This window comes from Rhamphochromis sp. 'chilingali' (assembly GCF_963969265.1).
Source record: "Rhamphochromis sp. 'chilingali' genome assembly, chromosome: 6".
NCBI lineage: Eukaryota > Metazoa > Chordata > Actinopteri > Cichliformes > Cichlidae > Rhamphochromis > Rhamphochromis sp. 'chilingali'.
Genome location: NC_137933.1, coordinates 23176680 through 23320858, shown reverse-complemented (window position 1 = coordinate 23320858; position 144179 = coordinate 23176680). Strand labels below are relative to the sequence as shown.

Here is a 144179-nt window from a genome sequence, read left to right as displayed (position 1 = left end):
ATTGAAAGGATGTGACATATATATATATATATATATATGTGACATTATATTTCTTATACGCTGTATAAAAGTTAGTATTTTTAAAGAAATAATAACTAACTACATCTGCTACTTCCGCTATCAAATAAATGAATTCTGGATGCTAAAGGAAGCCGTGAAATTACATTTATAATATACAGACTGTATCATCTTACTGACAATTTAGTGTTGTCATCTTGCTTCCTCTCAGTGATGGGCCTCGTCATTTGAGATTCTGTTTCTTTTTCAAATTGGCTTCGATGGATATGATCTGTAATTAAACATTTTAATAGGAGGGAGAAGAAATGAGGGCTGTGTTTGTTCAGTGAGAGATAACATTCTAAGAGAGTAACTAAGGCATGGCACGAACAGCCTAGCAATATTACTGCATGCTGAGCTGCATAATAAAGAGGGCCTGCATGCATATTAATATCAGCTCCCTGCATAATGTCTAGGTCTTATGACAGGCTTGGAAATACACTGACACCTCGCTGGTATTGCTTAACCTCTCCCGCTTCGTTATTTGCATCCACATTCTCTCATACTGGGTGGGATCTCCCCTAAGCTTGGTCTCACCCATATCAGTACCTCTGGCCCTGGCTGCCAGCCTGATTCCCACACTCCACCAGTTTTCACTCATTAGAAACGCATGGTGGAGGTATGTGATGCCAAATAAATTCCTCGTTCCCACTCGGTTGGTAGAAGCTTTTGGAAGAACTATAGCGACATCTGCATGTGCCATGGTTACAAAGCGCCAGGCTTATACCCGCCCACTTCACTGGGCTTCCCCTGCCAACCTGCTTCCTCATCTGTGCCGCCCCTCCCCCTCGTCCCTGCGGCACTCATGTCTCAAATTACTAAACATGGCTAATTGTGTGAGGCGTGAAGCTCAGTTCATTTGAATATTCTGGCTTGGGGGGGGGATTTGCCTTACGTAGGGGAAGAATTAAGCAAGGATGTACAAAATGGAAAAGGGGATGATCCGCAGTTGCATATGCAGGTATCTGTGCAGTCACATTTTGACTGTCGCTGGATTGTTTTTCCAAGCTGTTAATTTTGTAACTCACTGGGATATTATTTTGTTATTTAAAAGCTATTTGATTAAAAAATAACCTGAACTTTAAATTTTGTTACTTGCTTTGTTTTCAAAAAGGTCGCATATTCCGAATCTTCTTTATGGGTCTTTATGATTTAAAAGGTTTTTGCTTTTGCTTGCTATTATTTAATCTTGATAGTGGAATGATTGTGGTTCACATTTAATTACTTTTCTCTACCTGTGTCCTGTGTGACTATAAAATATTGAAATTCACTGGATTTGGAGAATGGGGTGGTGGTGGTGGGGGCTCAGTTCTCACAAATTAATACACATATATTAGGCCTGATTCCAAAGGAATAACCAGTGTCAAGTTTAGTTGTGTGAATATTTTAGATATGTTTATGTGAGATGTAACCTGAAGTTTTGTTATGTTAGGGAATCATGGGGAAAAAAAAACATGCAACAGGATTAGTCTCAATTATTCTCTTCAAGTATGACAATGTTTTAGTCCTGTCCCTGTCACTTAGACTGTGTCCAAATCACACCTGCGTTCACCTGCTCTCACTCATATAACACTTTTAAGCTCTTGCACAAGATCACATTAAATCACAGCAAATTGCTTCTTTCAGTCCCCGCCTTTGCTGATCACAAGTCTGAGATCGCAATTAAAAATCTAATTTCTGTTCCATTCAAAAATCCACAAACATCCGTTAAGTTCTACATGAACAGACATTCAGTCTATCTGCGATGGCTTCTCGCACGGATTGCAAGGTGCTCAATTAATCCTCGCTAAAAAGGCTGAGCGCACTGACCTTTTTTTTTTTTTAAATTAATGTTGAATTAAACGAATTGACAGGTTGCCAGAAACGAAGCGCGCAGCTTTGAAGATTGTTATCGCATAATGAGTTGCTTTTTCCCCCCCCTCTTTATATTTTATGCTTTTCTGTTTCCACTCTCTCACTCGATGCTGCCATTTGCCCGTATGCCTTAGCGGTTTAATGATATGCAAATGAAACATGCATAAAACCATTCTGCTGTAGAATGATTAAGCACAGAAGACATTAGCAAGTGCCTGCCACAGTGTCTGTTGTCTCTTCTGCATTCCGCTTCGACAGGGCACCAACACCACTCTTACAAAGATTAATGCCGCTAATGCACTAATCATTTGAATAACACGCATAGCATCCAGTTTGATTGAAATTAGATTCCAGGAGGGTTTCTTCTCACTCCAGCTTTGTAAGATCCAGAACCAGGGAAGGCAGATGTCTTCATATGTGAGAGTTGGTGCTCTAGAGAGCATGCAGAGAGCAAAGAGACCAGGTTTTTCCAAGAGGGAGCACTTAAACATCACTGGCAATGTTGGAGCTTTTCTCAGCTTGTTTGTGAGTACTGTGGCATTATTTGACTACTGGCATATAACGAAGGAAGAAAAATATCTCCGTTCTTGCTTACCCTCTCTCTCTCTCACACACATGTGTACACACACACACACACACACACACACTCCACCCCCAATTCCATTCTGCTCTCTCGTGCAAGCCCTTTTTTTTTTTTTTTTTTTGTAATCCATTTGTGTGATGAAGACACTGCACAATTAACATCCCCCATGGAATTAAATAAAGGGGTGATTATCCAAAGTTCATTAGCGCCGAAAGATTAGAAGATCCATGTGTCTCCATGTGATGAATGGAGAGGAAATACGCCACCAATTATGAAATAAATTGCTAATCGCATTTCTTGCGATCATGATTGTTGCGTTTGCGATGCCCAAAAAGATGCCATCTTTCAAGCAGTCCTTCCTCAGTGGTGGTACTACAAGATTCAGACATCTTGGTAGTGCCAGTATTGGGTAGCAAGCACAAAGATGTTATAATCCCTTCCTTTGGATGAGTTCCTTAATTATTCATATTGCACAACCATGCCCGTCTTCCAAATAAATCCCAGGGAAACAATTAACAATAATTGTTGGTGCCAGTGAATGAATATCCATGCGTTGCTAATTACTGTTTTAATTCCAATTGTGCATATTAATCGCGAAAACGAACTTAACGAAATCCTCCGTTGTCTTCGCAGCGATGCCCATCCTTGGCTCTGTGCCCGATGCCAGCAGACTGCGCTGGAGCAACAGAAACGTTCCTTCCAACCCAGAGAGTCCCCCAAACTGTGATTCAAACCAGTTGGTAAGTCTGCGTTGCATCTGTTTATGATAGTTTAGTGCGGGAGGGTATATCCTCAAAGGGTGGAGTTTGTTCATTTCTTTTGGGTGGTGGGCAAGAAGGGGGCAAAAAAAAGTCGTGGAGCTGTGGAGTGTGGGTGTGGAAGATGTAATGAGTTCCCACGGCCTCACTACCCCCAGTGTGGCTGCAGCCAGGCCAGCACCTCCCCTTCGGTGTTTCTTGAACTCGGCTTGTCTCCTTGTTCCCATGCTTTCTGTGCCCATTCCAATAACTTCCAGTCATTTCCATGCCAACTCTCTCGCTTGGCTCTCAGGCTGCCACGTATATCGAGCCTATAGGAATTAAAGTCTGTTACAATTGTTGGGAATGTAGATGAATCGCTAGAATGACGGCATTGCTCTCTGCTATTGATTGACTTGCTACACATGAAGAAATTCTGATCTTTTTATGCAGATTTTTTTTTTCTCTTAGAAGTAGTAAAATATTCAGTGGGGCACAGAACGTGTTATTACTTTTGATAACCACAAGTTGAAAACAAAGAGAAAAAGATTAATTGCTGTCTGGCTGCTGATTATAATTTGTTTTGGCAGTTCATTAGTATGCATCCTCGTGTTTGCATTTTTTGTCTCTCTTTTGTGTCTGTGACATTGTAAACAGCTGCTATTGAGCTTCAGGCATAGCCCCTTAGGTCTACTCTTTACCCCCTCCTCCTCTTGCGAGCGATTGGCAGATTGGTACTGTCTGTTGCAGTAGTAGTACTCTTTCATTGTGGCTGCCAACCAGTGCAATAAGAAATGGTAGTTTACAATGGAGAAAACATTGCGTATAGAGCGAAGGGAGTTGGCACAAAAAGAGGCACTCTCCTCACTTCAAGACTTGAACAGTTCTGTACTTTCGTCTGGCTTCATCATGGTTGTGTTTTTCTTTTCTTTGATCCCCTGAGAAGTTGTTCCTTTGATTGAATGTGTTTCTAATTAACGCAGTAAATTTTACTCCAATTAGTCGTATCTGATACCGTAATTTCTCTGTTTGTTCTGTTCGCTATTGTTTTTGGCAGCCGGTATGTGAAGGGTATCCGTTTGTGTCGACTTGGCTTTATCGTGGTATATTTCCTTCGTCCTTCGCTGGATTTCGTGCCAGATGCCATTACGTTCCCGCTGGCACACCACTTGAGACCCGTAAGTGCCATATTACTCCTTGGCAATCCTCCAAACACGTGACTTTTACCCAAGTCTTTAAATGCCAGCTGCGAGGTTGGTTTGCCATCTTCAAAAGATATATCCTTTACTGTTAAATGAATGAGTTGGCATAGCATCTCCTGCCCAGATGGCTGGCTGGCTGGCTGGCTGGCATAGAGAGCGGTGCCTCAGATGGTTAGAGGGAGAGAGCAAGAAGGAGCGTAAGGGAGGAGCTTTTTCTTGTGCCACCGCCACACCCCCCTTTATCACTAGAACAACAAAACATCCTTGAGTTCCTATTGTTTTTGCTTTCGATTTTACGTCTTCTTAATTAATCCCATGTGTCGCAGCCACCGTTTCCCACGCTTGTGCACCTGGCACCAATCGTCTCGAATGGACTTCCTGTCTTACGTAGTCTGTGATCTGCAGACTTTTTGCTGTATTTCGAAGTACCTGATATCCACCCTTGTATTCTCATCAATGTGCCATGCTGCAACACCTAATCCATCTTATTGATAGCTCCCGGAGTTCTTTCAACTCGCATCTTCAGATCTTCATCAGATGTTCACAAGGTCCTCCTTGGATAGTCCTAACTAATGACGAATGTGCGTCTCAAGGCCCTTATCTTCACTCCAACTTTTAATATTGACTAAACAAGCCATTATTAAAAATAAAATAAATAAATAAAAAGAACAAGAATTTTAAAAAACTTGAAAAAAGAGGGACTAAAACCTTATGATGCTACCAAAATGACAGCAGCATCCTCCGTCTCCCTGGCTACATCTAACTACCTACCCTAGAGAGCGAACAGAAGTCCGCCTTGGTGCTACCACTGAATGGATGGCACTGTGCCAACTTCTCTCTGCCATCAACCGCATTCGCTCCTTGTTTCCCTTATTTGCCCATCCCCTTTCTATCTCAGTCCCTCTCTTACTCACCCTCCTCCTCTCCCTAGCCTTTCTTCCACATGCCCAGTACACCCAGCTTCCCTCGCCCTCTTTTCTTCTGTGGCTAGACATTAATTAACATTTGAGTTAATTGATTCTAGAAGCCGAATTTCGAATGCAGGTTTTGTGCCCCGCCGTGTAACCCACGTGCCAGGCATCAGTGCTGCTTTGCCTTTCCTCTGCTCTGGTACTGAATGGTGATAGAGCTTCGACCAACAAATAGCAACCCTAATGTAGTGCAACAAAACCAGGGCGAGCTGTGGCTATTTGTGTCACAGTGCACAGTGAAGAATCTCAATCCCAGTTTATCAGCCTGTAGCTGATTGAAGTTGACATTAAACAGTTTGATCCTACAGGACTGTGTTGTCCTAACATTTTATAAACAATCAGAGAGCCGCCTATGCCCCGTACCACCCTTTGGTTTTTCTTTCTTTGCTATATTTTCCTCAATTCTGTCTTCTTGCCTTTTCGCTCACACTACACACTTCTCTCTTTCCTCTCTCGCTTGCTCGGTTTGTAATTTTCTTTAATTGCTTCCCGATCATTTATCCTGCCTCCTACCGTCTGTTTTGCTGTTATTTTTGTCGGACACGAATAAGAAGCGTAACAGCCAAACGACTATGTATTCCGACATTTTTGATAAAGCACTGGGTAAACTAGCACTAATGATCTTTTAATTCTTGTTTGTGATTAGCGTTTTCATCAGCAGCGCATATTTGATTAAATAATTATCTTGGACACAGCTGCTTTCTCTTTCGTTGCCTTTTATTCTAGTCGTTTGGTACGGCGCAGATGAGATTCAAAGGCGGGAGATAGAAATAGCTTAATTATTTAATAAAAATGACCCTCCCTTTCGAGGAGGGTATGTTCGCTGCTCTTAATTAGCAATGCAGTGGCTTGCTTTAAGTGTTGAATAAGAATAGAATAATTAAGCGAGAAGTTTATGGATGCTTCGGGTGCTGTGTGACTTCATATGATTTTTACGTTAATTAAATTGCCTCTATTTCTTTCGTCTTATATACTGGACACAATTTATCGTTGATAATTACTTAGCTGTATGATCAAAGTTGAGTCTTTTCTAAATCTGATGTTTCAGGGAAGCAGTGCCAAAGTGATTCATAGGTCTCAAACATGCTGTTATTATTGTTTCACACTTTTTTTATTATTATTAAATAAAAAGCAGCAACTGGGCAATTGAGGCAACAAGAGGAATTCATTATGCAAATTGGCCAGTATTTGCATAATGTCTTATGCCAAGAATATGCAAATGAGCCGTATAATTTATGAGCGCCTGCGTCTGTCTCATAGTGTTCCCATAACTTACAAAGAGTTTTTTCACCTCGCTTCTCCTCCTATCCAGGCTGGCACGACACGCACCACTCTAACAGACCAGACCCACACTAAACAAGCACACCCACAAAAGGGGTTGCTGGCTGGGTACTTTGACTGGGTGGGAAAAAACTTGTCTGGCAGACTGATGGGGGGATAAGAAGGCGAAGGGAGGGAATGGGTGGTATGGGAGAAATGTGTAGGGGGGCACATAAATCCCTCTACAAAGGCTCAGTACCAGATGCTAATTCTCTAAAACAACTGCGAAACTAAATAAAATGAGAGGCAAAAAACAAAGGCGGAAGATTTTGACTGGGCGGAGCGACAGCGATTTCTGACTATTCCTTTTGTCTTGTTGTGTGAGCGTTTGTTGTTCACTCTTTCCCTTTTCTTTGATGCCCGCTTTTGAGAATGCTTTTTTTTGCCATTGAAGCTGGCAGCTTTTTCCTCTTGTGGAGGATTTCCTCATGACTCAGTTGGATGAAGGCAGCCGAGTGCTGGGTGGGATGGAGAGGAGAGAGAAACATAGGAGAGAGAGGCTGTATCTCAAGGCATGCGTGTGTGGGCTCCAATCAGTCTCCACTAGTACCCTGGGATGCCACCACTCAGCCCAGCCAAGCCCAGCACAGAGCCATCCAGGCTGAATCCAGGGAGAGTAGGACCAGACATCCTCATGTGTGATATAAATTGCACGCCAATTGTTTGGGCTTTTCATTCCCCAGCAGGATCCTGCTTGCTGCAATTATTCTATTACGACTCGTTTGTAACGATTGGCCTGCTTTGCATATTTGATATGAGGCTAATGGCTAACGAGACAATTCCGGAGGAAAAAAGCCACCAGGGACACCGTTGGATAAAAGGCATCCTTCCCTGCACTCCAACTCACTGAGGACTAGAATGTTTAAAAAAGAAAAAGAAAAAAAAAAGATGTTTGTTTTCTGAATTCTTCTTCAGGCCTTGTAACCACAGAAATTCCAGATGTCATGTCGTCATATTTTTGCATCAGCTGCCTCTGTCCTGGAAGTTGGAATCTTTCTGTGTTTCCTTATGCTTAGACACAGCTGAGATTGTGATTGTAGAAAGGTGTTTATTCCAAGACTACCCCATTGCACACAAGCACAGTGAGTGTGCCACCTCTTCCTGAGCCTGAAGGGGCATCTGTTCCCTCCTTCTTGGACAATTATTGTGTAGCAGTGGACGTGTGTGTGTGTGTGTGTGTATGCCTGTGTGTGTTTGTGTCCATTAGGGCACATGAGAAGCAGAAAGAGATGAAGGAGGTTGTTATGTAAGTCAGCATGTCGCTCTCCTTGCTTGTTTAACAAATGTACACAGATATATATACACATGCTTTGATGAATGTCTCACCATCTCTGTTGCTGTATGACGACTTTGGATTATAGAAGATGAGAGAACTATCGTGTGGAAATACTGACTCTCCCATCGCATTATTTATTATTTTATAATTTTACCTTTCGGCTGTTAAAATTCTGTCTTGCACGCTGTTATGGTTCGTTTCGCTGATTCCAGCTTGCACGTTTCTAAATTAGACTGTCAGATGATTTTCCATTGCTTTTTCATCTTGTAACGATTCTCGTTTTGCATTTTTTTAAGTCATAATTTCTGCTCCGTAATGAGGCTGTGAAATTGCCAAGGTTAGATTTCAATATGTATGGTATTCATACGGCAATTAGTTGGACATGTAACTGTACTCAGGGCTTTCTGGGATTACACAGGGCATTTAATCTATTGAATGACACATATAGCGGGGTAATATTTCCATTTAAATGCCGTAAAATGAATATGCATTAGAAAACTTGCATTAATGTATGGCTGATTTCACAAACTGGTTGCTTTAATAAGCAAAGTGATCATGTTTTAAAATTGTTTAAGCACCACAATCACTGCAGCTTGTGTTCGCATGAAATTATTTTATAAATTAGCCCTCTTAATTACAGGGTTGTGTGATTTATTATTAGTGAATGCAAATACGTGCTGTTAATTACTGTTGATAAAAGGCACTAATGAAGAACGATTTGGCCATAAGAATGACCCAAAACACTGAGATTTCAGCAAAATGGTACATACAAGTACTGTAAGTTTTTAACTCTTATATCAGATACCTAAGATAAAAAAATGTGATTGTAATAGTTTGGATAGTTTGAACAAGTGCTATTGTCAGAAATATAAAACGCGTTAAAAATAAAATGCATTCCCATGAAGGTTTCCATGACTATATATAACATGCAGGAATATACCGAAGTAACTCCTATTGTCTAATGATATTACATTTTCATGTAACTAACTTCCAAACTAGCATACAGTCTTCCCCATAGATGCTAACCCTATCTACCCAGATGAACCTTTCTCATTGGTGCAGTATGAAGCGGAGGATTAAATATGTCTATCCATCATTGGGGAAGCTAGTAACTTATATCCCCACCTCTACAATTGTACAGGCTATAATTTAAAGTGATTCTGAATTTCCAGTATATATATATATATATAATTAAATTATACAGCAATCATCTGTTTACTTACTACAACTTTGTAAAATTCATTGCCAAATCAGGGTATTAAAATAGTTTTTAGCACTTTGTCAGTATGTTGCTCGGGACTGAACCAAAGAGAAACACGGTCAGTGTAGTACAATATTATCACAGTAGTCATCTGACTGAATGTAGTTGGTTAGGGCAATCAGCAAAACTGTAGACAACTAAAGTATTGAAAGTGTTTGCTAAAAAGTTGTGAAATTTGTTACATCGACTGGGACAGCACCCGCAAGGTTTATTGACTCTAACTTTGCCCCAATATACATTCATGCACGTAACCTTTAGGCCATATAGCTATTTTTTCAAAATTAGGTACTGTGTAAACCCAGTTTAAAGATCATGGAAATATCACCATATTGGGTTTTATTAAATTTTTTATAAACAAAAGTTGTCATGTATTTTATATATTTACATTTCTGTTTATCACAGACAAGTTAAACTATTAATCAGGAAAAAAATTGAAAACGCATCTGTGCAACACCAAAGTTGTAATATGTAATGTGGATGTGGACATCATTTTTTGAAGCACAGAACATTGAAGCATTTGGCCTAAAAAGGCAACACCGTTTTTTTGCTAATTATGATTTTCTTTCTAAGAGCTATAAGTGACACCTTTCTTCTATGCAGAATTCTATTTTATAATAAAATAAATTGTCAAACATTTCCACAAACTTGCGTAAGTTATAGGTCTTCTCTCAATGAATCAGTTGCAAATAAAGTGCCTTGCTATTGGAAAATAATTACATGGAAAAAGTTGCTATACGCCCACCATTACCCGACTTATTTTACAGTTACATCAGATTGATATAAAAAGCCAAAAGTCGGGTACCTACATCATTTTCCAATATGTTTATAACTTCTCTAGATAACAGGACATCTGCGTTAATTTTTCTTTCTCTCTCTTTTTTTTTTCTTTCTAAAACTCATCTCCATAATTTCCCCCATAACCGTTTAGATGTTTTGCTCATACCGAGGCTACCAGTTTGTGGCTGACTCTGAACTCTGGCTATCTTTAGCTTAAGTCATTTCCCTTTGTTAGCTTATTAGGATACCTAATGAGATTTAAGTATCTCATTAGGTTTGTTACAAAAATTTTCATAGTGGTTTGCTGACACTTACTTTGGTGAATTTTGTGTATTTCTTGCTCACAATGAAGAAGTCACTAATAGCCAAAGCTACATGCTATCATGTATGAGCAAGTATTTACCTGTGTTGCTGTATGCAGTCAAACAGCTCATACAGTCCCGATCAAAGGTTTAAGACCACTTGAAAAATGGCAAAACTAATTTTTGTATGGTTTATCTTAACAAGGTTCCAAGTAGAGTTTCAATATGCAACCAAGCATTCCAAAAATTCGTTGCGGCATGCTTGATGCAGGCGTTTCCATGAGGTGAGTAGGAACATTTCTCCAAGTGGTGAAGACGACCGCACGAACGGCATCTACTGTCTGGAACTGTTGTCCATTTTTGTTAAAGTTCCTTGCCGTCCTTCCCCAAAGGTTCTCAACTGGATTGAGAACTGATGTTATTCTCCTGGAAGAAACTCCTTGTCCTGCAGGCATTGTGTACTGTAGCGTTGTCCTGTTGAAAAACCCAGTTGTTACCACACAGACGAGAGCCCTCGGTCACGAAGGATGCTCTTTCCAACATCTGGACATAGCCAGCGCCCATTTGACACCCCTGCACCTCCTGAAGCCCCATTGTTCCACTAAAGGAAAAAGAAAAAAGGAAAAGGCACCTAGACTATTATGGCACCCCTTCACTGTAGCATGTAGAAAACATCTCAGGTGGGATCTGCTTGTCATGCCAGTAATGTAAGAAACCATCAGGACCATAAAGGTCTCATCAGAGAATAAAACTTTCTTCCACCCTTCAGTGTCCCATGTTTAGTGCTCTCTTGCAAAGCCCAAACGGTCAGTTCTGTGGCGTTCAAGGAGACGAGGCCTTTGAAGACATTTTTGTTTTTGAAGCCCTTCAGTCTCAGATGCCATCTGATGGTTATGGGGCTGCAGTTGGTACCAGTAACGGGCGTAATTTGGTTCGAGGATCATCCAGTGTCTTGACGGACAGCCGTTTGGATCCTCTGGCTCAGTACTGGTGAACTTTTTTTGGGTCTTCCACTTGACTTGTTTTTTCCATAACCATTGCCATTCTTCAAGTGGTCTTAAACTTTTGATTCGGGACTGTATTTGCACATCATTGTATTTCTAATAGTAATTAAAAAAAGAAAAGAAAAAAAAATATTTTTGCCTTTTAACCAGTGACCTGTTTTTACTAAACAGTTCTTGTGTGGTAATATGTGTGCTAAGTCTGAGACATGTCGGCTTGTCATACAGGCCTAGTTGGTTGGGACCTTTACAGCCAAACCAAATGATGTATGGACTTGCCACCAGCATACTTTTCTTACCTCTGGTGTGGCACTGCAGTAAAGAAAATGTTTTACGCCTGTTATTGTTTACAGCCAAAATGTTGTCATAGTCATATCAAGTTGTCATGGCAACTTAGCCCAGCTGAAACGCTATGCCCCTTCATTGCTGTTTGCAGCTACATACTCTGGAAATCTTTGTTTATACTTGTTATAAACATGTTATGACTCATAATGGTAACAATAATGTCCTTGGATGAATAAAATCAAAATGGATTAGTCCATTTGAATGTATTATATAGTTTAAATTTTAGCAATAAGATTTTTAGGATCTATATAGTTTTTCACTTCCTATTTTTATTTTTTCATTGAGCAGCTTTATAGCTGAAAAGGAAAGGGTTTCTTCCATAAGAGTATTAAATATCCTCCTAATAAAACCAACAAGGCAAGGCATCAGATTATTTATCTAGGTCCGAGGGGTTAATTTTTTTTTTTTTCCCTGTATTTTCACGTAACTTTTCACACTGAGAAGGAAAATGTTTGTTATATGTTTCCGTTTTGATGAACTTGTCTTCTGTTGCTGTTGTGGATTTATTTCTGCCAGATTTTTTTCACTATAATTGTGATAAATAAGTTTTGGACTCAAATATAATCAAACACTATATTCTGTCTTTAAGAACAAGATAATGTGTTGTAATGCATTCTTCTAGATCGTACACAGTTAGGTTGGCTCTCTAAAATCTGTGTAAAATGATCTTTTAATACACGTAATTCCTAAAATATGATTGTTTGATGAAATTAAATGAATTTTGGGCACACTATAATCCTGAATATTTATCAGCTTGGTGAATGTGATAGCATAGCTGTAGCCTGCAACCACAGTATGATGGTACAGAGTGATTGTGTTTTAAAGGAAAAGCATAAATGAGAAGCAAGGCTAGATTGTTACTTTCATTGACAGCTCCCTCCACATTCAGTGCACCCCTTGATCTCTCAGCACACATTAGGAGGTGAGAATTTATTTCAGCACAAGACGTTCCCATAAAAGTGGCAATCTTGTTCCACTAACATGAAGGTTTTAGCATTCTGGTTAACAGCATCTGAAATCACAGAGACGCAAATGGATCTATCCACAAATCCAGCCATCCATGAATAATGTCACCCAGCCTATGTAAAAGCATGTATTGTTGGAGGGGGGGAAAGTGTGCTCTCTCAATTTAAGGATATAATTGCATTTCGTCTGTGTTAAATATAGTTTAAATTTTAGCAATAAGATTTTTAGGATCTGGTGGGGGTTGAAAAGGTATCTGGTTCTAAAAATGTTATAAGAGGTTGAATTTTGTTTTAGCAAAACGTGAGTAAGTAGTCACCTGCTAGCTATTACCTCATGTGTATGAATGTTTCACTGTGTTGGGCTTTCTCAGCTTTCATAAAGCCCACGCAACATGTTTCCTAGTGTACTGATGCACTCTCTCTCTTGCTTACTCACTCGTTCTCTCGCTCAATCTCATCCGCATGCATGCAAACATAAGTACATGCATACATTATAAAGAATGAATGCCTAAAAGTCCTGTCTTTTTGTAGCGTTTTTTGGTATTATTTTTGGTGTATGAGGAAAAGCCTTATTTAGTACCTGTGTAAATATAGGCTGATAGGCTGAAATGATATTTAATGTGGTCATGACAAAGACATCAAAAAGAAAGATCTAATATAGTCTTATTGGAATTTGCTTAGCTTCCACATTTTTACAGACACTGAGTGTAATTTCAGCATCTGGACATTGATATTGGAGGCTTAACAGAAGCCTTTATTTCAGTGTGTGAGTAGATCCTGCTGTGAGCCTCCTCCTCAACATCATCAGGTCAGAATTCAATGTGCCTTTCTTAACAGCAGAATTATACTACCCTGTTGCTGTGGCAAGTAAAAAAATGCCAAACGTGACATTTATATATGGCTACAACAAGTCAGATAGTTGAGTTTAGCCAACTTTAAATTTAAATCGCTGCTTCTTAGAATTTTTCTGTCAATGTTTAGTGAGATGTACAGTCGATAAGATCGCTGTCTGCCTGTGCCTGAATCGGCAGCTCAGAAAGTCTGCTTTGTCAACATGACAGCCAAGCTCTGTGTTATCTGTCATTGTCTAATTATATTTTCACATTCGTCGTGGCAGTTATTGCAGTGCAGGTATTTGCATGTGTCTGTGTGCATGTGTGGATGTGTTTGTGCATGTCTTCTGCCTCATTGCACTTCCCTCTGCTCTTACCAGCAGATGCTACCACAGCCCCCCTGCCTTCTCACCCTCGATGAACCGGAGACAAGTGCCAGAGGGTAAACACGTCCACTGCCACATGTCCCTAAATGGTTGCATTTAGCATGCACCACATGCCACATTAGTAGAAGCATACTCATCTGTGTACTCGCACATGCACTCTGATGAGTCTAATCCTGAAATGCACACCTGTACAAAGGGGACTAACGCTGTGTTAAGCAGTTATGTTGACTACTGCATTCAGTGCACATTATCGTAATTGTAAGCAGAATCTTGCATTATTCAGACTGAGTAGAGGGAGTGCAGTAATTAAGACTCTTGTAGTTTTTTCATAATTCATCTGCATTAAAGCCTCAGCAGTTTTACTGGGATAAACACAGCTGGCACATGATGAGATGTACGACGAGACTATGTAGTACCTGCTGCAGACTTGCTGTCTTTTCTTTTGAGCACACAGCTAGTTAAGTTTGAAATTGGACATTAACTTTAGTTGGTTTAGCTTTTGATTAAATAAATAGCTATTTTCCTTCATGATCTCTGCCAGTGTAGTCTCTTCTTATGCGCTAACACCAATTAGGTTTTAAAATCTGGAAAACTGCGACAAATTTACTGAGAGAATTTTAGGTTATCGGTTGAAGGATGTATTTGCTTGAAGAATCCTACATGCATTGTCTCTGTATACTTAATTACATATACAAATAGGTTCTGACCTGTTTATTTGAATGAGCAGAATGAGGGAGCAGCACTAAAGTATTGACATTCAAATGTGTTAGCATTGACAAAAATGGCTCACTGAATAGAGCTATAATTTGAACATGTAGTGAGAGTTTAAATACATTTATTTTATGCTGACAGTAAGATATATTCTGAGGGATAAACAGTGTAGCTCAAGGCTACTTAAAGACAAAAGTCAGAGAAGGCAAAGACGGCATGTGAATGCATACCTTGTAAGTCTAAAGTGAGATGGTCCTTTGCTGAATGCAGAAACATAAAGAAATGTACAAAGCAATCACAGATTAATGATAAATTCTTGTAATATTACTTCACGTTATTTCACACACAGTATTGTAATATTGTTTCACATTTGTGAATATGTAATATTGCAGCAATAATTCTGTTCCCACATAGCTTTTTAAAAAAGCTTTCTCTCTGAGTAGAAACAAGTGAGATGTATAAGCAATGCTGAAATGTTATTTCATCTTAAAATCATTCAAACTATTATCGTCTAGTAGAGCTGGGCGATATAATAAAGAACCTTGAACCTTGATAAGATTTATTTCATATCACGATATGTTTTTTTTCATTTCAGGCGATAACGATATATATCACGATATAAGCCAAATAACTATATTTGTAAGATTTAAATGTGCCGTTGCTCACAAGTAAAATGTGAAATAATTAGCAGCTTGTTTTTATTTAAATATTTATTTCCCATAATAAGTTCAACAGGGTAGATGTACGTAAGGAACATGAGACTTTTTCAGATAAATAAAGGCAAATATTGCAAACTACACAAAACGCAGCCGCTAAAGCGTTTAAGTTTCAAAATAGAACAAACAAAAGACTACTAAATTGTCAATTCCACTTACAAACAAAATTTTAATTCTAAAAATAAATCTTAGTTTGTTTTACAGAAGAACAAACAAAATTGACTAACTTTTGTCAATATCAAATGCACTGAGAACTAAAAGGAAATTCTCAATCTCTCCTTGTTGTATAGCTTAACTTTTCAAACAGTTTTAACAGTTACTTTAGTCTGACAAAAGCCGAATGACGAATTAGCGCTTCCAGTCAGAGATTGCGCATGCACCGCTTTATTGTATTTCCAGACTTGCTTTCGGCACAATTTACAGTGCGCGCTACTCTGTTTTTTGTCAGACTTGAAATAGCCGAAATACCTTCACACTACGGAACTTCTATGGTTCTTCCGTTCGACAATCTCTCCGGCATTGGAACCATCATCTGTTTTTTTTCTTCGGTAACCTTCGCTCACGCTCTCTGTTGATTTTTCTCTAGTCCGCAAACTCATTTCCTTCTTTACTTGGGCAGCCCGGCTGGCTGCTTCCCAAACAAATACACATGTGCGCCTTGGCACTTGTGCTGCATGTAACAAGTCACATGACGTGATGCTGTGATTGGTTCGGTTCTGCGCTACTTAATTTGGATTGGCTGTTCTTTTTTTTTCTTTTATTCTATCGCAATAGTTTAATTTTTCTATCGAGAAAAGGTTATTTCGCAATACATATCGTTATCGTTCTATCGCCCAGCTCTATCTTCTAGTAATAACAACCTGAACCTCTGTAACAGTGCCTGAACAATAGTTTGTAGATTATTTATACATTATATATTGAAGTTATGCGGTCCTAATATTTGCTAGGTCAATAACGAACACATAAATCAGATTGGACTTATGTATGAGGTTGTGAGAAACAGCCTTACAGGCTTAGTTGATCATTTAATGAACGGAAGCACACAATCTAGGAAATTAAGATACGTGTGACCTTTTCTAGTGTACTATGGTTGTCCTAGCTTTAGGGCGACATCAGTGTGCGTACATGTGTGTGTGTGTGCACACTTATACCTCCTGCCTTTGCCTGTCTGATACACACGAAGTGATCCCACAGCTTTTTGAAAGGTCAGGACAGCTGTGCCTTTTGCAGCCATGACATTGGATTAGCAAATCTACAAACATATGTGTATTTAGGCATGAGGCAAGGCCGCCTCTGCATGATTCAAAAAAACAAAGGTGGTCATTCATTTTATGTGAATGGCCTCCATGAAGCCCCCCACTTTAAATTATGATTCATATAAGATACGTTATATGGGACCGGTGTTAAGTTGTCACAAGAATTTCTTGCTATTCATGGTTGAATGATTTTAATTAATTTTCTGGTATAATTAGCATTTGTATCACACCGAGGACTGTGAGCCACATGTAGTGGGTCATCCATGCCATCCATTCAGATTGCCAGTCCCTCCTGCCTTAGCCCTCAACACACCTCTTCTCCCGGCAGTCTTGTGTGCAGCGTGCTCTGGTGGCTAAAGGTGCTCGTTAAAGTCCATAACTTATCTCACGTTTGAAGCTAATGGGAAGAATACTGGCTACAGTGAAAAATAAATTACATTTTTCCCCCCTCTCTCTTACTGCCCTCCTAACCTGTAGCGTAATATAGCAGCGGTGAGGCTATGCATTACAGATCTTAACCATTAGAATTTATCTGTGTTGCATGACGCTGACTGATGCATTTGGAAATAATGTACTGGAGTGGAGCATTACAGGAACCCTTGTAACTAATGGACAGCTCTCGCCTATGCCTGGCGATGTATATCATTCAGCTGGACGAGCTCATCAACTCAAGCAGTTCTTTGCAGGGTTTCCTAGCCGGGCAAGTGACTCGTGGTTTGCATTAAAGACTCTGGCAATAAAAGCTCCTCCTTACCTCCACTGGTCATCATTCTGTCTCTTGCTCTTTTCCTACCTATGCTCTGGGTTGATTAAAGGCAGACTGCTGTCGGGTGAATTTTTATTAATTAATGTTTCAGACTTTTTTCTTTCTTTTTTTTTCTTTCTGACTTTTAATTAAATGTCCTTTAAAGGCTACTAGTGGTTCCACATCAATTAAAATGAATAACTTGTCTCTCAGTCTCTTTTGCAAATCATAAACACAGAGAAAAACACACAGAAAACAATCTTGAGTCAACAATGTACACATACCGACTTAAAAATTTAAACTCTCTGAATTTATTTAATGTTGCAGTCTTTTAAACAGCTTAATTATTTAAATGTTTCTGAAATAAATAGTTACTTTCCCTTGGACAACAGCTTTAAGTCACTGAAACTAATAGTTCTTCTAAAAATATACAATTAAAAAAATTTACCTTTTTGGGGGTGGAACACTCATCCTATAGTTTGGTGAGGTTTGGAGAAGGGTCGCAAAAAATGATGAAATCTAGCTCTCAGGGCCATTCAAAAATTTATAAATGGAAAAAGTCTTTTGGAGTGCAGAGTTTTAGAATTTTCCAAGGTCTCGTGGACTTAAAAGTTTGTACAAGATCTTTAAATTTATTTATTTTATTGTATTTTTACATTTTCTTTTTTTTTTTTTTTTTTCCCCCAAGAGAATCCATGACATGAATTTAGCCAAACAGGTGAGCCAATATTGCGTTGGGAATAATCCAGCTGATAGATTCTAAATATTTGCATTCAATATGTGTATCAGTGGAAGTTGTAAAAGCTCTCTTTCCTAACTTCATACATAACATTACTCATTACAGAATAGACTGCAATTCAATTACACTGGACTATAAACACAGCAGAAAGTCATTTTTTTCCTCCATGCTTCTCTTTGGCTCTTTCCACATCCCTCACTGCTCCACATTTTTATTTAATGGTGTTTATGTTTTAATAGCTGCACCAGACAGTAGCTGCTTGTCTCCACAGTAATGTAAAGAACAAGGGATAGACCAGATGAATTCCATCCACACAGAGGTCAGAGATACAGAAAATGAATAGCAATGTGGATCCCCCAGCAGGCAGTAGGAGAGTCAGACTAATAAGAGCATAACAGAAGAAGAGAAGGGGGCCCCTGGGAACCAGCATAAAGGTTTTCAGTACATTTTTAAAAGAAAGTGGTCTGAAAATATAATGATGCCTGCTTTGAAATGCATCAGTAATCAGGGAAGGAATTTGTTCTAGGATATGAAATAGGATTGAAATTCCCCAGTTGTGTTGAAGAATGGGCTTTGTAGGTGGAGGGCTAGGTTAGTAGGGGCGAGAGGGGAAAGTATGGAATGAAATATGTGAGTGAGCAAAATGGATCCTTGAACTTGTGCTTTTTTGGCAGGTATTGAGCATAAAGGAGGAAACTCATTATTCTTCTGTTGTCTCTTAGAAATTGTTGCTGATGGTCACAAGTATTTGGCAGTTAGCGTTGTCAAACAAATCAACTTTCAGATGCCAATCGATACTAAACATTAGTGTCAGATTAGATGCTCATTTGCATCATTACTGATACCGTTATTGATCTTTACATCCTCCAGCTGACACACTACTTTATACAGCATTGCTGCAGGCAGAACCACCCCTAACTTGTGAGTGAAGTAGCTGACTTTCACGACACCGATCAAGTCTTCATGAGGAATTTTACATTTCTTTTCCGTTTTCAGTAAAAGTCGGGTCTCTAAGACCTTGAAGTATTAAATAGTGTTAACCTGACTGGCACGCACCTCAGCATTAGCTGCTTAACTATTAGCAGTTACCCAATAGCATAAGTAGCCATTATAGCATTAAGGAAGCAACTATGGCTAATAATGAAATAGTAAAAGCTTCAGTCAGCAACTGGGGATATTTTGTGATGTCTGGCACTGGACCATAGCAACAGAGTGCATGTTTTGTACATTTATAAAGGTTTTGTGCAGGCAGTTGCCTTTGTTTGTCTGGCGCTGTCACATTTGAATCTTAGCATATTCCATGTTTTCTTGATTTCTAACTTACTCACTTCTACTCCTGAGGCAGTGTGGATTTCATCAGTCTCTGAACACTGTGATGGATCTGTTAAACACTCAGGTAACAGTCTACTACCACTGCCACTCTGTAGCATGTGAAAAGGATATGTTGGGTCCTCAAACTGGAGGCCAACAGACAGAAAGCTATTATCTAACAGCCTGCCATTAAAAGGTTGATTGTGCCAGTGCCGGAATAGAAATGCTCCATAGCCAGCCCATTTTCACATAATTGACATTGTCTGATTATTTACTGAAGTGCACATTTTCAGTGTACGTTCATCGTGGTTCCACTAGGTGTTATATTTTATTATTTCCTTTATGTCATTTTACCGTGTAGCTATCATTTCTAATCTAGCAAACTACATTATCCTATCTGCACTGGTATTCCTTCAACTGGGCTAATCAACCCCCAAAAAGTGCTTTTTCCTTTTGGGAATGGTTACCAATAATACATTTCAATTTCAGAGCAGTGAATTATCCCAATTGGAAAATGAGAATTTCTGTTGCCCCGTATTTATTTTTGCCACACGTGTTACAGTCCTAGTTCTCCATTGCATGTCCTCACAGAGGCACTGCTTTGAGGTGAATTACCATGGAGCCTTATCTTTGCTCCCAGTCACCCTGTCAGCACTTTTTGATATTTCCATTGTGCATTTGCAGATAGAATTTGTAATAAGGAGTCATTATGATTTTGAGTTCTTGTTAAATAAAAGTAGTGATCCCTAGCAATTAGCCTAGTGAATCTCTGGTTGGAAGAACTGTTTGAGCTGGTATTAGTCAAAAGATTTGGTGAGGTAGCAGCTAGATGTGGATGACTGACAGCAAGCCAAAATGTTTGATATATATTTCTAATAAATTAGCCTTACTGTAGCTAGTATGAGAATTATCCACCAATTTACCTTTATGCCATTTTTAGCCATTTTTGTCTGCTTTTGTGTTAGCGTAGCTTTAAACACAAATCAAACTGGATTCTCTTTGGTTCAGGTTTTTTCATTTTAGAAGGTATTTGTAGGTCTTACAGTGCTGAAGATAGTAGTTTTATTCTAGATTTATTCTCCAGGAAAAAAAGACCTTAAAATATACTAAAAGTCTATATTTCTAAAGGTACCAAAAAATTGTCCCCCAAAGCCAGCTCTTTAGTTTAAAAAGAGAAGTTTTATTATCCAATTCCAGACTTTTTGGGGAAGTATATAACTCGAAACTAAACGCAAAATTGACTTAGTAGAGTTTCAGCCAGCACCATCAAGCTTACAATCTGAACGGGGAAGTTTACAGCAATAATCTAAATTGTGTTAAATCACTTAGCATTTAATTGGTTAATTTGTCCATTTATATTATGCTTCTTATCTTATCTTTGGGTTGTACTGATTGAATATTGATATGATATGGTTTTTCATTGTGCTCTTGTGTTTTGGTTGGTGTGGAGTTCTTAAAGTACATTTTGTCTGGGTTAAAAGTCTTACGTTTTACTTGGTAAATCTTGCAGGCCCCATCTGCTTATTGGTAAGACTCAGGAAAGGCAAAACTAATGTGTGGGTTTTTTGTTTTGTTTTTTTGTTTTGTTTCTTTTTTGTTTTGTTTGTTTCTTTTTGTAAAGGGTTGGCTGAATTCAGCTCTATGTCTGTAATTTGAGAGCTTATTACCTGCGATGAATTATGGTATCACAAAAAAGGCCTTTGGGCTCACTTCTCCTGTGTCCAGTGAACACCTGCACTACTTCAGAATGCTTTGAACAGCCCGTGTTTGGAGGATGTATTGTAATTTAGTTCAAAAAGCTTTTATCTCATATGTAATGTAGAGGTCTTTCAGGAACCTGGGCTGACAAAGACTTTCCATGTGCTTCCTTTAGGTCTGAAAAATCACTCAAGATTAGCATGCTAATGATTGGCAGTGAAACCTGTGAAGATCAAGACAATTGAAGTCTTTTCTGGGTGCCTGAAGATAACAAATAACCTTTAACAGATGAAATGCTCTACTTCCATTAAGTAAACTCCTAATTTTCAGTGCAATTTGTGAAAAATACTGAAGGTAGGCATTTCTTTTATGTTTTGGAGTCACACATCTGCCTCCAGCTCATTGTAGTTAATTATACTTAGGTCCTTTTTGGGGTGTGTTCCTAGAGGATCTGCATATTTTCTTCCCAGCTCTACTTGATGTTGTTGCGCGCTGCTTGAGTTCTGAGTGGTTCATTTAGGAGGCCTGGTGCTGCTGTTTTGTCACAGTGGAGAGAGATCAAAGAGGCTACTTAATACCAAGGTTTAGGAAGAGCTAGAACATCCATTTCAAGCAGTGTGCTGTGCCTGTTGTGGCTAGCATCAGGTCAGAAATAATGAGCATGGTATAATAACCCCTTAGAAATAAAAATCTCCTCAAACATGGACATCATACTGTGGAAACACAGCTTCAACAAGCTCTCTTCAGGGAAGCAGGAGATAAAGAGAAGCACAGGTATATGCGCGGCCAGGTCACATTGTGCACGCTGAACAAATAAAAAGTGTGGGTGGGAGGCCTTGGCAGAGGGCAGGCACAGACAGTGGCTTCATAACGGGTGAACAGTGCTATGTGTTCAAGGGTCCTGTTTTGAAGGTACTTGGGAGGGCTGCACTTTGTTAAACACATCTGCCCCACAGTTCACGGTAGAAGGAGGCAGAAGAAACATTCATTGATTAATGTGTGTCAGTAATTGTTACAGTAAAAACGAAGGGTCTGGTTTATTTCTTTTGTTATATGTCCCCCGTTTATTTTCTCTGTCTGCTGTTTTGGCTTGCTTTGCTGTTTTTTGGAAATACATTGTTGAAACGCACAGATAAACACACCAAACGCTAGTAGGTTGTGACCCACTGTTCAGCAAACCTAGCCTCAGTAGTTGTTAGAGGAGCCCCAACGTTTACAGACAATACCCTGCAGTGTGCACACCAGCTCATCTCTCTCCATGTACTGCCCTAGGCCACGGGTTCCAGACAACCCCTGCCTTGTTACACCTCTTGTACACCTCACTTTTGCACTGTTTCTGCTTCTCTTTGTCTTTCCATGTATCTTTTTCCCCTTTATTTATGTTAGATGAGTCTGTGTGTAATCAATCAGGATGTGTGCAAGACTAAATATGTGTTTCAGAAGTTGCTTTTACAATAAACTACATTAACAGGTCTTTAAAACAGATAAAACAACAAACTGCGTTGCCATCTGAACAAACAATGTATTTAGAATTACAGCACAAGTCGTAATAATAGGGTGATCGTGGCTCAAGAGTTGGGAGTTCGCCTTCTAATCGGAAGGTTGCCGGTTCGAGCCCCAGCTTGGACAGTCTCGGTCGCTGTGTCCGAGGCCTTGAGCCTCGCCTCTGTCAGTGCACCCCAGGGTGGCTGTGGCTACAATGTAGCTTGCCATCACCAGTGTGTGAATGTGTGTGTGAATGGGTGGATGACTGATTGTGTAAAGCGCTTTGGGGTCCTTAGGGACTAGAAAAGCGCTACACAAATACAGGCCATTTACCAATAATACAAGCGATGAAACTTTATATTCAGTGTATAACATTAAAAATACTTTTAATTTCTTACTCATTTTGCAAACTTCCTGCCATGTTTAAAGAAATAAAGAAAGGCTTGCCTGTTAGATGGTTTTCTAATGATTGTGCATGTTAGGCTCAGTGTGGGAGCCAAGGCCAAGTTGAATAACAGCCTGTCTCTCTAGGCTTCACAGAAGACTCACTATCTCTGACATCGCCACACATCTGGCAGTCAGCCTAAAGACCATGCCATTTAATTAGCTCTAATGAATAATAATTTTGTGCATGAATCAGCTCTTAATTCTGCATAATTACAGTACAATTTGTAGACGAGTTTCATTAAGAATGCATCTATAACTAACTACTAGACTAGAGGGGTACACAGATCTGCAAATAGAGCATCTTTCTTTCATTCTTCTTGTTTTTATTTGAAAACAATACATTTTTTGCAAAAATGATGGGTCAGCTTTGTATTCTCTGTCATTAAATTTGCAAGGTCAGACAAAATGACCAAGGCTATAATAGCTGCTGAGACAGCAGATTGCCCAATTAGATGAGGCCCTTAAGCTGCTCTCTGCACTAAAGCGCTGTGACCTTCAAATCATTGGAAAGATTAGTTGGAGCTGTCCTGCCTAACAAGACTGGAATTTGCTTGTGCCTGTTTTCCTGGTAGAATAGTCTGAATAGCATTCTGCATGAAGGCAAGAGTTGAGCAAATTGGTAAATATGTTCTTATTACAAAAACATGCCTGTCACTTCTTTGTTTTTTAGGACTTAAGGAAATTGACTGCTAACGCTGAAAAGATTCTGTCATGCCCTGTGTAGACCTAACCTTACTCCCACATTCTTCACAGTTTGACTCTCTTCTTCCTGTCCCCTTCTTTCTCACTATGCTGGTAATGCATTGGAAAGAAGAACCAAAGTCACACTACATTAGTTTGGTGGTGGCTGTTGCTACAGAGAGCCATTACTCTTCCCTGACAGTATCAAAGAGAGCAGCAGAGCTGTGCTGTGCCTAGCCCACTACTCACTCTCGCTCTCTCTCTCTCACCCTGCACCACTCGCAGGAAATTGCCTCATACTTCAGCAGGCAGGAGGTGAAACGGCAGCGACACCCATGCATGTGTCACTTTCTAGGCTCAGGGCTTGGGTGGGAGTGGGCTTTGGTGTCACACACAAATGCTGCCAGGGGAGCAGTAGAGGAACACTGCCCAGGGGATGTGGATCTAGGCAGTGCTACAGAAGCTGAGATCTGCTGGAATACAGTGATGACAATTCTTCGGTCCATGTAGACTCAGCTGCATTGAACATAGCACTAATGTACAGCTCAACACACTGTCCTCTGCTGACTGATCTGCTATTCTGGGTTAATCATTTTTCCTACTTCGCTGTTAATGTGAATGGAATAACTGCTAAGTACTTTACACAAATCTTTTGACACAGTCTACATAGCCAAAACACTTTAGTGGTGACTAATTGAAGCAGGTGGAATATACTTTTAAAAGTGAAGAAGTACTGAAGGTTGGAAAGGAGGTTAAAGTGTCTAGGACTGCTGCATTTGGGACTTTTGGGTAAGAATAATAGTAAAATAAGGCATTAAAGAAATTAAATTAAATCCTTTGTCATAAGGGATATTATTAGCTACTCCTAATACAATTTTGCTGGTTTTAAAAGACACTGAGAATAAATGAGCATATTTTGTTCCATATTTTCCCTCATAATGGTTCAATTTTTTTACACTGGAATTTTTTTTTTAGCACAATCTAATACTTTAGGTTCTGTTAAGTAAAGCTTAAATAGGCTGTTAAATGTCAGGCATTTTATCAAAACACTACAAGCTGCAAACAAATGTGCCTCAGTGCTTGATAGAGTATTGAAGTGTTTGATGTTTCCAGGGTAAAAAAACAACAACTTAAAAACGCATGCAGCACAATTTTAGATATAGAAGGACGACCTTTTTCAGGGTTTGGTAGGTTCTAAAATTTTGATGATGTCGTTACAGCTTTTCTTGCATCTTACCACACCGTAGAATCAGTCTGTGCAGATGTCTCAAAAGGACAAATGTTTATTGCTATTATAAAGCAGCCTTTGTTGTGATTGTGTGTGCTCCGTGTCCCCCCTCTCCTTTCATTTTGGGCTGGGCTGGGGGGGGGGGGATTGGTGCAATCCGCCGCCTCTGCAGCTCTGTGATTAGAATGGGAGGGAGGGAGAGTGCTTCTCAGCAGGACTCTCTGTTTTATATTCATCAAAAGAGCTGCCTTTGATTTGCTCCCTCTTTGACGTGTGACAGCATGGACTGCAGCACCACAATGCTGCTAAGGAAATCATGCACTTACCACCCCCTATTCCACACCACCCTGACCCCCCCACCCTTTTCTCCCTTCTCTTCTTCCTGCCAGCCATGACCCCCCCCCCCCCCGGCAACTCGACTATTAAAGTCAGCCACTGTCCCCCCCACCATCTCCCGCAGCCGAACCCTCAGGCCAGCGCACCAGCTTATTAATTTCTTCATTATTATTGATATTGCTGCTCTCCACAAATCATCAGACTTTTGCCAAGGTCATCTTTGCTGAAGGTCTCCCCCCACTTGTTTCTTGCACCTCCCGTCTCGAGAAACGGACAGACAGGCTGAAAAGATGGCGAGCTCACAGGCAGACAGTGTGTCCAGTTGTAACAAAGAGACAATAGACGAAGAGCTAAAGCCTTGAATAGGGCGCGATGATAATGATACGATGTTGACGATGACCACAATACCGAAGATGAGACCTTCATTAAGTCACTTTGTCATTAGTGCTCTACTTGTTGTGTTCTTTACAGAGTGCCATTGATTCTGCTATTTGTCTGCAATATCATAAATGTTCCAACGAGCCTTCTGCTTATGATCGTGCGGTGTGTGACCTTCAGCTCATTCGCTGTTGGAAGAAATCTGCGGTTTCCCCGGTGTTGACACAGAAGCCCACCCTATAACCACCCTAACTATCACATCAGTCAATTTTGCCTAGTCTGTGATAACTCGTACTGCAATCACATACACATTCATACATACACCTTCACCTCACTGTTCAAACACTGTTTCCTTTCACTATGCTGCACAGACACGCACACACGCATAGCTGTGTTTGAACAGGACTGCTCTGTGCCATAGAGACTGTGCTGGTTATTAACAGCATGAATTATTTAAGAAATTTCCAACTCTGCAAACACTGGTCGGAAGAGACAAGGCGCAGGAAAGAGAGAGAAAGGGAGAGAGTAGCTGTCAGCATGCATGTTCGATCCATCAGGCATAAACTGAGGCTATTTGCTGTCTAAATCTGTATCTCCGAACTGGTGTAGCTAACACGATTGAACATGGCCATGGTTGGCGTCCAAAGAAAGAATATGTCACATCGTCCATTTTGATTCTAGAAGTTTCAAACTAATTGGATTGCATATTTTGTACCAATACAAAAAAACGTATTGAGTCCATAGCATGGAGTGGTATGCAAATGTTTGACTATTATGTATACAGGGAGTGCAGAATTATTAGGCAAATGAGTATTTTGTCCACATCATCCTCTTCATGCATGTTGTCTTACTCCAAGCTGTATAGGCTCGAAAGCCTACTGCCAATTAAGCATATTAGGTGATGTGCATCTCTGTAATGAGAAGGTAGTGTGGTCTAATGACATCAACACCCTATATCAGGTGTGCATAATTATTAGGCAACGTCCTTTCCTTTGGCAAAATGGGTCAAAAGAAGGACTTGACAGGCTCAGAAAAGTCAATAATAGTGAGATATCTTGCAGCGGGATGCAGCAGTCTCAAAATTGCAAAGCTTCTGAAGCGTGATCATCGAACAATCAAGCGTTTCATTCAAAATAGTCAACAGGGTCGCAAGAAGCGTGTGGAAAAACCAAGGCGCAAAATAACTGCCCATGAACTGAGAAAAGTCAAGCGTGCAGCTGCCAAGATGCCACTTGCCACCAGTTTGGCCATATTTCAGAGCTGCAACATCACTGGAGTGCCCAAAAGCACAAGGTGTACAATACTCAGAGACATGGCCAAGGTAAGAAAGGCTGAAAGACGACCACCACTGAACAAGACACACAAGCTGAAACTTCAAGACTGGGCCAAGAAATATCTTAAGACTGGTTTTTCTAAGGTTTTATGGACTGATGAAATGAGAGTGAGTCTTGATGGGCCCGTGGCTGGATTGGTAAAGGGCAGAGAGCTCCAGTCCGACTCAGACGCCAGCAAGGTGGAGGTGGAGTACTGATTTGGGCTGGTATCATCAAAGATGAGCTTGTGGGGCCTTTTCGGGTTGAGGATGGAGTCAAGCTCAACTCCCAGTCCTACTGCCAGTTTCTGGAAGACACCTTCTTCAAGCAGTGGTACAGGAAGAAGTCTGCATCCTTCAAGAAAAACATGATTTTCATGCAGGACAATGCTCCATCACACGCGTCCAAGTACTCCACAGCGTGGCTGGCAAGAAAGGGTATAAAAGAAGAAAAACTAATGACATGGCCACCTTGTTCACCTGATCTGAACCCCATTGAGAACCTGTGGTCCATCATCAAATGTGAGATTTACAAGGAGGGAAAACAGTACACCTCTCTGAACAGTGTCTGGGAGGCTGTGGTTGCTGCTGCACGCAATGTTGATGGCGAACAAATCAAAACACTGACAGAATCCATGGATGGCAGGCTTTTGAGTGTCCTTGCAAAGAAAGGTGGCTATATTGGTCACTGATTTGTTTTTGTTTTGTTTTTGAATGTCAGAAATGTATATTTGTGAATGTGGAGATGTTATATTGGTTTCACTGGTAAAAATAAATGATTGAAATGGGTATATATTTGTTTTTTGTTAAGTTGCCTAATAATTATGCACAGTAATAGTCACCTGCACACACAGATATCCCCCTAAAATAGCTAAAACTAAAAACAAACTACAAACTACTTCCAAAAACATTCAGCGTTGATATTAATGAGTTTTTTGGGTTCATTGAGAACATGGTTGTTGTTCAATAATAAAATTATTCCTCAAAAATACAACTTTCCTAATAATTCTGCACTCCATGTAGTTGGGTCCAACATTTGTCGCACAAATACACTGATTTTTTTTTTTCCCCCTCTGTACACATCATAGTAACTTTTGAAACAAACCTAAACATATGTTTCTGCAGTATTTTCTAGGTATGTAGAAAGCAGCAAAGTGCATATCTATTATACATGATATCTACAGGCCTTCAATTGTTGGTATTTCAAAGGGAAGTTTTTTTATTTAAAGCTTTGACATAGAAATCATCTGCATTACTTGTGTGTATGCTAATTTACCAGACATATAGACTCAGGCAAAATGTCATACATCAAACCCACTTTCCCTCCAAAATGTAAAAATCCATGTTCTGGTGGTTCTGTGCCTGAATAAAAATGAGACAGCGGTGTACTTTAACTATAAAGATGTAATGTTTATGCTCATCTCTGCGTGCCACCTTTCTCACACTTTGTCTTGACCTTAAAGTGTCTCTTTTGACAAGCAGTCTTCAGTTCATCAGTTAGCTCTTAAAAGCTCTTTGCTTAGTTGCCCAATACAGGAATGCTAGCTGAAGTGAGAAGGCATCACAGTAATAGCTAGTCACTGTGCATGAATAATAACAGCATTGGGGGTCACAGCACCTTTTGGCATGTGTAGACATCAGTTTGATTTTGCTTTCAGCTTTGATGGAGTTTGATTGGAGTTTGATGCTGGGCTCTCACCATGTGATAGCCCTCCTCAACACAAGATGACACCAGGCTGTTCAAGGTGAACATTCAGTAGCCCTGCATGCATGCATGCATCTTATCACTGTCTCCCTAATGGTCCTTCACTTAGCTCTGAGGCATCTTCTCCAGCACTCAAGCCAACGTCACCCTCTGTCATTTCAGATGTTCACTTGCCCCAGTAAGCAGACAGAGACGTTCGGCTCGTTTGCTTCTGTGCCACTTGACAGAGAGGGACTGCAAAGAAGGCAAGAGTAGATGAGAGGAAAATAAACTAAGAGAGAGAACAATGTTAAAGTATGCAGCGCTGCACTTTGTGTCAGAAATTGTCCACCCCCACCCCTGCTACCTCCCTCTCCCTTGTAATCTCTGAAGCCATGGTACGGTTTGTCACTGTTAAGTTGATATCAAACTTTGGTGCTCTGTCTGTGGACTCGTATATCTGAAGCTTCACTGTTGCACATAAACCCCATAATCCTTCTCGAAAAGGACAGGTAAGTGTCTCTGTGCTAAAAACTCACTGCTCTCTTCTCTGAAAAAAGTAGTATTCTTCTTGGTTATTTTCTCCTACCATTCATTTCCTTGTGTAGCCAGACTGCTCTTTGGCCCCACAGGACAGCCTGAAGCCAATGGGTGATTCCAGCATTTATCCTTTCCTTCACAACAACTCTAACAGTGAAGATCAGAGCTCATTCACTTATAGTTTGGCTGACTGCCAGTTCTAAACTCCACTATCATACCAAAGTCTGCTTAGTGAGGTGAAGAACCTATACTTTTACTTATAGTTGTGTGTTCTTGTTCTAACCAGGTTGAAGCTGGCAGATACAATAATAATGAGTGGGCCAACACTCTATACAGTAGCTGTATTCATTATTTATTTATTTATTTTAGTGGCACAGATTTGGCGGGGGAACATCTCCAGTGTTATCTTACGTCTCATTGATATGTCATCCATCTGCACTTGTGCCAAACGCCTAACGCTCTATGCAAACTCCCCACAAGATGTCTGTTTTTGTAAATGGGTTGAATTTTCTTCACTATCTGACAAATCCACTTATCAGTATAACTGTAGCAAAGTAAATCATGTCAAAAGGAAGAGACAGAGGGTGCATTTGTTTGCTTTCTTTTTAAGGGCATCCTGTATTCTGTTTTATTTATGGTGTTTTTGTATTATAAAGTCAAGTTTGTTGTGCTCCACTATCTTGTCATTGGTTTATCTTTAGTGTGGTTTTCTATTGTCTGCTCTTCTCCTGCTGTAGTCAGGAGTATTTCATAGGGCTCTTGACAACTCACCTCCTTTGTTCTCTCAGGAAAGGATGCCAAATTCAATGGAAAGTAGAAAATAGGAAAATGCTTCAAAGTCAGTACTTCTTACCCATTGGAGCAATATATTTGCGCACTTGGCACACAGTAAAATTCTTTGCCCCCCCCCCCCCCCAGATAGGATAGAAAAATAAACATTTAATATGTGTGTAAAGTTGGAGCTTTATCACAACTACAGCGTACCACAGCTGATCTAATCTTATCTGTAACATCTACCCAGGGCAATCTCTAAGTTTAGCAGAACCAAATAAATCACAAGGGAAAAAAATGTTCTTAACATTCAGACACCTATTCTTGCATTAGAGAGCTTTTGGCAGGGCCAACTCCAAGCAATTACTTCCTAGTGGTCAGCATTTGGCCTATCTGTGTGGATTAACGATGAGAATGCTGACCTAGGAACTGGTCAGCCGTGATGCCTTCACACCTGAGTGAGTGGACTCTGGGCTCGACTACTGCAGCGCCTAGACTGTCTAGAGGGATTGCGTATTAGGGGGAAGGCTCAGTTCAGTTGGAGACACATTTGGCTGATCCCTATATGCAACCAGAGTTCCTGTCTGTGTCTCCCATACCAATAACCTCCAACAGAGGTGAAGCTTTTGAAATGAACCACTGCATAATGGAGATAAACTCAAGTCACAGGTCATAGCTCAAGATAAGAGCCAGTATTTAACTGGGCAGTTTCATACATCATCTCTCTGCCTTGAAGCAGTGGATAGTTTGAAATAGGCTGAAGTTTGATTGCATGGAACAAAATGTGTTTGCCCATGTGTGACTACAAGTTAATGTTTTTTCTGTGAGTGTGTGAATGATTATGTGTACATTTGTTAAACAGTGTTTGTGTGAAAAGGAAAGGGAGTGACTAGGACTTTGCTTGGGTGTGAATGTGTGTGGAGAGAATGAATGTATGGGTGCGGGCCTGTGTGCGTCTGTTCTGGCAGTGAATGTGATTGTGTTTTGATTAGGTCTCAGTGGTGCGCCAAGTTCAGGCCTTGTTGAGATTCCTGCCACTCCCACATCCCCATCGCTTTCTCAGTTTGACAGCTGATGGGATCTCAGATGGAATGTGCATGTGTGAATTGCCAGCAATATACATAACAACCTAATTTCTTCTCTCCATCTCGTACACCTTTTCCCTCCCTCTTGCTTTCATTCACTCCTCTGCCTCCTCTCTTTTTATCTGCAGTCATTAAGCTGTCTGTTTCTGTCTGTCTTTCGATACACTTCTCATACAATATACAGAGTTCAGGAGCAGTGTCAGCCCCTGCATTTTGGGCTGTAGGATTTACCGTGTTGTTTTTGTTCTAGTGAAGAAAATCTGTAGCACAAACTTAAGTCGTCAAAATGGTCTTAGTGATTGTATGCACAGTTCTGAATTTTTACGGCATTAGCACTGTGGAACTATCACTGTTGTTTATTGAATAAGAAATTGAATGGTACCCAGAGTACAAAGACATACAGTGTAGGTTAATTCACCATAGTTACACAACGCATTTTTTTTATTATTTCACACTAGAGTTAGTAAGCCAATCTTATGTTTTCAAAACAATAAATGTTCCAGACTTCCAAGTCCTATAGGTATGGTAAATAAGTAAAATTCTCGATCTTACTGATCATCAGCTGAAAAGACAAAATTCTTACCCCCAACTTTGTCAGATGCTGACATTTGGGCAGACTCATCATGACGTGACATTTTCATGCAACAGAAACTTGTCTGACGTCCATTGTACTACAAAGTACCATTTTGGTGAACAAGGATGTATGAAAACTTAAAATAAAAAAAGAAAACATTGTTGAGGTGCAGAGTGAGGTCATGTTAACAATTAGTGCTGCCACGATTAGTCGACTATTCACGATTACGTCGACGATTTTGATAGTCGACGTAATCGTGACTAGTCGACCAATTTAATAGTCGATGCGTCGTTTTGAAACTTTGTAAGATCCCAAAAGACGCAGGAATAAGTAGTAGGATTTAAGAGTGTAATAACGGACTGAAACAGAAGATGGCAGCACTGCATGTACAAGGATGCCAGCTGCCATTAAACCCCGAAGAAGAAGCTGTGTCCCAGGATTCATAGCGCGGCCTTGTCGCTACCCAATCCGTACCGGAAACCCGATCGGTACCCCGCATTCGCAAATCTTACGTCACTTCCTCTCTTTGTCAACATTGCAACATTCAATATATTTGAATGATACGGTTAGCGCCCAGTCAGTGTTGCCAACTTAGCGACTTTGTCGCTATATTTAGCGAGTTTTCAGACCCCCTTAATGACTTTTTTCCCCTAAAAAGCGACTAGCGACAAATCTGGCGACTTGTATTATTGGAGACTTATTTATGACGACTTTTTGACGTGAAAGCGCGTATCGCTCTTACTCTCAACAAGCAGCGGTGCTACCGTGGGCACCTCACCCGTGCCAAAGCGCTCACGGGCGGAGGATAGTCCTCCCCCCGCTGCTATCAGGGCAGGAGATGTTCCCATCTATGCGTCCAAACTAGAAAATGAATCGCGCATGAGCCAAGCCGCTGCTCCAGCACTGACTGTAACGCAGTCAGTTCTTCTTTTACTGTTATGTTGTTTTGTGGATCACAAGGTTTAAAACTACTTATAAACACACACACACACAGTAACTACACTAGAGTGCCAAAGAATGCAGCTGTGTAAACTTCAAATATCTGCCGCCACATATTTTCAAAAGCGCACAACGTTTTCGGAGACATCTGTTACCCACCAGCTCGATAGCTAACCGGGGGCAAGGCTCACTAGCCGGCAAATCGTTTTCAAACCCACTGCCGTCTTTCGCTACTCAGGTTAAACATATATAAGTCACTTAGATAACTTAAAAATGATATTGTTTGGCTTTTTTCAGTATTTTATTTGTTCCTAAGTAAATCAGTTTGGCTGAGATTAAAGTTATAGTTTTTACACAGCTGAATAAACGTCAAGCAGACAACTGATTATCAGAAGTGTGAGATGCTCGAGAATATACTCCGGTGTTGTGTTATATTTTAGATAGCAAGGAGCAGATGGCTGAGTTTATTAAACTCCACCGAAACAATCTGCAAACTTCATTAAAATTTAACAAACAATCATCTTGTCTTTATTTTTAGTTAGCACATACCTTAAACACTTAAAGCTGTAAGCTAATGATAGTTATATAAGAGCAGATTCATGCTGGTGCAATAAGCTGTACGTTGTACGTCCAATGGGCGCATGATCTGATTAGTCGACTAATCGCAAAAATAATCGGTGACTAGTCGCCTATCAAAATAATCGTTTGTGGCAGCCCTATTAACAATGCATTAAAATTTGCCTTAGATTCACCGAGGTCTTCAAGGTCAACTTAATGATTTATTGGTTAAAATTTACAAAAAGCCATATACCTTAGAAACTGTGATCCTTACAAGTGTGTTGTGTATTGTCAACATAAAGAAGGTACAATATCAAATGTAACATATGAAGATTTAAAATATGTTACATTTGATCTCTGACCTCTCCTTCAATGTCAATAGGTCTGAAGGTCAAAGTGGTAATAATGCTAAAAAGAGCTATTTAAAACAACTGTATGTTTCTTACTGGAATTATTTGTAGGCATATAGGGAATGTTTTATGGGGATTCTAAATGTTATGTTACTTTGGACTTCTTCTTCAAGGTCAAATAAGGTCAAACCTTATCTTTAAAACCAAAATCTACTGCCTTTATTATGTACGTTACAGTAACAGCTTAGCCATTTAATAGTGCATCCTCCGACAGAAAAGCACATTTGGTTATGGTTTACTGGGCTACCGCCTTGCTACTTTGCTAGTGCTACTATTGAGCATCTCGGTGTTAACACCAGCAAACCCACCTGACCAAGCATTACAGTACTTACCATCTAGTTTGAGGCACCTGGAGTCACAGTGGGGTTGGATAGGCCAAATTGGATAAGCAGAAGAGGATGGGTAGATGGATGGATAGATGATATAAATGTCAGGCACATTTTTGTCCAGGGTTTAGCCCACATCTTGCCTTACAACAGCTGAGGTGGACTCCAGCTCGCCTTGCAATCTTCTGAAGAATATATTGGAAAAGCAAATGGGTGGACTGATGACAGCAAACATATTAAATGAGTACGAGGTTAGTTCGTTGATCCAAAGTAATTCAGGAATAGGTGATTTTTTATTTATTTATTTATTTTTTAACCCAGGAGTGCCAATACCATAACAGTTTTTCCTTTGTGTTGTAAAAGATGATTGTGTCTAGTGGTTAACATCAGCAAAGACTGGCCATCCTAATCTAAATCAAGCAGCTTCCCCAAACCTGCTTGATTTAGATTACATTTAATGAATATCACACTTCTTTCTCAGTGGTCTTGAGCATTTATTCCTGCTACATCTGACCTTAATATACACACCCTAGTCTGTTTGATTCAAACAGAGATGTGCTTTGAACTGTGTAGGGGTTTTTATTAGTTTCCTAGGTTTTCTGGCCATTGTTAGTCAGTGTTGTGGGTTGATTATGTATGCACTATTCCAGGATTTTTATCTTCCATTTACATGAACTTTGCTTTATTACTTTTACCATAATTAGCTAAGTGATTTCACCCGGGGGCATACTGTTGTTTTAATCCACTCCCACGTGCATGTGCTTAGTGTAAGAACTTAATCTATGTGTGAGAGCTTGCACATTCATTAAAGTGAATAGCAGATGCCCTTTGTCCTTTATAATATGGCGATCACAAATTCCCTATTTAGTTATTTTTAGTTTCCTGTATGCAGTTATGAAATCTGCCCTTTTTGTCATACATTTATGTATTTGTTGTTGCATTTCTCCATATCGACAGTAGTGCTAGTGAAACCAGTGCCAGGCTGCTGTTTCTCTGATAACCAGTTGAGGCTGCCTTAACTCTGGCTTTTTAATGTGGGAGTCTACTGGGGAAAGTAGAGTAGCTTTTGGAGCCAGCCTCCAGTGGCCACTCCAGGAACCACTTTTGGCACTTCTGTTCTTAGCTTCATTTTTCAGCCCCAGAGATTTCGGCCTGCTCCCAGTCAAGAGTCATGTTATATTAGCTAACTTTTTTTTATTGCTAAAAAAGAGAAAGACAAGTAGATGATCTCCAAAAGTTGATTCTGTTCATCTGGACGTAGCGTTTTGTGGGAGAAACGTTTCGTCACTCATCCAGGTGACTTCTTCAGTCTCAGCTGAGATTTGGTTTCCCCAAATCTTATGAACAGTACATTTGCATAATGACTGAAACCAGCCCACTGAAGGAACAATGGGCTGGGATGCGAACACCATCCCCACTGACACAGCGGCCAGGGAGGCAGAAGAACAGCACATCAAGAAGGCCCTTAGTAAATGTGATTATCCCAGCTGGAATTTTGTCAAAGCTGGAAAGGCACCTAAAGAAAGCTCCAGCCGATCCAGGAGAGAAGGACAACCGCTGCCCAAGCGAAAACCTGTAGTGCTCCCATTAGAGGTGGGAATCACCATACATCCCACGATACGATATTATCACAATACTTAACGCACGATACGATATTATTGCGATTTTTAAAAATATCTGCGATATTCAGATTCTGTACATAAAGGTAAACTTTATCAATATTCATTTTATCTAATATCAGTCTCGCACTCAGTCTTTCTCTCATTTCAGTCAGTTTTATTGTTGACAAACTGAACGGTTTGTATCACAGTCTAGCCCAACTTAACTGAATGCAACCATCTGGTACAATTATAGCTATTCTGAACTATGCAATTTATGAAAACTATGCAGCCCATTCAGCAACTGAAGAATTTGAAAGTAAATTAAAACAAAATATAATTTTACATTAAATAAAAAAGTTTTAAACTTAATTAAAATAAAACATGTCTTAAATTAAAATAAGTAAACTGTCATGTTTATTGCTGCCAAAAAAAGTTAAACACATTTGGACAGTGAAGGAATGTCAGGATTCTTGCTCAGAAAAAGGATCAACATGCTCTGAAGTCAGAGCACAAAAACTTTTTTTGTAACAAAATATCGATTTCTGCTGTCCCTGTATCGATACATTATTAGCAAACAAAATATCACGATACTACACAGTATCGATTTTTTCCCCCACCCCTAGCTCCCATACGTGTCAGGAGTATCGGAACAGTTGAGATGCATTTTTTTCTAAACACCGGGTCTCTGTGGCTTTTAAACCCAAAATACACTGCGCAAAAAATTGGTTCACCCCAAGGATCGGGTTCCCTGACACAAACAGAGTAACATAGTGTACGCTGTTAAGTGCCAGGAGGATTGCCAGGATTTATACATCAGGGAAACCAAACAACCTCTGGCGAAGCGGGTGGCACAACACAGAAGCGCTACCTCGTCAGGCCAGGACTGTTCACACCTACAGGCCAGTGGACACTCTTTCAATGATGAGGATGTACACATCCTGGACAGGGAAGAACGCTGGTTTGAGCGCGGAGTCAAGGAGGCCATTTACGTGAAAAGGGAAAGACCATCTCTGAATCGAGGAGGGGGTCTAAGGGTACATCTTTCACCATCTTACAATGCTGTGATTGCAGCCATTCCCCAACTCTCTGTGAATGGGACTCATGGCCATTGATCAGTGGTCTTTGATCAGTGGGTTATAGTCAGTGGTTGTTGATCAATGGTCATGAGAATTTGCATAATTATGATTAAGGAACTGACCTCCCAGCCCATTGTTCCTTCAGTGGGCTGGTTTCAGTCATTATGCAAATGTACTGTTTATAAGATTTGGGGAAACCTGCAGTCAGCTCAGACTGAAGAAGTCACTCTGATGAGTGACAAAACTTTTCTCCCACAAAACGCTACATCCAGATGAACAGAATCAACTTTTGGAGATTTACTTTCCTGGATGATTGAGAATGCATCAAGACAAGTAGATGATATTTATAGCAACCAGCTTGTAGATATTGCTGTGCTCTCAAGATTGAACTAAACTGTGAGTATTATGGACGTACACTATATTTGCTTGTACATGTTAGCTGTACGCAGGACCATGCGGGTGGCTGAAGAGATTTTTTTCTCTCAAATGATTTCTGTTGAATATCTGACTGGCTCTGACTAACTGATTCCAAAAGATATTTAAATTAACAGTCAGTGTCCCAACTACATTGGAAGCAGCTGATATGTTCAACTGTTTGCTAAAAATGGGGCACATATAGTATGCACTTCAGAAATGAGTCACAGTGACATTCATAAACTATCTCATTTTAAGCAGCAGCACTTGAGCCTTTGATTTCATCTTTACCGGAATTAAGACTCTAAAATAAATTACATTTGTTTCTTCTAACTTTAACTTAACAAAGTAAAGATGCTGTGTTATTTGCCAGTTCTGTCAGTTTTCTGAGGGCTTGATGTTATTCAATTGTTATGCAATAAATTTTTAAACAGACAGTGGGTAGACAGTATTATTGTTTCTCTGTATTTGTGCATTATGTGCATGGTTGTCTTGCATATGGTGGGTACGTCTGTCCCCGTATGATAAGGACCATCTGACTTGCTGATGGTTTTCTAAATATGGTGATGCTCTGGGACAGGGTTATAGTAATGAGCCTTGGCAGTAGCTTGCTTTAGTATTAAATGTGCATCTCCCTCCCTTTAAAGGCAGTAAAGCATGTTGGGATGCAGTGAAATGTTTACAACACTGTGGTTGGCTCCTTCAACAGTCCTGGCAGCAGAGGCCATTATTGCAGCTCACATTTCTAATCACTCATCCTTGGCAATCAATCAAGGCCCCACCCCCTACCTTTCTCGACACTGCCATAGAATTTCAGAAGTCTGCATTACAAGGACACTCTAAAATGGCCTCACAGAATACTTACAATCATCAACTCAAGTTAAAGAGTTTTTTCATTCTGTGAATGTGTAGGATCTGGTGTTTTGTGGCCAGCTGAAACCTCAAGGTTTCAGTGCTTGGTTTAAGTGTCCAAGGGGACGTATTTTACCTCAGGCTTTTAAAAGCAACCTCCTGGTGTCAAGTACAGCAACGTGGGTGACTTTTTCTTTTTAAACACAACTGAAATCTATTAACGGAGCAATTTTGTATCCTTTTTTCAGTTTGTTAGGTAAATTAAATATTTTTAAAATGCACATTAATTTGTTTCTTTAAACCACCTTATTCAACATGGTACTCCTACATACCTTTTAGAATATGTTACTGAGAGCTACTGCAGGAATCACCGTTGTTCACAATTGTTCCTTTTAATTAAAGGCTATTGATATACTAATATAAACCTAGATTCTAAAACCACCAACACATGATTGTACATTGTAGTTTCACTTCACTTCCCTGGATATGCTGCAATCTTTGTATATCAAAAGATGCCTTTAAAAAAACAACACAATGAATTCATGTTTCACTTATTTCATATACTTTAACATATATTCTAACTAGTGTCAGGAAGTTTTCTGTACCCAAGCTGAAAACTGAGGTTCTTTCACATTCAAACCATATCATATATTCAGACCTAGCCTTGACATCTTTCACAGGTTTAATTTCCGCTGCTCTGCGAGCTATGAGGTTTTTCTTTATCGTGAAAAGCAAAACAATGTGCAAGAGATGAATGTCACCTGAAAAAGGAGTAGTGGTTCCTCTCAATAGTTTTTAGTTGGTGTTCATGATGATGAAAAGACATTTGAGTTTTTATATTAGTAAGAAAGAATTACCGCTATGCTTTTGACTGTGTCAGGCTAAGATTGTTTTTTAGCTATTGCTAAACTTTGCTTTATTGTTTAAATGCATTCTCATTAGTGTCATCTACTGCAAATTATTTGTTTACATGCGATGACTGTGTAGTAGATTATTAGTAAAAACTATGGTAGCACTACTATTGTCAAGGCTCTTTATATAATACAGCTACAGAAGTCCTTCTCAGTTCTTCTGACTGATAAATTGAGTATATGACAAGTGCAAAGTCTCATTTAATCCACTACTGTCTTGTCATTAAGGGTCTGTGTCTGTGCAAAAACCTCCTCAAGTTACATTTATTTGTGTACATTTACACAGATGTATGACTACCCAGAGCCGACATATTCAACGTTTTTTGTAGTTCTTCAAAACAAAAAAAAAAAAACATCGCCATGTAGCTTGATGTGGATGACATCATTTTTAGGTTGAACACTGACTGATTGAAAAGTGGGGTGGAACACGGAAAGGAGCAACAGTGGAGTTCACAGATAGTTGCTGCAGTGGAAACTTTTCATTCTTTGTAGCACTTGTTTTTACTTGAGCTCTTTCTATGTTAGGACTTTTTTCTGGGACTATCAAGAAGGACCAACAACTGGACAAGCAAGAGCAGCCCATCGACGGCTTGTTTGTCTCAGTTCCTCCTGGTTGCTACAGCTGAACCCTGCACCACATGCTCCTCTCTCAATGCTTTCACTTGAGAACAGTAGTGGAAGCAGTTGTAACAAACGTAAAGCACACACCAGAACAATGAGATAGCATTGCTATGTTTAACTGGAGTTAATGCTAACAAGTGCAGTTCTTTTGTAAGAGTGGACGTACATGTTGACTCCTTACACTGCTAACTTAAAATTATATAATAATATAGAAACTGCATATTTTTTTACAAATAAAGGGAAAGGTACTGTGTCATCAAAAGGGTGTCCTTAAATAATATTCAAGCAATATTAATGCACATTTTGTCATAGAAAATATAAAAAAACAACCCATTTTAATAGTGTCATTAAAATACTGGATCTATAAGCAGTATCAGTAATAGTAGGTGTACCATATGGGAATCATAATGATTCCCATCCTTATTCAGCATGTACTGGGGAACATGTGTATTGGTTATTATTACAGAGATAATTGAGGGGGAGATTTAAAGGAAAGAATCCATGTTTTATGATGTTTACTGCAGTGATTTGTGGCACTGCAGAAGACAGGTGTCACTGTGTCCTCTTTGCTGGTCATAAAAGTTAATTAAAGAAAAGGAATTTTTATTATCCTTGGTTGCTCAAGCACAGGCAATGGGCTGCTGCTTAATAACAGCCGATAGTGGAGTCCAAGAGCAGTCTATTCTACAGCTGCTGTCAAGAGATGTGTGTAACCAGATAATAGCTGCCTGTAGATATATGCACAGTACCTACCTCTAACAACTGATGGCATGTTTTCTAGAATTCCAGTCTAGATGTTCACTCTGTATCAGGTGCTGTCTGTCTTGGTGATGCATGTGACTATATGCAAATATTAAAAGTATCAAATTTCAAGTCCTGTGTTTCTGCTTATGGCTGTGACTCCAGCAGCTTAAACAAACACCCCTGATTTCTCTGGACTTTCATAACTTGCATTCATAGAGGGTTGGGCGATGGGTTATTGTTCCAGCTGCCATCATCAATCTTGTATTAGTGAACTAGCTAAATTGAGCATATATTTTACCAAAATCTGATGTCAAAGAAAGAAATGGTTAATATAGGTCACAGAAGGAGACCATATCATGATCTTTCCACTTATTTTTCTTTCGTTCTTTCGTTGATGTATATGGTTTGGTTGGTTGGCACATTACTGCAGCTTGTTTCCAGTATGAACGCAGCTTAAGTCATTAAAAATCTAGCAATTCACAAATGCAAGACCACCAGAACGTGTGTGTTTAGTTTTTTCTGTATGTTTCTGTATGCAGCAACCGTTTTTTACATATCTGCTAACACTCAAGTCTCGGGATTCTCCTGGCTTTCTCCCAGGAGACTTCACGAATGTGTGTGACCTTTATTTTGAATAATTAGAATATACAGGTTAGTAAATTTGGCATGTTTGACTGTTGTTACCAAAGTTGCCAGATTGTTTACACATGCAGCCCACACACTACAGGTTCTACTTGTCTGTCAGCACGACTTGAATGTTTACTGTTAGTTTGTTCCGTCCACAGCTGTCCTGTCTCATTACTGTCTGTGATTTTTGTATTTACTTTTAAATTGTTAATTTGACTTTCAGCTAGCATTTTGAGATTGATTTGAGATCATGTTGGAGAAGTGATATATACACTCACTCAACACTTTATTAGGTAAATCTTGCTAGTATCTTAATATTCTTTGTGACAGAGATTCAACAAGGTGCTTGAAACATTCTTCAGAGATTTATGTCCATATTGACATGATGGCATCACAAAGTTGCAGGAGTTTGATGACTGCATGGATCTCTCCTATTCATCAGCATCACAAAGTTGATCTGTTGAATTGACAGTGGAAGCCAGAAAAGTCACCCATCAGGATATGGGTGGCTTTTATGTTTAAATGATGCTTAAGAGACCAAAGTTGTGCTATTAAATATCCACCACACTATTACACCAACATCACCAGCAGCCTGAAACATTTATACAACCATGTTGAATCCTGCTTTCATGTTGCTTATGTCCAAGTCTGATACTACTGTTTGAATAAGTTTTGGTCTGAATTCTTGCCTCAAAATTTCTGACATGAGTCGTATCCAATGTGATCTTCTGCAGCTGAAGCCAAAAGTCACAGGATTTTCACCAGAGACAAAACACTCCTGTTATACTGTGAACCTTGCAGAAGATGGAACAAAACCAAGTTGCAGGTGAGATGTTATAAACTCCCAGCTGGCGTTAAAACTTAAAGACAACACTACATTGGGCAGTTATTGGCTGACTGTGCCAATTTGCCACCCTGAAGCTAGAGACCTACATGTAGTTCAACTTTAATTACCAGGGTGAACTTGATATTAAATGAGGTGGGAGTGGAAGGAGATGAAAAAGGGTGGAGGGGAGAAGAAAGGAATCATGAGGTGGAGGAGGAAACTGAGAGAAGTGGAGTGGTGCAGCAGTAAAGGATGCATTAACCAATTAAAGTTGGGGAGCAGAGGAATTACGTGATGCAGTGATTTTCTTTTCTCTTGTAATTGTCATTGTTGTTGCAATAAGAAAGAGGAGCTAACAGCAACCGTATCATCAGGATCATCATATCATACTTTGGCTGTATTTGTATGTGTTCGGTTTACAGTCAATGTAAAACACATCACACATGCACTTCTGTATCATGGCAAGATAATTATATGTATCCCCTAGGTAAGTAAGACTAATACGATCCACCAGAATCAAATTTGCTTACATAAAACCAATACTAAAAATGCCTTTTGCCACTGAGATATATTTACATATTTGCACAATCTGCACACTTATGCTTAAAAATAATTATGTATGCATCAATATTTGATGAACAACAAAGACGTTAGCGCCCTGCAGTATTTTCGAGCTTGAGCCATGGGATTATGTTAAGTGTTCACACAGCCTCATCTATGATTCATTTTATTGCCAGAACCCTAGCAGCCACTGCTGTTTTACTCCTCAGAGCTTTGTTGAGTCTGTCTGTGGGAGATAGCCAGCGGAAAGACAGAGGCTAAGGTACAGAATGGAGAGATGAGCATAAAAAGAAAGATGGTGAGACGACAGAGAAATGTAACCTTTTGTGAGTGTTCAATTTGAAGCTGCATTTCTCTCCCTCTCTGCCCCATTCTGGCTTTGCTCCTTTCAGTCCTTTTCCTCCCTGCTTTTACTGCCGGTCTTTCCAGCTCTCATTAATGCTAATTTATGCAGCCTGGCTGGCACAAAACTAGCAGGGAGGGTCTTCTCCCTTGATTACCAGCAGTGAGAACGGGGGCGGTGGGGTGGTGTGGTGGGGGGAGGCTGTGGTGAGGGTGACCTGGACAGACACCTCATTTAATTTAATACATTGGAGCATGCAGCAGCGGGGGAGTTGAGGCGAGGGAGGGAGATAATCAAGAGGCTGGGCCCTTATAAATGTGCTCTGAGATGACATGGAAGAGATTGGATTTGGAAACGAAGAGCAAAGAAGAGCAAAGCCAAGCGGAACACAATTGATTGATTCCATTCAAGTGATCGTACCCACTGATGAGGAATGAGTTTTTTTCTGAGGGAGAACGATCTGATGAGCTTTTTAAAAATTCTAGTGTTTTCATTGCCCGTCCCTTATTCAGCAAAGTCTCCCCATCTGCAGTCCCAGTTGCAGAATTAGTCACCATAAATGTCTCTTACGTAGCAATGCAAAACGGCAAGCTCAGAAGAATCAGAAACCTGGTTAAAAATCTGGTAGAATTTCTAAAGAAATACAGTAAACTATATAAAGGAGCAAATCTTGAAGCTGCTTTGTATAAGTAACTGGCGTTTACAACAGCTCAAATAAAGAAATATCCACAATGCAATTTCCTGGTTAATAAAATGGTTACCCTATAAATAAATATATAGTTTTTCCAATACTCCTGCATCTACCATAGTGGCAATAAAAATATAAACGTTAAGTAAAAAAGTAAAGATGGTTCAGTGCAAGCATGTTTTGATGGTTAGAAATAACATGTAATGTAAAGGTTGTTCTTATGTAGTAAATCAATTTAGGAGTTTACTTTGAGCTGAAGATGGGAAAGTGACATGACAGAATTTAACAATATACAGATGTCCTCTGTCTCTGGCTCAAAACTCTGTAAAGATTGTATTAGCATCCTGGCTCCAAAATGCAAAGCTAATATCATGACAGCCAGTGGCCTGGCTCCAGTATTGAGTCCCTTCAGGGTAAAGTGATACCTGAACCCCCTCATCTTCTAAAGATGAGCAGTCCCATCATGAGGTTAGAGCACCTCTCTAAACACCAGCCAAGGGTCGAAACACTTCCCGCCCATCCGTCCACATACTGTGACGAATGGAAGGAAATCAGACGGTGGCCATGACAGGCAGATTATGAAATCCCTCTGTCTACATGATTTAGCCCCGTCTCTGCTTCTTAATCGCCATATGTGATTAAAGTAAACAAACGAAGCATTATTAGATTAGTCAGAAGGACATGGAGTCTTTGTTGGTGATTATCCTTTCCTTTTTAATGAAATGCTGCTTGAAATTAACATGGCTTTAACTAATTTGATTTAGCATTGGCCCAAGAAATACCAGACAGCTCTCATTTGCCTGCAGACAGTTTGAGATCCTTGTCAGGGGCTCGAGATCAAATGTTGGAGCAAGGCAAATATTTCCGTTCTTCTGCAAAGTTCACACGGCTTGATTGAGTTCCTTGCATCGCGTTGTTTGAGATACAAAGATGAGTTACCAAGTCAAAAACACAAGAAATGGTTTCTCAGTATGCAGTGGAACTATATCAACAAGAAATCTAAAAGTTACTGACACCATGAAAATATTCTGGTGGTCACTTTTATGGACACTGACCTATCTTTGTACTGACAGGGTTTATTAAAGAGCTGTTGTGTGCTTGGATTAAAGGGGGTCAGCAGTCGCATGAATAGCATCCATGTCTGTATTTGGCAGCGGGTGTGCATTGTTAGTGGAAATAAGCCTGTCAGTATAATCCTCCTTTGTGAGATTCATTAAAGATAGGTTGCAATCTAGCTGATTCAGGTCTCGGTTTTGAGGCCACCTTTAGGTTCACAAAGCCCCCGTTGCTACAAAGGCTAAAGGTTTTGGGGAAAGGGTGCTTTTTATCTTTATCTACACTGCTTTTTCATTTAGATCTCTACTCAGAGCAGTGTGGCTCAGTGTTGTATGTCAAAATGAATTTAACAGCTAGCCATCTTCGAAGTGCAGCTGCTAATGTTGTTAAGCTTGAAACAGTAATGATTGGCTCTTATAGTAATATACCTATCAATCGAAATACAGTGTACATTAAATACATCGGTAAATGGCCTGCATTTGTATAGCGCTTTTTCTAGTCCATAGGACCCCAAAGCGCTTTACACTACATTCAGTCATTCACCCATTCACACACACATTCACACACTGGTGATGGCAAGCTACATTGTAGCCACAGCTGCCCTGGGGCGCACTGACAGAGGCGAGGCTGCCGGACACACTGGCGCCACCGGGCCCTCTGACCACCACCAGTAGGCAAACACGGGGTTAGTATCTTGCCCAAGGATATTTGGCATGCAGCCAGGAGGCAGCCTGGGATCGAACCACCAACCTTCTGATTAGTGGCTGACCTGCTCTGCCACCTGAGCTACAGCCACCCAATACAATGTATTGGAACTGCACCATTACATAATAGGACGCTATAAACTGAAATTCTTGTGCTCCAGATAGCATTGAAATATTTAGAGTTTTGTAGAAGATTCACTCCAAATGTGTATATTCATATAATATCTCACTATCACTATACGGTTGATTAGGATGCATTCCATATCTAATTTATGTTTGCTGAGTTTTTTGAACCATGGTAACCAATCAAGCCCTCCATAGAGAAACGGCAGGAATTTGGACGAACCTGAGACCAGGGTGCATTCTTGCACAAGTTTGCCCATGAATAGCACTTCATATTTTCATGAATTAAACTTTAGGAAATCCATTTAAAGAATGGCCTCTGTGGCTTTGACTGTCAGATACAGAGCCACTTAAAACCAGGGGTCACCTCCACGCTTGTTTAATAGCTACTTAGAGCACCTTGGTGAGTGTGTTTTTGCCCTCGCCGGCCATAAATACTTATGGACATGGCTGGGTTTATCCTTTTCAGTGTTTTAAAGGGAAAACTCTTTTGAAGAAAGCACCACCAAACTCTCACCCAGGGAAGCCTTGTGCCTAAAAATGACAGTAGTTATATAGATGGTTTCAACGGTAATCCTCTAAAACAACTCCTGTGGTATAATTCACTATTCTCTTAGTAAACATTTATATTGCTGACAATATGTTGTGCTAAAGAAGGTGGGATTCAAGTTAACACTAAGTGACACTTATAAATCTCAGAGACACCAAAAGAAGGAGATATGGCCTCAAAGAATCCTGACATCTTAAGAAAAAAAAATCCTAATTGCAGAGATTATGGTTATAAACAATCACAAGTTAAACAGGGAGAAACATCAACCAACATGTTAAAGAGTAGGCAAGTGTACTTAACAGTTTTCTCTGATGACACTTTCTATAATGTTAATTAACTTTGCAATTTTTAATGCTTTTTAAACACTACTTTGGGGAAAATCAAAATTTTTACATTTTTGTTTTATCAGATTTCTCTGCTGATTTTATAGTATATAGAATATATTGTGTATTAATCATTTATTTTGATAGCTAGGCCCTTTGCCCCTCCTAGTGCACTGCCATGGACAGCTGTCTTTACAGAGCTCCCTTCTTCACCCAGGTCTCTGTGCTGGTGGTTTGCCATCAGTGTATTGTAGTAGTATTTATAGTATTATTTGTATTAGTATTATAGAAATATTTATGGTGTGGTTATTAGACTCAGGCCCAACCCACCTTTTCTCATCCTGGACTTTGGAAAAGGCAATGTCAGAGTTAATCATTTACATAAGGGCTTTAGAATAAATGCTCAGGGGCCTTTCTTGTAGGACATAGAATCTTTTATATAGAGGTATAGTGATACTAACGTGTTTCTGAGGAAGTGGTAGTTTATAGATGTATACATAAATCAAAGACTGTATAAAAGATGGAAGTAGTTTTTGGGTCTGAGAAGGATTAATGTTGAAGTGCCTTAAATATGGATTATTTTAAAGGCCACCAGGGGGTTAAAAAATTCTTCTGGTCCTATAAAAGCCCATGGGAAACCAGGGTTCCTGACACGATCTCTATGAATACTTTCCTGTTGAGTTTTATGGTCTCGGTCATTTATTTTGGGCCATATGAAATAAAGAATTAACTCAGTTTTGTAAATCTATGTTTCAGAAAGGAGGATTATCCAAGGTGGGCTCAGTGGTTAACAACTTGTGATTGATAAGAAACAAGATGAGGTACATAGTTTTAAAGAAAATAGGAAACAGGAAAGCATCTAATTTTGTTAAAGGTCCATTTAAAGAGTCATGAGCAGAACTATTTTATCCAAGACTTTTGCATAGTGTGAAAGTACAGTGGCTGTAGAAGAATGACACATGGTATGTTGGTTAGATTATTGTTTACTGAAGTGTTGATGACACGTATCATAGAACAAATCACCCTTAGGAATCAGTTTTCTTGATTAACAACAGAAAGTTTTGCTCCTGTTACCCCTTGACTGGACTTTTAGCCCCGTCCCTTAAAAATGTTCCTTTTGGGCATCAGATCTCCAAGCAGCAACTTAAGTTTAAAAATTTAAAAATATTGTTCAGGGTGATATACTAGTTCTAGAGGTTAAACATAGAGGTGGGACTCAACACACAATTTTAACCTTTTGCAAAATGCTAAGCATAGCAATGAAAAATATTGTATTTTATTACCTTTTTTTAAACTGCAAATTATGTCTGCAAAGATAATCTTTGTCAATATCTGTTTTGTCCAGTAAGATAAGGTTATTATCTTATAGCAGTTACTTTTTTTTTGCTGCAGAATGAGATTGTTAAGCAGTCTGTGATCTGTGAATATCACCAGAATAGAACCAGCTGGCACCCAGGTGCGTCCCCTTGAGTTGTGCTGATTGATGAAGACTCTGGCAGTCTCTCTGAGATGCAGCCATATCGATATTTGATGTCTCTGTATCAATACGATATCTGTACACAAAAATATTCTTATATCATATTGTTATGATATTTTAATTAACATATGATATGAATATTTTAAGCTATGCACAAATAAAATACGGATTAAATACCCTACATTTATACAGGTTTACTCACACATTGCATACATGGGGATTTATTTATTTATTTTTTTTTTTTTGAGGAAGTGTCTGATGATTATCCAGATGAGCTGGAAAAAACAATCAAAAATCAAAAGCACACACACAGTCACACAAACCATAGCACCCTCTGCTTAGCAGCAGTGCTATACTTAAGAACTGGTATATGCGGGGGGGGGGGGGATTGACTTCACTCAATCTGATCATGTGTGATTATTGATATGAATATTTCTGTGCTATTGTTATATCTTTTCTGAGCCACTTAATTTTGGTCTTTCAACCATATCTATGTTTTTTTTTTTCAGCTTTCTTTTTCTTTCCACTGGCTGGTGGCAGCAGGGAACTTACTATGCATTTCACGTTGAACTGAGAGTATGTTGCTATGGTGGTTGCTAGGGATTTAGCCTAGAGTGACGTTGAAAGTCCAAATATTAAAGGTGTCCTTCTGATGCAGAGGAAATGGAAGGTGTGAGGAATGAGCAATTGCCTCAGAGTTTTTTTTATGTGCCCTTTCATTATCATGCCTCTCTCTTTTGAAATAGCGGAATTGATTTTCAAAAAGCAAGAAAGGAGTGTATATAAAGGCACACGCGACAACAAAAGAGGAAAACATTACCTCTGCATATAATGCTTGTTCATTCTGGCAAATATTTAACAACCACTCACTATCATCTTCTTAATGAACATGATAATCTTATCTGCTAAAAGGATAACAGAAACATTTGTATGGCCATATTTTACAATTATGTTTTTCAATCGTACCCCTCTTCCTAAAATACTCATTCTTAAAATCCTGTTCAGTAGTCTTGATTTGTCCTTGGCATTGAAAGATGTACAGATGGATGGATAGAAATAAATAATAAAATAATAAAGGCATCTAATAATATGGCTAAATCAAATGCCAAAAGAGAGGGATGGATCAGCCTTTATAGTCTTGTTGTCTATTAAGAAGGGAAGTTGGACAGAAATGTGTGTGTTTCCTAGTTCTTTGCAAGACATATATGGCAGTGAACAGGTTTATAATGCCCTGCTGCTGAAATTGTATAAGAAAGGAAAAACAAACTCAAGTGAGCAGGCAAAGTATGATTTTGGTTGCTTTCAATGTAGTGAATTAAAGTGCTTTGTGGTAATACAGCTATATGGGCTGAGCAAATGGAATTACCTTACTGTTGGATAGTGGTATTTGCTATAATACCATTAGCTCTAACTTTCCCTTGCTTAACAGCTTTGCTGGTAAATTCTATTAAAAAATTAAGAAAGAAAGAAAAACATAAAAGACACTCATACAGATAAATAAAAGCCAAAGTACCTGTGTCAGTGATTTTTTTTTTTTTTTTTTGCAGATGTTGCGTGAATGTTTTGGTTTTGTTTTGCTTAGCAGTTAGCATACACAGTTAGCATACACTCACAGGTTTTTGGACAATGACACTTTTTTTTGTCATTTTGTCTCCAATGGATTTTAGTCAAAGTCAGATTTATTTGTATAGCACATTTAAAACAACAACTGTTGACCAAGGTGCTGTATAATTAAGACAATTAAAAGAAATAAAAACATAGGGAGATATGATAAGAGTTAAGAAAAAGAATCATAAAATTAGAAGATTTGAGTGAGAAATTTAAAAAAAAAAATAGTAATACAAACTCATTCTGATTTAAAAGCCAGGGAATAAAAGTGGGTTTTCAAATGGGTTTTAAAAGTGTCCAATGTTGGGGAGGTTCTGATGTGAAGGGGCAGTTCATTTCACAGTTTAGGAGCAGTCACAGCAAAGGCCCGATCTCCTCTGTGCTTTAATCTGGACCTCGGGACAGCCAGGAGCAATTGATCCGCAGACCTCAGTGATCTTGCAGGAATGTACCAATTTAAAAGATCAGAAAGGTATGAGAGTGATGAGATCGATTTTAGGATCAGTAAGTCAAGATGGCCATGGGTGTACCCCACCTCTCGCCCTGGTAGCTGTGATATGGTCCAGCCCCAGTTCAAGGGGTTTGAGAGCTTTATGGCAACATATGACCGGTTCCCTCATTATTCTGTTATTAATTAAGATGCTAGAATATTTAGAGTTGATTCAAAGTGTTGAACTTGTTTTTCATAGCTTTACACTGGAACCCTCAGTAGGAGGTTATAATATAGATGTGGATGCAAGTGATGGCAGAGATGATTAGGCTGAAAACCCAAATCAACAATCTGGTACCTTCTTGAAAAGATACAGTGGAGAAAACGGCTAAAAACTAGATGATCGCAGAATTCTTTCCTTGATTAAGAAAAATCCCTTTACAACATCCGTCAAAGTATAGAACACTTTAAGGCATATAATTATCACAATTGTCTACGATTAGTAGATGTCTTCATTAATGTAAATAGAGAGGTTTTATAGCAAGTGAAAACTACTGGCGGAAATCCAGCATGGGTTCTAGACTTCAGGCAGTCATTGACTGCAAAAGATTGTAATCTAGTTACTTAAAACAATCCTTATATTTTACTTTTGAAAAAATTAGAAACTCTAGGATTATATATAAAATGTCTGTAGGTTTTTTTTAACAGTTAATGTAATACTTTCATTAAATCCCTTTAATTAAAGCTTAAAGTGCACTTTAATCACATCTTGGCAATTTCATTTAAAATCCACTGCGGTGGTGTACAGAGGCCAAAATGATATCATTGTTGAAATACCTCTGAGATTCTATGTCATCTGTTTTTGTGGGAAAGCTCCACTGATATTATGAAGTTCATAAAATACATTTACATCTTGCGGTGTTATCCTGAATGTGGTAAAGGTGTACTGTCATGTTATCAATTTGAAGCTAAGTCTTTTGAAGGTAACTTATTAGACAGTAGCTGTTTGCTTTCTATAATATCTTTGATTGGATGTTTGGATTCTTCTAAGTGCCTTTTCTTTTTGTATGTGACTGCTTGATGCAAAGCCTTATTAAGCCTGTGGCAATCAATAGCAGTCTAAATGATTATGTCTGTTGTCTAACTCAAAGGCTTAAGGCCTGGGGAGGAAAAGACCTGCCCTGCCCTTCCTCCCACTTTCTCTTGTACTGTGTTTCTCTGTGTTGTAGTCCACATCTGTAGCAGCCATCACACAACCTCAGGCAGGCTAGTTAGCCCAGAGAAAAGAGCCTGAACCCCCGATCAATAACTTTAGTCTTGTCTACCTAATTGCTCATTGGTCAACATTGGCGCCAGACTATATGTAAGTGCTGTTCGCCTGACTGATCGACTTTGGCTTTCTACCACATCCCGCCTAGTGTTGGGCTTACGGTATGCCTCTGTCTCTTCTCTTTTTTCTTGTGTTCTCGGCTCTCTTCACCCATGTTCGGAATGGAGAAATCCGGATCTGGTCGTCCCCTGCTCAGCCACTCAGCAGGGATGAGACTGTCCACAGACTGAAACAGCATGTGCTGCTCCTGTCATCAGGCCCGTGACTCCGAGGCTGCTCAGGTAAATATCCGGGTTTAATGACGCACGGGAAGATTAGCCAGTTGCTATGGCTCACAATTTCAGTGAGCGCCAGGAAATTAGTCAGTCTTGCTTGGGGTTTTGTGAACGGCTTATTATATGATCTAATGCAGACGCACTTTATGAGTGTGGTGCAGTATGGAAAGGGCAGTATTGATTGTGCTCATTGTGAATTATGTGAATAGATAAAAGTGTGAGTGTGCATATATATTAGGCAATTATGCGCTCAGGTGCTAATGTAAAAATTCTGCTGAATAAATATGAAATATGCCTCTATCAGCATCCGACTGGTGTCCCCTGACACTAGTCATTTGAGATGATAATTGGGATAGTATGTTTGCCTTGTTCTGATGAGATGAGATATTGTGATGGTTCTCTCAGCCTCAATTTAAATGTGTATTGATCAGTGTGAGGCTCTGGACCTCAAATCAAAACAGCAGTACAACCCATACTCTTGCATGTACTCGGTTTTTCGCATTATATTTTCAACATATCTTGAAGTCCTCGGACATAAAACATCCTTTACTGTGTCGCTTAAAATAAGATGCTCGTTTGTATTTGTTCTCGCCCTCTTTTTCCTGTAGTAGTGTGCTAATGTCATGATTTAAATGAAGTATTGATCAGTTTAGGAGGGGAGAATAGAGAGAGAGGGAGCGATTGTGAGAGAAAGAAAGCAAGACCAGGGTTATCGGTGTGGATCGCACACAGAAAGAGAGTGCTAACGGATGAGACACGTTTTAAGCGATTTCGTGAAATGGATTTCTGCATAATTTTTATCTTTAATTTAGGAATAACCGTCAGACTTGTTTGACTTGTTCCGAGAAGCAATAATGGACAGTGAGATGAGATCAGAGCTTCGTCGAGAAAAAGGAATGGGGATAAAATATTTTTTTAATTCTTGTTTTTGATTGGTTTCATGGAGTATTCTGTATGGTTTGTCCTGGGTCTTGTTTGAGTCTCCATCTTGCTTGGGACTCCCTCTGCATCAGCGACACTGCAGCAGCATCAGGCAGACTGGTCTAAAGCCTACGATCTAGGTTTGTTTGTCTTCCGTTTGCTATCCTCCCTTCCTTTCACCCAAGCTCCCTCCTCTTCCTCTCTTTCTCTTGCTCTCTCACTCTCTTGCTCTCTCTCTTTCTTTCTCTCTCCCCCCTCCTTGCCTTCACCTCTTGTGATTTAGCACAAGAAGGTTATACTAATTAGCGGCCTGTTTAATATGGTTGCCACTCTTACTGGTCAGGGAAATGTTTGTTTGTGTCCTGTTTTACAGTCTGTCTTATCCTTGCGAGACTTCATGCTGAAGCAGTTGTGTTTTGTGTGTTGCTTCAGGATTTCCACATATTGTTACACTTAAACACTGTTGTGTTATCTTCTAAAAGTTATTTTGTTCAGAAATCTTTTGTGTGACAGAATCTTTGCTCAGACAGTTTTAGCCTTGTCCTTTTTGAAGACTAAGGCAATGCAGCGACTAAGGTTCCATCTAAGCCATTGGATTGCATTGTTTACTAATTCGGTGTGTGCATTTGAAATGTTTGTTTAAAGAGGCATTAGATTTAAATAAGAAAATGAAGCTTCATCCTCTGCTATAGTCATGACAGAATTAGCAAAGCCATAGGCCTGCCCAAGAAGCACAGGATTCTGCCTGCATGTGAGTATCTACCTTGGAGAATCGGAACCATGGTGCATTTTAGCCTTAGCTACAGAGTGAACAGTTTGGCTGCACAGACAGTGTAGTCTCTGTGCACTCGATTGATTTTTCCCTTCTTCTCGGCGCCCTGCCTCCTTTGTGGTTTAGTAGCTGGACATCCTGAAGCAAGGATCTCTCAGTTGCTGCCCGACCTACACGAGAGCTGACTGGATCTCGAGAGGAACAGTCGTATGCAGCAAAATTAGAAGCAGCTACAGAGTCCAACTCAGCAGGCCCAGGAGCGGCACAGTCAGGTATAGTGTTCCCTGCTAAGCAAAGGTTTTTTGTGTAATTTTTTTTCCCAGTAGGCCTCAGACTCAAACCCATTATGCTTCATGTACCTATCTGTGTCATTTTTTAAAGAAGAACAACATTTCGATAAGCACATTGAATAATTTGCATCCCATTGTTGCTTCATATTGATTAAATGCAGTTTTCTGATGTCATCTGACCTAGACTTGTGTAGCTTTGCTGTGGAAATAAAGTGTTTGTATATTTATAGGACTAAAAAGCACGTTATTTTAAGAATGCAAATTTTTTTAACTTTAAATTTAAATGTATTCATGCAGAGTGCAATTTTTCTCACAAACAGTTGCATATAATATAGAAGATATATACCGTAGCAGTGGAATCAACAAGCATTTTGGCAAATAGTCAAATTCACAAATATATGCAGCCAACTTTCTGGATTTTATGGATGCCTTTGGTTTTATTCTCTAAGCCATAGAGAATAAAATGCTTCTTGCCACCTCTAAAAATAAAAAACTATACAAATTTAAGAAAAAAAAAATATCTTATTCGCTGACTGTTCTGAGGGGACTGTTTCACTTGTTGCTAATCTTCAGGAGACAGACTGTTTGTATTGTATGGTCATACTTTAAGTGTTTTCAGCTGGAAACGTTGTTGTTGTTGTTGTTTGTTTTACCTGCTCCCCGTAATTTCTTTGTTTTCATACTACTCTTACAGCCATCATTGACCATAATAATCCCCCACCATTTCACTCATGATTATCAAATCCTTTAGTCTCTCTCATTGAAACACAATATGAGTAACATACTGTCATTTGTTTCTGGAATTAAAACATGTAACACATTCATCATTTCATCAAAAAAAGATAAAACGTATTTTAATTCATGTAGTCTGAGAGGGAATCCAGACTCCAGCAGCTCCTCTGGGGTATGTTTTTAGGTTTTAGACGGTGTAAGTCACGACTCGCTACACTGGCCTATCCCAGTTGATTAAGCAGATTAGTTTCATCTGGAAGACTGGATTAAAAAAAGAAGGAAATCTGACCACCAATTCAATTTTAGTCAAATTAAGCACCTGCCTGGGCTGATCTGTTAGTGGTGTAGGGGAACTGCAGGCTGTCTATTTTGAAATTCTGGCGTTTTTTGCTCACTAGATTCTTGGCTGCTGTAGATTTAATTATGTCCATTAGGAACTAAACTGAATTAAACTTGAAATCAGTTTTTATAGGGTTACGGTAGAATAAATAGAAATCAATACTATGAGCTTAGCACAAAAAGTAAAGAATTTTTTTTATCTTTGTTGTAAAAATGTTTCATGGGAATAAATATTATACTGTTGAAAGGCCTGTTTATTTCCCCGTAAATGGTGCCACATTTGTAAGGAAAATGCATTTATGGGTTAAGCAACAGAGTTGAGTGTTTGGGTTGCACTCATGAAAAACTTGCCAAATCGTCTCTGCCATTGCCAAACATCTTAACATCATATTGACTGACCTGGTTAGGGCCATACCATAAGGCAACTTCAAGCTACAGTTCCTCAAAACCAAGTTGTAGCATTACTTGGAGTAAGCTTTAGTACCATCTCCAAAATGAAGGCTAAGTTCCATATAACAGGGGATGTCAGAGACAAGCCGCAAAGTGTCCCAAGAAGACAGCACTACAACAAGACTGTTTCCTCACCCTCTCAGAACTTGGGAACCCTAGGCAGACTTCTATAGATTTACAGTCAAGGTTTGCAAGATAATATGGCCGACGAGTCTCCACCCAGACAACCCAGAAAAGAGTGCACACAGCCAAACTCCGGTCTCACAGGACTGCCAGGAGGTCTGCCATTGCCTCTCACTATCTGGCCCTTTTGTGCTGGTGTTGCCAACATGTGCACTGACACCTAAACATGGGGGGGAACGTTAACTTCAGCACCGAATCCAAATTCTATCTTCGGCAGCAATCTCAATGCAGAGACTTATCGAAATGAGAGACTGAAACCAGTATAAATCCCATATCTCCACAGTCTTGGACCGAACTCTATCTTCCTAGATGACAACACTTGTCCCCACAGGGCAGGGTTTATCAGAAACTACCTCCAGAATCTGGGAGTGAAGAGGATTGAATGGCCTGTCTCCAGTCCTGACTTCAACCCCACTCAACACTTGTGGGATCAGCTTGGGCATGCTGTTTGAGCCATAGTGACTAGCACAAAAACATTCGCTGACTTGCAACAAACGTCATCGAGCAGCATTGTGTGACCAAGCTGGTCACCAGCATGTGGAGGAGGTGCCAGACTGTTGTGGCTATGTATGGTTCTTCCATATGTCCCTGTTTGTTAAATGAATAAAATATTAAATTGCCATTATGTTCCGTTTCTTCAGACGTCAATCATCTAATCCAATAAATGACACCAAACAAGCTGTTTGGCATTGGCAGAGAAGATTTTAATGGGCACAACCCACATACTCAACTCTGCTCTATGCCTACAAATGCATTTTCCAGATTCTTGCAAAGAAGCATTGTTACAACAAAGAAATAATCAACCAAACGCAAATGTGCTAAGTTTGTTTGTTTTCAAATCGGATTTAATTGTATTAACGTTTGAAACAAACGCTGTCAGTCATATACAGAGGATGAGAACCAAATATCAAATGTCAAAGACATGCACTTGTGCTGTTTTGTATAGGTCATTTGAATTGTAATATTCTGCAGTACATTGACACCATCTTTTCTCTTTGTCAGCTGCAGGTAATGGGTGCCTGGTGCAAATGGGAGCAGAGAATCGAAGCACTAATGGAGTGTAAGCAGCAGAAGTGGAGCTCTCAGGTCAGATCTTGAAGAATTCACCACCATAGTTTCTGACCAGCACGCTCCATGCACATGCTTCTGAATACATCCCCTTGTGCAGGAATACACAGACTTAACAATTTTCAGAAAACAGGCTGTGATATGAGATTATACTGCTTGCTTTAGCTGTTTTATACTTGGCTAGTTTAACATTGGACTTACGCTTTCATAGACGAATCTGGCAATATTTAGTGCTCGTCTAGCCTTAGTAAGAGCCTCGCATGTATTAGCATAGATTTGGGTTACAGGGGTAAGATTTACTTGCTCTTCTGATGTTACTTTCAAAATGCTGAAAGAATAAAAATGTTGCTAATTACAAAAGACTTACAAACGATTTTTTACTATTCACCATATTTTTCTGTTTTTTCATTAGTTAAAACATGGATAGATCTTTTTTTGTGTTTGGTTTTAGACTCCAGCATCTCCTCTTGCATCAGTTTTCAGGCTTTAGAAAAATGTGGCCTTTCACAATAGTCTTTGACCAATCACAGGTATTTCTTGACAAGGACTGAGTGTGAAATTTTTTTAGAGTGAGAAGTTGGGAGTTTCTTATTTGTATTATTTTTTTTGTTCTATTAATACTTTTTTTTTCTCAGTACATCTTGTGAGCTTAGATAGCCAAGCCTCATCAATGAATACATGGAATTTCTCCCAGATTCTAGGTTATTTGCAGCAGCATGAGCATACAGGAAATATTAAAAACCTGCCTTATAGTATTTTTGAGAAAGAAGTTCAGCACGAGTTTTGCAGTGCAATCTGCTCTCCTGCCAAATTCTGAAAATGAAAATTGTTGCAAGTGGTGAATGGATGGTTATACCTGAATCTATTGGTAATACATACGAGGTTCAAAGTGAGGCTAATATCTGCCTGTAATTTAACAGGATGCTGACCATGCACTGTATTGTTCTTTAGAAAACTTTTAGTCACTGAGTTCTCTTCTGGTTATTTTTAATCTGGGATTTTGCATCTCTTTCATTGCAAAACTACATTTACCAGTTTTCTCTACTAACCTGTTGCATTCATTTGCCAGTGAAAACCTGTATAGAAACATGAGCTGTTTTACAGAAAGTATCCCCTGAGCACGAACAAAAAGTTCAGCAACAGCAGCCAAGCTGTTCGTTCAGTGAAGCCTATAACAAAATGATTCATTGTCAGCTGTGCAGATATGCATTAGCCAAACCTTTGCACGAGTAGCTCAAAGAGGTGCTTGCAATCAAAGTTCCAATCGGCTCTAGATGTATTATGATAGTCTGAACAGAGGAATAGAAGTTTTAGTTTCTCTGTAGACCAAACGGTAATGACAGAATTTCCACAGGGTGTGAAACACGAGTATTTTAAAATGCTGAAGAGAAGCTATCAGTGCAATAATAATCAGTTTGCTTTATTTTACTTTGTTTAAAACTGTAGCAGCAATTCATCATTCATACATTTAAAAAAAAAAGAGAAAAAATTCTAGTAGCTCACAGTTTGAGACACGTGGTTAAAACTGTTTCCATTGTTATAAAAAATGTGGTAAGGGTTGAAAAACAATAAATAATGCACACTTTGCAAAATACTTACAAAATATTCACCTTTTTGTATGTATTCTGTATTTCTTGGTGGCTTCAAACGCCTCAGCCATTGCTACTAGATAAGATATAGAAAAACCAGCATTTCCACTTTCCACCTCATCTATTTGTCATTTCCCTCACTGTTTGTCTGATTGTGCTGTTGTAATGAAAAGGACCAGGACAACTTCATTTTAATGCCCTTGGTTTTTCATTGAGGAAGATTACACTGAAATTAGATTTTAAATCGCACATGAGTGTAATGTTTGTGACTTTTTCCATTTAAAACAGGCATTTACTCTGTCAGGAACTGGCAGGTACATTGATGAGATTGCCATTAATTTTCATTGACTGGAGTAAATCACCAGGTCGCACTCTCAGGATATCAGAATAATACAGTATTCCCCCGCCTTTCTGTTTGTAGACAGCCATGTTTTTTTCATCCAGTTTTTAAAGACAACTGCAAGGAAGTTTTTGAGAACATTTTACAATGACCAGAATTTCTCCAGTAATTAGTGATAAAATCGGGTCTGATTATCATTTAAATCACGATTATAGACTAATGTAGTATGAGTAAACTTGTAAAACAAATAGTTGTTCTTTAGTGAATACATCAAGCAACTGCAGTGCAATCTGTAAAAAGTGTGGGTTTTTTTTTAACCTTCTTTAGCAGCAGTATCGCCATCATTTGTTTCTTGTAGCTTATTATCAGAGTTAAACAATGACATGGTGGGATTTTCAACCATTTCTCACTACAAAACTGTTCAGCTGTGCTCATGAATATTTCTGGGTGTCTTGACCAAAAAGCCTTCTTCCGGTCATGCCACAGCATTTCAGTTAGTTTAAGGTCAGAACTCTGAGTTGACATTTCAAAACACAAATTTTCTTTTTTATCCATTCTATTCTTTTCTCTTTTTTAAAAAAAAAATGTTATTATATTTATATTTTTGTTATGTCTTACTGCATCACCAACCTCCTCCAACCTTCTGGCCGTGGACTACTACTATGTCATCCTCCTGTAAAAATTTCTTGATATTCACTTTTCCCTCGCTGATTGCAGGGCATCCAGGCGATAAGATAGCAAAGGAGCTCTAAAACATGGTGGTTCCTCTTTAACAGGTGGTGTTTTGCTGGTGGGGCTGGTGATCTGCAGGCTCTTTTTCTTAAAGGTAAATCTTTTTCTTTGATCCATAAAAAATAACTCCAGACGTGTTGTAGAACATTTAAGTGGTCTCACAAATTTGAAACATTTGAACACTTGAAAAATAGAAAAACTTAATAAAATGTACATGTTGAATATCACATAGGAATACTATGATTTACTCAATGAAAACATCCCATCCCATCCCAAGTTGCATGTTTCTCATACAAGTCATGCTTACTTCAGTTATCTTTAGAAATCAAAATAATTCAAGGAAGCAATTTTGTAAGAGAAAAATTGGCCACGGAGTAAATCATGTTAAAACGTATAATGAGATTAGACCTAAACAGTTAGAATTTCAGGGAAATTCATCCAAAACAATTTCTTTTCCGATTCTTTTCTATTAGAGCACCTCAGTAACTGGAACACCTTACTCCAAATAGCTTTTGGAGAAAACAGCAGGAGAGAAGTTCACATGCTTTTTCTGCCTGCGCTGTCAGTGATTACTCTGTACTCATTAAGTGATGACTTCCAGGAAACACTTTCTATGATTGTGACTTATATAGTTATAAGTCTTAGACTTATAGCTAGACTTATAGGTTTGGACGATATAACCTCAAGATCGTATTGATATTTGAATAAAATTCGAGATACAATATTTCTGAAAAAACAAAAAATGTTATTGATGTTCGCAGCTTGCAGGCAGCAGCAGTGTGAGTAAATGAAGTGTATCTTTCTTTTCCATTGAGTTACTGTCATTGACGACACACTTCCTAATTTGAAATATGAATCTATTGAAACAAGGTGCCAGCAGCAGCTGCATTATAGTGCAATAGTGGCGACAGCATTATATCTGGTGGCAGAACATAAGTCAAGCGTAAAAGTAGCCTAAGTAATGTTTTCCCTCTAAGTTTTAAGTAAAAATATAAATGAACTGCTTAACAATAACTAACTTAACCTTGTATCTCTTCAGAAGCTGCACAGTATTGTCACATAATAAAATAATAGAAAAATATTTTCTACCTGCGATGCCGTGTCTTGGGTCGAGCTTTTTAACCAGCTGCTTAAAGCCCTGTTTTTCCACCACGTTCCCACATCATAAATTTCCATACTCTGTTTGCGCTTCCTGTCATATGGAGTGCAGCTAGTGAGTGCCACAGCGACAGTCGGTCATTTGTTCACATTTAGGTTGCACATCACCAGCTGTTAGCATCTCCTCCTCCATAGCCTGCTTGTACTTGACGGTGTGTTTTTGCCTCAACTGGTGAAACAAGTTTGTTGTTTCCACCTTCAGTAGAAACGGTTTTCTTGCATATTTTGCAAAGTACTTTGTTGGAGATTGTGGAAGTAGCTCATTGTTAGGTTCTGAATAGTCATTGGAGGCTGAGATGTGGCTCTTGTGGCTCTCTCAGACATGCCTGGGTTTTTCAATTGTTGTATGCTTTAGGGAACTTAAGGGTATGCCATTACTATGATGATTTCGCAATACAATATTTTCCTATTGCAAAAAAAAACTATATAGGTATTTTTGCGGAAAATATGATATGGCACAGCTTAAGTGATTCAGATAAACATCCTAAGAAGTCCTAGTAATTCCAAATAGATCACAGACTATGAACTGCAACTGTCATTTTGCACTTAAGTGAGTTTGTTGTTCAGTTGTAACGGCTTGGGAGAAAGACTGCAGAAAGTCCCCTAGTGGGGCTCGAATGTAAGGACGATGAGGATTAGCTACCGCAAAGATATGACGGAGTTATACAGTGCCAGGATAAGAGGGACAGATTGGGAGCAATTTTCTTATTAAAAAAGCATTTTAAAACAGAGGTAAATTGTAATTTTACTGCTAATTTTACAGGAAATGTGTTATATTTTACTTAAACAGGTCATAAATCTAATTCTGGCATCTAAAATGATGTTGAATATTTTTCCTGTGTCGTCATCCTGGACATGCACAGAATATTCATAGTTATTTGTGATGTATACAGCAATACATACTGTACATGTCTTCACATTAGTTCCTTAGGTTTAGTGCATTGCCTCTCTCTCAGTTATCCATTATGGCAACACTGCATTATTTTATTCACTGGAGGTTTAGGAAATTGTATGTGAGAGAAAAGAGGATTTTATGCGTGCACACTGTTGCAGGCATACAGTAGAGGTTTTGTTTTCATTCACGCACATGTGCATTTTTTTTTTTTTTCTTTACACGTGTGTGGGCACATGTGGGTTTCTGGTATTCGTCTCCTCCGTCTTCGTGTCACCTTTGTTGACTTTGTCTGTGCTGCTGCAACACTGTGCCCTCCTGCTTTAATGACGCATATATCCTATCTCCAGTCGCTGCCTAATCCCAGCAGCGCTAGCTCAGGAACAGATTACTGCTTCCAGACACCAAAGGAGAGAAGAGTAGTGAAAGGTGGGGGTTGGAGGGGGAAAGAGATGCCTCAGTGATACAATATACAGGCAAATCGAGGAGGTCATCGCGTGCATGTGAATGTGCATACATATGTATGTACTTTCACATACAGATGGTTAACATAACAAACATAACCCACTGTGTTTGCCTCTTTTTTTTTTCATACCGCATGTTCATTTTCCTTTATTTTTCCTTTAAGTGAAAATAACCACTGAATTAATTTAAATAGATTTATAGCATCTAACAATGCAACAGGGATTGGAAAATCTCCATAAATGCATTTTGTAAGAAAGTAAAATATAAAATAAAAGTTGTTGTTGTAAAGCAAGGACAGTAGAAATCTAATTGTTTTGCTTTCTTCTGACTTCAGACTTGAGCAAAGACCTTAGCATGACATGCAGAGTGCCCAACAAGGCTGCCTTATTCAGCAGGTACAGTTCTCCCAGCTGCTTACACAAGAGAGTCAAAATAGTGATTTTCTGTGTTAGGGCATCCTCCATATAGCCTTATTTTATTGTAGTGTTTTGTTCACATTATTATTCCCATTGCGGTTTCTCGGGTTGTTGTTGTTGGGTTTTTTTTATATTTACTCTTGGCTCAGCCAGACACTCTCTGGCCTGCTGGGCTTTTGTATGAACTGCTATACATGTTCTGCTTGGTTAGCTGCTACTTGCAGCTAATATGCACACTCAGTTTTGACGATTATTTAAACTGCATTTGATATTCTCTGAAAACATTTACATGACAGAAGCACCAGGATGGATAACCCTTCGTCACACGGCTGTCTTGTGGTTAATTAGAGATTTTCTCTGGCTTCTCGCGCAGTTGTAAATAATTAGGAGCGGTTTGTGCTGAAGTGGTATTGTCTGTCCAGCAGCTGCTGTCATCATGCCAGCTGCCTCCCAAGAACATGACTTTTAGGACCAATGATTGCTAATAAAACATTTGATTGAGAGAAGAAGAGAGTGAGAACCATAAACAGGCAGGATTCTGCCCTTTAATTTCGCCGTCTCCTGAGAATTGGCTTTGCTGTGCTGTAGAGTAGGTCCCACACACAAGCAGTTTAGTTGTCTGCCCAAGGACTGAAATTTAATTTAGCCAGTGTGGTGTTAGTGTGGCTGTATGTGCGTGCCTGTGCATGTGTTCTGTTTGTGTGTGTGTGTGTGTGCGCCCGTCGTACTGTCTTTGTATGTGCCCGTGCGTCTGTCAGTATGAGTCTGTTTTGGTTTTTTTTTATTTTTTTTTAGTGCTTCTGTGTAGAAAAAAAATATGCATGAACTGCATATTTAAGAGTTTGTGCTGTAGTGCTTCTGTGTGTTTGCTTTATTTTGTGATCTTTTATTCTCTAGTGACTTAATCATTTTTACACTGCTGGGTTACTGCACTACCATTTTACAGTGGTTGCACAGAGACGTTTATGTGCTCACACTGCTCTGTTGTTTTTGGATTTGAATTCATTTTTGTTTTTTTGTTTTTGTTTAAACTCATTTATTTATTTATTTTTTGATTATCACTGTAAACCTGAACAATGCTCCCAGTTACTGTTGGCATCATCAGTTAGTTGTAGAAAAGTTTTTGGCTGTAATTTACTTTAGAGTGTATGCTGATTGGACATTATAAAATATAACAGCTGAATTCTTTAACAGTAGTTGAGATGGGTTTTCCGCAAACTGGCTGCTTTGTAACTATGCTTTGCGTGTATGTGCGCGTCTGTTTATGTGTTTAGGTGCAGGTTCCTGATGAAAGCCCACAGCAGAGGCATATATCAGAGCTCCAGCACTAATAAAAGGCCAGCAAGCTGTGCTCCTCTCCTTCTGGGAACAGCGCTGCTTTTTACTGCTTCTCTGACAGCAAGATAAAGTGCCCTTCCAATTAGAAAAATATTTGGCCACATACCTTCCAACAACGATCCTAGGTTTTTATTTTTCATGCCATTTGATCAGGAATCCTTGCTATATTTATATATATATATTTTTTTTTTTTTTTTTTTTTTTTACAGCATGCTTTTTTATCATCATGTCCTGGGTATGCACATGCTAATATGCAACCCTCCCCACCTTCCAGCGGCACCATTATGCTGTATAATGAAATAATGGTGTTTTAGGGTATTTTTATTTTGGTCTTTGTTTCGTAAGGGTGGGGCTGCATACGCTTGTGTTTTGGTATGGATTCGGGACTGAGGCTGTGTGTGTGTTTTAGCATATTGCATGAGAGGATTCATGCTGCTGTGCGTGTTTGGGTTGATGTCATTCTTGTTGCCCCTGTCATCCGTCTCTGCCTCATGCAGAATTGTGTGCATATATACTTAACTGCTGACGCTAGTCTCCATCTCTGTTTAAGAATAGTGTAGCTAGATGCTCCCCCCCCCTTCTTTCCAGAGAGTGCATTAAAATTAAATTCTCTCTTGTTGTTGTGAAAAGAGGCACACGTAAAAAATAATTGGCTGTAGGAGAGAACAAAGGGCTGGCTCCTCTCTCCTCCCTGCACACCACAGCCAGGCATTAATACCAAGCCTGCTGCATTGTTCTGCTGTCTGCAGCCATCCCCCTAGCCAGACACTCAGCTCTGGAGAAGTCACTTTTAATGTCTGATAATCAAGGTGAATTTTCAAAAAGCTGCCATTTTCAAATGATGGTGTATATATTATGTGCAGATGGGAGTAGAGGAGCCCCGTTCAGTGAGAGAGAGTGCTTGGGCAATGCGAAGTGAAAGAGAGACACCTAAAGGCCTTCGAGGGAACTGCTGACTGATTTGTATCTTTCTATGAAGGATTGATGCCAGCTGGAATATCAGTGTCACTGCTGCAATTTGTCTGATAGTTTACTTTGATTTTTATTAAGCATGTTTTGTCTTTTTTCAAATGACACCGCAGTATCGGCTTTAAATACATGGTCTGTGTTGCAGCATGAATATGTGCGTCGTGTGGTTATGAAGTGTTAGGGAAATGTATTTCTTGAGTACAGATGCTGCCTGCTGTTGCTTTATGCTAAAGGGAGTTCTTTTGCAGCGTTATTGGGGAATCAGGCGTCTAGCAGCAGAGCAGTGGAACTCCATTTCCCTGCTACAGGGCACAGGCTCATCTTCCTATTGCTCCTCCTGCCGCCCCACCCCCTTTCCCCCCACCACTAGGTATGATTATTTCTCCTCCGCTCCACCGCACCATTATATTCCAGGTCTGCAGTTACCCCTCCCTGCTGTCATTTTTCATGGCATGTTTTTGCCCATGTGCAGCACTACACATTTATACTGTGCCTGTGCAATATGTTAAGGAGGTGAATATATGCAGTGTGCAGAATGTAATAAGTATATATTTATTTTCTTTGCTGGTGATTTACTGGTTTTTCTGGTGCTTAAGAAGAAAGGCCGACTCTAGCCATGTATCTTAACAAACATGACTGCTGCGTATGCACTCGCCTCCAAGGCTTTTTACTCACCGGGGAAACCAAATTATACATCTGAGGCAGACTGGTTGTTTTTTCGTGCTATGACTGTTAAAACCCTTCTTAGTATTTTGGGATATAAGCCTTGCAAACGACGACCGGGTAAAGTTTCGGTAATTCATGTAGCATTTCCAGCAATGTTGGTAGCTGATCAAGTGATTGGTTCGTGCAATGTGTGCACTTAAAATACACCTCGCATAACTGACACCGAGCCAGCCAGCAAACCAGCCACCATCGGCACAGTTTGATCACGACTTGCTGTTTTCTACCTTTACCTCTACCCGCCTTCCCCCCTCCACCTCTACCCGCCTTCCCCCCCTCCAGTAGTCCTGGAAAAATATAGAACTCTCCAAAATCAAAACACAAATATACAACACACACACATGGCTGAAATTGACATTATGCTCAGAGGGGAAGTAGATCTAACCCTGTGAAACAGTAGGATTTAAATGGATTCTGTGCTGAGAGCAGCACGGTGCACAAGTCTCCCTCTGAGAGGCTGTCACAGTGGGAAACTTGCAGACTTGCAGAGACAATGGGGGGGGGGGGGGAACCCTCTTAAAGATGCACTACCTAATTTTGTTATTGTGTCCAGTTATAAATGCCAGAATTTCCTCTTCGCTCACTTGTGATGAGTTTAAAAACATCAACAGCGAGTGGGAAACAGGTAGCAGGAAATTTGAAGGTGCAGTGGGAAACTACAATAACTATAACAAAATCAGGGAGTCCGCTGCAGACATGACATAAAAGTATGATCCAGTCTGTATGAATTGATTTTTGAAGCTGACTGTAGAAAAGACAGTTTTTATTGCACCACTTGTGAAATCAAATGGCAGCTGCTAACTTGCATACACTTTTGCTGACATAAAATTTTTCTTTTGCCACTTTTTATTAGAAGAAGTGTACTTTTTTTTTTTTTTTTTTTTTTTTACATGGACTATTATCATTATTTAAATATCTTCTGTCTTTAAATTCAGCCTCTATATACCACTGGCTATGGGCAGCTGTGAACATTATATTTTATTTTTTTAATCAAAAATAGTCCCGCATCATATTGTCGTACCTAGAAGTGTACAGTCAAACCAAACAAGGACGATCAAGTTGCTTCTTTGTGTTGATTCATAAAAACGTACAAAGCTGAATACATCTCAGGGCTCACACTGCCTGTTCATATCCCCCTACTATGCACCTAATACCTGATACGCTGCCTTGATGTAATATTGTTTATAGATAACTAGGTTTTGCCTTCAATGTGATTACATAATAGCCAAGCATTCAAATGTGTGAGCTCTTTATTTCTTCCCTGGCAGTGCTAGTGGTAGCATTATTTTTCTCTGGGTGGTTGGAGGGCACACTTTCAAAGTGTTGATCTCAGCTGTGGTGCAGAATAAAGACGGGGAAAGGAAGAGGAGAGGGCCACAGGCATTCTGATGAAAGGATGTGTGGGGAATCTGGAGTGTGGAGAGAGAGAGGGGCAGCATTTTGCCAGTCCAGTGTGGCAGAGCAGGTCTGGCTTCATGCCAGCCTGGGCACTGTGCCCACGAGGAGGCAGTGTGTGGCTAGTACTGACTGTAGCATAGAGAGACGAACAGATAGCAACAGAGAGACTAAGACACAAGTGCGTCTGTGGGGGGTGTTTGAGACTGACTGGCAGATGAGGTTTAGTTTTCATTTGCATATGAAGTGGTCAGGTTGGAGTACAGGAGGGTGGAAAACGGCAGGGAAGAATGAGGAGAAGGGCTAGCCAGTATTATGTCACAATCTCTATTACTGATCACCGGTGTATACAAGGAGCGTTGGTTAAACTTGCAGCTGAATTTGTATCCTGCTCTTACTGACGAGGAGTCGATGGAACAATTGGCACAGTTCATTTAATCAGGCATTTGTTGTTTCATTTAATCATGCATTTGATTGCCGTTGTTAATTACTTTGTCTGCTGTTTCTTTATGCACTGCCTGAGTAAATTCTTTTTCTATGGGATGCAAATGTTATCTTTCTGCTTTTGTATGCATTTACATATTGTTTGCCTTTCTACGTATTATCTCTCCCTCTCTTCTTCTCTCTCTCTGTTCTCCTCTTTGTATCCTTAAAATATTCTGCACACCCCTCAGCAGTTCCGCATGGCAGACAGCCCTAATATAATCTGTGCGTCTGAATTCTAATTTATACCGTCAGGATAAAATAAATAGTCTGCAGTTAATTATGGGAAGCCGGCTCCTGGCTTTGCCCCGGTGATTTATGAAGTGCACGTAGGCATTCTGCAACGCATTTTTCTTAATTTATTTTTAATCTGTCTTTCAATTAATTTAACCACAAACGTCTTAATGATGGCAGAGGGCTGCGTTAATGAGGCCTGTGAGGTAAAATGAACAGGCACTCGCCCCTGTGGGGTGGATGTTAGAGGCTTTGAGGATGGGGGTCATGCAGAGGGTCTTGTGCAACCCTAGCAGTTCAGTTTCCACAGTTGTTGTTTTTTTCTTTTCTTTTTTCTTTTTTTTTTTTGTTAAGAGATGACAAGGTTAAAAACCCCAAATCAGTAGTGTTTCACTCAAGGAAGAGGATAAAGTTTTCCAGCCTATTTTCTTGCCTTTTTTGGTTCTGTTTGTTCAGGATGTGCCACAAAAATCTTTTGAATCCTTTTACTTACAGCATTGAATACAGTACAGTGTCAGTTGTTGTCAATGATTGGCGCCTTCACACCTACCATCACTGTGCTTTAAGGTGATTCATTCAACTGTTGTAAAGGAAGTGCCACTCTTTTCCCAAACTACGCCTATTTTTCCAGTCATTTTGACACTGCTTGATTGTCCAATTCACATGTCTTGTAGACTACTCATGAATTTAGCCCATCAATAAACGTCATATTCACAGTGGAATCGAGTGAATCAATATTTGTTCTTTTTTTTTTCTTTTTTTTGTGACTAATGACTTCACAGTAACGTAGAGATGTAGCACAGCTCTCCCAACCTGGCTGTTTGCAAACTGACCAATTTGAGGAAGTGCTTTTTTTTTCTCTATTGTGAGACTTGTGTGGCTTCACAACCATGTGTATCTTCTCTCTTGGCTCTCCAGAGCCTCACAGACAAGAACATGCCTCATATGATTAAAAGCATTTTATCCATCGTTTCACCCCTTCTCAAATTAGACCAGCGTCTCCACTGCACTTGTTATGCACCAGCGTTTTCTGCTAATTGCCATTGAGTGCGTTCATCTCTATGCTGGCAGGGCCTGGTGTGAGATCGGTAGAGGCCAGTGTAACCGTAGTTGTAACTGTGGTGGTCAGCTACCAGACAACACACATCAGCCTACCCCATTAGGGACATCCACACACAGCTCCCCGAATCAGGATGCTCTCATTTACTTTTTCCACATCCAGCCATTTATCTCTCTTTTCTCTGCTCTCTAACTCCCTTCTTTCGCTCTTTTTAATTTTCCTCTCAAAAACAGATCCCACATTAAGCAGCCAAGCATGGCTTGGTGCAGTGCCTCTCCTGAAAGAGCAAAGGAATGATTTAATTTCTCCTCCTCTGTCTCTGTGGCCTCCCCTCCCTGCTCATACACAGATCATTACACACAAAGGCCTCATTTTCATCTCCCCGTGAGGGCACATGCAGGGCTTTAACTAGTCAGCCACGCCATGGCCATTGCTGACGATCAATACCTGTGGTCAGGACAGAGCACGCAGTGCTTCCTAAATAGGCCCTCCAGGTCCAACCATAAAACACCTTTGAGGCTAAACATGCCACCCCATAAATCGCCTTTATTTTATTTTTTTATTTTTTGTTTTCAGTCTCATGGAGGAGTGAGGGAGCCATCAGTAGAGTAACTATTGAACTGGAATAATGATGATTAAGAGGTTATGATAGTATCCAGAAAATACTGCTAAACCAAAGGTTCTGTCATGAATCGCTGTGTGGCAGGCAAGCAGGAGTGGTGGACCCAAAATGCAGAACTCAGACACGGAAGTGAAACTTAAGGCGCAGCTTTATTGCTGGGAAAAACCTCGTACAAACTAAACTCACCAAAAGAAAACCAAAAGTCAGAACAGAGGAACCAAGGACTGAAACACTGGAAGGAAACACTAAACTGGAGCAGGAGACCAAACACTAGGGACATAGAAGCAGAACACACAGCTAGTTGAGGGTACGACGCGACACTGACACAGAGAAACACAGGGCTTAAATACACAGACGGCAGTAATCAAGGGATGAGAGACAGAAGGGGAACACACCTGGGAGAAATCACAGCTGACGAGACAGGGGAAACGTAACTGAGCACACTCACATATGACACAAACCTTCACAATAAAACAGGAAACTCAGACACATGGAACCAGGCAAGACATTGAACTAAACAGACAGATTCACAAACAGATGGGGTGACACCATAGACAGAGACAGACTCAAAGGCAGACCAAATATAACACACAGAACTCAAACAATAATAATCATCATCATCATAAACTAGAAAATGATAACTAAAAGCGCTGGGTCACCGACCCAGGACCATGACAGGTTCAGGGTAACAGCTGACTTGAAATGAGTCTGGTTGGCATAGAAATTAAAGCGTTTGGAGCTTCTCTTGATGATCAGCCAAGCAAAGGGTTAGGAACCTGTGGGCAGATTACATGTTTTGAAGTGTAAATGATTTGATAGAATAAGTGAAGTTGCCCAGTCTCACACCAAAACTTCACCAGAATCCTTTTCCTAAACCAAACCTAGGAATTTTTGTATTTAGATCATAGCAGGGGGATAAAAAATTACTAAAAGCAAAAATAAGTCTACTGGACACTGATACAACCCAGCAGAACTAACTGTAATGCTTAAGTTCAGGGTAATGATGCCTCATTCTACAGGAAAAAACTACCATGGGGTGAATGGTTGCATTAATATCAAAACGACGGGGAATATTTGCAGTGACAATCACAATTACCAAGAGAACTCAAAGAAAAGATTTTGGACCAACAGTGCTCTCCACCCATCATCATTATCAAATAAATGGATCCTTTTCCGACTCTCCAAGAGTAGCGTATAGAAAAACTGTTGAAAAACAAGAAAGGGCCCAAGTGATGGGGGTGGGAAGCGAGAACTGATTTCAGTTCCAATTATCTGATCCGTCATTGGGCTTCTCAGTTCCTCTTTGTCAGTGCTGCTGTATTTTTTTGGACAGTTGCGTGTTATAGAAAAGCAACATCAGACTCATAGTGTTGGAGCTTTTCCACAATTGAGCTACCTGCAGGGCTTTTTTCTACTGTATTCAGACTCAGATTTGTGTAACCTGTATGGGCCCAAATTTTCTATTGGACATACAATCAGACTCGGTAATAGCAGTCAAACTATCCAGATCGCAACGTTATTATGCATTTGTTGGACATGTCGGAACCAGTCTGATCTATGGAAGCACCACCTCAGAACCCACAGGGCATCCCAGAGATCATATGTTGGCATTACAATAAGGACCTAATTAAAAGGATAGTTTTGTTCTCATGGCTGTTTGGTATATATACACAACAGCAAAAAAGAATTCCAACTATGTTGTTATTGGATCCCAATTTAGCTGCGCTGGTTTTTCTCAAAACAAAGAAAAGTTACGGCAGAAATGACAAATATATGTAACATGCAGAATTTAAAGTACGCATTATGTTTACGGCAAACACATCAAGACCTGTGGAGATGGTTTAATTTAAATAGTAAGCTACTCACAATTGAGAACTGCTGAGATTTTACTCAGTTGGAACCTGAATGAAACTGAAGTAAACTGAGGAATAGTCACATCTAGTTCGTTTGTTTTTTTCTTCTTAATGGCTGCTTGCCTGCTTAGATTGTGGGATAGGTGATATATGGACCAGACGAAAGTAAACCTGGGGGCTGGCAGACTGAAAAAGAAAAATAGATGTGTTTCTCATCTTGCTTTTGCCTCCAAGGCTCTCAACTGGCCTGATCCTTACATTATCCAAACAGATAGCCAACAAGTTTAATTACCTTTGCATCCAGTCGCTCTCCCCATCCACCGCTCCCCACCTTGCCTGTGCAAATGAAAGAGAGGGACAGAAGGAAGAGAAGCATAATTACTTATTTTACTGGAGTGCTGCAGAATGCCTTTTGCCAAATGACTCTAATTCCAAATGGTTAACAAGATTTTTCTTTTTAATAGAGCCGAATCCATGTGACAGCAAATTGCTTTCCTATTTGGAGCCTTAATGGCTTTCATAGTTTGCACTTCCAATAAGCAGTAAACTCGGAAATTAATATTACACACTGTGTTATGATGCAAATGGGAGCGAGATAGGAGAACTGTACCTTCATGCAGAAAGCTCTGATTAGATCCATAATTGCTCTGGTTGGATGATTTTTTTTTATTCATTTATTTGTATAATTTCTGTTCCACACACTTCACTCTGGCATCATTATCAGTGGCACATCTGCATTTCTGTATGTTGAATTTCACTTTTGAATGACTTTTAATAAAGTGCATACATATTCTAAAATTATAAATATGGTAATAATGAGTTATTTTTAAAAACCTACCACGCTGCTTCTGAGCTTCACTCTTTTCCTTTGTATTAAGTGATTCAGTATGAAAAAATAGCACTTTAAGTGCATCCTCAAGCAGACTTTGTCTTTCCATTGAGGCAGATACAAAGACTGAAACACCAGCATGTGGTTCTGTTCTAGTTTTAGAGCAGTTTTAATGCAAGTCTGCTGGTGACTGGTTCAGTTAGACTGGTTTAAGCCTTACATGCTAAAGCACCGTTAGAGCAGGCGCAATCTAAAAAGATATATTTGTGCAAGGTGCTTCTTAATTAACTTTTGATCCAAGTCATTTCATTTCCAATTCCATTTTACACATTCTCAAATATTAATCCTTGTCCATGCATAGAGGTTTGTATTCTTAATAAGGGGATCACAGAGTGGGACACAGTTCACAAATACACACATATATTCAGTGCTGTGATAAAGTAGTTGCCCCTTCCTGATGTCTTTGCATATTTGTCACACATGTTTCAGATCATCAAACTAATTCCAATATTAGACAGGGATGATCTTAGTGAATATAAAGTGCAGTTTTTAAACAATGATTTCATTTATTAAGGACAAAAAGCTCAAACTAAACCTACCTGACCCTGTATCAAAAGTAATTGCCCCCTAAACCTAATAACTGGTTGTGTGATCCTTGGCAGCAAGAACCGCAATGAATATTTCACATCACTGTGGAGGAATTTTACCCCACTTTTCTTTGCAGAATTGTTTTATTTCAGGTTTTTCAACTACGAACGACCTATTTAAGGTCAATTAAATATGAGTAAATATGATTTAACTCTGGGCTTTGAATACACCACTCCAAAACCTTTCTGTTAGAGAGCAAAATTTATGGTTCCATCAGTTAGCCGTGTTGGTCTTAAGAAACTCCAGACCATCACACTACCACCACCGTGTTGACTGTTGGTATGATGTTCTTTTTATGAAATGCTGTGTCATTTTTATGCCAGATGTAACAGGACTCAAGCCTTCAACAAAAGGTTAACCTTTGTCTTGTAAGTCCACAGAATATTTTCCTAAATTTATTGTTTTTATTTATGTGATACGAGCCTTTGTTTTCTTTTTGGTCAGCAGTGGGTTTCACCTTGGAGCTCTCCCATGGATGCCGTTGCTGCCCCAATCTCTCTCTAATTGTTGAACACCGACCTTAACTCAGACCAGTGAGGCCTGCTGTTCTTTAAATGTTGTTCTGGTTTTGTTTGTGACCTCCTGGGTGAGTCATTTGTGCATAAATGTAGGCCAGCGACTCCTGGGAAGATTTACCCCTGTTCCAAGTTTTTTCCATTCGTAGATAAAGGCTTTCACTGTGATTCGCTGGAGTCACAAAGCCCTGAAAATGGCTTTATATCCCTTTCAACAATGATAGATGTCAGTAACTTTGTTTCTCGTGTTTTCTGGAGTTTCTTTAGATCATAGGATGATGTGTTGGGGTTTTTTTTAGGGTTTTTTTTTTTAGATCTTTTAGCCTTCTTCCTTTTTGTCTGAGAGGATCTGTTTAAGTGATTAGTTAATTCAACTGGTCTGGTAGTAAGCAGGTGTAGATTTGGCTAGTGGAATTGAACTCAGCTTTCAAAAAAAATGTGGTTAATTACAGTTAATTTATTTTCATATAAAGAACGTCATACCAGTAGTCAAACACGGTGGTGGAAGTGTGATGGTCTGGAGCTGCTTTGCTGCTTCAAGAAGGAGACGACTTTCCGTAATTGATGGAACCATGAATTTTGCTCTCTATCAGGAAATCCTAAAGGAGACATTTGGCTATCAGTTTGTGCCTTGAAGCTCAAACTCACTTGCGTTCTCCAGTTGGACACTGATCTGAAGCAGGTCTGCCTCTGGTGGCTAAAAAAACAAAAAGAAGGTTTTAGAGTAGTCTAGCTCAGATTTGAATCTGATTGAGATGATTAGGCGTGACCTTAAACAGGCTCTTCATACTTTACAACCCTCCAATGTGGCCAAATTTAAGCAAGTCTCCAAATAAGAGTGGGCTAAAATTCCCCCACAGCAATGTGAATAACGCGCTGCCAAACTCTTTGTTGCACTTTTTGCTGCCAAGAGTGGCAAAACCAGTTGTTAGGTTTAGGGGGCAGTTACTTTTTGACACAGGGCCAGGAAAGTTTGGATAACTTTTTCCCCTTAATAAATGAAATCTTCATTTATAAACCAGCTTTTGTATTTACTCATGTTTTCTTTGTCTGATATCAGAATTTTCTGATCATCTGAAACATTTAAGTGTGACAAACTCAGAAATACAGCAAATACTTTATCTCAGGACTGTAGTCTCTTAAATCAGAACATACAGATATTTTTACAAAATTCACCGACAAAAGCCTTTCTCTTTTTACCTAAATGTAACTCCATCAAAACCATAACCATAATTTTATAGTTTACATCTCTGCAGAGGTTTTTGTGATTTATATAAAAACTCAGATGACTTTTTTTTTCCTCATGTAGATTCTATAAATGCATACATGAACATGCCTTAGCTCTGTACCCAGCCCTCTAAAGCTGTCATTAGTCAAAAGGTTTGAGAACGTTCTGAATTTGGATGCGGTCGAGTCTGCAGGCACTACGGCGGTCTGACCCGGAGACAGAAATAGCCAATAAATTCAGTTTGATCGGCCTGCGATTGCTACCAGCGATTGAGGTTAAGTGTCCTTTGGTGTGCAGGGGCCCGAGCGTAGCTGCAGTTCAGCCAGACATCGGTCACGTGACCACACATACAGTATCCACTATGATTCTTTCCTATATCACCATGGCAACCCTTCATTTCTTCTCAGCACGCTCCCATTTCACCTGTCATTCTGATAATTGGCTCTGAATTTTATTTATTTTTTTCATATCTGGGGAAAAAAAACCCGTCACGATCATAATAAGAAAATATTTATGAACTGAACACTGACAGGCAAGTGTAGGGAAATGGGGAAAACTAAGCTTTCATTAGACTGGAATATTAATGTAGCAACAGAGCTTTTTAGGGACTAATAAAGCTTGTTCTCCTTGTTTTCACAGATTCCCACTCAGTCTGTGCGTGAGCCACACTGAAGAGTGAATCTGAGTTTCGATTTGGTTTTAATTGGGTCACCCTCTCCTTCCCTCTTCTCCTCTCATGCTGCCTTTCTGCTGAACTCCAGCTTAATTAGACCTACAAGATTGTGACACCACCAGAAACATATTATATCTGCTGTGCCTCTTTTTGCCATTGATGTTCTGTTTTTAGAAGTATTGATGAGACAAGCTATGTAATGACATTTACTATACTGCTGTAGTCATTAATGGCCCTGGGTCGGTGTTAGACAGTATAGCAGCAGCGACAGAAATGGATAAAAGGTTTTATGGAAATAAAAGATAGTTCCTGAAGGTGGAGATGGCTAGGTCTAATGACTGTTGCTCCAGCTGCTCCTCATTATCAAGGTTGCCGGCATCAGGACCAGCTGAGATCTGCTAAGTGGTCTATTGCCTTTAAAATGGCCATGAGGCCTTTCCATCAGCATTGGACCCACTGACACCATAAACTCTGTGAAATGCATAGCCAACTCATATTTTGTTTCATTATCCTCATTTAAACTACTTTTCCGCTAGGGCACTGTCAGAATATGTGTGCAGTCATGCTGTATTTACACGACAGCTGCATGTTTATATTACAGTATGGCATAAAATGCATTTTCTTGTTTGGTCATGGTTGCCTGACTGGTAATTATAGCGAGAGACGTGTCAAACCTCTCCTATTAATTTTATGAAAAATGTTGCTGTTTCTTTATGCAGCGGCACCAGCGAAGCATACGCAGCTTTATTTTTCTAATTTATGAGATCCCTCCAGACCTCATTAGATTTTCAAATATCAAAATCTAAGTTATGTTACAGTTTTCTGTAACAATAACAAATCTTTTGTGCACTGTATGGTTTTGGTTTAGAGGAGGACATAAAAACTAAACTATTCTGCTTTATAGAGCAAAAGAAAACAAATCAGAGAGTTGGACTGGTGCCTGCGTTGTGGCAGTTGGTGGGGAGTGTCAGTGGAATTAACTGATTTGTCTGTATTTATCAGAAGAGAGTGAGTACCTAATCCCTTCTTGCATTATTAAAGATAATAGCATAGGGCTTTCTGCAAGACCACCATACTGAATCAAATTATAACATGGAGTGATGATGTATGGATAAAACAGTGCGGCCCCTTTATCTGCCCTCCCAGCTTACTGCTTCCTCATACATGGACACACATGCACACAACAACCACTCATCAAGCCCTGGAGGGCACCTGTGTTTTCAAAGTAAAGACCACTTAGAGAATAGCCCCAGGCGTCTGAATACTGAAGTGCTCTGTGTTACACATTAGACCCCTCTGTACAAGCCAGGAACATAAACACTTTCAATAGCCCTTGTCTCCTCCCAAAAATACCCCCAAATACCTCAAAACAGGAGGGGGAAGCTGCTTACTCGGGCCAGAATATGGAGCAGGTAGTCTGCTGGGGCATGAGCACATTAAAGACCACTCACTGGGGATGTGCTGCTCATTGGACAGTAACCTCCACAAGAACTGAAGAAGAAAAATACATTTCTGGCAGACTTTATATGCATTTTGTGTGTTTAAAGGCATTTTTAAAAAAAAAATCTTTCACAAATATTCACAGAACAGAGGAAACGGCAACAGCTTAAACTCAGGTGCACCAAAAGATAAAATGTGTAGGAGGCAAACATCCACCCCGTCCTCCAGAGGCAGACACAGGGTTAATAATCGCACATTTCATTCAATCCCCCAGTCGGGTAAATGAGGTTTGATCACATGCCAGGAACAGGAAAACAAGCAGCATTGAGAGTCAGCCTCACAATCTGTCATAATGAACACTTTAATATTAAAACAATCCCATTAACAGGCAGAGAAAGACAAGGGTTTTCGGGAAAGCAAGGAAGCTGTAATCTAAATTTTTAATGACCTTTCCCGCATGATGACTTTTTCTATGTATTTTGTCTGTTTGGAAAGGGAAACGAGTCAGCGCTGTCACAGTTAATTCGGGCTACCCTTTTGTGCTCGAGCAGTGGGTAAATAGCTAGGGGAGACATTTGAATGTCTTAATAGACGATGTAACTGCTCCATCTCTAAATGTGTTGAAATGGAGGCGTGAGGAATGGCATCATTAAGGTAATGTGTTCAGGAAGCCAATGAGTTGTGCTCTAACCTCTGCTGCTCAGCCCGAGATTCGGTAAGTGCACAATCTAAGGTCACCTTAATCAGTGAAAGGCAGCACTTGCAAACAGGCGCATATACACACAAAGCCTCAATTACACTGTGAAATTACCCTCAAATGAGTTGTACAACATGTCTAGCTGCTCTGTTTATGTATTCTCGTGAAGATTGTGTGACTGTTACGTTCCAGCGGTTCTACAGCATGTTTTCTGTGATGTCTTTGTGCATTTCTTACAGTAAAAAGATACCTTAGTAAACAATATGATTGGTGTAGTGAAAGAGAATGTGGTTATATATGGTTTCCTTTCTCCAGGCGTCGGTTTGATAAAGTTTCAACAGTTACTCTTCTGAGCATAAGAAAATGTTTGGAGGAAGGGAATTTGAGCCACATTTCTTCTGAGGAACGAAGTGTTTCCAAGTGCTGCAGAGCAAAGTCTAAGAATTCTTTCTTCTATTTTTCCTTGTGAACCCTGCGGCGAGACTCGGCAGCCATCCTTTTCCCTACACTCATGTCCTTTAAAGTGTCTTCTCCCCGAGTCTGAAGGCAATCAGTACCCTGATGACCAGAGGTTCTTGTGTAGTTCTGTGCCCCAATGTGTGTTTTGTTTGGGCTCGATAGTTTTTAGTGATGAATTTCACCCATCACTTTCTCCACTGTGGTTGACCAATGAGTTTTGTGAAAGCATGGCCTGTGGTGTTTTTCTTTAATAAGTCCAGAGGTGGTGCAAAGCAATCGGGCCATCAGTCATCCTGTCAGGATCTCACCCCCTTGATTAGCTCAGTATATTGGTGGAGATATTTAACCTGCCATAGATGCCTAGGTCATGAACCAGTCTGTACATTCCTCATGTAGTAGCTTTTATTTTAATCAGTCGAAATATTGTGTTTTTATGTTTTCTTCTGTCACTCTTTGTTAGTCATATACTTGCAAAGCATAATAGTGATTTTTTTTTTTGTAGAAGTGCTGCTTTCTGTCTCCATTTTATATCATCAGTGTTACAAAGTTGCATAACACCCGTTTTTATTGAAACTGAAATGTAAATGTCCTAGGAAATGTGAATATACAGCTTGAAACAGTACACCTGCTTAAACTTATTGGTTTGCAAAATAATATTAAGAACTAGTACTGTGTTATTTATTTATTTCATTATGTAAGTAAAATGATGTAGGACGAGTAGTTGTTGATCCTACAGTTAAATAAATGAATGAATAAATAAAAAATGGCCGCACTGTCTCTAGAGCTAAACCAACGAGTGCAACAAACTTGTGTGGTGTTTGGATTATATTTATGTACTTGTGTTATAAATATATGTTCTATTTCCATTGCAGAAGCAGTACAATGTTTATTACCGGATGGGAGAGAGACGCTGGCACATGCAAGTAGAGGTAAAAATTTCACGTCTTCTGAGCTTGTTTGTAATAAAATGTGCTTTAGAAATAAAATTGCCATTCCCACATTTATTTGTGATTGAAAGGAAGAGTAAATGCACCAATAGAATTTCAAATTAGTGAAGCGGAGTATTGCTATGCTTCTCAGAAGGCAATAAAATGTGCAACACATGTGGAAAAATGCCTCCCACTTCAGTGCTATGTAATGCAGTGAAGGTCTAGATAAAAAGTGGCAAAAGTTGGACATTTCAAACTTAACCAGATGTATAAAATAAAGAAAGAAAGTAACTATGTTCTCCCCGTGTATGTAATTATTGAAGTTTAAATCGTATGAAAGGTTGTTTGAGCTACCCTAATAAGTTATTGTGATTCGCTGTCCTCGGCTCTCTGGCTTGTCCTCTGTTCCCTGGCCTTCCTCACCTTCTGATCAGGACACTTGTGTGGTCCAGCACAACCTGTGCAGGCCCAACCTGAATAGTGACACTTTTGCCTTTGAGCCTCAGTTACGCACCTCAGAATGGATCTTTATTTACAACACAGAACTCGGAAACAGCTGGTCAATCCGTTTAGCCTAAGGCCACTGATTTGTTCGTATTTACTACAACAGCCAGAGAAAAGCCAGGGTATTTTTTCCTCTCTCCTTCCTATTGATCCAGCGCTTAGAAAATCTGCCCCGCTGTCTAAACACTATTGATCCCTCCCTCTCAACGACAGGCTCTCGCACCAGTGTATAAAGGGACTGGATGAATTGAAATTTCATTTCCGACAACTTGTTCCTGTTATTTTTACCCTTTTTTTTCAATAGTTGGGAACATGTGCTGGCGGGCCGCTACTCAGAGAGTCGATAAGTGTTTGGCTCAGAGGGGAGATGAGGGATAGAGGTGAGACTGTTTAGATTACCATAAGCAGATCGTAACACCACAATGCCATAGAAAGTCCTTATTCTATTACTTAGATCCCACCTATTATTAATGCTTTTAAACATGCTTGAAGCCACAGCAGTTCTTTGGCTTTTGTAGACTGATCAAGAACTGTTGTTTGGGCTTGTCTTTAACCCAGCAACACTGAGGAGCCACCAGCCTGGAGTCAGGTGTCATTTCAAGGAATGTATATACAAGTAGTCTTGGATGTGGAGAATGTCAACCTTAATGAGGTAATTCTCATAAGCATTTAATTGTCTTGTGGCCTCTTTACACTGTTGTTACAGATTCCCCAAGCTGGTTTTATTATAAAAGCAATTTACTTTCTCCTTTATCATTTAATGGAAGTACCAGTACATCATTACATGACGTATCAAAACTGCAAGACCATTTGAAGGAATTATGAGACGTAATGAAGAAATTTTATTTATTTCTGCTCACTAAATGTCCTTTTTTCACACGCATGTCAATTTACCAACAAGCAGCTGGCAGTAAGCACATTTATTTTGCATACAGTATATTAATATTCACTATACACCCCAACATGAAATTGTGTTTTAATTCACAGTTTAGTGGGTTTAAGGGTGGCTAGAAAATAGAGAAGGAATTTCTTTAATTATATAAAGTCAAAGAAGTACATGCAATTAAAGAAAGTAAGACAACTAGAAAAAGCAGAAAGTATTAAAACTGCTAAAACTAAAACTATTACCATAAAAACCCAGAATTATTGTTAAAACATAAAATGCATATAAAACAGTTATTAAATGGGATTGACTTTCTAGACCTACACACCTGTGAATATTTCCTGAGCCACCCAGGAAAATATATAGCTCAATTTCTTAAAACATACAATTTTAAAATGCCCGAAAGTCAATGTGTGGTACGATGAGCACAGCCTCTCTTAGCCAAGCTTTCTTGTAGTCAGAAATAATTATTTGGGCTTCTTGAAGGGCATTCAAAGCGCTTCTTTGGATGTTGTCTGCCTTTTGTTCTGTTCTCCTTGAAGATGATCCCACACTGCTTCAGTAATACTGAGGTCTGGGCTGTGGGGAGGCCAATCCATGACTTTTTATCCAGGTTTGGGATCATTGTTATACTTACAAATGAAGCCTTTATAAATCAGATGGTGTTTAGATGGTGCTACATGGTGAATCAAATCTGACAGTCGCAAGATCTCTAAAACTACTGACTGAAATGCACCGAAAACCAAGACAGAGCGGTGTTTTATAGATGTCTGTAGATACTCACTGTTGTACTTATCTCCTAACCTCCTCTCTGTATATATATTAATAATGATTACAAACTGAAAACTTCATATCTGGATTTATCAATCCATGAGACCTACATTTCTTGTGTAATTTGGCCTGAGCCTTTACTTGCTTCCTTCCTTAAGAATGGAAATAGCAACCCTTCCACTGAGACCATTTCTGATGAGGCATCAGTGAAGAGTAAATGGATCATCTGAAGGGTCAGATAAACCCTCTGGTCCTGTATCAGGTCTTTTTGCATTTGGATTTTTTCCTCTTTCTTAACAACATGACTTTCAGATACTGTTAATCTGCTATAGATGGATTGATTTAAGCCTGACACTTGTCCAATCCCCTCAGTTTCTTTAAGAACAGACTGAACTCAAAGCCAAGACATGCCAAGTTTTCAAGTAATAGTTCTTTGGGAGTTCTTTTTTTATACCTCATATTCTTTCATTTGTGGCGGTTAAAGAAACATGAACCAGTTTGTGTTTTGTTTTTTTTCTTTGACAGACTGCTTACAACAAAACAGTAGAGTTGTTTTGTGTGGAGACACAACACTGGTTCATCTCTTCAGTTAAATGCTTGAATGGCTCATAGATCAGTGACGTAGCCATCATTAAAACTGCTAAATGTTATATCAAAACATTGAAATTCATGCGTGTGGCTGCTTAAATATTTTGCAGTAATTTTTGTGACCAACCTCGAGAAAAGTTAGTTTTGCTTTTGAGGGTTTTTTCCCCCAACCGTTAATTTTCAGTTGCAGTCTTCAACGTATGATGGGAAAATCCAGATTAACACACAGAGATTAGAGGTTGCCTGGAAAGACCCTAGCACATCAAAGAGGAGCTCCAGACTGCCTCTGTGGGGCAAACCAGCCAGTAATGACTTCATCTCCATCCGACTCGCCACCATGTACAACTCTTACCATTACAACAAGATGGAGTGTTACATAAAAAGAGAGGTTCTGTTTTAATTAACATCAATATTCATGTAACGGCCATAAAGCCAGCCCACATTCCATTTCAAGCTCTTAACGTTAATGCATATTTTAATACATTATCATTGCCACCATCATAATTCTTATTATGATAACTGTAATAATTAGATTTATGGCAGAATTATGGTTTTCTTCCCCGAAGGCACATATTTTGTAGCAAACCCAATTTTTCCCGAGTGTATAACACTCTCAGTGCTTCCCCTTCAAAATACTGAGCAGACACTGATAAAGATAAACACACAAACACCCTAGTGTGTCTGCTGCTGTGCCTGTAAAACACTCAATCTGAATTGCATATCCGCCTTGCCACCGAGCTTGTCATAAGCTGTATTAAGAAAAATGGTCACACGGTTTGACATAAATTGGAAAATGACATTTGGAAAATGGGCACTGCTGTGGAAATTAGAGATATTAAAATTATAAATCAGTGTCTGGAAGTACAGAGGGGTGTGGTGGCTTGCTTTTTCCCTTTTTCAGTCTGGCTCTCTCTCTGTCTTCATCTTTTGCTCTACTTCTCTCTTTTCTCCTTCTATCGCACACTTTGTCTTTTGCACTTTCTCTGGAGGCAGTGTAGGGTCAGAGCCCAGAAGTAAAAGTGGTTTTAAATGCAGCCACACACGAGGCTACACCGCAGGGACAATCCCACCCTCTCATCTGGCTCTAAAAATGGAGGATATTGTGTGTGTGTGTGTATTTGTGTGTCTGTTGGAGCCATATCTCATCAGTTTATTGCTCGGCTCTTTTGCTGTAACCTGCTAATGGATCATCTCTGAGGTGTGATATGTATTATGCAAAAGTTAGGTGTGCTGACACCTTTAAAAACAGACAGCTTCAATTCCCCGCACGCCTCACCTCTGCTCCCTCTCTCCTGTCTGTGTTGTTGTGCAGAAGGAGGCAAAAGAGGCAGAACAAAGACGAGATTTCTGAGCTACAGATGGAGCTAGACGGGCCAAAGATACTGCTGGAGGATGAGAGGCAAGTGGTGCAAAGAAAGGTCGCTGGCCCTCCTATTGACCGAAAGCACACTCATATGTGAATACACATACACTCGCGTGACTGTTTTCCTCAGTAGAGAGCAAAGGCTTTGCCACTATGTACAAGTGCTCATGTGTACCTTTACCCTCAGTTAATCATTTCTTTTGGTTGATCTTTAATAGGATATCTAGAAAAAGGCTAGGAGTGCTATGGACCTTCAAGCCTTAACCCAAAGACCTCCTCCTTTTGAGAACATAATAGTATTTCTGCTTTAAGAGGAACTGCAGCTGTGTCACCTATAAGCCAGTGGTCGGAGGCTCTTTTCATCAGTGGTACATTCAGAAACATTTAAGCTTTGCATCCTTGAAGGTCGGATGTTGCATTCAGACGTACATTGTTGCACTTTGGTACAAAATAATCTCCGCTGTCAAGGATGTGAAAGATAGGAAGTTTAACAGCAAACTATTCTTCAGACCTCCATTATGTTTCGCCAACAACATCTGACAGGGTGCTTCACTCCTTCCAGCATGAAATTTAACTTGATTTGAAATGTCAGGTCAGTATTATATATTCTCTTGTGTTAAAACTCTGTGTCTGCGGTCAGCCCAGCCTTATTTTCCTAAAACAGTAGGCTCTTTAATGTCAGGAATGAACTGGTGGCTAATGTTCATTAGCCCCTGGCTGCTCTGTATTACAGAGATGGACATATTTGCGCTGAGCTTTATCTCAGCACTCCATCCTCCACACCCAGCTTGTCTGTACTCTCCCACCACACAGCACAGTGTCATTGTAAATATTTTAGCACTTTATTTGCTTTGAATTTTGTTTGCACTCTTGATCCTATTATTAAAATATTAAAAGAGGGCACTCTTGAGGATGTCAAGTCGTGAGAAGAGGCACTTGATTTTTGTGGAGTAAGGTGCCTTTCACTCTTGTTAAGAGGAGAGAGTATGTTCGAAGGAATGGTGTCCCTGCCTTGACACTTGTTCAATGCAGAAAAACCTTGGTAACAAATAAAATTGTTGAAAAGGCTCAAAGTATGCCACTAGGTTCTGATAATGATGAGCCTTGATCTCTCACATAATAAAATAAATTAATAGAAAATTTGCATATATCTTTTGCTGTGTTTGACCCAGCTTTGTGTCAAATGCTTGAAGGGCAATGTCTGGCCCTTAGATTACAAACATTAAGAAACACCTGTGCACAGACACACACTGAATGACTCTGTGACTCTGATACTTCCAAAGAAGTCTGTTTCTGGAGTCGAAGGTGACCGATCTTTACACTCAAGTCACCTCAGTAGGTTTTAACATCGATAGAGGAAATTTTCAGGAATTTCACCTTTGTTTTTTGGCATGATTGAGGTAAAAAAAACAAACAAAACCTAATCGTCCCTATTAAGATAAGTGAGCTAGATCTGAGCTGACCTTACAAAGGTGATGATAAGTAGGATTGTCTGTTTTGTATTGGAAACGAATGAAGGCTTATTACATATCTAACTGTGATAGCACCGCTAAGGGCAGGAATGGTGTAGGAGTTCTTCAGGCCCCACGCTAGATCACCACGTGTGAAGTGCATAACTGGAGGCAAGTGTTGAGCCCTGAGATGTGTTTTTACAACACAGTCTTGCCGTGCTTTGGGATGGCAATAAACCACGGCCTTCAAAGCACAGCCAAGCGCCACTTACTGCTGAGTGCTTCTCTGGTGGTTGGACGAGATTACTCTCAAAACAAAGTGTGGACAGGTTGATTAATAGAAGGGTCTACAGAGGTGTGTGCCGTAGTATATTTTCACACCCAGCAAACACTCGTTCATTTCATTCGCATGGACTTTTATGGGCTGATCCTGTCACTGTGTGAGTTTGTCACTTCATAAACCCCCCCCCCCCCCCCCCCCCCTCTCTGACTGTCTTTTAGTGAAAACTTATCAGACCTGTTACAGACGTGTTGTTTTAATGTCGCAGCAGCACACTGTGACGTGAGGGCAGCACAGTTCACAGACTATGGACGTCTGTAGACAGATTTAGGCTCGAGACACCACCTAACAGCCGCATTGTTATTGTATTGTATTGTAAACTCCTTCATGTTTTCAGGTTTTTTAGCCCAACTTGCTAGATTGTGAAAGATAACTGTGAACTAAATACGGAGGAAGCTGCAGGATTAAAAAAATATCTCTTGCATTGACTTGTGTCTGCAAGAGCCTAAACCTTGTGACCCCTGACTGTAGGACATGTTAGTGACAGAGATGAAGACTGTGAGAGAAAGAGACAAAAAGGAGATAACAACAGGGCAGAACCTTCAGTCTGGATGAGATGGGTATTGTGGTAATGCAATAACGATGAGCAGACTCAGGGTGATTGCAGTCGTGGGGTGGAGGGAGGAGAGCTTGTGGCAGCGTGCCGTGCAGTCACCCCTTCATCACATCAGATCACAGGGTTGTAATTAACTTCAGCAACGCTTCAGCCTGCAATCAGCAGAACCATGGAGAAAATTAGATTTTTTTTTCCCCCTCCGTGGCATTCAAAAGTGTGGTGTTAAAATGCATATTAGCCCTGTGTTTTTAATTAACAGTTTGTGCTTAGGAAGCATGTTAACAGTATCCCTTAATGAGCTTTATAGAAACGAGTCACACAGAGGACAAAGGCCATCCTCCCACCGTGTTTGCTGATGTGCTGTTCTTTATTCTAACGCATTAAGATTGGTAATCTGTGTTTAAATCCTCATTCAAGACCGCTTTCATGTGATTCGCACCTTTGCCACTTTTTCTGTTGAGTAGGACATTAGCAGAATGAGCCAGAATTGATCTGGACTTAGTTTACTGAGTGCATTAGTTGGACACTAACTATTCACTTAGTTTATATCCTGACATTATTCGCTATTTATTTATTTTTATTTTTTTTATGTACCGGTACACATGAAACTGCTTGAAACTTTGACAAACTTAACAGAGTTATTAGGAAACTCTGGACATACCCATATGAAATAAATAGCAAAAAAGGTAATCGCAAGGTCAGCTGACTTGTTTTTTCCTTGTGCTCGAAGGCCACAAGTTGCATCCATGGGCTTCCTAAAGCAGTTAAGTGTAGCTTGCTGTAAGACATTTCTGTCAGACTGATATTTCCAGGGTCTCCAAAAAACCCACCAAAACTGGTGTTTATTATCTCACAGTAGTTTTGCGCCATCTGACTTTCTTTCAAAAAAGTGATTAATCGCCTTTGTGCCAACAACAACACGGTGGTTTTAAGCCAGATATTTTTATTCATAATCCAGGACTTTGCTACAACCTGTGTCACGCTGCTGCGACTCTGTGTTTTGAATGATTTATCATTCTATAACCCTTGCCTCAGTCTGTTCTTATTACCAGACCTGCTTATGGCATCTGTGCATTGGGTTCTCATTCCATATCTCACATCGGCTTTTTATAGCACGCACAGATTTGTTGTGCTCTCTGGTGAGTGTGTGTGGCGCTGCTTGGATTCGGTCGGAAATGCCTTTACAAACGAGGCTTTTTCCAACCAAGAATGGAACCATTACGCTAGAAATCACCATCTTTCAGTTCAGATCCTCTGATGCAATGTTGCTCACGGAATTGAATTCACATATAAATCAATTCTGTGTAGACGATCTCTGTCAGTAACTGAAAATGGCTTTTTTTTTTTTTTTTTAATGTCCAAATATTTCAATAACTGTTCAGGATTAGAATTCACCTTGTCACCATTTATGTTGGAATACTTTGAATTTTTTCCCTCTTTCTTAGTACTTGGAAGAATTCTTTTATTTCTTTCGACAGCTTTCTGGAATCTTGGAGAACCTATCAACAGCTGCCAGTTTTTTTATTTTTATTTCTTTATTCCAGCCTGCAGCTGATTGGTCAGTTATTTGTTTTCCACAGTGTCCTTGTGTGTTATAAATGGGACCGGCCTGTCACTTCAATGCTGAGAAGATGTTTTGAGTTCCATGAAAGATTTTTATTTATATAATTTTGCTTAAAGCAGAGCGGTGAATAATGCATCTCAACCTGCTACATGTACTGTTTTTATCATTAGCATGCAGCCCAAGTTATCTCCGGAATACTTATGAGTACTGGTGAAATGTTTGTGATGTTATTTATTTATGTTGCTCCTTTCAATTATTCATTTGTTTATTTATTCATGGAAGAACTAACTGAAATTGGAAAATTCATTTTTGCTGAAGGGCACTTGGCCCCACTCTATCCCTGCCCTACACAAAGGGAAAGGAGGGGCTTGCACATCAGGCTTGTTAGTAATTGCTTTATGTGGTGTTTCCTTGGACTCAACAGAGGAAGTCATTTTCATGCAAGCAGACAGAAAAAGACAGAAAGGAAGTGAGACAAGTAGGTGGAAGCTAAAAGATGAAAAGAGCGTCAGAAACACAAGAGAAGGAGAACGTTTTTTTTTTCCAAACGGAGCTTGTTCAGACAGCTGAGGTAATGTAACATACACAGTGATAGGTGAAGAAATCACATTTCACGAACACCCTGACAAGACTCCACAGGTTGGATCTGAGTCTGAGGTTCAGATAGAGAAAGAACATAATAGGCCGTGTTTGCCTTTGGTTGTATTCGTGCCTTCACGCTCTCCTGGCCTCTCAGTATTATTGTGTGCTCACTGTGTTTTCTTTAATTATATGGAGTGGGATTTTGTTCAATTTCACAGTTGCACAAACATGCAGCAATTATTCCTGATAAGTGATAACGAATCACTGAACATTAAATAAGTGTGTTCTTGTGTGCGGGCAAGCAGGCACGCATGTTTGTGCCTCTGCACCACGGACTTGAGCTCCATGTCACAAACTGCTCATGGACATAGAATTCCAATTAGCGTTAAATATAACAAGAGCAACTGTTCTGCATGGGTGTGTCACTGTGCATCCATAATCCCATCCATAATCCCATCCATAATCATATTCACTGATCACTTGTTTGTTTTGGCAGCACTGTGGCCTTGAGTCATTTGTTTGTGTGTTTGGATTGCAGTGCAAACAGTGTAGTAGGAGTTTTCAGTGAACATGTTAATCCTACAAATGGGAACTGGACAGAAACTGGAGAAGCTCCACCAGGAAAGGTATTGTGTTCTCTTTCTTAATATGACCTTCTTGGTCTTTAGTGTAACAGGTGGTTTATATCTTGTTACATTCATAAAACCTACCTCCTCCAGACTTGACCTGATACCATATCATGGGTTAACAATGGTTGAAGCAGTGTTATGACATTAACATGTCTGTGTTTGTCATATATTCTTGAAAGCTTGGAAAAAAAGAAGGCAACTACTTCAGGCTGGTGAAAACATTTCACCTCTAATCCAAGCTTCAGTTCTAAAAGAAATGTTGGAGAGTCCCAGGTATTTCACCTGTAGTGAAGGTTGTCCCATTTGGAGTTGGTCCTGAGGGTTGTTGCCTCACTGTTGATCAGTGAGTCATCACATAAGCCCTGGTGTGAAAAAAGGTGTAGGGCTTTACCATCACCGGGAGTTGAGGGTGAAACCACTGAGACCTCGCCTCAACCTAGCACGGGACCTATTCAGTCACCTGAGGCAAGGTGTGAGCGGGAGCTGAAGTGCCTGGGAAGGGATCTCAAAGCTCTTCTATGTTGTGCCGTGTGTTTGCGGAGTGGCTGTTTGGTTTCTCCCATATAGAAATCTGAACACTCCTCACTTCACTTCACTGCATATGCAGTTGTTTGATGGAAAGTGAAACATTTTCACAAACCTAAAGAAGTCGAGTTGCCTTCTTTTTTTCAAGCTCTCAATATTAGAATGTACGGTTGCCTATTGAAGCACATCACTGGTGTTTATTGATGATGTGAGGAATTCTGAAGGGTACAGGGCTATGCTGTCTCCTCTGATTCAGCTAGGGCCCGAAAAAACTGACTATATGGAGCTTTAGCGTGCAAATGGATAATGACACAAAAGCATTTCTCAGCAATAGAGTGTTTTTTGTTATTAAATATAAAGCGTAGGGCAGAGAAACCCCAAAACCAAGCACGAATTAAAGGCAGCTGCAGTAAAGGCCTAGGAGAGCGAAAGAGGAAATGCACAGTTTGGTGACGTTACTTTGTCTAATTATTTTTGAACCTCTGAAAATGGAGGACTGTCTAAAAACAGCTGCAAACAGTTAACACAATATTTTGTTAAAACTGAAACTTTTGTGTTAAATCACATCTTGATAGGTTGATTGGAAACTCTACGGCTTGGCACAGAAGCATAGCATTCGTTGTGACGCAGCATAATTAGAAATACAAAATATTGCATTTTCAGTTCATTAAGCGTTACAATGTTCAAATAACAACTGAACATTGTCCTCTGCAAAACAGCGTACAACTTTTCCGTTTTCATTTTATTATGGTCAAAGAAAGTCAATACAAGTATGTGAAAATGTGAAAAAAACAGACTGTTGTTTTTAAAGTTTTATTCCAACAACACATACATATGTGGAATAATTAAACTATGGGATTACATTGTCTTTTTCATACTTATTCTCACAGTTTTTGATAGTTTCATACACATTTTTATAACACTTTCTTTATTACACTTCAACCATCTGAAAGAAATGCTGATTGTAAAAAATTTTAAGTAAAAAATTGTCCTGTAGAGAAATACATTGAGTTAAAAGATGAGGTGAAATGATCTTAATTGTCTAAATCAGGGGTCCCCAACCCCCGGGCCACGGACCGGAGTTGTTTGGTACCGGGCCGCGAGAGTTGAGGCTCAGGTGTGAAATGTATGGTTTTCAGGGTTTTTATCGGTTTTTAGCGTTATTTTGTTATCGTTTTTTTCATTAACTCTGTTTTCCTGGGTCTTTTCACGTGTGTTGTAAATAAATCTTATTTTTTTCGGTACCGGTACTAGTTTTATTTTGTTGTATTTATCTGCGGTCCGTGAAAATATTGTCGGGCACAAACCGGTCCGTGGCGCAAAAAAGGTTGGGGACCGCTGGTCTAAATAATTATGTGTGTGTGTATGGACAGTTCACCATCTTTGGGTGCACATACACATATGATCCACTTCTTTTCAAATGACCAAATGTAGAGAAAATGTGCCATCTAGCCAAGGCAAGATTTACCATATGGCCTTAGTGTAATGATTAGTGTTAAGGATGCAGAAGGAGTGGACGGCACGAGGCTGGTCGGGTGTGTCACAGTCTTTTCTCCAAGGTGTCAGCAAACTAACTACAACCATGGAATGACAATTTGTATCATTTAATTAGAGCACGCTTCTTTTAGCACAGTTCATTTATTTTAATAATGTTTATACACCTTGATTGTTTCACAATATAGTTTTTTTTTTAATTAGCTCGGATTGATTAAATTGCATTGATTCAGTATCCTTATTAAAATAACCCCCTGCCGCTCTCCTTCCTTGTTTTTCATAATTAATGGTACGACGCGGAGCTTTGACAGCGCTGCATATTTTTATAATCAAGAATTATTTATTGTGGTGGCTGTCAAACACCAGCACTCTGACAGGCATTTTAAGAGTTTGCAGAGGTGTGGCGGTGCCGTGCGTGGTCACAGAAGTAAACAACAGTGACATAAACCGCCAGAGGATGAGGAATTAAGATCATGACACGTGTTTTCTTTTGTCTGAGCTCAGATTAAACCTACACTCACCACCTCACCTATTCATCTGGCCCTCACCTTGGCTGATAGGCCAGCTGCATGTTAAATACAGGCCTGCACACATGCAGACACACGAGTGCATACGTGTGCCTGCTTGTATGAGATCTCATTCCAAACCCTGGGCTCTTTTTAATTTTGATTGATGACTCTGTTTATCTTTGAACCCCCCCCCTTCCCTTCACTACCTCGTCAGCAGCCTTACTCCATCCACATTTTAGACCCTCTACTCATCACACCCCTAGTATGAAAATGATATTAGAAACAAAATGAGATTTGAAATTTTGTGTTAGACAAGCAGCTTGATGAAAGGGTTTCATAGCCGGGCTTAATCCATGGAAATTTTATGCTAATAATACTGCCGGCCAAGCAATCTAGTTGAAAATTAATCAGGGGGCTGGATAGAGGAGAGGAGAGGAGAGGAGAAGAGGTTGCTCCACATAAACACCCCCTCCTCCTCACCCTCATTCCCTCTCTCCACCTCTGAATCTCATCAGAAATAGCCATGGGGTGTTGTCTTTGTGATGAGGTAGGGAGAGAAATAGGGAGTCAGAAAATTACACTGCAGCTTAGTACTGATTGATGCAGTAATGTTTGCAGTAATGTATGCAGCCATGCAGCGAGCCACCTTATTATGGATTAGACCTCTTCCCTTTTCCAGCAGTCGCGTCCTGCATTACAGAGGACACGCACACAGCTTTAGAAACACCTTCATATACACACACCTCTTTAGCCGCATCTGTTCTGCTTTTATTATTCTGTTTATCCTGTTCAGCCCACGGTGGTGACTTTTTTTTTTTGCATGTATCATTTTCTTTGTGTCTAAACGGTGATTCAGCCTCAGTCCGTTTGTTCTTTCCCCTGTCTCGTCGCACTTTCATGAACAAACATACACACATCTTCACTCGTTGCCTCCCTGTATTTATTCCTCTTTCTCGCTAAACCCTAGGAGTCATCATTAGAGTGAGTTGCTAATGAAGTCATTATCAAATTTCGCCTGTTTAAAACAACACAATTAGTACCAACGCCTTAATGATGTTTGCAAGTTAAATGCAAACTAATTGCTTTTTCCCCTCCATTTCTCTGTCTCATTTCCTCTCTCCTGGCTTGCTGCTCAGTTGGAATAAAGAGAGTAAATGAATCACTGAAGTGTTTCATGGATGTGGGTGTGTTTGTGGGCGCATTTTTTCTCGACCGTGTTACAAGTCTGTGTGATTTATTATTTTTACCCCGAGAGACATCTGTTACACCATTCCTTATTTTTGTAATGCATCATCAGCCAGAGGAAAAACAATATTATCCAGTCTGGGATATTGTACTCTGGAGTCTAATAATCTAATGTACACTAGAGCCGGTGTCATTAAAGTGGCAACGGAGCTGTAGGAAGATGGTAGGTACACATCTGTCTCTCTCTGAAACCCCACTGGTGCTTGCATTCTATCCCACCAGCTGCACCAGTGCAAAACACACACATACAGGAGTACGGCACACACTCACACATGCTGTCCCATAGGTTTTTCTGTTGGAGCTGTGATGATCCTACCAGCAGGAGGCAGAAAGGAGAAACACACAGTGAGCTACAAGCATCTTAGACACATTTCTGCAATAAGAAGCCCATGGTAGCACAGCTCTATTTATGTGTGGCAAGCACAGAGAAGCCCTTTTCCATGGTGTGTTCAAGGTGGGGCAGTTGCACCTACATCTGCTGGTCTGTGTGAAAGGTGAAGAGCTAGAATGGAGCAAAAATGTTGTTTCACTTTGATGCAAGCAGAGCCAACATAGAGATAGATGCTGTGTTACGTCTCGATTCTGGCATGTCAGCGCGCCACCTGAAAGCACACGCTGGAGTGACAATGTGAACAAGCAAAGTCGTCTTAATGGTGGGGTGCGTTATAGTAGCGATCTCTCTGAATGGGACTGCAAAGACTAACCGATAGCTAGGTGACCGTTACAGGCAGATAAACAGACTGCAAGCCTTAAAGTTTCTGTTCGGCACAGAGTAATATGTGGCCCTGACAAACCTAAGGATAGACTTGTCTTTTTTCAGCAGCCTGTAAGCCAGTTAAAGTTGACCTCTGTGCCCCTCTCTCTCTCAGATAGAAAAGCCATATGCGGGCTCTAGAGAAAGACATGAGACACGGATGCTAAACAGTTCCCCGGAGCTCCAAAAGCTCTACAAGTGCCAGTCTTGCATGTGTGAAAGTATCCTTTTGTTCTCAAGGACCCAGTGATACACCATAATACCCAGAGTGCATCTGCAATGTGCCTCCAGGTATGAGATTAGCTTGCCGCTTTCATAAATGGCACATTGAACAATAAAAATAAGGAGTTAAAAATACTACCATTCCCAGTAAGTTACCAGTTGAATTCCTGTCTAAAAACAAAAGGTGGAATTCCAGGTCTTAAAAATTAGTGTTTAGACGTGATCTGGTCATTTCATGAATGCTTGTAATTTTGATAAAAAGGTTACTGCTCATTAATTGGGCTGAAGGGAAGGAACGGTGTGTTTGTAAGCAACAGTATAATGAACAGAAGCTGTGTGTAAAGGCAGATGTTTGAGGTGGCATTTGGCACCTTTCTGGAGATGATGCAGTTAGTTCTGTAACCACCTGGACAATTAGAAAATATTTGTAATTTTGCCTCTGCAGTGGATTTTAAATCAAATAATCAAGATGTGATTGAAGTACAGACTTTCAGCTTTATTTCAAAGGATACAACAAAAGCAACAAAAGCATTGCATGAACATTTTGGGAATTACAGACATTTGTAAATGTATTAATCCATTTTCAGGAGCGCAAAAGTAATTGGACAAAAGAATATCAGTTTAATTAAAAGATTCTTTCTTGGATACAAATCATTTGAAGTCAGTGACTTCTCAAAGTCTGTAAGCCATGGACATCACCAAGTGTCCCTTAAAATCCCCTGCCACGCAGCCAACTTTGTTGCAGCCAACTTCAGTTGCTTCTCATTTTTGCAGGTCTGTAGCATACTGACTTCAGAATTCACTTGCTACTTGTTTCAGCACATACATCATCAATAAACTCCATTGACCCAATCATAAATGGCCATGACATGACCTCCAGCAGATTTGACAGGTGTGGTAAGCTTTGGATCAGGGGCAGTTTTTCCCCTCATCCATTCTTTTCATATTGATATGATATCATCACAAAATTTAACTTACAGTACAGTGTTATTGTAATTTTAAGCATTTAGTTATATGCTGAGTATTGCAATAACATATTGAGATATATTCTGATGTCATCAGCTGCAAAGCATATCCCCAAAGGTGAGTTTTGTCTGTCTGTTTTATCTGAAAGGATGAAGTTCTCGGTCAGTTCCTCTCACTTCAGTCATTTTTATTGCTGCTAAAGGTTGCTAAGCAGTCAGTCTGAACAAAGCTGTCATTAAAAGCTGTCATGTATGTTTGTTATGCGCTTGACAGACTGATCTGTTTATTTTACGAATGAGTCCATCCTAAATTAACACAAACATGTGGAACACTGTTATGGGTATTTTCAGCAACAGGCAGCAGTCACCAGTCCTCTGAGATAATGAGCTGTTTATAGTCATATGAATCCAAACAGTGTGATGTCCATGCTTTGTGTTACTTCCTTGGCTTAACTTTATGTTACTGTCTAACATTGGTGCACGAGATGGGTGTTCATCTTCGTAATATTCCTAGTTTTACTTTGGTACAACACTCATTGTAAATCCCATGTGTCATATCTGTCTCTGTTGTTCCTTTCTTGGTTAAAAATTCCAAACTAAGTCCATATGTTTGATTTAAACATGGACAGCTTTTTTTTTTTTCAAAATTTCTTTATCAAGTGCCTCTGTCTTGCATGAATTTTATTATTCTACTACTAAAAGATTGGGCGGCACGGTGGTTAGCACTGTTGCCGCACAGCAAGAAGGTCCTGAGTTCAATTCCGCCATCAGGTATTTGCATGTTCTCCCCGTGTTTGCGTGGGTTCCCTCCGGGTACTCCAGCTTCCTCCCACAGTCCAAAGACATGCAGCTTGTGGGGATAGGTTAATTGATTAATCCAAATTGCCCATAGGTGTGAATGCGTGAGTGAATGTGAGCGTGAATGGTTGTCTGTCTCTGTGTGTTAGCCCTGCGACAGACTGGCGACCTGTCAAGGGTGTGCCCCGGCTCTCGCCCTATGACAGCTGGGATAGGCTCCAGCACCCCCTGCAACCCTGAAAAGGATAAGTGGATAGATGGATACTACTAAAACATGTAATTTGCAATTTATGTAAGAAATTATTTATAATTAGTGTCCCTGTATTGATATAATATTGCCATGCAAAAAGATTGTGATACTACATTGTATCAGCTTTTCTTTCTTCCTCCTGCCTTCCATCCCTATTAGTCAGGTTCTTTTCGATGTTTTCATTGTATCTCTGTAGACCTTGACAATGTGATGCCTACCTCTGCTAGTGTTCTTGACTTGGTTGTGTTGTGACATTTTCGTAACCATGGAAATAATTCTATGATCAGCCGCTTTAGTTGTCTTCTGTGGTCTTTCATATCTTCGTGTAACAGAGGGTATCTTCAGAGTATGGGAGATGCATGTATGGAGATGTATTACAGAAAGACTTTGAGCTACAAAAAGTTTAAAACAATGTTTTTATAAGTGACAACTTAAACTGCATGCGCTGAAAATATATGAGAGATGGAGACTGAACTGCAGGTTTTCTGTGCATACATTTGTATGCATCACTGGCTTTATCTACTGTAGGAGTATCTGCACATACACAAGCCTGTAGCGAGACAACGAGGAGGCATCATCTCAGCGCATGGATGGTCTAAAGTGGAACGTCATGCTGAGGGAGAAAGATGATGGTAGAGACCAGTAGGAGAGAAGGTCGAGGTGGCTATAGGTCTAATCTGGAGCTCACCTCCATCTGTGATTGAAGTGTGGAACTGCAGCTTCTCACATACTTACATTCACAGTCATTTTCTTCTAACCTACAAGCCTAATAAACAGACTCTTCTTGTAAGAAGAGTATCCGGATATCTCCGTCAAATGCAAGACCTTATTAAGAATACTGAAACATTGTTCCTTTGTTTTCATATGAATCCAACACAGTTAAACAGTTGTGATGATAACAAAATATAAAAGAAGATTTTTAACAAGGAGTGCTGGATATACCTAATGTACCTGTTTTAATTGCTTATTAACACAGACACTCATATGGCTGCAACTCTGTGCATTTAGGCATGTAGACATGGTCAACACTGAGCATCAGAATGGGAAAGAAAGATGATTTAAGTGATTTTAAACATTTGGTGTGGTTGTTGAAGCCAGACGGTCTGGGTATTACAGAAAGTACTCATCTGCTGGGATTTTCCCACACGACCATCTCTTGAGTTTAATGGTGTGAAAAGAGAAAATAGCGAGTGAGCAGCACTTCTCTGGGGGAAAATGCCTTGTTGATGTCAGAGATAGGAGGAGAATGGCCAGGCTGCTTCGAGCTGCTGTAGTAGTAACTCAAATAACCACTTGTCACAACTAAGGAATGCAGAAGAGCATCTATGAATGTCAAACCTTTAAATATTGTAGATGGGCTACAGCAGCGGAAGACCACACTGGGTGACACTCTTGTTAACTACAAACAAAGTGTGGCTACAATTTGAATGGGCTAACCAAAGTTGGGCAATAGAAGATTGGGTTGATAAGTTTCATTCTCTGCTGTGAGATTCAGGTGCTGGGTGAGACACCAGCATGGATCCATCCTGCCTTGTATCAACAGTTCAAGTTGTTTGTGGTCATGTAATGTTGTGGGAGATATTTGCTTGGCAAGACTTGAAGTCCTTAAGTACCAACTGAGTATAGTTCAAACCCCACAGCCTATCTGAGTATTGCTGCTCACCGTGTCTGTCCTTTTATTATCATCTATCCATCTTCTAATAGCTGCTTCCAGCAGGATAATGTGCCATGTCATAAACCTCAAATCATCTCAAACTGATTTCATAAATATAACAATGCGTTCACTGTGCTACATTGCCCTTCATAGTCATCAGATCTCAGTGCAATATACCACCTTCGGTGTCCAATAGGAAATTTGCATCATGGATTCACTAAAGTCTGAGCAATGTTTCCAGTACCTAGTTGAATCTGTGCCGTGAGGATTAGGGCATATCTGAAAGCAAAAGTGGGTCCAGCCTGCTACCAGCAAGGTGTAACTAATGAAGTGGCCAGTGACTGTGTTTACCAATCTGACAAAGTTTGTATTATTGCAGTTATTGTCACTGTACCTCCTTTAACATATCCTCTGTACCATAGATGTAATATCTATATTGTGTCTGGTTTCCTTTTGTAGTATCCATATATTCAGAGTTCCTTTTAACAGTCCAGTTCTTTGTTTCTACTGTAAAGCATTTGAATGACTGTATAATTATCAATTATCATTTTTATACCGTATTCCAACACTTCTATTTTATTAGTATTACAATAACAAGGACTTAATGCTCTTCCATGCCAAATAAGGGTGGTTTGTGCCCATCACTGGGAAAGGCCCTCAGCATTTTAAGACCATGCCCACAGCAGTGACTAATTGTTTGTTGTGTCAGTGCTCGTCGTGCCCGTTTGCCTTTAATGGAGTGTAGTGTGGTGATCCATCAGGCTGTCGAGCAAGCCCCGTGTCAGTTGAAGTGGCTGTGTGTCAGTGGGGCGAGCGTACCGTGCAGATGTGATTTACTGCCCTGCTTGTTGCGCCGCCTTGCACCTCTGCTCATAGCCATGCAGTGCAGCCCATTCCTCTCCTCTTCTTCCCTTTCCTCTCCTCTCACCTCAGATTGATTACCAGCGCAACTGCCTCATGACACTCGCCATCCTCTGGCAACCTTTTAGTGCCATTTTATAGATGGTTAGCACACCTCATTTGGCTATTTATACATCTGTAAGTGGCCATGAAATATAGATTTGTCTTGATGGGTGTCAACATCGGAGCTGTGGAAGCAGAGCTCGGTGACACCTCGTTATTTTAATGGTGTGAGATGAAGGGGCCACACGACAGGAGTAATTTTAATACACGGGCTAAATGATACTGTTTTTATTTTCATTTAATGTTTGCACTCATATTTTACTCTGAGCAAAAAGGCTCTTTTCTTGCAGTATTTAGTTGGTGCTAAGAGGTGTAACGATGATGAGGCTGGGAAGCAACCAAGGATGGAAAGGAGTATACACACACACACACACACACACACACACACACACACACACACACACACACACACACACACACACACACACATAAAAAAAAATCTACATATATTCTATGTGAATCATGAGGTGGTTAACAGTAACATGATATGTGACCTGTCATACACGCACACACGTATTTCAGCCCATTCACAGGCAAGGGTCTCATAGGTAATTAGGTGCTGGCACCCACTCAGTGTGATGTGATGGTTAATTGAATAGTTAACACATCAGAAGCAGGCCTGTGCAGATTGGAGGTGACACCTGTCAGAAAGCTGTTCTCTCCCTGCCCAGGACATTTCCTGCTCTGCCTGATACATATGTCATCTTTGTGGAAATACCAAATTAGGGGCAGGTAACTGAGTGAGTGCAGTTCAGCAGGTGTGGAGATAGCTTGGGGGTGGAAGAAGGAAGGCGCTCCTCTGCTCTGTCCTTCAAGAGAATTTGTAAAGCTCAGGGCACCTGTCCTCACTTCACCTCAGGCCATTTCCATGGTTATGTGACAGGAAAGTGACAGCTCCTTGTGTTTGTGTGTGTGTGTGTGTGTGTGTGTGTGTGTGTGTGTGTGTGTGTGTGTGTGTGTGTGTGTGTGTGTGTGTGTGTGTGTGTGTGTGTGTGCGTGTGTGTGTGTGTGTGTGTACGCAGGCTCTCCCCCAGAGGTGTGCTCAAGGCATCCAGCAGTGGAGTACGCATCGTGCAAACGCAGGGCCACCTGAGTGGAAGTGTCCAGATTCAGGTAAAGACAGCTGTCTGGCAGGTAGACTGACATTTGCCAAAAAAAGAAGAGCTTCTTATCGAACTACTTTCTATCCTCAAAAATTGTAAGAGGTTACATTTGCTCAGGCACCTTAAAGAGAAAAGGGGATCGGCTGCAGGCAGAGGTCCTGTTAAGGGGCAGTGCAGTCAAATGGAGGTAACAGTTCTAGATGAGAGGGTTAGCACAAGGAGCAATAGCCTAACCAGTGAGGCAGGTACCAACTGGGCACCTTACCTCCAAATGAATTGAGCAATTAACTCACACACATGCACTCTGACACACTATACTCATTATGTCCTCTCACTTCCTCCGCAGGAGTGCAGTGGATGGAATGAGGGAGCAGACTCATGGATCTGTTGAAGACAGTAGCGTTTCTATAGAAAAGAGCTGTGCATGCACAGTAGCAAAAGCAAAGAGGCCTGATTGGGAGTACTCCATTGATGCAACACACAGTGGCACAACATATTCTACTGTCAACCCACTGAGGTTTGCACAGAAGCTCAGACAAGACCCCTGCAAAGACCCAGGTCAGGAAAGGCAGTGCAGCTCATTTCTGTTTGAGAAAATGTTGTCATATAGTTCCCAGTAGTTTGTGTCAAATCTGCAGTGGTCCAAGGCAGTATGCTTATGTGTTTAGGTCAGTTGTGACACATCACATTTCATGTTGTTCTAGAATCTTCTGTAACTTATTTATATCAATAACTTACTATCCTGTCTTAGTGGAGAGGTTTTTCTTTAAAAGAAGCTATTAAACTCCCAAATAAAGTAATGACAAAGACATTGAAACAGAGAGGATGATTGATCATGTTAGAAGCTGGGGACTTGGGGATAAGGGAAGCGAATGACAGTGATAAGTTTTGTGTCCACTCAGCTTGTCTCCAACCCTGGTTTTAATATTTTGTGAGAAACATTCACCTGAGTGATGCCCCAGCTGATCACTGGCATGGAAATGTCCCATGAGTTTCAGTTGGGGCCTTTTTTAGGTAATGCATTCTTCGTATATACAAAATATGCCTATCCTCCTAATGCAATGGTGCACATGGAAAAAGAAATATATATGCAAATAAAGACACTGAAGCTGTGGTCAAACAGATACTGAATTATTTCAAAAGGTAAATGCACCAGGTTGGGGGTCTGTTTAAAACAGGTCAGTGAATTTTTTGTAAAGACTTTGGAAACCACCTTTTTAAGTGTTATCCACGAAAAGGTTTCCAGCAATGACAAATGTTTATCTAGGATATGTGTTTGAGTGAAAGGTTCTATACATTAATTTTTGTATACATTTCTTTTGTAGATGTACATCTAAACAGGGATTTGCATGACAGGTGGGAGAGGTCTTTGTTGTCAGCATCAGCAGCCACAAGAGGAGCTGGCAGAAGTTATGACAACTGAGTAGCTCCAGGGCATTAACTGTGAAGCTGCAGGTATGCTGTATTTCATGCAGTATTATCTTGAGATTACATTTCATTTATATCTTATTTTATTCCTACTTAGTAAGAAAAACAGGAGGAAATGATCTTACTGTAAAGTACTTGAGGTTTCTGCTGTGGATCTCACGGATCTGTGGCAGACTGTTGTGCTACCACTGTGACTCATAATATTCCCCATTCCCCCCACACCCACCACCACCACCATTCATCCCATTCCAAACCATCCATGTATGTGTGTGGGCCAGTCACTCAATAGGCGGATCATTTAGGGTCGGAACCCCCGTGTGAAATCAGATGTTTAACTGTCCAGCTGAAGCGGGACACGAGCATCTTAACCAGCACCTTGCCAAAGGTCTCGTGTTCAATCACCGACCGGGGCTGCTGTGAGTATGCTCGCCACCTGCCAATAGGCATTAAGAAGGATTTAGTAATTAAGTGATAGGCTGAGGACTAAATTGGGTGTTTGTGGGCTGGTGAGCCACCCCAAGGTCCCTGCAGCCATGCAGATAGGGGATTCTAATTGCCAGTAATATTGATCAGCTCGGCGAGGGGGGTGCACAGGGAATTCACTAGCCATCGATTAGCTGTTACTTCACCTCGCTTGTCAATGGAAGACAGGGAGGTGAGCATTGGAAAAGCTCCAGGCTTTTCCCAGAGTATCCTTCACCACCAGTAGCTCCTGACACTTGCGTACACGGTCAGTGACACAGCATATTGTGATAGAAGTGCTTTCTAAACTCCTCCATAGCTAAATGATAAGAAATCTAGAAGTAAAGCTGAAAACAGAAATGGGCTTTGCAGAAGGCTCACTAGCCTTTTTCCTCAAAATTAGTCTCTGTGGGTTTTTAAGGGCTCTAAATTGTCTCTCCCTCCAACACGAGGACTCGTGTTGGAGGGAGAGAGGCCACTGAGTTTGCATACTCTCTTATATTTAATCCATTTCTTCACCTGGTGAAGAGATCCTGGTCAGAGCACTTGCACATACTTTTTTAATTCAGCCTCCGGTGACACATGATCATCAAAAAAATACCACACATCTGGTACACAATATCATTATGGGCAGAGTTATTTAAAAAAGACTCAATAAATGTTAAAACATTGTCTGTTTCAGTCACACGCACACGCACACACACACACACACTGCGCTGTATTGATTTAGTTCCATGCACGACATACTTACAGCACTTAATTCCTGTGGTTGGGCTCAATAGAGAAGAAATCAATTAAGAGATGCGTGAACGAAGTTAATTTTAAGATCTTGATTTGTCAGTATTGAGTAAAGTTGGGCTTACTGTTAAAAAGAAATTATTGTCTTTAGGTTTTTTTTGTGTACATGGCTGTTGCCCTAACCCTAAGAGTTATGGTCACATTCCTGCTTAAAATGTTTTTGCTCCATCATATTAATTTCCAGTAAGGCTCACAGAACGTGCAGGTTCCAGCTTGCATTTCCAGTTCTGGTGAAATGATGTTTTATTTAATTCCCAGGGATCATTTGTACTTATCCAGTGAAAATATTGATCTCCTGTGTATAAAAATGGAGACGTCCTAATGTTTGTCTACCTTCCTTTTGGTATAACAAAATAAACTGTGCAGCTGCTTTCATATACTGTTTAGTGTTTACAGTCTGGGATCACTGCAATCAATGTTTATTAAGCTCACATTAGAAGCATCTTGTCGTATCCTTTTTAGGGACCAAGCACAAAGAAACTTCAGTGAAAGACAATATACCTAAGCAACTAGAACACACTCAAGTTTGTCTTCAGGCAGGGAAATAGCACATGTTTAATGTTAACCTTTCATCCATCGATTTTCTTAATTGGTGGAGCCTGTACCCACTGTCATAGGGCAACAGGTGGGGTACAGGCTGGACATGTTGCTAGTCTATCATGGAGAACCTTTGTCAGACACACTTTGAATGATTGAGCAAATAATCTCATCCTATGTGCATGACAGTTAAGGATCAATGTATCATCAGTTTGACAGAGAACCAATCACAGTTCAGTATGGCACTCATGGGAATCAAATCAACTTGCAGTGTGTTATGGGACAGTCTTTGACACTTCCACTCTGCCACTGGCATTTTTGTAATTTGAGTCAACAAACTTTTTTTTTTTTTTTTGTAATTTGCTGTTTGACAATGTTTAGTATTTCAAAGCAATTTCAGGTAGTCTTTTATGTCTGTGCCGAAATCAAGTGCAGAAGCAGAAGCTGTGAGGTTTGCTGCCCAGCAGTCTTGAGCCTGAGTCATTTAGAGCCTATTACAAAGCATCAATATATTGATTGAAGCAAGTGTCTCAGTGTACTGCTCTGTAAACACACAGTTGGTTTGGCTGTGCATGTTTTATCTGCTTGAATCTTATCAGGATTTAAATCTTTTTCCTCTTCTGCTCCATTAATTGTGGCAATATTGGCTTTTGAACCGAGGATTTGAATCACTCCTCCTTTGCGGTGTTTAGCTTTGGGTTTCCTTTCAGTAATGTGTGCATTTTCCCCCCCCCCAGTTTTTTCCAGTTCCTTGTGATATTTCCACATACAGTACACAATTACTTTAAATCATTTTAATCCAAATGCTGTTTCTAAATTTAAAGGATGTACTTATGTACTGAAAACAAGCCAGGCAACAGGAATAACGGGTCAGAATAATCACTAAAATGGGACAGAGGGACAAATGAAGAAGACAGTGACTTTATGTGCTGTCTTACTGGAGTTATGAAGTTTTTGTTTGCTAAAGCTGCATCCAAACTGGAACCAAGTCACAACAACGAGGCGAGTAGCCACAGAAGAAAGTTAATGACATTGGTGACTTTACGTGGCTGCAGGCGAAATAACTGTTAGCAACATAAAGCGAGCAGGAACCGAAATAAACTTTTCTCAACTTCCAGGCAAAAAAACAATGACCGTGCAGGATACCATCGATTAACGTATGACCTGGTAATAACACGTTAACTAGGCATTTGGAGCCCCTCCAAAGTTATCCAGCCGTCAGCTTTGGTGCGACATGTGGGAAGCAAATCGCATCCAGTGAGCAGGGAGGCAGCATGGACACCCAAGTTTGTGATAACCTGAGAAGCAAGTCATCTAGGACAATAGGTCTATCTACTAAGTCTCAGAGGAGTGTGAATCTCAATGACCTCAACCTTAACATCATAGGTCAAGTTTTCTGAAAGTCTTATGAATGTAATGACTTCAGAATGAAGCGACACAGGATTTTAAAATTCCTGCCATTGGTACATCTACTAGGACTTAAGAGTACCGTAGTATTTTTAAATCAAACAACCAAGACATAATTGAAATGCAGACATTATTTAAAGGGGTTTGCCAGAAATATTTCATTAGCTGTTTAAGAGTTAAACATTTTTATTAAAAAAAAAAAAAAAAAAACTTGACATCTAATTAAAAAGCAGGTTCATGGCCTGTTCTTTTATTTTAAGTTAAAAACTAAATGATTTGGAATTGAGCTGTTTGATTTGCATGTAGTGTCTGTTTACTGGAACAATATGAGGCTTCAATGGTACAGGATAAGCACTATATGGACAAAAGAACTGGATATACTTATTACACATAGAGGAGCTCCTCAGCCATGGAAAAGTCTGCCGTGAAGCTCCTGGCTTACAGTTTTTGCGCTGATGTTGATGGCAGAGAATGTTCCGAACTCAGAGCATTGTTGACTTTTACACACTATACGCCTCAGCGCTTGTCGGCCTGCTCTGTAACTTTATGTGGACTGCTACTTCACTTCCACTTTGCAGTAACATGACTTAGCTGATCTTGTTGCAGTATTGGCAGCAAATCGCAGCTTCAGACAACGTCCCAACTCCAACGCCATCTGTGAATCTAATTGCTTGCAAACATAAAGAGACAGTCCTGACAATTTACCACTTTTGTGACAAACAATGTTGTCTGTATTTATGTGTTTATCCATTGATGACGTTCACCATATGGCGAGCCATACGGTCGCATCCGAGTGTCTGCACTGTTTGATTTCCAAGGTCGTTTTGTGATCTCTGAAGGGGGATTGTTTCCCCATGCTCGTCTTCTGATTGAAGCCTAGCTAGAACCATTTATACTCCACTCACAGTCACCCTCCAGCCATGCTCCCAAATTGAATTAGTTTCAGTCTGAATTTGTGTTTCAAAACTAGTAATTATTTTTTAACCCCAGAGGAAGCCAAGAGAAATGAGTCAGATTTTCTGAAGTCATGAAATTTGACGATATATGATTTAACACCAACCAAAGGGACACAAGCCTGAAGCACAGCAATTTACCAACCATTCATCTGTTAGCAAATTAAATCACACCACATTTGACATCTTTTGGAAAGTTGGATAAATCTGATGAAAAAGTTTTTCTCTCAATTACCATCAGAAATTAATCTCCTTAATCCCAATTTGATCTCTTTCATGCATATAAGGGGTATCTTTCATCTGCCCACCTATGCGCTTAAAATGTTCGCCACAGAGTTAAGATGGAACGTGACTGTAAAACTTAGTCCTTTGTGAAACTCCGGGATTCTGGCTCCATGAGATGAGAGAGCTGATTAGGGGAGATGAGGACAGAGGTGCGTAACTGACAGCCATCCATTATCTCTTTCTGTAGCTGGTAGAGGAATGTAAGAAGTCTCCGGGAGTGTGTCATAGAGCTGCAGAGTGCCATCCAGAGGTTGGTATGGTTCAGCTGCAAGCAAAGGTACAAAGCAGAGCCACAAAAATGTACCTCTGAAAATGTAAATCTTTCCTTTTGTTCCAGGTTTTTTTTTTTTTTTCTTTTTCTTTTTTTTAATCAAATGATCCAATTTAGGAAGAGACAAACCCAATTTTGAGTCTGCTTATCTTAGTCATTCTCTGCTTGGAGAATGGCTTTTATAATTTCAAGACAGGCTTAATTTTGAGAAATCTAGAACAACTTTTGGATACCCTGCCTTTCTCTAGTTTTGTATATATTCCTCTATTTCTATTTTTCCTGTTTGTTATCTATTCCTGCAGTTTTATTATTTATAATTTATTCCTGCACAGTTGGCATGGAGCACCCATATTTTTGTTGTACATGTGCAATGACAATATTCTATTCTATTCATACACTGGAGCTTAAAATGAATAAACCTTTCATGTGGTAACCATATTCACCTTGGCTTAGTAAAATTAATGCGGAAGCTGTTGTGTGATTGCATTGGAGTTTAAGATGTACCTTATAAATTGGCCTGTCTGAGTGAGAGGCAGAGAAGAATCGTGGGGTGTCGAGTCTTCCCCGTGTTACGTCTCATCTGCAGCAAAGGATTTTCCAGCTGAGAGCGAAGGCCAGCAGGAGAGGGCTAGCTTAAAACTAAAGAGGTGATCAAAATACAGACCACCAGCTGACTCTAACATGATGATTCAGAGCAATCGCACTCGCCCAGAACTGCTCTCAGCATCCAAGCAGCCAGGACCACAGCTGATACTGATCAGGTCTAGTTACACACCAGCTCTCCCTTCTTTAAGCAGCACCTTGAGCTGCCAGTGCCCTACGAGCCCCAAGCACAGCAATGATGTGAGTGCTTTATAATAGCAAAGAAAAGGAGTCTCGTCTCGTTTCTCTCAACAGCGGTATCTTTTTAAGATGGCCAGAGCTGATGGAGGGGCACGATGCCAGCCCCTTGCAGAGCATTTTGGTCATTAGCGCGGACCGCACAGCCTGTTTCAAGTAGGCCTCCACAGGTCACTCTGTTCACTAATTGTACACTGCAGGCAAGATCAGATTCTGTTGTCAAGAAAAGGGGAGAATCGTAGCTTTGCCCTTCTGTGTATTCCTAAAGCTGATAAGATAATGAGGTCTTTTTCTGGGCTCAAGGCGTAAATGAGCAGTAGTATTAAATGGTTTTTTTCCCCCCCCACATTAACAGCTGAAGAGCGCATGGTTTCAGTCCACCGGAGACCTCAGTGCTGCATTTGTATTTGTTTTGTTAGTTTTATATTTGTTTTGGTCTGGACTTTTTTTTGTTGTACACATTGTTACTTGCTCTTTGCTCTTCAGTGCCATTCTTTATATCCATGTTGGTGACTCCATGCATGATTTTAGACGCATGTATTTTATTTCCTCCACGTGTGTGTGTGTGTGTGTGTGTGTGTGTGTGTGTGTGTGTGTGTGTGTGTGTGTGTGTGTGTGCGTGTGCGCGTGTGCGCCGAGTCCTGAGCCAGGAGCACATCTCCGGCTTATCTGGAAGGCCTGGCGTCAGCTTCCTTAAGTGCTGTCAATGTCACATGGTAAAAGCAGCTCTGCAGCCTCTTAATTAGTTTAGCAAAAGCATCCTTGTCATTTTGCGGTCAGTAAACTCCGTTAGAGAAAATTAAGTCCAAGCTTCTGCCACCTCGTCAACCCCACACAGCCAGCCCAACAACAACAACAACAACAACAAAATAATGATTATGTGCTGTGTACATTTGTGTGTTAGCTGTTTTCACTTTTTGCTTTTAGAAATAATTGCTGTTGGTTGTGTGGCAGCATCAGAGGAAGGGCATTAATGATTCTCACTGGCCGTGAGGAAGCACTGTGCCGCAGAGGGCGGGAGAGAGAGAGTACAACTAAACGTGTGTGTGTGTGTGTGTGTGTGTGTGTGTGTTTGGGTAATATATTTTTAACAGCTTCCTTACTTTGTTTAGTGCATATTGTGTCAGACTGTAACAGTTACGTCAATGGTATGTGCATACATGTTGTGACTTTAATGTGTGTGCATGTGGCGTGTATGTGCACGGCTGTCCTTTTTCACGGATTAGCTGGTGAATGCTGCAAGAGGATGATCAGACTGGGAGCACACCAGGGTTGCTCTGCGATCACATAGGGATTACGGGGGATATAGAGCTGTAGTTGATTCCAGGCCCGCCTCCAGTTAGGCTCATCTCCGCCACACTCCCCTCACACATACCACTTTAATTGCCTTTGCTTCTTTCATTACTTTTATTGCCTTTCCTCTGCTTTGCGTGCTCCCTGGGCTTGTGGAAAGGTCATTGTGATGGCGCTGGTGTGCTCACAGCCACTGACTCTCTGAATAGCAGGAGATGATGATGCGGAGGCTGAAGCTCGGCAAATGAGTGACACATCAGGATGGCTACTGACAGGCTGTGGATAGATTTTTGCCTTAAAGTCTATTAAAGGCTATTATAACAAAAGAAGTCTTTAAAGGAAGTCAAAACTAGGATCATAGTTTAAAATGTGTGACATTCATTAATCAGATTCAATCAGAATACTCATTTAATCACAGAAGAAAGAAAATGTTTTCTTACAGATGCTTAAATAAAGAACTATTCAAACATTTCAAAGTCAAAACAGTGCTATGTTGAGTATCGACTAATACAAGTGAAAAGGAGGAGGACTTACAAAGTTCAATGGCCGCAGATAGGAGTGATTTCTCGTGGCGTTCTGTGATGCATTGTGGTTAAATGAGTTCTTTTGTTTAAGGTGCTGTGCAACATGAGAGAGATGGTGGAGAGGGATTGTCCAGTATTGACGGTAACTCGGACAGGATCCTTCTTTCTGAAACCTTGGAAAACTCAGTCGAGCTCCACGCCCTGGGTTTGCAGATTAAAAAAAAAAAATAGCTGTGTATATATCAGTTTAAAATAATAAAGAAGTATTAACATTACTTTAAAAATGGTTATTATCCGTGTGCTAAAGGAGTCAGTGTGTTGGTGCAAAAGCATTAAAGAGTTGATGGCCCTTGAGACATGCTCGTGCTTCATTGTGTTCCCTGTGCACAACACCAAATTACTACTAATGTTAGTTTATTTTGTATACCAGCATTCTCTTGTTAATCCTGCTATAAAAACATGACACTTGCACTCAGTTAAAGTCTGTTGCTGTACTAGTTTTTTGTTGATAATTTTTATTCATTATTCTCTCGCATTGATTTGGGTCTTGCAGTTTTAAACATGCAGTGCAGCAACCAGGCCAGGTCTGGTTGCTGCACTGCTGGCAGTGTGGGAGTTGTGTGTCATTTTAATAAAGGTAATGATAGCATCTCCCAGACTCAGCTATGCCCTTAATGTCACTCTTATCACTGTAGGTCTTCTCAGTCCACATCATAACCAGTTTTTCTAAATGCTCCTTTGTGCCTCTTTGTGCCTTATTTATAAGACTTCACAGGCTTGAGTCTGGGGAAAAAAACCAAAAAAAACCCCCAAGGGTACTGCAGAGCAGCATCACTGCTATTCAAACAGCTCCTTGGGATTTTTATATTTTACTTGCCTCCTACTGCCTTTGTCCTTTACTCCCCATCTCTCGCTTCCTCTGTCTCAGTCCCAGTACAAGGTAGAGGTTTTGTGTTGCATTAGACTGTTCTCGTGTCCACAAGAAGCTTTCCACTGTCACCCAGTCAGTCCTGAAATTTAACCAAGTCTTCTTTATTAAACACTCCTACTCTTAAGATCTTTCTGAACTTTCGTAGTAATTGGTTTTTATCCCAACAATAGCTAATGCACATTTTATCGCATCCCAACGTTGCTGCAGGCAAACAAATGAAAAGCTGGCACTGAAACTAAAGGAGCAAAGAACTAGTCTACGCCAAGAGAGAGAAAGTAGAGATAGGAAAGTTATATTTATGTGGTTTATTCTCAGTTGAAACAGAAAATCAGTGCACCTTTTTCTTTGTGTTTACAGGTTCACCTGCAAGAGGGCGGGGAATCGGCAAATTGAGGTCAAAGCTACGCTCAATGAGAAGACAGCAGAGGAGAAGACCTAGGTACATCTATCCATCTGTTTCCTTCTGCTTATCAAATTCAGGGTCGCAGGAGGCTGGAGCTCATCCTAGTTGCCGCAAGGCAAGAGGTCGGCGACAACCTGAAGAGGTTTCCATTCTGTAGCAGGGCCAACAGATGACCATTCACACTCACACCTATGGCCAATTTAGAATCACCAATTAACCTAAGCTTCCTTTGAAATGTAGGAGAAAGCCTGGGTCCCTAGAGAGAATCCATGCAAACTTCACAGAAGAAAGGCCCCAGTTTGAAATCTCATTGGGGTTTTTTTCTTTTTGTTCTTTTTTTTTTTAATTCCAATACTTCTGAATAATTGTACTTATTTTGTCTTGGAAACTTCTGACATTATATAAAATGTGAACTTTCTCTAGAAATGAAGGCCAGCTCCACTTTTCACTCCCTCCCCCATAAAGCATTAAACAGTTGGGTCAATATGGTATCTACATAACAGTCTATTCTTACTGGGTTTAAATTTGATATAGATGTAAAGAAAAAGAGGTGATTTTGATTTGGCTTAAGCTGTGAAGGATCGGTAACTACGAGCATATAAAGTAAACACTTAATCGAACTACCTTAAATAGCCTTTTTACGCCAGATATTGCAGCTTCAGTATGTGAAACAGAAATAAATCAGAAGAGGTCATACGGTGAGCCTGGTGTTGAGCTACACTTTAGCTGATACTCTATATAACAGGTATTGCAGTAAATAGAGTTCAGCAGCATGATATCAGCTGACACCTGATTTGCTTCACCGACAAACAAGACCTTTTAGTGTTTTCCATTAAAAACTTGAGCAAAAGTTGTTGGTATGGTTGTCCGAGCACCACCCCTGCCAGAATATCCCTCCGCAAGTTAGTGTGCTTCCTTTCCTCTACATCCTCTCTCTGAGCTGACAACCAAGACATTGCAAACTCAAATGTGAGACGGCCCACGACCGGCTGAAAATGATACTCCTTGCAAAGACCCCATTTCTCTTCAAAATGAGGGGCAGCAAATCTATACAAGCCCCTCTCTGCTTTTGCTCCGGTTGACTCCAGAGACGGTGTCAGTGACAAAGAAGCAAGCTTTCAGATGGAGCACGAGTGTTCCTGGAGTGGCTCATCTGAAACGTGGGTCAATAGAAACACTCACCAGCACATCACACAAACTGGAAAAACAAAGATGCTGTATAACTCCCCAGATTTTATTGGCTGTCATGTTGATTTTTTCTTGTTCTGGGATTAGCATAGGCCTCAGTGTGTTGGTGTGACTAATGGTCTGTGTTTTTCCCGGCTGTGAAATCAGCAGCCCGAGAGCCCAGAACAGCCTGCACAACAGTGTTTGAAGTCTGCTTCCCCCATGGGTGGTGCCTCTGGGTCCTGCTGCTAATGCAGCCCCAGCATATTTCTGTCTCCGGCTCTCCTTTACATACAGCCATGTTTAGCACTCCCCCCACTCCACTAATCTACCCCTCTACCCACTTTGTGTGCACCTCACTTGTGTGGCCCAGCCTTGACTGATGGCTAAAGCTTGTTAACACTGAAGACACATTTGTAGCTGGGAAATGTTAAGAGTGGCAAAGGGACAGGTGGTGATCAGAGGACATGGAAAGGCGGCGGAAGAGGTCTCACATTCCTGATGCAGTTTGAGCCTCCAGAGTTGGCAAACTTTTCCCCCACAACTAACCCAAGGACATTCTCTCCTCTTGCCAGACAGACAGATGAGTGTTGGTCGCTCTTAGTGTTCCCCAGGACCCCATAGGAGGCTTTAAGTAAACATGTCACTCAGCTATCACCATGGAAACTTGGGTTATTCCCTAAATATAATATGAATTTTATGTGTTGCTTGGGAAATAGTTATTTGGTGCTGGAATGGTATCTCCCAGATGAAGCCTCATTTCATTTTTCTCAACCAATATCACCTTGCTTCAAAGTAAGCCAGGTCTGTGTTGCCCGGTATTTGCCTGCAACACATTCTTATCTGACATCCTCTCAAATTGAAAGCAGGGAAATTGGGGCTGATTCAGGGGATACGTTTTTGGTGATGGAAGGACAGAGGGAGGGGAGAAAGATGTGAACCCAATCTGCTATGTGTTGACTGTACTGATTAGGGGCTTGTGCTAAGAAGAGCCTCTCTATCCCTTCATTCCTTGTGTTTACTTTGAACCCCACCGCCCTCCTCTACACGGGCATCACTGCAGAGTGCCCTCTCTATCCATCTCTTCTCCACTCCTCCATATCAAATGTATCACATGAGCCACAAGCACTACTTTGAATGCCATCTAGTACAATTAAGAAGATGACAGCTTAACTAGGGCTAGAAGGGGGTTTTTGCCAATCCATTAGGGAAGGTAGAGTAAGTAGAGTGATTAGTAATGTGAGGAGATGTATGACACATCAGAACCTTGACTGAGTTTAGGTTGGACAGCTGTGCATTTGTGCGTATTTGTGGAGAGCAGGAGAGTACAAATGCAAAACTGAGCCCATTAGGGGCTGCGGGGTTACTGGAGCAAAGTCCAGCTAATGTTTCGGGCCATTCAGAATGCCTGCGGGGAGCCGGGATTACAGAGCTGGTCTTAAAAGCGAAGCAGAAATACAGGGAATAATAATACATAGATAAATAAGGGATGGAATGGCATGGGAGAAGCTGGGAAAATAGCACATCTATTCTCACGCAGCATGTTTGTTTATTTATGGCGTCTGAAGGCCTGGTCTGGATGCAGGGTGGGGGGCTGGTGAACGGCTTTCCCTCTCATACTCCAGCTCCCTAGCTTTCATTAAGTGTCATTACCAGTACTTTCAGAAAGCTGGCCAGGCTGAGACCTAACATCCCCTCTACAGATAGTTTGCCATGCATATGGATGCATTTCTGATCCCTCTTATCCACCACTGAGGAGGGGGAATTAGGCCAGCGAGGAGGAGAGGAAGGGGGTAAAGGGTGCATCCATATCTGACTTTAATGGCAGAGACGGAGCTATTACTTCAATTGAGGGACAGTATCCACGCTTGGCTTGTTTTTTGTATATGGTTATCAACACTGCAAGAATTTCACTTAAGATTTTCTGTTTTTATGACCAGAAAGGTCACGTACCCCCCATTTCTGTACAATCAAATGTGTTTTACACTCTTTAGAAGAGTTGCATTTTCATTTCAGCACAGTACAATGTACTCGCAGTGCTATTTTAAAATGTGCATTTCTAGCAGCGCGGTATTCATTAACAATTTGCTATTCCAGTTCACTTACTTTGAGAGCGTCCCCTGATTGATGGGGGGCTTGTTCTGTTTATTTGTATATCAGGGAATGAAAAATTCATATTGTGCGCTTCTCGAGCAGAAGTTATCTAGATTCAGTGTAAATTGGGATTAGATTTTCACAGCAGATTGCTGTTATTAAGGAGAAAAATCCAGCTCCTTTGAGCAGTCATCTTCCTGGGAGGCAATCTATTTCTCTTTCACGCAGCCCGAGTGCTGGACCAGGCTCTTAATGCACTGAAGCAAAAGTGCTTCGGTCCGCAACCTTTCACGCCTTCAGCTCTCCTTTATGTGATTGAATAGTTAATAACTATGAGTCGCCTTTGAAAGGCGCACCGTGGTCCTTCTGAGGCACTTCTCTTCTTTTTGTCTGTTTGGCTGCTGTACCTGCCCATTGCTCTGTCTACCTGCACATCTACTTTGCCCAGATGCCAAGTCAACTGATAGCCCACCCGTTTCTCCACCAGCTCCTTTTACTTTTATCTTTGTCTCTCCCCTGACTTGCCGCTTGTGTCTGGCTGTCTTGGTGTGCACATCAGAATTTTGAGCGCTGTGCATCAACATTTTTATTTATTTATTTTTAGTATTTCATCTCCTGCTTCTTCTTTCTCTTCACATTCACACAAACAGACAGACACACACTCCCTCACACAGCTCATTAGCCCATCCCACGCTCACAGCTCTAGCAGAATGTGACCCTGCCTAATTGTGTACCATGCTCATTTGTTCTCCCTGCGTGATGTGACGATTGCTTATTTATTCTCCTCAGGGCTCCCATCTCACATTAAAATGATTGACTCATTTCATTCACTGCACATTTTCAAGCTTTATTTGATAAGCTCATTTCCCTTGGCATTCAAATTCCTCCTTTTCCCATGCTTAAAAGTTATAATGTTACCGAGGCACGTTATTATTCATAGTCGGGATTGTTTCTTCAGCTAATTATCTGTGTTGGAAAATAATTTTGCACGTGCGATTCTGTTTATTCTGGTGGAATTGAGCAGTACAAAAGGGCAGACATTAACAATGCAGTTGGGATAGCTGAGGAGCCAATTGTGTACACAAAGTTGGCAGACGCGGTCAACAAGAAGCTTAAGAGGGATTGGGACGCTGTCGAAACTTGGCCAGAATAAGCAGAGCAAATTTGCATTTGGTTAGAATTTCCATCTGGTTAGAGACCTGTTTTACAAATGAGAAATCCATCAACCTTTTTGTCCAGTCGTGTAATGAGGGAGTGTTTTGACACAAAAAGAACCATAACAAGTGATTGCTGATTGGGGATTTGGACAGCATTGTTACAGACGGATGTTAGCTCTTGTAATTTAGTCAGCTGACAGTCGATGTTTTCTCCCTTCAGCTACTGTATATCGACCAGGCCTCGGTGACACAGCACCTGCTGGAGGCTTACGTGCTGTGCTGCTGGGTCACTTGAGAATAAGATTTGTGCAAGTGACAGGCTTAAAAAGACGTGACTGGCAGAGCTTAGTAATGCATATGAAGTATCATTTGGCGTGAAACAAACAGAAGGGTTGATTCTGTTCATCTAGATGTAGCGTTTTCAGAAAACGCTACGTCTGGATGAACAACTCTTTGGATTTCCTTGCCTGGATGGTTGAGCATGAATCAACACAAAGAGAAGGGTACACAGATTGTTTGCGTATCTACTACAGGATGATTCATTGTCATGTAATAATAATTTAAAAAATAACGCCCTTGTTATGTTCCTGAGTAACTCTCCACAGAGTAGTGGTTCACACATTCAAAAGATCTCTGGTTTGAGACCCGAAGGAGACAAAAATCCATGGAAGAGCTGTGTCAGGGAGGTTACCTGGCACAAACATCTGTATAAAATCAAACATGTGAGTTACTGTGACAAGGAAGTAGCTGAAAGAAGTTTTATGTAGCTGAGCATTTAACACTTGAGAATTTTTGCCTCTTTTAATGATGAGGTACTCTCACAGTTGGGTCATTTATTTTGGTAAGACTAAAAAAAAAAAGTGAAGCAGCAGAAGCCAGGACTCCGTATTTTTGAGGGAGAAATACAGTTCAGGCTCTGAAAACACTGGATCCTTAATGAGAAGTCTGATTGTATATGTATGTCTCTTTCTTGTGCTTTTGCAGTTTTCGGTTAGCAGAGCAGAGAGCCGAGGGAGGAGGAGCATCACTGCGAAAACCTTTGCCAGCATTTGTCCATCCAGCAGCCAGCAGTCATGGCAGCTGGATGGAGGTTCAGCTGAAGAGCTTGTCCTTGAAGTTACTTCACCCTTAAGAAGGCAATTCTTGAAATGGACAGACTGCATCACTCCAATGTGAGGGGCCTTTAACATCTTAATGATTTTTTTTTTCAATCGTATACACTACCTATTTAAAGTAAATAGTTCAACAATTCTGTAATACCAGACTATAAAGGTGGAATATAAATGTTTATAATGTTTGATGTGTTTCTTTCCTTTCCTAGTCAGAATGTCCTGAATGACATTTTTCGTGTTGTTAAGTTGAACAAATTATTGGCTTAAAGTAATAATAATCTATATTTCATGGTTAAGTTTCTTTACACTGTTTTCTATAAAAGTGTAGCACTTTTGTTTGGAGTCACAAAAAGCATCTTCTCCTAGAGCAATAGACCCACAAGCCAAACTCCAAAATCTTAATGAGTGTACCCAGATAGACAAGAAATTGCATCCAAATAAAAGAATAATAAAGGCATCTAAACCGTAACAAGTCTGCCTTTGTTCTTCCACTCCACCCACCACAAGCAGGCATTGTTGCAGCTTTGAGGGCAGCTCTGAGAGTTCCATGCCCATCGGCCTTCAATCACATGGGATGTCTGAGTTTGACAGTATAAAGTCTTTCTTCTAGAATAAAATATAACCCCTAAGCAATAGTGGATGAGCTGTTAGTAGCCATGCAGTCCACAGGGATCTAGACCAAGCATGGTAGTACAGTATACACAAAGTGCTGGTTAGGGATAAGACAATGGACCAGTAAAAACATCACTCGATGCCGCAACACTTAAATTTCTCACCATTTGCTTCTGTTAGCAAATATTTTTGTTTCAATGGTAATATTTAAGTTGGCTTCACCAAAATTAAAAAATAAATAACGCTCTTTAAAAAAGTTAGTCTGTTTAAAGGTAATTTCATTACTATAAAAGTATTAAAACACCCTCTTTAAAAAAAAAACAAAAAACCTTCACCCACCGAAACTGAATCTTCTACCGTAGTCCTGCACCGCTCAGTCATTCCAAACCGATTGTGTCCATCTTTCCTTTGATTTGTCAGAGAGCATCATTGAGGATGCAGCGTGAGCTCGAATAGATTTTCCTTGGTAAGATTTTCACTCACTGGCAATATGGAAGGTTTCACTCCTGCTTTACACCAAGAGGAAATCATCAGTTCTTGTCTTGGTCAAATCAATGGACAACATTCTTTCCAGCATAGCGGTCAATATGCAACGCTTAAGGTGTCTGAGGAAACTAAAGAAGACCAATAATTGTTATTAATAACATGGATCTCCCAAAGGATTGTATTTACAGGCTTTCAAATGTAACTATAACATGCACATAACCTACAAAGGTCCTGTCGCCCTGTCTGTGAATATCTGTGTGCAGGAATGTCAACACCGCAAATGGACCAATTATATAGTAATTGTGTTTTTACACAAAGAGGAACTCAAACATCTAGCCAGTGCATTCATGGCCACTTGAAGATGGTCACATGTATGAGTTCATTTGTCCATTGATTTGGTTCGAGAGGACCTTTTGTGCTTTTGATTCATTTTTCAAATACGTGCTGTTGTATCTCTCTCCTGACTGTCTTCATGGGCTGACAGTGATCTGAACCAAAAATTTCAAATTTTGATTCAAAATTGGCACCGATTTTCATCATGTGTTTAGTTACTACTAATATCAAAGTGCCTGAACATGCTATTTAAAATTGTTTTTTGTGTGTGCACAGTTTCACGTAATGACAACACTGGTTCATCCCTCGAGTTGGATCCCTTTTTATGCTTGAATGATTCACAGGTCCGTGTTAAGTGGCTTAAAAAGGTCTAAAATGGTCAGGTACAAGAGTGGTCTGAAAATGAATAAACAAGCATCCAATGTTCAAAGAAAAACTTTGGACCCTTTGGAGCAAAATATAAAGAAATGAAGGTGACTCGAGAGTTTTGCACAGTTCTGCCTGTATAACTATTACATTGGAGGTGCTCATATTGAACATAGTGTTTCAAATAGTGAGGGAGATCAGTCTTGGCCCCCCATTGTTTTTAGGATCTCTATGATGAACTCTAACTGGGAGCAAAGAAGCCCCACCTACTTGGCTGGCTGAAAGCGAGGTGGAAACGAGCTAAAAGACAAAGGATAAAGTGAAGGGTTCCATCCATCCTCTTCCACTTATCCAACTGGGGGTCATGGGGGGACTGGAGACGATCCAAGCTGCCTTTGAGCGACTATAAATAATATATAATAACAATATATAGTTAAAGTATGAAATTATTTTGGAATTGTCCAACATAAACTAATCTACTCACGTTATCATTAGGAGAGTCAAAACCCAAACATAACATGGTGAACTTGGTAAACATCCTCCCAGCATCACGCTGGCACTTAGCATTTAGCACCATTGCACTAGGGCTGAGTTCAGCCATTACTGAGCTTGTTTACCATTTTCATGTTGTAAATGACACCTGTTATTTTGGAGCAGGCCATGTCACGTATGACATTCTTGACATTAAACATCATTTAAACTGAATTTTATAGCAAAAGTAAGTATTTTTGCTATAATCATAGCAATTAGTGGAAAAAAATGATTTGCAACTGATTAAAAACCCTTTTTTTGTGCTGAAAAACCCCCCCAATTACAACTAATTTGGCATGATCTTTGGCGCTAATGTGAATAGCTGTAAAAATAAACGAATAAAAATCACAGCAAATCGATGGTTGCGTAGTTTAAAGACACCACAGGTCATTTATTTTAAATCTCTTCTCTCTTTTTTTTTTCCAGTTTCTTACAGGGACACTAGACACAAACAGGCTTTTGTGCATCAATTGCCGCTGCCCATTTGCATTGCATACAAAGGCACTCTGCGAAAGCCATTTTAAAGTGAAGGACGGTTAACAACAAGCATACATTGCCTCCTGTTTCCATCACAAACCACATGTGGGTTCAGAGCTGTTGAAGGTAAGGGACTACAGAAAATGGGGGTGAGGTGTGGGGTGCGTAACATTCAAAATTCAATCAAGTGAAGGCCATCTCCAGCAGGGTAACAGTGTGTGGAGGCAGGGTGGGGGGAGGGAAAACTCAGCTGAAGTTTCCACTGGGCCTGCTGTGTTCCTAATGCAGCCTTGGATGTAATTGGGTCCCAGAAGGCTGTTCATTATTGTGGGTGAGCGAGGCAACAAAACAGAAAGAGGTAGAAGGAGAAAGAAAATGTCTCATTCTTTGCTCAGTGTCTTTGTCCTGGTACCATTATGGGACAAGAGTTAATTAAAAGAGCAGTTGATGCCTCTGTTTTTCTCATCAATCTCACTTCTGCTCTTATTAAGTTTGTAATGACAGCGGAGCTTGTCCCTGTCAGCCACCAGACGCTCGACTGAGGGGAAGGCGAGGGCGGGGCAGTTAATGTGAGAGACAGCTCATCTCAACAAATCTCACAGTGGTCAACAGCTAACATAATCCCTCCATCACATCTCGGGGTGACGATGTACAGTCCGTGGAGGATGAGCTACTTCCATGAAAAGGCGTCTGCTTTATTCGGGGTGTGGCAGGAGAGCCTGTTTAAGAGGCGTGGCTTTACGCCCTAATCCTGTGGCTCCTACATGCAGCGCCTTGGAGGCCATTTTAATTCCTCCATCATTACAGGCACCGTCCCTGGAAAGCTTTAGTAAAGGTGACTGCTGACACTGTCATTCACAAGGACAATTTCAAAATGTCAGCCCATAGCTGAGATTTGTCTCATTAAAGTTGGTGGAGTCCATTATATCCATCCCCTCCTCCACCTGCCACACTCAATCAAGATGACTTGGAGAAATGAGGGGATTGAGGGGACTCATAATATTGCTTATTTGCATTAGAGTTACAGTGAGACAGACGATCACTGACCAACAAGAAAGGCCTGTGGAAAAGGAAGTCAGCTGAGAGGGAAAACACTGCTGGCATTTGTAGAATTCACAAGCAGACAGAGCTTCGTTTCGTCTTTCCTTGCACATTGATGCCAGCTGGCAGGAAAGGTTTCCTCTAAGAAACATGAAAAAACAAGGGAAAAAAAAAATCTAAGTGTGACTGTGATAAAGACGCTGGCTCTCCATCCAAGGCGTTGTTCAACAGTCTTGTAACCTGAAGATTTACATACAGCTTTAATTGCCCAGCTCTTCATCCAAAACATATCAGCACACATGTAGATGTGAGGCTTTCACTTTGTTTCCCTTTGATCAGTTTCACTCACCTCAGTTCTTAAATGTGAAGCTGACGGGGGAAATTTCGCATCATCAGCAATGTGGCTGCGTTTGGGTAGTTGGACAACGTGCAGACAAACCTCTGAGCCTCCAGTTTGTTTTAATCAGCTGTTACCTAAGCTTTTTTGGATGCTTCCTTATTAACACTTGGCAAACTTTTCCAGTCGTGGTCGTCTCCTCCCGGTCATCTTCTTCTCAAACTTCTTCTTTGTGACTTTTGGAGTATTTTTTGATAAAATATGATGAAAAATATTAATAAAGACTCAACTGGTTGGTTAACAGAGAACATTGTTACCTTTTCAGTGCCCAACCTCTGGGTGTGGAACCTGATTTAACGGCGGACATGCTTTATGATCATAGTTAATGACTTCTAAATTAATTGTTTGCCACTTAGTTTTAATAGATACATAAGCAAAAACTGAGTTGCATCATTTTCACTTATCAAATCATTATTCACAGCACTGCAAAACCAACCAATGTTTTGCATGAATGTGCAGAAAATGCATCAGAACTACACTGGATTTAAAAAAAAATTTAAAATTGCTAATGTTTATTTTCATTTGTAAAATATGTAGAAAGAAAAAGAAACATAAGCTGAGTTTCACGTAAAAGGACGAAAAACCGACACACCAGTCTATGTGAAGCTGCATGGCATTCTGATCAGCTGAGGGTAAAGAGGAAGGTGCACACCAACAAAGGCATATGAGCATTTCTGAACATCTGTTTCAAGGAAAACCAAAAAAGGTAATGTTTGCCATAACGGTGACACCGTTTATATATTTAATCCAGCGTGGTGAAATAATGAAGCGATGATTAGCCACAGTACGTTGTTGGAACAAGGTCAACAGGAGTTAAAAAAGGTCAATTGCCTAAGCCTGCATGTGAGTATTAGGGCGTATGACAATACGACTGTAGAGTCAGTAGACACTCGTGCCACAAGTACATTTTCAATAATGCTTCTGTCTGTAGAGGAGCACTTCAAGGTGGCACGTGTCGTTCAAGTCACAACACTGCAAGAACTAGTAAATACAAGTACATGAAGACACGTAACACTTACATCAGCTTACCATTTATCAGCTGCACTCTGACAATACCGTCAGGAATATAGAAAATTACGTTTGAGTTTTTAGTGGAGGTACAATTATTGTCAACACCTCTCTAAAAGCCTTTCAATAATAAGCACATATAAATACTGTTTATGGGGGAACAGAAAGAAAGAAAACAGCACAGTCCTTTTTCCTTAAAATGCATCATGGAAACAGCTAGTGAAGGTGATGGAGGTGGAGGGAGGCTTTCTGATCAACCCAGCTAGTCTCCGAGTCTTGTGCCTTATACAAGTTCTCACTCTAGTGGTCTGAACATGAACTGCAGCTGACGGCCACACTGGGAGGAAGAAATGGTTGAAAGCTGCTCTGTTTTTGCTTTTGCTGGTGTGGTCCGAGCCTCGATGACAGTGACTGCTTAGAAGCGGAAATGGATCGGGAGCTTCTTACTTCCAGAAGCCGTTTTACAGTCCGAAGCGGGCGGGGGTGTGTCTGGGTGTCATGGGGACCTCTTCTTTCCTTCCTGGCGTGCAGATTTTCACCGCCCTGAATCAGGAGAGAGAAGCAGGTGCAGACAAGTTACTTCCTGTGGCAACATACACAACAGGAGCTTTATTCCTTATTGCGGTGTTTGGTCAACACTGAATGTTTCCTACTCTGGGTTAAAAGAGCTGGGTTTTTTTAAAGCTGCGTGAAGAGGAGAATGAATGAAAAGACAGAGCGGTGTGTCTCTGTGAAGAGTGTTGGGACGTAGAGCCTGACGCCTCTGACAGTGCAATCTATCATCTTTAATTACAGCAGTGTGACACTGACACTTCTCTCGTGCCTTCCTCCTGCTAACACACACACACCTGCAGCAATTACAACAATCAGGCCATAACCACCTCCTGTCAATCTGTCCCTGCTCTCTGGCTTACCGGTCACTTTGGGAGAAAATGTTGTGCTTCCCTTAACACAAACGCTTCCAGTAGCTCCATTAAGCTCAATGAACATGAATGTCTGACTGGTGGTGCATGTTTTATAACAGTGATATGCTTTTTTTTAGTGTAGTGTCAGCTGGCCCACTGACCATTCCTAAAGGACTAAATATATCTGAATACTTGATCTAACATGTTCCAGCTAATTTTTAATGTTATGTAAAGTTTTAAAATGTAATCACTGCTGACTGGTGTGCAACTGCACTATATGACAGATAACTACATCTATTAGTGCACTCAATTAGATTTTTACCACATGTTCAGTTTGTCTGATAAATATTGTTTGTTTATTAAATGCTCCCCGCTCTCAAACAGCAGAAGTGGTAACTCGAACCTGCTGGAAAGTGCAATTTACACTTTACTATTACTAAATGCTTTTCAACCTAATGTGTCAACAGGAAGCTGAGACTTTTCTTTTGAAATGTATTTAATATTTAGGATTTTTAGGGGGGGGGGGGGGGAGTAGAATTCATAAGAAGACCAAGCACATTACAGAATAAAACTGTCAAAATCTCTATTTCTGAAAACAAGACCATCCAACCACTTTCTTCTTCTGTCTTAGTGTGAGGTGCAGGATACACCCTGCAGAGGTTGCCAGTCTGTTGCAGGGCTAACACAGACAGAACCGACCAGTCACACTCCATTCACACCTCAAGTTAATTGAGAATCGCTGATTCACCTGACTCGTGTATACTGTGGGAGGAAGCCACACAAGGAGAACATGCAAACTCCACACAGAGAGATGGTGCTAACCATTGGAGTTAAAACTTGTTGCGTTGTCTCTTAAGCATTTCATATAGAACAAACACACAGGCTCCAAAAACACTCAATGCTCCCCATTTATACACAACACAAGCAACAGGGCTGTTTACTAATTCACAGCAGTGATCTGCGCTGCTGAGCAGGGAGACGGGTGATAAGCAGCTGCCACTCGAAAGCACGCCCGACAACATATTTCATCCCAGTCACACTGAACTCAGAGAGGAGACGCTCGTGAGGCCCGCCAGAGGACAAAGACAGCCACGAGCCCAGGAGAGCCTTCAACTTCATTATCACACGCCCAGCTTCCTCTTCTTAAATCTGATTCTTAATCCTATACCTCGAGTGTGATTATTTTCAACATATCTGTCACAGATGTGGCCACACTAAAAGCTCGAGACAGAAAAACCAGCTGATTAATTAACAATAAAGGGACTTTTTTAAATTTGTCTTTATAACCCTATTTCTCTATGTAAAGCTCGGAGATGGGTGTGAAATTAATTTTTTTGGTCTAATTTGAAAATGAACATTCCCCTCCTTTCTCTGTTCTGCTATGGCACAATTTAAATTGCTGCAGTAATGGGGGTCAGCCAGGAGTCAATATTATTTCTTTTTGTCTCGTCTGGAGGGACCAGAGGTGAGAAAAGCTCATCATGAAGAGTGAGAAAGGTGGAGTAGAGGGAGGGAGGGAGGGGTGGAGATAGGGGATTGGCAGCAGGGTAGGTAAATTAAACATTTCTAATCTTGACTGTGTATGGAAAATGAGGGCCACAGGGAACTATTGTTGGACGAGGCCCGTGTAGAGAACCAAAAGGAGGGGAGATTTGTTGCCGCCTTACCTCACGCTGCCGACGTTGTTCTTCTTCTCCTGCTCTTCTCGACGAGCTCGCAGCTGCTCCTCGGCCATGGCCATCTCCTCCTCCATGTTGGTGATCTCCTCCTTGGCCCTGCGACGGTTCTCCTACAAGTCGAACACGGACAAATGGTTTAAAAAGAAGAATACAGAAATGTTTACATGCACAAGTCAATGTTAACATGTTATTCTAAAATCAGTGCTATTAACAGTCTCCGCTCTTCTGAGAAGAGAATTTTATGGTGCAGGTAAGTCTAGTTCGTTTCACTTATAGATCTGTCTTTCTGCCTGAGGATATTTCCAGGTTGGAACAAGTGACTCCACCTGTCTACCACTGCCGCTTATCCAGAGGGAGGTGCTGGACCTCATTCTCCCAGGCCAACTTCTCCATCTCATCCGGAGGCACTCCAAGGCGTTCCGAAACCAGCTGAGGGGTTAACTTTTCCAGCATATGCTGCTCTGCCCCGGGGGCCTTCTTCCACTACGGCCAGAAACACCTCACCTGGAAGGCGTCCAGAAGGCAGCCTCGTCAAATGCCCAACACACCTCAACTGGCTGGTTTCGATGTTGAGATGTAGCAACTCTGAGTCCCTCACCCCCTCTCTATTCCCCAGCCACCTTCAGAGGAAGCTCATTTTTGCCGATTGTATCCATAATCTAATTTTTTTTGAGCTTGTGTTCATAAGGTGTCAATCTCACGCCTCCCTATCCCCTCACTTGTGAGGCCTGCCACAGAAACTCCTCCATTTGGGGCAACAGCTCATCCCCTAATCAGAGTGAGCAATCTACCCGAGGAACATGGACTCAGACTTGTAGGTGCTGGATGCTGATTTAGCTCACTGGTTGAGCAGGTGCCCGAATGCCCTACAGCTGAAATGCAGTGGGCCTGGATTCCAGTCTGACCTGCAGCCCTTGGCTGCATGTCTTCCCCTGCTTTCTCTGCCCATCTTTCTCTTCTCCTCTTTGCTGCTAAAAATATAAAATAAAGGTAAACCCTAAAAATAAATCTTTGGAGGTGCCAATTCTTATCCCAGCCACTTTACACTGTAGTGGCTGGGATAACCACATCATCTGCGAAGAGCAGAGACATGATCCTAAGTCTGTCAAAGTTGACACCACTTGGCTGCGACTAGGATTTCTATCCATAAAAGTTATGAACGAGGGCAGGCCTGATGGGAAAGGATCCGATTTACTGCTGGCGACGCAAACCAAGCTCTCACTACGACTGAACAGGGAATAAATGGTTCATAGCAACGGGGCAGTCAGCCATGCTCACAGGGACACGGTCCACAAAACATATGTAGACTGGTTGGGCAAACTCCCACGCTCTCTCACGCAACTTTGAGGTGAATAAAGAGCCAGTCCAGTGCTCCACAACTAGGATGGAAACTACGTTACTCCTGAGTCTAAAAAAATCTTTTTTTTAAGAAAAGTTGCCACCACACCGAAAAGCTGATAAGGACCACAGCTACGGGTTACAAAGTAAATCTGAGGGGTCAAAACAAAAACAACACAAAAATGTATATTTTATATTTACACAAAATTTCCCACCTCTCCTTCTGACCTTCCTGTCAGAGCCGCCTGCTCTTTCACCCCTTCCACAACCCCAGCATCCACCTGCATGCTGCTCCACCCATTTCTTGACTTACCTGTCTGCTTTTTCCAGCATGTTTGATGCTATAAAACATGGGTCCCAGTTCTGCTAGCCACTCTCCATCCACTGCAGTCACACACTGCATGTACTCCTGCAACACAAAGCACAAGTTAACATCAGCAACATTAAAAACCATCAACTGTTTTTTGCCAAAAATATGCAGCAGTCAGTCTTCTTACCTTTGTGGTCATTACGAGCTCGTGGTAGATGATGTAGTCGGGAGTGTAGCCCATACCAAACAGGGAGCTGGTAGGATGGAGGTGACATGGCATACCTGTCCTCACATTCACATATTCCCCAATGCCCTGGGAGCAAACACATGCATAAATAAATTAAATGTTCAGGATCCTGGTTCCTGCAGTGTGCCTCTGTCTATGTTTGCACTATAAGGTCAGAGCAAAGCAGGTCATCTGGGCTAATTTGCTTCTCCACCTGGGTTGGACAGCAGGAAAATTAATTTAAAGTATATCCAGCATTACTATGATTGCTTGGGTTAGCTGCCTACACATAAGTCAAACTGAGAACCTTGATTATATAGTCATGATTTTAAATTTCCTTTCAGATTTTACCGCTGTATTAATGGGAGGCCAGGGGGGATATTTCACCACTCTGTAATTATGCTGCTATAAATCTGCCACAACCAGTCGCCACCAGGTGTAACATATTAACTGAAGGAAACCGTAAGTGAAGAAAGTACCTTGAGCTTGGCAGCCTGGTGGAAGTAAGCAGCACAGATGCATTTTCTGATGATGTCCCAGTCTGAACCACAGGAAACCAGGTTCATCCTCTGCTGCACCATGATGTCCTTCAACTGGGAGCGTACCTCACGCACCTGCACAAACACCGGATTTATTGGAGGTAGACCCCAACAGACAAAACAAGTCCAACCTGGCTGCTTACGATTGTTTTAAAAATACATATCATTGCAATAATGTAACACCCTGAAAATCTCACAGGATTTAAACTTTGCCCAAACAGCAAACTTGACACTATTAACCATTAAAACTGCACAATATTCATATAGCAGAGTTTACAAGTGCAAAGTGAACGAGAGAATAGGTGAAGCAGTGCAAGTCTGACCTTGCGCATGGCCTTGGTGTGGATGAAGTGCTCGTTGCACCAGATGCTAGAGTAATTGTTGTTCTTCCACTGCATGTACACATTAAGGTAGGTGAGGTGGTCACTCTCGGGGACTGAGAACTTCTCCCTCACCTGGTCACTCTCCTCCTCACGACCCTGTAAAAAACGCACAGACAGAGTTTAATATTTAAAAGTGTTTATTAGTGTTTAAAAATGTAACAGCTAACCAGCGTGTAGCAGAAACGTAATATTATACGTCAAATTTGTTTGGATGGAGTTATGTTCCCCACCACGTAGCACAGTCCAACATTCATTTTCTTCACTTTCTCCTTTACTTTTGTTTTTTTTTTTTTAAGTCTCCACTAATTTCTGAGGGAATTATCAGACTTTTAAGCTGCTAGTCACCAACTGTGTCTGTCTTCTGTCTGGTACAGTGAATTAGCTTTTCCACTGAAAAGGCAACAACTAAAAATAATGCCATGAGGGTGCTAAGAGTGAGCCAGAACAGTGCACGATACGAAAGGGGAAAAAAAAGGAAAGCTTTTAAACTCCGAAGAGCTCCCTGGGCTTTACATGGACCAAAATATACTAAAACAGTGCAGATGTCAGGCTTTTGATGCGATTCTCATGTCATCATTTGCTTCTTAGAGCAAACCTTTTCACATTCAAGAAGTCATGTGACGGGAGCTCATATTTATTTTCGAGAAAAAAACAACAAATCACATTCTTAAAAATAAAAAAAAAAAGGCGTTGTACCTTAGGTCTGTAAAAGATGGCTGGCACAGACAACATGGAGACGATGATGAGAATGTCAGCACTGCAGCCCATGTCACAGGACACTATCAGCATCTTAGAGAGGGCGGGGTCAAGCGGAAACTCCACCATCAGACGTCCCGTTGGTGTCAAAGCTCCTGAAAGGACGACAGAGGACACCGTGACAAACTCAGCGTGTGTGCAATATAAACGTACATGACATGTAAAGAATGTAGGAGGGACAAGTATTAAGATGAGTGGATAAGCTGCTTTTCCATCAAAAGCCTGCTGGCGTAAGGGAGAAGGCAGCATTGTGTGACACTTATTTATCTTTCACTGTGAGAGAGTAGAATGAACTGCTGACAGCTGAGAATACTTGTAGGGGAAAAAAATAGAGTGTGAGATCAAAAAACTTTGCAGTTTCTGATTTAAATGATTAGACGAAAGAGTCTAAGAAGCTTACGAGGAGGAAAAGCAGAGTAGCAGAGAAGCCAGTTTGGGGCAGGTAAGCCTTAATCAGAGATAATCTGCTGTTAACACACCATACAGGGAATCATCAAAAGTCCCCCCTTATCCCCAAATCCCCTGGAATCTGGCTAAGGATGAGACCAAAATGAGACCCGACCAGTCAAATCAAACACAGGATCAGTTACTAGGCAATTACTCCACTGGCTAAACCTCACAACTGTCTCCTCCAGGCCTGTTTGCAGCGTCTGCACTATCAATGCAGCATCCTTTACAGAAGCCGGTCTCGTGCCTGTTTGGGGTGTCACAATCACTATGTATCAGCTCAAAGCAGCGCTCAGAGGGGAAATGCAATTCCTAAATACCCAATATCCTCTATCATCACGTCAGGAAAATGATTTATATTGTTTGGCCCTACTGGAAAAAACGACTGACCTGGGCTAAGTCCAGCCTGCTACAACAAATTTGGTATATAATTTTACATGTCCATTTAACACAGATGGAGGATATAGAAATACATTTAGACTTAGTTTTATTTTATGTCATCACTAATCGGAAAATATAATACTTGTAATATAATAATTGTACGCTTTTTTTAAAAGTCGACGTACTAGAAATCAATTTAAATGGGGGGAGGATTTCCGGTTGGACACTAGACACAAACCTGTGTTGTCCAAAGCTCCCAAGATCCAGAGCTGGTACATGGAGTTGAGCATGTTATCCTCAGGTGGTGGATCCATGAAGTGGAAAAGGAGCAAATCCTGAACACCCAGAGACTTTAACAGCAGGACTACGTTGGCCAAGTTGGTTCTCTGGATCTCTGGTATGGTGGTGGTCAGCATCTCGTTCTTAAAGGCGCTCTGAGTGTACAGCCTGTTCGGGCGGAGGAGACACAGAGTAACGGTCAAACTGGTTTGCTTGTTTTTGAAGCAAACTGAGAGCTTGAACGGAGAAGATGAAATATGCTCATCTTATTATGTGGACACGCGTCATTAGGAAAGTACCGAGCATACAGTCAGGTCCATAAGCTTTTGGACTGTAAAACAAGCCACTGCGTGCCATTTTTAAATCACACAGTCAAATAACTGAAATGCAGACTTCCAGCTTTAATTTGGAAGATTTTCATTATTTATTTTTTTACATGAACTGCAATTACAATTCAGTCATTTTCACACAGTTTGAAGATGTTTCCTTTTCCCTTCTCTTCCCATGATTTGTGAACAAGTTAATTTTGCTTTTATCTGTTACATTTTTTTCCTAGAACTGTGCGGGCTCTTTTAAATGTTTTATGGCAAACTCTAATCTGGATTTCCCATTCTTGACTTTAAACAGTGGTCTGCACCTCATCAAGGAAACTCCTGATACCCCCACCTACTTGATGGTGTTTTTGACTTTGTTAGATGTTGTGAAGCTGCTGACCTGGTCAGTATAATCATTATTTTTAAGAACATAGCAAATTGTTGATTTGACCCCTCCTAAAGTTTCTGCTGTCTCTTAAAGGTTTATTTAGTTTTTTGTTTTCAGCCTAACATCCTTCAGTCGTTAAACCACGAGGGAACAGGCCTCAACCGGTCATGATACTCCTTTCAGTGAACTTATTCTCTAACTTGGTCTCGAATTCCTAAACAGTTATTGCAATAATTTTTTATCAAACCCTTTGAATGAAAGCAAAAGTCTACATTTTATCTTATTGAAAGTCCACTGTGGTGATGTACAGAGGCAAAGAAAGTGTCACTATCCAAATATTTATGGACCCGACTGTAGAATGACTGCAAAGGGAAACTCCATAAGTTAGAATTCAGGGAAACTTCCTGAGCATGGGTTAAAGTATCTCTTTCAGCAATTACAGCAGTCTGGTGTAGGTGCTTATAATTACAGGATGATTTGAACATTGAGGGATTTGAGCGTGTGTGGGTGCCTACTGCAGGCACCCACACACGCTCAAAGGATCTTTGAACAGGGAATTCTCCACACGAGCTGAGTAAATCACCGTGAATCTCTCTGTGCGCTCTCACATCCGCAGCTGCTCAAACGCCTCGACTGCGCCGTGTAAAGCTGTTCCAAAACCGATTCTTTGTATATTTTTGTGAGCTTGTGTGTTAAGAGCAGGTGGGTAGGATTTATCTCAGCATACGTGGGCCTCACAGCTCATTTCAAATACAAAATGCTTCACTATGTGTAGGCACGTCAGCAAGTCTCTATAATATGTTATAATAAGTTATAATATATCCAAAGAGCGAGAGGTCAAGTAAAACCTCTAAAAGGATCTCCTTTCCTGCCGTACAAACAGTCAAACTGCATGAAATCCTCCAGAGATTAGGCTTCTGGCACTCTCCCTCCTTTGCTGCCTCTGTCTGTCTTGAAGGCATGGCCACAACACACATAAACACAATTTGTGAACACATTAACAGTTCAACCAGAATGATGCAAGCTTTTTAGACAAGCAGGAGCAGAATAAAAGCCTGACTCTAACCCCGGGTGGTTTGTTTCTGAATATGTGCCATTCAGCCAAAAATACATTTACAATTGTAATGTGGAACCGGATTGCACGTAGTTACTGTGAGAGGGTTTTAAAGCAGGCAGAATGAGAATATCTTCCCTCTTAAAGGATCAAGAGACTTTCAGTATTGAAAACAAGAAAAAGCCTGAGTTAAAAAAACAAAACTGCTAAAACTGTAAACTATGCACTAATTCCAGCTCAGAAATTCTGTAATGTGCCATGTGAATGTGTCTGCACAAATACCGAGTGTGCATAAAGCAGACAAGGGCCTGAATATTACCTGTAACATTGCCCTGGTCCTGTACGTCCTGCTCGACCAGCACGCTGGTTGGCATTAGCTTGGCTAATAGGATAAACCTGGAGCGCGTCCATTCCAATGCGAGGATTAAAAACCTTTTGAATAGGGAAAAAAAGGGAAGTAAATATCAATGGTGTCACTTTCCTTAAATACTGTACAGTAATAAAAATATCTTCAGTGGGATTGAGCTACCTTAAGTTTGCAATAGCCTGAATCCACAACAAACATGATGCCATCCACAGTGAGGGACGTCTCTGCGATGTTTGTAGCGACTATGCATTTTCTCACACCATCTGGAGCCTAGCAAGCGACGAAAGAAAATTAATCAGCTGAAGGTTATTAGTTTGCGTAAAATGTTTATTTGAATTAATTCACAAGTGATAAAAACCTTCTGGAAGATCTTGGCCTGGAGGTCAGATGGAAGCTGAGAGTAAATGGGAAGCACAGCTAGAGCAGGAGCATTTTCCAAGTCTTCCAAACGCTCCACAATCTGATCCGATGTCACCTGCAATAACAAGGAAATACTGAAAACTTTACCAGACTCTAAAACTAAGATATTTCCTCTATGTTTTTATTTTATTTTAGTTAGTTTAGTTTTCCAAGTTCACAAAATTGATTCAGTTAGTTTTCTCAAATTCTGCTTTTCTCTTTTTTTACTAAAACTAGAATAAGTTTGGTGAGAGCACACAAACCAAACAAGAAATATATATATCACGGTCATGTTGCTTACTTCAATGTCCTCTTGCCCAGGCATAAAAATGAGGATGTCTCCCAACAGCCCACTGAGGTGAATCTGCAATGCTTGCTTCACAGCTGCCTCCACGTAGTCCTCCTGAGGTGTCTACAAAGCACCACACACAACAAATCATCCAGACTTTGCATAATATATAAACTAGTTGTATTTCATAAACTGACAGCTTCATGTTGAGGTAAAAATATGGCAACCTAATTTACATTTAATAATAAAATAAGGAATAAAATCATAAACATACCTTGCTAAACAAAATGTCAACTGGAAATGTTCTCCCTGGAATATGGAATATAGGTACGTTGCCAAAAAATGATGCAAACTTGTCAGAATCCATGGTTGCAGACGTAACTATGAGTTTCAAATCGGTGCGCCGAGATACAACCTGATAGGAAAAGCAAACAGAAGTGAAGAGCTTGCTTGACATCATCGAGTATTCTTCTCATAAAAGTATGTTGTACCGACCTCACGCAGCAGACCGAACAGCACGTCAGTATTCAGTGAGCGCTCGTGAGCTTCGTCCATTATAACAGCACTGTAGTGGTCCAGGTCCGACTCCCTCAGTGACTCCCTGAGCAGGATTCCATCTGTCATGTACTTTATCAGAGTTTTCTCAGATGTACAGTCCTCAAATCGGATTGCGTAACCAACCTAGAGGAAACATTGTCAAAATAATCAAGTGAAACTGAAAAAAAAAAAAAATGTGAGAGAATGACCACTAACCCAATACTCCTGTGTGACATGCACAGATATTCATTTTAATAAAAATGAAAGGGGGGAAGCAATTAAAGCAAAGATAGTACCTACTGACAGAAGTAAAACAGAATTATTTTAAACCCTCTAAAAACATAGGTTCTCCCTTTACCTACTACTATTTTTCAGCACTTGAAGTTGATTATTTCATTCACTACCACATTCCAGGTCGCTAACAAACCTGATATTTTCCTCCTGCCCACTAGATGGCAGTGTTACACAGAATATGCAAGATGGCTCCAGTGTGTTGGCTTTACCTCCTCTCCGAGGTTGGTGCCGATCTCCTCGCTGACTCTCTTGGCCACGCTCATGGCAGCCACTCTTCTGGGCTGAGTGCAACCCACCATGCCGTATCTGGTGTAGCCATCCTCGTGCAGGTACTGGGTCAGCTGGGTGGTCTTCCCACTGCCGGTTTCCCCAACAACAATCACTATGCTGTTGTCCCTGCAGTTTGCAGTAAACACAATTAAAAATTGAAGGTTATATTCAAAGAACTCCTCTCAGTTTTAATGCGGGTTTCTTGTAACTAATTCCACCATCCATTAAATAGTAAGAAAATCAAATAAACTGCTTAGTTGATGAGTATAAACAAATATTTGTCCAAACAGCCAATCACCCACATCCCTCTGTCTTTTAATGTCAAACACATTTTAAAGGTGGAAAACAACCAACATAGTCTTGGTATCAATACCTTATGATATTAAGAAGCTGCTGTCTGACTGCAAAGATAGGCAGGTACTGTCTCTGCTCCAGAATGCTCTTCTTCTTAGCAAATTCACTGCTGGCCTCGCTCTTCTCTTTCATGTGGTCTGCAAATTTTTGCTCTGCTCTGTAAAGCAAACAACAAAAAAATGAATACAGTAGATCAGACAAACACTAGACTTCAATGCTACAAGCCAGATTATTAATAGAGAAAATGTCTGTCAGCTCACCTGTAATCTACTTTGCCGTCCTCTCCTACAGCTTTGCCCCCTGGCATGTCTTCATCCTCCGTCTTCTTAATACCCATGATATCCCCCAACTTGGTGCCTGCCAATTCCCAGTGTTTGTGCTGTGCCTGAAAACATAATTAAGGGCAGGTACACATATTCAGATCAGAAAAAGAGTGAATACAGCATCTGGTGTCAGAGTCATCCAATAGTTTTGCCTCATTAATGATTTATTCCTCACACCGACACAAATTAAAATATTGTGATTATTCATTTAATGAAGGAATGTTGGACAACAGTAGCATAAGACATGCGTTCGTAAGCCTATCACAATTCATTTACATATTAATTTCATTTGTTAGAGATTTGGATCGTATGTGGCTTCCTACACAACTGTGCAATACCAAACTACACAATGTATATGACAGCTTGCACAATAGGGCATTTAACAGATTACATTATTACAATCAGGAATCTGTAATATGATCATAGATCTGTTATTATCATATTATTATTATATAATATATCTACTGTGCAACACTTTCAGGCATTTTAGATGTCTAGAGTCTTTATTTTGTAATTCCATGAGGCAGGTGTCCCATCAGTCCCACGTTCATTCTGCAGCATGACACAACAATCCCAAAACCAAAGCCAGTTATAAAGAAATGTCTTCAGTGTTCAAAAGGGCAAGGAATCCTGCAGCAGCTTTACATACTTTTGCACACTAAGTTATATTGTGCATTGCACTAAATGCCATTACCATTCTCAGACTGAACTAGCCTCAGTATGAAGTCTGAGGCAGGGTCACTAAATCCTTTTCTGTGAACCTGTCTGAGTGGAATTGCATGCCCAGCATACCTTCTTTCGCTCTTTCTGCTCACGATGTTTACGGACCAGCTGGCTGCCCTTTCTAGAGATGATGGCCATATCAGAAGTAGGATCTTTCACAGGGATGACAGGTTCTGGCTGCGGGAGGACAAACACGCACATATTGACACTAAAATTGATAAGAAATTCCTCAAGCGTAATCATGAGACAAATATAACATCTCAGAGATTGGAAATGTTAATGATGAGAGGCTTTACCTGTTTAGTGAAGACTATTCTTCCATCCAGGAAGGGAGGGACCAGGTTATGAACCAGCAGGTGAACCTTGGCGGCATTGTCCTCCTCAAAATCTTCATCCACTTCCAACCTTTGCACCACACCACTGGTCAGCATTCGATTGGTCTCCCACCGTTCGTTATCCTTTAACAAGAATCACAGCCTCTTACAAAGGTATGCCCACACAAGATCACCGCCCCATCTCGGTGTCTTAGACCTTCTTCTTCCCTTTCTCGCTCTGTCCCTTCCCCCCGTCTTGCCACCATGGGGAGCAGGGCTTTCAGCTGCTCTGCTCCTCAACTCTGGAAATATCTCTTCCATCTCTCTCTTTAAGACCCAACTCAAAACTCATTTGTTCAAAATAGCTTATTCCACATAACCTCTCCACTCTGCTATTTGAAATTTGTTTTATCGCTTATTCTTTTATGATTGTGTAAACTGCTTGCTTTTATGTTGCTTTTATTATTCTGCGTCCTTGAGTGTTCTGAAAGGCGCTTTTAAATAAAATGTATTATTATTATTATTACTATTATTAAAAGACATGCACACACACAAAGGTCACCTGCATGCAGTGGCAAGTCATGTATGCAGATACACAGAAGATTTGCCACTGCATGCAGGTGTACAGTTCTGATTTTGGTAAATATTGAAGCAGAATGGTTGTACCTCATTGATCTGTCGTTTCTGGGCAGATATTCTTTTTTGAGTCTGCTTCTGAAGTATCTGCTCTCTCTTCTTTATGTAGTCGTCAGAGGTGGAAGTAAAAGGGTTGTGGAACTCATCATAGCCTTCATCCATCATGTACCAGTCTCTGTCAGCTTGCTGTAATTTCAGTTAAATAATCAGATAACAGAAAAAAAATGCTTATGTATGAGGCATGAAGGAGTGATAATTTAGTACTCACCTTCTGGTCTTCCTCCCACTGTTCTTTCTCGTTCTCATTATCAAACATAATTCCTGCACCACCTTCTTCTTTCCTCCCTGAAGAAAAGACAAAGAAATTAAATTTCTCCGGCATACTATAAATGTTGAATGAAGGTTCAATTTTTTAACAGTACCTTTTCCTTGTGATAAACGAGGTGTGGACCCCAAATGCTTTCGGTCATTGGCCCATTCATTATACTTATAGGATGGGGTAGGCAGGGGCGTGTCGTCAGGATAACGACCTGATCTAACTGATCTAAAAGCAAATAAATGATGTTAGCATCGAGTGGCAGTTAAGCATTTCACACAAAGTGCAATCATATTTACAAAAGCCTCTAAGAAACTGATGATAACAGTATGATCATAACACTTGGTGATACGCAGCAAAGAGCTGCGAATTATATTTTTTATAAAATACAAATAGCCATGCTGCCAGATAACATTTAGAGCTGAAGATAATTCTAAATGCAATTCAATATATTGTATTCTGTGTGGGGTCACATATATAATATCAGTTTTGATCAGTACAAAGAAAGAAATAAAAATTACAGGTCCTGAGTCACAAAAATGTAAGCTACAATACACGACAGTTGCTCACCTGTCCCTTCTCTCACTTTCTCGGCCAGAGCGTTGGCTTCTTTCCGAGCGGTCGGACTCTCTGTGAGACGGGGCAGGGGAAGGAGATTCCCACTGGGAATGCCTTGAGCTGCCAAAACCACTGTCATCCTCATCCCAGTTGGAGCGGGAGGGAGTGAAAGAATCTATGTAAAAACAAAAGAAGGTAAGTGATCAAGTTGAATACACAACATTTTGTACATGGCAATAAAACAAATTCAAATAAAAGCAAAACAACCTCTGGGACGACTCTGTGGAGTTTGGGGTTCATCTCTCTTACTGCCCCGGCTGATGCGATCGGACCACCCATCCCTCTGTGAGCGTTCACTCCTCTCACTGCGCTCCCAACGCTCCGACCGACTGCTGCTGCTGCCACGGCTATAGCCGCTCTCGCGGTCATCTAACAGACAAAAGCAAAGGAATCTCAGCATCCTCAACTGATCTAATATTTGCTTTCATTATCACCTGATCTACAACGTTGAAACAAAAAAACAAACCAAAAAAAACAATGGAATATCCAGAGTTTTGAGTGGTTCTTTCTTACAAATACTAAAAAAAGGAAAAAAAAATATCACACTAAAATCATGATGGATGGACTAAAACCAAAAGTCAATTTTAATGACTATTAGAAAACCAAATGATTTATGGAGTCACCTCTTTCACTGCGTCGGTCTCTGCCCTTATCTCTACTCCTTTCTCGGTCTCTCTCTCTGTTTCTGTCCTCTTTAGAAGAGGCATAGACTCCATGCTCGCGCCTCTCCTTCTCCCTCTGCTGGTGTCTGCGTCTGAACTCTTCGCTGACACCTCCAGGGTTTGAGGGCGTCTCTGAACCAGTCACACGATACTTCCTGCTAGCGAGACAAAAATAAAAGATTCTCAATTACATTATAGCATTTCTGATGAGAATTCCTCAGTCAAGTACACCGTGACTTTTTGCTCTCTGCAACATTTCCAAGTCACGATCCCATATACGAATAAACTATAAAACAGCACATTGTAAAAACTTTTTCCACAAGCCACAATGAAAGCTTTTTAAGCTCATAAAATGAATGGAATACCTTTCTATCTATTCTTTGTAGAGTGCTCACACTTACCTCTCTTTTTTAGCAGTGCTATTGTCATCACTGTCTTCTTCATCAGATCCAGAGTCACTTTTACCTTCCTCCCAGTCTTTGTAGGAGGAAACCTTTGACTTCTTGCTACTCCTGTCATCACTGCTAGAATCTGCTTGTTCCTTAGTCTCACGCTCCTTCCTTTTCTGTGCTGCCAGAAGATCCAAGCCCAGTAAAGATGTGCGTGGAGTGGGTGCCCGAAATACATGGGGCTCTGCAGCAGCGCTCTTCTTCTTTACAATCAGACCTCCAACTTGAACGGTCGGATCGGATCCTTCCAGCCTATGCATTGACACGTCATCATCCATTATCTGTGAAGAAGTTATGATATGAGGAGTGCTAGTAATCTTCGCTGGTGATATCACCATTGATAACATAATTACATTCTATCTCAGGTTTTTTTTTTTTGCATATTTATTACACTTTTATGTTGCAGATCATCAAACTAAATTTTAAATGATGATTTTACTTATTAAGGAAAAAAGTTAACCTGGTCCTGTGTAAAAAAGTAATTGCCTCAAGTGCTTGTGATAACTACTAATGAGTCTTTCACATCATCCCAGAAGAATCACCGTGCACACACTTCTGTCCAGAACTGTTTTAATTCAGCCACCTGGCAAAGCATCTCGATTGGATTCAACTCCAATCGTGTGTATTTACTCGGGTTATATTTACCAGGAAGGAGACAAATACTTTTTCACAGCACTGTATCGATAGGCCGTCATTTCACAGTCATACTCAGAGTCCAAGCTAGGCTCCAATCAATAATCCAAACCACAGAGTAATAACATTTAAATTATTTACTTATTGACCAACTACTGATGTTTGGGAAAAAAAACCCTCCAGGATATGAAGTAGCAATAATAACTTTTTACCCCGATCCAAAATGAAATAAATAAATCTTTGGTGGGAAATAAGTCACATATGTATTAGTACCTATCACATTAATAGTATCAAAATCTAACTTGAGGCTCTATACGCTTCCGCTGTAGTTGGTAACATGCTTACGTGAGCTCTACGCATTATATTTACGCAGCTAACATTGCTCCATAAAAGAGCTCGTGGGTAAGAGTTTCATTTAAAAAAAACTATCACATACCTCAGACTGAGCGGCTAGCCTCGGCTAGCCTTCGAGCTGCTAGTGTCCAGACGAGAAGGCGCAAAAATGCCGCGTGTTTCTGTCAGCGTAAAATACAAACACTCTCACATGAACGTAAACATCTGGGGCCAACTTATGGACCACAAAATGAATCACAAAACCACCACTAATGGCGTCAGAGAAAACGATTAACGATCGGTTTTCGTAAACTCAACGCGTATGTTTACAGATGAGGGAGCAGCCATTGCAATCCCACAATCCTTCTTCTTCTTCTTTTTCTTCTTTGTACGGCGATACCAAACCGTACATATGAAAAAGCGCCGCTTCTGGTTTGAAGTGATTACTACATCTCTTATATTTTTTTCTATATTTTATGTTCAGAATCAGAAAAGGGTTTATTGCCAGATGTTGAGCAGATTTACAACGTTAGGAAATTGCTGCGGTACTCAATGCGAAACATACTATAAGACAAACACTTAAATAAAAAACAAAAAATAAATAAAAATAAGAAAAGTGCTAAGCCCCCATTAAGTAAAGGTTACATAACATCCCTTTAGCTTCTTTGGCCTGCATTTGTTTTCTTTTTCTCTTTCTAACCCCCTTTTAAGCTTGTATCCGTATTAATCTAGAAGTTCCTTTTCATTTATTTTCTACATGAGCTGTATCTAAACATATCATCCCACAGTTCTAAAATGTAATTGCGAAAAAATATTTATTTACTTTTATTTACTTTACCCATATTTATATATTTATTATAATAATAATAAGAGTTACAGGCGAGGAAAGAGTGTAAATGTCAAGAAAAATGAAGTAGAAAAATAACTTTGGAAACGAAAATAGAAAAGAGTACCTTGATACAATAAAATAAACAGCAGAGTTTTGGTAAAAGCACAAAAAATTCCCAAAAAGTAAACTATGGTGTTGACGAGCATTGTCCAATGACTATACAAATGATTAAGATAAAGTTTGAACTTACAACAAACGTGTTTTTTATGCAAAGGCATAAGTGGAAATACTGAAACTTTGGGGTTAGTTTGGCTAAAGATTTTCTTCAGCTTAGTAAAAACCCATGTCTAAGATTTGACCTAAGACAAGTGTCCCAAAAAAGGGTTAACAAGCACACTGTGGGTGATCTATCAGTATGTGCTTCACAGGGTTTATCAACAGGCAGATAACATAGTGTCGCTGTGGGTTGTATCCGGGTTTTTAAAAAAAACAGAAAAGAATTAGGAAAAATACCAAATATAAAAATTCCTATTCAGAGAGTACCAAGGAGTATAAACCTGCCAAGGAACTTTGGAAATGAAATAAAATCTTTTTGAAAAAAAAATGTCTGCAGTATTTACCGGGACAAAGAAAGTGTTATCTAAGCGCAGATAAAATGGGTAAAACACATGTTATGTCACCGGAGTCCCTTACATGCACAATGACAGCGCACACTTGACAACCTTGGCTTGCGCCATGGTCTCGTGATCATCAGTTGGGCGACCTGATTGGTCACTGCTGAGAAAGTGACAGTTTCTTTGGTTACTGCCCCGACGGTCAAACAACACACGGTGGCATTGGTTCGTTTCACATGTCTGCTGATACCGGTTTAGGGTATCTAATGCTTTCGTAACATATAATTGCTCAGCACTGAAATTGTGTTTCTTTTAACTTTTTTTTCCTGCGGTGTTATCAGGGGCTTTTCGAGCCTAATCAAACAGCACACATAGCTATAGCCATCTTTACGTCCATAGCTAAGGTTTAAGAGAAGCTAAGGTTAGCTAGTCGCTCAGTCGCACTGACGTTACAATGGGAGAGGAAAATGAAGAAAATCTCACTAACGCGAATAGTGAAGCTGGTAACTCCAGTGTTGAGCAAAATTGCGAAACAGTAGACGATGGCGTAAAATGTTACACGTTAGAAGACGTAAGAGTACATAATATGAGCAACGACACATGGCTTATCATCCACGATAAAGTATATGACATTTCAAGTTTCCTTGAAGAGGTAAGAAAGACTTTCTGTTGACTAGTAGCTCATGCTTTGTCATTAAAGTAGTCGTTATTAATTCTTCTTCGTGAACCCCTTGGTTTTGCCATTTGTCTGGGCTTCCTGGAAGTGCAGGATGAGCGTGATCCTTATCGTTACGTGTTGACGTGTAAGCTTTGCAAATTGTCTTCGGCTAATTTGCTGCTAACGACCCAATCCTAAACTCAAAACCGCCAGTATAAATAATCTACAATTACGACTGGCCTACTTTAAAGAACCTTCTTATTGTTTTATCATTTCTTCTGCAAGGGTGTCCAAATGTTGTAGGATAGATTAGCTAAGTTTGGTTAACAAGTAGTAGCTAGCCCTGTCCGATGATAGTTCTTCAGACGATTTGGGCTGAATGTTTATAGCTTTATAAACACAGCTGATAAAAATGTGATTTATAAATCAGTGGGCTGGTTGTGATAAAATCCTTTATCTGGCTAAAATGTGTAAAAACTCTGGAAGTTAAAAGTTGCATGTTGTGTAAAAAACAAACAAACAAACAAAAAAAAACCTTTTTGCTTAAGTAACAAAATTAGCTCCTAGAGTGGTACGTCTTTGAACAGTACTGTGCAAACGTCTATAGCCACCCCTCAATCTTTGTATTTTGATAGTAAAATGGGGAGTAGGTGCAGGTTTGTAAATTACGGAAAATAGAGTTTAAATAGTTGTATCAATCTTGAAAACTCACTCTAATATGTTCTTGTAATTTCTGTAAGTAATGTTGAGTTGAGGTCTGGGAATGCCAGCTAATGGCTGAGAATGTCCCGGGGTGCGTCTTTTCCAACCATGTATGCATTCCAACACTGGAAGACTATAATATTAGTGCATTTCACTGTTTTGTCTGTGATTTCAGCTGTAATACTGTCATTATTCATAACTTAAACAAGTATACTAAAACAGTTGTGCATGTCAGGTGCTTCAGAGTAACCAGGTCAACCACTTTTGATTTTAGCATCCAGGAGGTGAGGAGGTTTTACTGGAGCAGGCGGGTGCAGATGCCACAGAGAGCTTCGAGGATGTGGGTCACTCCTCGGATGCCAGGGAGATGCTCCAGCAGTATTACATTGGGGAGCTTCACGAGGTAAGGAGGAAAGACTGCCTGTCTGCCTGTAGTGTTTCTTTCACACGTCTAAACCAATCTTTCAATTACTGAAGTTAAATGTCTTTATTATTATGTCTTTGTTATTATTGTTGCCTAAACCCTTCCAAATCAAACAGAGTAACTAAATAATGTCACAAGATTGAGTCATTTGCACCTAAGTTGTTTGGAGTCACCTCCAGATGGTGTCGTGTATAAGATGACGTAAAAGTGGGTGGAAACTGATTTGTTTCCAAGTCTATCACATGAGCAGTAGCTCTCTATTTAAGTTCCTATATCACATTCAGTCTAATGTTCACATTTTCTGTTTCTTGTGAGGCAGTAATTTGGTTTTGAGCAATTCGAGCATAAAGAAATACTGAAACTAGAGAGATCACAGCATAAATATAAAAAGCATCAGAAAAATACAATAAAAATATTATCCAATTAAACATGAGTAACAATATTTTATGTTATGCTTGTTGGAAATTTAGTGTAGCTTATCAGCCACTCTATTATACACCCAACAGTTTCACAATATTTATAATATACTTTAAAACATGGTTAAATTTACTAATTTACCATAATTATACCATTAGATGATAGATTTTCTGTTCATACTGTTGTTTATCCATTGTACTTCCACTGAGTGCTAATGAATCTCCAGCAGTTTCAGTTAGACAAATCCAGTGCTTTCACATATAAAGTCTCTTTAGACTTCAAATGTGAAAGCTATTTGTAAAATCAATCTTTATGGGTCTTTTACAAAACAGTTTGTGTGAGCTGCTCATTTTAACGCCACAAGAAAATGGCTGTAGAAAAAAAAGACTGGTCTGCCTTGCAAAAATAAAAATAGGAAGATGTCCAGTTCATGTGATTAATTGTTTAATTTGGACTGCTGCAAATTAATCCAGCTTATCTCCAGATGAACATTCCAGTGCAACAGGAAGTTGCAGAGTTTGAAGAAAGTTTCCTGCTGTCTTCCTGTTCAGATGACTTTTGCTTAGGTTCCCACATAATTAAAATCGCTGAGCTGGTTTCTTTGTCTTTTAATAGAAACTGGCAGCACACCACACAAACCGTATTCAAATTATCACTTTTAATTGGTGGATTCCACTTGCAACAAATCAATGAATGTTTGAGGGATAATTAGCCTTCTGGTTCTTTCACCAGTCCCACTTGATGGTTACATAAATTTCAGTATTTATTTATTTAATTCTACTCAGCATCACAAAACGATCATATGATTTCTTTTGTTTTCCTTCATAGGATGACAGAAAAAAGGACACTGCAAAGGTAAATTGGCTGTTCCATGCACCATGAAACGATACTGTATTTGGACTTTTCCACATTGTTCCACAACTTGTGTTTCTCCTTTTTTCAATTTTGTGCTGTAGAAAGCAGAAGTCGCAAAGTCTGAGGGAAGCAGGTTAGTCATTCTGATGAATGTGTCTCAGGCTCTCTTTGTACTGTTTCAGAGGGGCGAGTGCAATGACACCTTATATCTGTATAAATGAAAATGTTTTCAAATTAACGTTTGTGTAATTTTTTTTTTTTCAGCAGCTCCTGGGCCATTTGGTTGTTACCTGCTGTTGCTGTTGTTGTTATTGGTATCGTGTATCGCTACTTCATTTTTGAGCAGAGGTCCTCTTGAGTGGCGACGTCATGTTTTCATCCCTGTCTTTTCATCTCGGAGGCCTTGAAATGTTTGACCAAAACCTCCTCACCCTGGACACGCGCGGTAGTGTCAACGTCCTCAGCAGCAAGAAGAGTGGAGAGAGTAGTTTGATTAAGTGTTTTTGTCCTTGTCCGTCTACTTGGTGCACCAAATAGATAGTTGGGCAGAGACTTAATGAAATTGTCAGCCTTTGCTTTCTTCACTGTGCCAGTTGTCATAAATGTCACGTGTTGTCTTTACCCTAAACTTTCATATGCATGTTCTGCAGTTTGAATCTTCATTACGCCAGCTATAGGTAGGCTGAAGGAGAGGTTATGCAGGGCGATGATGAAGCGAGCCTCCAGCCTGTTTCTTTTTTCTTCTTCTTTTTTTATTGGATAATAACTTGCATAACCTCCAGTGCATTTTCTTGGGTTTAATAAAGTCAGAATAGCCAGTTAGCTCTCAATAAAAGGGTTTATTTTATTCACTCCTTTATGCACAGTTCAGCTGTTAGGCAATGCTTGATTGCTTTTATCACTCGGTTGCAAACTCATAATCTTTCCACTTTTATGAATGCATTTTCAAGTCTGTGTTGGATCCTTTTTGAAAATCGCAGTTAATTATATTGCATCATTGATTTGTTTTTGGAGTTGTCCCTTTCTGCCAATGTTCTCTTTTCAGGAATTTATACACGTTCAAATGACCTAATCATTTAAATGTAGAGAGAAATACAATGCAACTTATTACCCAGGTATAATAGATGACAGGGAATGACAGAATACCCTTGAAAGAAAGTTCATTTCTATTTCAAGTTGTTAATGTTCCCTCTGCTATGCCGTTTGTTATTTAACCAGTGCTTTTTCACAGCTTTTGTTCATTGTAACGCATCTGAACTTTAAGTTTTGGGTGAATGGCACAAGCAGCTGATTCAGCAGAGTTTAAAATCTGGTCTGTGTTTCTTGTGTAGCAGCTTTGGCTATAATCAGTGGGTTTGACATTTGACCTATAGATGGGTATCTTTCAGTCTACATTTAGTTGTCTTTCCCTGTTTAATGATTATTTGTGGCCTATATTTGTTATTGATTTGATTTATTAAACCTTTGTCTAGGTTGCTAATTTGGTCTTGTTAAATATGTTTTGGTAAGCTTTCAAATTCTTTATTTAAATTTATTTCATGGTAATTAAAAAGTTTTTTCCAAATAGAGACAAATTGATGTCAGCTGTCATTTCAAAGGTTCTGAATTAACTTGCTGCTATTTTTACATGCGAGTACAAAACTGCAGATGTCAAAAATAAGTTTGTTGATTATAAAAGATAAGATGAATACATATCATTGTTATACATTTTACCTGCCATTTCCTTTCTTTGAAACTATCAATAAAATGGGCCTTGACGTGCAATTCGCCAGTCACTACTTCCTGAAAATAATTAAATGTAAATCAGGGTTTATGTATATAGGTTTTCTGTTTCCTTTTTTTTTTTTTTCTTTTAATTTGTGTGATTTGTGACTTTCCCTCCTGCCTGCCGTCTCTATATTCAACATCCTTTGTCCAGTGTATCCACCCGCTCTTCTTTGCACGTGCCCAAACCATCTCGACTATAACTGTCTCCCTACCACTCTGATGTACTCATCTTGTCCATCCTGGTCACTCCCAGTGAACATCTTGACATCTTCAGCTCAGCCTCCTGTCATTTTGTCAGTGCCACCATCTCCAAACTATGCATCGTAGCAGGTCACGCCTCTTTAGGTAGTCAAACTCGTCGACCTTCACTACCACTACTTCTTGCTTCACTGCATGTATTCTGTCTCGTTTCAACCGTCTTTCATTCCTCATCTCTCGAGTGCACACTGCCACCTTTCCAGGCACTCTTCCACCTGCTCCCTACTCTTTGTAAAGATTAGTGTTGTTTATGAACATCAAAGGCCACAGAGACTCCTGCCTGACCTCAACTGTCAGTCTGCAAACAAGAAGGGGCTGAGAACAGATCCCTGATGCACTCACACTCTCATCTTACTCCTACTGCAAAAATCACCATGGTTAAAGCACATATATATATATATAGAACTGACTTAACTAAATCTAAAATAAAAACTAAAACTAGTTGGGAAATAACATTTAAACTATATATATACATGCACACACACACATCCTTAGTTTTAGTTTTTGCTACTTTGGTAAATAAGAAATTTTATTTAACTGCCCTTATGTAACCTTGGATGTCTACAAGACGTAGTCAATTGCTTTCAAAAAGTTCTGTTTTTATTGTAGTACTTGCACTGATTTTCCTAAATTCTGCTAGAAAAATTTTCCCTCCATATAATATTTATTAATGAAGACTGAAATGAAGAATGAAACAAAACAAAAACGAAACATTTTCAAAAACTAGAGCAAACACACTCTGGAAAGTGGTTGAAACTAAGCTGAATTAAAAGCAAAAAGTCTAAACGAAATTTTAAAAAAGGCCAAATAGAGAAAAATGAAAGAAAGAACCCCAAAACAAGCTAAAACATGTTATCATCACAGTAAAGGCTCTAAAACGTCACAACTTTTAAGTTCTGATTTAATATACAAAATACTAGAAAATTAATTCCTTTGCTGATTGCTATTTCCTCGACATATGTTTCAGTGTCACATTAGGGCCACTGGTAAATCCTGCTCGATAATAAATTAGCTTTTGCTCTTGATACATTGGAGTGTGGTGAAAGAAAAGCCATTTCAGTCAATGGGCACTGTGTGGATGAGGCATGCTTTCTGATGAAGGGTTTGAAGCAATTTGATTCTTGGAAAGTTCCACTCTTCACATGGCCAAATGGGTTCTTTCAAGCCAAAAGCTGGACCTCAGTTATTGTTGAGTGCTAGGAGGATGCTCGGAACATGGAAACAGCCCAAAAACAAGAAGTCAGGCAACATGCAGTACAGACACATACTTCTGTTTCAACTGGCACCTTAAATGGTAGCCTCTGAAAAGGCCTTATCATTAAATAAGGCAGCTTTACTGAATGCAGCTTTGTATGCTATGTGTTTACCACAGTTATATTAGCAAATCGTTCCTCATACCTCCGACTAGTGCTGTTTAAATAATGATAATTGGTAAACATTTACAATTATAACTGCTATTAAACAACAGCAGCAGCTCTTTCATAGGTTCAAATTAAGACCAAACATCACAACTACCTTGGAAAGATGCCATTAAAACCCTTATAATCTAACACTGTAGCCCAGTGTGATAAGCAACAGATTTATAACATGAAGTCATTTAATTTTTTTATATAGAGGTGAGAGAAAATGTTATAGTATCTCTTAGAAATGTAATCATGGCCCCATTGTGATTTAATTTAAAATTCCAGGCGGGTACTTTTATTTGATTTTCTCATAGGCAGTTTATAGTGTAACTACTATATATAGTGTAGCTACTTTTTGCCGGAAGCGTGAAAGGTGGAAAAGAGCAGGAAGGGTGATTGAAATGAAAGATGTTTTTTCTCTGTCTACAATCTCCACAAGAGCCATCACAGTTTAGAGTACACGCCACATGAAGCATAAATCCGTGCCTGTTGATTTATCCTTTTAAATCAGGTTTTCATTAAAGAATCACATTCCTTAAGTAAATAAATGTATGGCTTGTTTCAAGAAACCAAAATGCTGTTGTAGTTTATTTAAAAAGGACTCCAATGCTACATGAATAGTGCATGTAACACTGGTATTGGGCTTCATGAAACTTAAAATTAGTAGGACAGAAACGTTAAATCCTGAAACAGAAAAGAAATCCAACGGTATAAAATTATACCAATTGCTTTTGTGCAATATTATAGACATATTGATCCCTCTCTATATAAATATAGATACATTTTTTTGCCATGTTATACTTAGTAGAAACACAAGATGGCAGTACCATGTCAAGATGATAATATGCCAAGTCTTGGATTAAGCATTTGCCAGAAACAGTGAAACTATACACCATTCAGCTCCAACTTTACAACCAGTTACATTAAAAATGAAGACCAGCGATTATTCTGTGCCTGTGAAATGTTCTGCCAGGAAATATGTGGACATTTCTTTGACATGTATCACACACCTAAAAATGATGTGTGTGGTACTGGTCCAGACCAGCAAACCCATCATGCCAACCATACTCTCTTACAGCAGCAGCCTCCATCCAGATGTGGTGCCCATTGCACCTGTCCCAAGGGGGATCCAAGGTGTTAACCTAGCTTCTAAACCTCACCATCTTCCATTTGAGCATACATGGGATGCAGTGGAGCAAACCCAGTCCATGTCGGCATCCTCCAGCAACTTATAATACCCGATAGATCAGCTGTCAATGTCTCAATACCAGATGAGGGTATCCCCAGAGGTCACAAGTCTATTTCTCCGCTACTCAGAGCCATTTTGACAGCACACTAGAGACCTACATAATATTAAACATGCAGTTTAATATTGTGGGTACAGCATTACAAAGTATATATTAAAATCATTAATCTCTCTAGTTCTCTCATTTTCATAAACACAGTTCTGTAGCATACATCTCCAAATGTTTATGGGCAAAGAAACACAATAACAGGGTGTGATAGAGGGTGTTTGAACATGTAATACCCTTAAAGCCTTTAAAATGTTAATAGTTTAAAGTAAAATGTAAAAATATTCTGCTTACAAAACTGCAGTGAGGCTAATGCAGATGAACAACAGATTAAAATATTTTTATAATAGGGAGCTTTTGACAGTATTGTCTCAAGCACTGTACTTCCAAAGCCATAGAAGCAATGCATTGGACTTTATTGGGATCCGTGTTCTGT

At 40.2% G+C, this 144179-nt stretch overlaps 3 protein-coding genes across 5 annotated transcripts; 2 read left to right on the top strand and 1 right to left on the bottom strand.

The window, feature by feature from the left end:
• The first annotated feature begins 50564 nt into the window (after positions 1-50564).
• LOC308398243 (uncharacterized protein) lies at positions 50565-113115 on the top strand. The gene is made up of 8 exons (XM_080884772.1): positions 50565-50698; positions 50833-50946; positions 52760-52905; positions 55630-55713; positions 77326-77382; positions 97015-97105; positions 107182-107263; positions 112630-113115. Exons 4-8 carry the CDS (start codon positions 55639-55641, stop codon positions 112775-112777), a joined length of 453 nt encoding a protein of 150 aa, XP_080740898.1. The 5' UTR covers positions 50565-50698; positions 50833-50946; positions 52760-52905; positions 55630-55638; the 3' UTR covers positions 112778-113115.
• A 4368-nt stretch (positions 113116-117483) lies between these two features.
• Positions 117484-134902, bottom strand: dhx38 (DEAH (Asp-Glu-Ala-His) box polypeptide 38). Of its 2 annotated transcripts, none has more exons than XM_080885073.1 (27): positions 134628-134902; positions 133511-133839; positions 133071-133267; positions 132655-132816; positions 132400-132562; positions 131936-132057; positions 131782-131858; positions 131544-131699; positions 130860-131021; positions 130633-130740; positions 129778-129902; positions 129537-129674; positions 129103-129289; positions 128558-128743; positions 128337-128477; positions 128075-128185; positions 127733-127849; positions 127537-127644; positions 127327-127439; positions 125211-125419; positions 124085-124239; positions 123329-123484; positions 122946-123080; positions 122428-122553; positions 122244-122339; positions 120581-120702; positions 117484-118551 (listed from the first exon to the last, which is right to left on the bottom strand). In XM_080885073.1, the coding sequence occupies exons 2-27, from the start codon at positions 133834-133836 to the stop codon at positions 118470-118472; spliced, it is 3780 nt and encodes a 1259-aa protein (XP_080741199.1). In that variant the 5' UTR covers positions 133837-133839; positions 134628-134902; the 3' UTR covers positions 117484-118469. The 2 variants fall into 2 exon arrangements, with proteins under 2 accessions (XP_080741199.1, XP_080741200.1); XM_080885074.1 differs by having other exon boundaries at positions 133071-133264.
• Positions 134903-136159: 1257 nt separating this feature from the next.
• cyb5b (cytochrome b5 type B) lies at positions 136160-140799 on the top strand. Of its 2 annotated transcripts, none has more exons than XM_080885650.1 (5): positions 136160-136619; positions 137602-137730; positions 138997-139023; positions 139125-139156; positions 139291-140799. In XM_080885650.1, exons 1-5 carry the CDS (start codon positions 136422-136424, stop codon positions 139379-139381), a joined length of 477 nt encoding a protein of 158 aa, XP_080741776.1. In that variant the 5' UTR covers positions 136160-136421; the 3' UTR covers positions 139382-140799. The 2 variants fall into 2 exon arrangements, with proteins under 2 accessions (XP_080741776.1, XP_080741775.1); XM_080885649.1 differs by having other exon boundaries at positions 136161-136619; positions 139288-140799.
• Positions 140800-144179: the final 3380 nt, after the last annotated feature.

Coding starts and splice junctions, on each gene's coding strand:
- cyb5b (XM_080885649.1), top strand. CDS start 136,422: ATGGGAGAGGAAAATGAAGAAAATCTCACTAACGCGAATAGTGAAGCT. Junction 137,731..138,996: donor ACATTGGGGAGCTTCACGAG/GTAAGGAGGAAA, acceptor TTTCCTTCATAG/GATGACAGAAAAAAGGACAC. Junction 139,024..139,124: donor GAAAAAAGGACACTGCAAAG/GTAAATTGGCTG, acceptor TTTGTGCTGTAG/AAAGCAGAAGTCGCAAAGTC.
- dhx38 (XM_080885073.1), bottom strand. CDS start 133,836: ATGGATGATGACGTGTCAATGCATAGGCTGGAAGGATCCGATCCGACC. Junction 130,741..130,859: donor GAATAGTCTTCACTAAACAG/GTAAAGCCTCTC, acceptor GTCCTCCCGCAG/CCAGAACCTGTCATCCCTGT. Junction 120,703..122,243: donor ATGCTGGAAAAAGCAGACAG/GTAAGTCAAGAA, acceptor TTCGACTTGTAG/GAGAACCGTCGCAGGGCCAA.
- LOC308398243 (XM_080884772.1), top strand. CDS start 55,639: ATGGGTGCCTGGTGCAAATGGGAGCAGAGAATCGAAGCACTAATGGAG. Junction 55,714..77,325: donor AGCAGAAGTGGAGCTCTCAG/GTCAGATCTTGA, acceptor TTTCCATTGCAG/AAGCAGTACAATGTTTATTA. Junction 107,264..112,629: donor CAGCAGAGGAGAAGACCTAG/GTACATCTATCC, acceptor GTGCTTTTGCAG/TTTTCGGTTAGCAGAGCAGA.